The sequence below is a fragment of the Haemaphysalis longicornis genome, unplaced genomic scaffold, assembly GCF_048455015.1.
Source record: "Haemaphysalis longicornis isolate Haplotype H1 unplaced genomic scaffold, Haemaphysalis longicornis Haplotype H1 scaffold_33, whole genome shotgun sequence".
In the NCBI taxonomy this organism is placed as follows: domain Eukaryota; kingdom Metazoa; phylum Arthropoda; class Arachnida; order Ixodida; family Ixodidae; genus Haemaphysalis; species Haemaphysalis longicornis.
This window is the reverse complement of record NW_027526346.1, coordinates 1134223-1278401: the sequence shown is the minus strand read 5'-3', so window position 1 is coordinate 1278401 and position 144179 is coordinate 1134223. Positions and strand designations below refer to the sequence as shown.

At 47.0% G+C, this 144179-nt stretch overlaps 1 protein-coding gene across 1 annotated transcript; it reads left to right on the top strand.

The window, feature by feature from the left end:
• The first annotated feature begins 84962 nt into the window (after positions 1-84962).
• On the top strand, positions 84963-128877 carry LOC144177862 (uncharacterized). Its single transcript, XM_077705443.1, has 8 exons — positions 84963-85036; positions 87785-87955; positions 89643-89728; positions 90902-91033; positions 115125-115255; positions 118714-118836; positions 125236-125522; positions 127705-128877. The coding sequence occupies exons 1-8, from the start codon at positions 84963-84965 to the stop codon at positions 128027-128029; spliced, it is 1329 nt and encodes a 442-aa protein (XP_077561569.1). The 3' UTR covers positions 128030-128877.
• Positions 128878-144179: the final 15302 nt, after the last annotated feature.

The window sequence follows — 144179 nt, the reverse complement described above, 5'->3', positions numbered from 1 at the left end:
ATTGAATCACGCCTTCTTGGAATGGGAATCAATATTCCTGGAATACAAAGTGGCATTTTGGTTCAGTTTACTTGTCTTTTGTTTCTTTCTCATTTTGATCCGCTTCTACTATTCTTTTACTTATCTGAACGTTCTGCGCCTTGCTTTTTGTTCAGAAAAAATAAGAAAAACGGGCGAAGAAAACAAACATGAGCAAAGGATGCTGATCCGTTGAAGCAGGCAAGAATGAATCTTTTTGGGGAAGGAAAAACGCCAGGCCACATCGATATTGGGGCAGCCACCACGAATGCTGGAACCAATAGGAAGGGCTGACCCGTAGCGGGCGTGCTTGGTGCTCCTATTGAGCGTTTGGGTAACGATAAGGGCAGAGATAGGGATGAAATTTAAGAAAAGGACGCTAGGAAACCACTGCAGCCGATCGCATGTAGCCGTGGAACTAAGGAAATGGCACATTACATATATATCACAGGACATCACCCCGCAAAGTGAGTAAGGGAGGCTGAGCATTTTTTGTGTGTTTGTGTGTGTTTGTATGTGTGCGCGTGTGAAGGTGCAGGCGAGTATGACACAGAAAAAGAAGCTGGAAATATTCCCACTGTTAATGGGAACAATAAACAGGACCAGCACTCTTGTCAAGTATATGAGCGGTCGTCTTGGTTTGAGAACGTTGACCCACTAAATTGGGAAAGATTTCACGGAGGCGGCGTATATGGAATCCTATTTTGAAATCTTAAGGTGTGCTGTACCATGCTGGAAGTGGCATGTGCGGTGCCATTTCTTTGCTGCATCAGAAGTGAGCGAATAAAGTAATAGGTTAATAGCAGCAGGAGCTATAGACTTATATGGGCTGTCGATTGTGTCTTGCCGTGCGTACGGGCCAGGAATCTCAACTTCATCCACGAATATGGGGAATGCTATCTAGTTATACGTGATCCTATTATCCTCAGAATTTTTTTCTGATGATGTCGATGTAGATAAAGAAAAGTCTTTTTAAATATCTTCGCCGGATGTAGATTTATTTTGCCACTACGTGAAGAGTGGCAATAAGACGCTCTGCTGTACTTGGCGCATCACACCGCAGCCATACAAAAGAACATTACGAGTAGTGTTTCGATCTGCGAAATCTTTCCTTCTTTTCCTCCTTCCTGCGAAGTACTTCCTCAGAATTTAGTGCCTTTTAAATACCACTCGGGCAAAAAAGCTTTTCTGAAGTTGCTGTTAACCTTAATTATTTGCGCTAAAAAGCCCATGGAATGTTAAAGCTGAATTCTCCAGCTTAATGGTTCTAAATTTGTCCTTCCGAGAGAAATGTTGTGCCTTTGCGTCTACATCACAGAATTATTCTCATTTTCATGCTACTCTGGCTGTACAATTGTGGTTACTTTTCAATTCAGGCTTTATTTCTTGCTCGCGTCGGCGTTGAAATTTATGTTGAAACCACTTTTATGCACTTGAGATTGGTATGTCGCCACAATTCCCGCAGCAATACGTTCCATCATGCACTCAATCATTTGCGTGAGACATTTTTCCTCAGTCTTTCAAAGACAGGGAAATACGCATTCAAAACTCACTGCCGAAAAGCTTTGCAGAGGATAGGCTGACTGCTAATCCGGAAGCTGACCCACTTAACGCCACGGTTTTCTGGTATGAGTTTACGTTTTATTCCGAACAAAAGATCAGTTGGGACTAAAGCTCTGTGTTTGCCTCTTTCCTATGGGAACGCACAAAAATGCAAATTTCAGGTAGCCAATATTACTTCATTGTTATATCTGTTTTGATTCCTGCTCTTGTACAGTATTTAGGCACTTGCTTGTAAGTTATAGACTAGAAATTTTCTTCCTCCCCCAGTAAAAAGAAAATACGCCAACTCAATCCTAAAGGCCTTCGGAGTAATGCGATTCGCATTCTTCTGGCTTTGTTACCACTTTCTGTCCATTAAAGGAATTCCATTAACTCCCATCCATTCGCACCTCTAATACCTTCCCATCTCTCTACCTCGGCTCCCGCCCTCATCCTCTGCTTGGCTAAAAGGTCAGCTTGACGCCCGAAAACGAAAGAACGGTGAGACAGATGCCCACAGACCGAACAGTGAAAACGAGGGCTCAAAATGCGAATCGCATTAGCAGAAGGTTGCCAACTTTCCTGAACGTTAAGCGCGACTGTAATGTTTTGAAGAAGAACATCGATAGCAGTAAGTGATATGAAAAGTATTACGCAGTGCGATAATATTGTCGTTGAGATTCATTAGAGTTTGGTGAAAACCCGGAAACCATATTTTTGCAATTTGAAATACTACCTTGCGTAAGGAAGTGCACTTTTGGGTCCAGAAGCTCATTACTTATTCATCTACTACCTTCTCTCTCTGGAAACCTACGGAAAATTGATTATTCAGATAAACGCAAGTAAGTCGCCCAACCAATTTGTTTTTCAACTTCCCACAGTAAGTTCTATACGTTTGTTTTTGCCCGCCAGTTTCATTCTGCGCACATCTCATATCATGAAGTACTTTGAATCATTAAGCTGCCATTTTTCTTTTCCACGGCATCCGGTATGCATTTGCGAAACCATATGGCAGCAAAATGTCTCTAGAATATACCGCGTTGGCCGTGTTTTCGCCTAACACGTCATTATTCTTAACGTCTCGAATTTGCTTTAGAACTTTTTGCCGAACGGTTTTAGCCGAATTAATATAGACTCTAACTTCGCTGCGCTCACCGCATTGAAGCAATTGTGTCTGTAGCCCACCTAGGCAGATGTAGAGCGGCCGTGCATTACGCTTCCGTTTGCTTTTCACCGTATTCTACTTTCGCATATTGATTAGAAACACTATAAAATATTATGTTCTGTGAAATGGGATCTATTCTAGCCTCTACAGCGTTGTATGTCATATTTTCGGGAGTAACTATTTAAACAGAGTGAGCAGGTTTCATACACCAGGATACGAATCTTCAAGAGTGGTGGTACACACTTATGTGCAAAAGCTACGCCATAACTAAACCCATTGCTGCCGGCTGCAGTCATAGTTACATGATCCATTACGCTGGCAGGTGCTAAACTAAAACTTGGAGAGCCCTAGATAGACCATAAAGGACATTTTGTGTTAAGGAAAGATAGCCACTTCTCACACTTACCAGCGTATGCAGAAGTTGCGAATACAAACATTGGGGAATAATGGGAAATCAGAAGCTTGTTAGCAAGAGGCTGGAGTAAAACAACGCTTTTTGCTGCCTTGATCGGTGTACATTTTTCTTTAGGATGTCCTCCATGTGATTGTTTCCTCAGAAAAACTATATCTCTCACAGTTTACCTGTCAGCACGCTGTGGGATGTTAGATATACGGACAGATTTTATTCTTGTCATGGAAGTTCCGAGGCTGTCTGGACTAAAACTAATTTTATGCACTGCAAGCACGGGAACTCTGTTCGAGGAGCGAGGCATACTGAGAAACCCTGCTTTCATACCCTGTTACAATCGCCAGAGAAACAGGGGTGTATTAGAGAGGTACGCCAACCAAACGGGCTCCACTCTCTTGGGGTAACCATTTTTTTCTGTTGGTGCTCTCCGCCCCGGGGCGCAGTGGAACGCCTCTCTCATATCTGAATAACTCCCCTTTGTTTCCGATGTTCGGCCACATGGCATGCGCCGCGAACGGCTATCGTTCTGAGCCACGTGCCCGAACCTCAGGCGAAAAGTGCAGGGAAGATTTCCACGTTTTGCTTGACAACAACGACAAGATACCACGCACGGGTCTTGCAGCTAATGAGGACACACCTCGCCGCAAAAGAGCTGTAAAAAAAGCCTGTTATCAGAATGAGCAGCCCTTGGAACAACAGCCAGATATAAAGGCGCACATCTCATCGATAAACCAGCCAAAAAAAAAGCAGTGGTTCAGCTCGGCTATGCCAGAATATACGTAGCGTGCGCTAATGTCAGCTGGTTATTCTTAGCTTTCCTGGTTGTCTAGGATTAGCTTCGTTATCATGCTTACTGCTGCTTCAATGACACACGCTCGTATACGCATTATGTGAAACATGTATATTTATCAGGCGGCTACGGCGCAACGTCACCAATCGCCCCAGAGCTAAGCTGGTTCCACAGGCGCACGCCGGTGTTGCTGTGACGCACGAGCCATCGGTACCACATCCAGTCAACCCTCCCATGATCATCAAGTGTACCGGGCCGCCACGTGCGGAAAGGAGGTCGGCGAAGACGCTGGACGCGTGGGGTGTGTGAGAAACGCCGGGCAGCGAGCAACGTTCTGTACGCCGTGTGACGTCTTTGCTCCTCCTAATGCGGACCACAGCTCTCCATGAACCACTCTTAACTGCTCAACCTCGGCCAGTGTAGCTCACGCTACCAAACAATCGCAACTTTCTTAGTTCGTCTGCGAATGTCTGGGTAGGTAGGAGGGAAGAAGAAAGGAAGCGCCGTGCTCTGTTTGAGTTTCGCTTAAGCCCTAACGAATTGCGACCGGAAGCAACGTACCCAGCGTTTATAGATTTTTCGATTCCTTTATACCTTTGGAGTCTTCTGACCTACGTGTGCACGTGTTTTGCCAAATACCGCCACGATACCTTCGTGTCTGTTTTGTTCGTTTGGGATACACCGACGTTTGGTGCCAGTTCGAATACGTATTGAAAAAATACAGGCGCTGGAACACCGCTGTCACCTGAGAAAAATATGTCACGAAAAGGAACTTAAGGGACTTTTTACAGAAATGCAAGTTGCAGATGAAGGGGGGGGGGTGTAAAATCCCACGCGGTGTAACATCCGTGGTCTACAATGAGCACATATGTAGTAAAAGCGGGAATTGCCCTAGCCCAAGTAAGCGCATTAAACACGTATTCGGGAGCTTTTCATATTTGGCGCTTCCTACCTGGTGGTTTTGTCGTTCATTCCAAACAAAACATTCGAGAATTGTCGACTGTCGCGTAAAATTGCTTCGCATAGATAATCTGAGTTACTCAGACGTTGAAATTTTGCACGAAGTTCCGCTGACAGTTCAAACAAAGGTGAACTGTGGCGCGCAACTAGGGTGTTTTTGACACGCTTGTTTTTGTACGGGTACACTGTCAATCAAGCAAAAAATATCTTGTTTATATTATCAAAGGTGAATGGCGTAGGAGGCGTTCTGCGCAAAACTGCACCCTCTGATTACGTCAGAACGACTTCTTAACAAACGGTGGGCCCGCGCCGGCATATTACACACCATGTTTCGTAATCCTGGTTTATTACCTTCTGAAAAAAACACAAAAACGTTGCGGGATACAGGGAAAGTAACATTGAAAGCTTATTTATCATTACCATGATCATCATCATCATCATCATCATCATCCTCATCAGCCTGTTCAGGTCTGCAGCAGAACGACGGCCTCCCCCATTAACCTCCAACGGCTCCTGTCCTGCACTGGTCGTGTCCACTGTTTACCCCCGAATTTCTTTCTTTCATCCCTTTATATGGTTAATGTCCTTCTTCTTCTAGACCCATTTTTGGTATTGGCCGTAATGGGCAAGCGGTAGCCGGATCTTCTCCCTACGTGGCCAGCCCAGTCCATTTTTAGGGGCGAAGCTCCTTAGGGCGTGGGTCTGTCCATCCTCGATGTATCTATGTAGCCACCTCTAGTTTAGTTCTTGGATTGTTTGCTAGATGGCGTGGCTACCTCTAGTTTAGTTCTTGGATTGTTTACTAGATGGCGTGGCTACGTCTAGTTTAGTTCTTGGATTGTTTACTAGATGGCGGGGCGTTGTAATAAAATCCGTTCGCTGTTGGAGCGCGCTCGGAGTCGCCCGATGGATAAGGCTGCAGATGTGCGAGCCCGCGAGGCAGAAGCGCTCCGTGAAGCTGCGCGACACCGCCGCCAAGATTCTGCCGTACGAGAGCGGGAGGCCGAAGCGTGTCGTCTGGCTGCGCGACGACGCCGCCAAAATCCCAGCGTTCGAGAACGAGAGGCCCAAGCGTCATGGCAACGGCGCGAAGACCCTGCCGTACGCGAAGCGGCACGGCTGCGGCGCGAAGAGGATCTCCAAAACGTCAGAGAACGGGAAGCGGCGAGAAAGCGCGCGTATCGGCAGGCAGACCCCGATGCAGTGAGAGCTCGTGAGGCGTCTGCAAAACGCATCAGGCGAGCTCAGCCCCAAGGTGCCGACGCGCGGTTTAAGTGAGACTTTCTAGACGTTACGTTCGGACACAGATGTAGTGGGCGAACTTTCACTGAAGAGTCACGGTTTTACCGATGATTTCCCCTCAGGAGCTTCGCCCACTCATCATCATTCACCCCGTGGATATGCTGTGAATTTTTTTTCTTTACTTGATCTATGATATCTTCTGTTCCAGTTTGTTCTCTGATCAAGGTAGCTCATTTCCTGCCAATGAGTGTTATTCCTAATCCAAACACTATTTGTTGCATGGGCAGTTGAGCCGGCCTAAGTGTGTGCTTTCTAGTTTTTCAGTAAGGTGCCAAGTTTCAGCTCCGTATGTCATCACCGGCAGTATGAACGCATCAAGAAGATTTTAGCACTTTGTTTTCCCGTGGCGACAGCGGGATCAGAATTATCGCGTAGGCTAGAGTAATGATCCAGCGTCTTCAGCGAAAAGGCCACTCTGCGTCCAGTGCTTAAACAAAGTTGTTTCAATTTTGGTTGCTACATACTAAAGAACAAAGAAAGGGGGGTCTATAAACCGCATAGCACACGGCCTATTGACCTCCTCTTTATTTAGTTTCAGTGCAGCTTTCGGCGAAAATTAACATAGCTTCCCTGAGTGCATGGGTTTATAGCTGGCTGTAGATTTACAACACCAGCGTTATTAAAAACAGGCGAATATATGGCAGAAATGAAGGAATGGCGCGAACTATTTGTATAAAAAAATTCCTTGTAAAGTGAAAATGTGGCAGGTTTGTAAACTCTTTTTGTATAGGCAGTTGATTCCTGGGTTAAAATCGAGTACTAAGTTAGGCAACATGTCTGACAAACTATTTTCTATCCCGTTGTGATAAGAAACTTAGATTAGGCTAATGAATTTTAGAAAGAGAGAAAAAATGAGGTTTGAAAAGGCTTAGGACTTAGCCACTTTACACTACAAAGCAGCAAAGAGCACTCGGCTGTCACGGCAAGGAGGCATGTAAATTGGCGTCCCACAAAAGGGTTATTGTACCTCCGCAAATCGATGAGGAATTACCAAGTGAAATCTGGTGCAATGAAGCAGAAAAGACAATTTAAAATATAACGAGGTATGCAAGAATGCTGCTGAAAAAGCTTATCCCCATTAAGCTAAAACAATGGCCAGCTCTTATGGGTCCCATTTTGTTAAGGAATATTCACATATTGCAAATTTGCCCCTCTCCTCTCCCCCCCCCCAAAAAAAAAAAAAAAAAAAAACTTGGTTTGGTTATTTGGTCTTCAAGTGCAAGTACTTGGCTTAGCTGCTACCAAACGGGCACCCAGAGCAAATCCCGTTATTCTCGCCCCAAAATTACCACCCCTTTTTTCCCCATGTTCGCGCCTCCCTGCCTGCCACGTCGTGGCCATTGAAATTGCGGCGTGGCTTATCCGCATTATAAAGCGTTTTCTGCACTCTTTCGCAAAAATGAACGAGTTCACACGTGTACAAATCCCGCTGCGCTCACCGTGTAAATGTCTGTCTGCAAACGTACAAATCTGTCACCAATCCAAAACATTCATACCACTACGTATTTGTTCCATAAGAAGGAACCCTTAAGAACACCCTGCAAGATAAAAATAATGTCGCTGGTGGGGAGTGGCTGAACCCTAACAAAGCGAAACCCACACTTAAAGAAACAAAGTGGGTCCTTAATAACAAACAAATGAGAATTTTTTTTTAGATGAGGGAACTCCACAAACCGAAACTGAGTCGGATAAAACTGCAGTGCAAGGAGAACTCGGCAACTTTCCCCAAGGAAAGGGGATGCAACAAAATAGGCCAAATAAAGCCCGCGGAACGCGTACGCAGGTAGTATTTCGCAATGAAAATGAGCCAGATCCCGTTGTGGCACGGAATAAATGGGACAAATATTCATGTGCGTAATGGGAGTGCGCTTTCGGTGTGACTGTTCGGACTGTTTAGTTAAAGTTTTCACAAGTTTTCTTTTTTTTTTTTTTGCTTTTCGGAGCTGGATTATCGTGGATTCGGACAACGATTGAGACTTCATCGAAAGATGCGTGCCCAGACGTCGACGACAAAATTAACAAAAGAAATGAACAAAATAAAGCCGAGAGATGTGCACTAATAACTTCGTTCCGTCTCCCCCTCCCTTACCGAGTGAATCTAGTTAACAGTAGAATCTCGATAAGCGGAAGTCGCTTAAACAGACTTGCCGCTTACCCGCCGCGGTGGCTCAGTCGTTAAGGCGTTGCGCAGCACTAGATCGCGGGTTGAATTCTCCGCCTCGGCGGCGGCTTTTCTGATGGAGGCGAAAGCAAAAACGCTCGTGTGTGCGAGATTTCGGCGCACGTTAAAGATGCTCAGGTGGTCAAAATTAATCTGGAGTCCTCCACTACCGCACGCCTCATCGCCTGCGTTGCGTCGGCGCGTTAAACCTGGCAATCAATCAATCAATCAATCAATCAATCAATCAATCAATCAATCAATCAATCAATCAATCAATCAATCAATCAATCAATCAATCAATTCCGCTTAACCGGAAATGCAGCCTGTAAGTTGGTTGTACTCAAAGTAAAAAAAAACTTTGGTTAATATCAACTAAAATTGCCTCCTCACTGTTTGAACAGAACGGAAAATGGAACTTCTTGTCAAACCCATGGCCAATAACATCAGCATTTTCGGGTACCGGCTGTCTAGTTTTTGCTTTCTTTTTCAGCCTCGTTCGCCTCGTAATTCTCGTCCCATTAGTTGCCAACCAGGTGAGCGTGAAGAATGCAACATCACAGTTCTTGTTCCAGTCGTTCAGTCTCGATTCAAGTCACCAAGGTTAGAGGGCTAAGCTCCTGCTGCCTCGCTCGTGGCACCGTGGTACCATTCATGCTTCATTACCGCCGATTACCGTCTTCCAAGTTTGGTGGCTCGTAAGCACTCGTGAAGTCGAAGCCTAGGCGTGCACATTATGTGCTTACATTAGAAAAGAAAGGACGTTACTCTTGACGGCGAAAGTGGATCTTTGATGCATTTTCATGCATTTTTAGAGCACACTGACTGATTCTTGCCAAATTAACTTTTTGAATGTTGTGACTAAACCTCCGATAGTGTTCGTGCTTTCTGAAAAATTAACAGATACACTCACCTCCCAGTGATTAGAGTTCCATGAGAACTCCTTAAGAGTGTGTACGCCCATAAATTTGCACTTTCACACATTTCTCTCAGTAAACGAAGCTCCTGTTAAATGGAACTGATTTTTTTTAAGTTCCGTTTATCTAGAGTCTACTGTATTTTAATTGTTTTTGTTTTACTGTTATATTTGCAATTTTTACCTAATTGCGTAGCCATCGCTAAATTACCTTTTTGTGAAGTATTCTGAAAACTTATAGCAAGACAATAAAAACATTGCTCTATTCGCGAGTTTGTTCAGGCGTGGCCAAGAAAATGACCGCGCGGAAGAATTCAAAGCGAGGTGCTTATGCAGCCAAGATGACTCACCTGCTCTTCATATATTTTCTTAGTGTTTCTGAGGCCCTGTTAGATATGTTTAAGGGCTTTTGCGCCAGAAAATCATCTTACCAATCTTGAAAATCAACTTTAATAAAGTTTTTCCAGGAATACAGCATTCACGTGAATGTTTCAGTTTAATACGAGCCAAATCTAAAGTTGTAATCCGGATATTGGTTACATCCGGGTCATTTTTTATTTACATGTCGCAGTAACGTTCTCCTAGCTGACATGCACAAACTGTCATTGTTTTTTTTATTTATTTATTTATTTTATTTTATTTTTTTATTATTTATTGATTTATTTATTATATTTATTTATTACACCTCAGGACCAAAGGCATCACATAGGGGAGTGGGGTAGAATGCAAATAAACAAGGAATAGGAAAATACGATTTTACCTCATTATACAAAGTAAGCTGTCACCGAAAAAAATGCTCGCGAACATAAAAAAGAGCAGACGTTACAAAGCTACTATTTCTGCAAATCGAGCCTGAAAATGTCTAACTGTTGGTTATCAGTAATTGATACAGCACCAGAAGGAAGGTGATTTCTTTTCCTACTAGTCTTGGACAAGAAAGAGAAAGAAAATGCTTGGTGTGGCAAATGTCAATTACGATATTGTGGCTGCGGTCAATACGTTAGGCTTAGTAATGGGGCGATAAAGTGGTCATGCAGAAAAGGCTTATACTAATACAGTGTGAGAAAAGTGTAGGTCGGAAAATTTGGCGGTGCACAGACAAGGATGGCAGTACTAGGTTAGACTTCATGGCAGTAATACTGGCGGTTGGTTTGTATTTGGAGAGAATAATTCTCACGGAGTTATTTTCAACACGTTATAGGACATTTAGAAGTTTATCGTGACTTGGGTGCCATACCGAGCATGCGTATTTCAGTTTAAAACGTATTAGTGTTTTGTACAACACTGGTTTAAGTGGCGATAACGCATTAAATGTTCCGACGTAAATAACCTAATATCCGGTTTGCGTTGCTAATTATAGATTGGCTGTGGAAATTCCAGACTAAGTTAGTAGTAGTGTGAATGCCAATGTATTTATAAGATGCAACTCCTTGTAATTGGGCACTGCTAAGATAATAGGTTAGTGGCGCTATCTTAGTGGTGGAAATACGCATCACTTTACATTTTTAGCGTTCAGTTTCATTAACCATGCCTTAGACGAGTTAGCAGAAGCATTAACGTCAGACTGTAATAGTGTAGCGCCATTATGCCTACTTATTTCACGAAAAACAACACAGCAGTCTGCAAATAGAAGAACATTTGATTTAAAACAAAAAGAAGCGAAATCGTTGATGTAAATAAGAAACAACCGCGGCCTAAGAACCGATCCCTGAGGAACACCCGATTGAAGGTGGCTATAACGAGAACAACGCTGATTAGCAAGAACAAACTGAGAATGATTAGTAAGAAACGTTAATCTATTTTAACAAGTTATTGTCTACATACCCATTGAGTTTATGAAGCAATAGTTAATCCTTGTGAAACGCTTTTGAAAAATTTAAAAACGTGCAGTCGCATGAGATGATCGATCCAATATTTGGTTCAGTTTATTAGTAAAACAAATTAGTTGGTTTCGCATCACTATGACTTACGGAACGTATGTTCAGCTGCAGAAAACAAGAGTTTGATTCAGAAAGTTAACTACTTACTGCAGATGATGTGTTCTAGCATTTTGCAACAGTTTTCGGTGAAAGAAATAGCGCGCTAATTACACGGAGAATTTTTACTGCCTAGAATTACCTTCCCTATTATTCATTGTTCAAGAAGCATGGCCTTCTCCGCATATTGTTGAAATATTTCACCCCTTTGTGAAATATTAGCTTTGCCAGGATTGCATTTAGGGATAGGAAAAAAATTTCGCTCTTTTCTCGAATTTCGTATACCTAGATTTGACTCATTTCGAAAAAACTCAAATATTCGTTGCATCAATGCTTGTGTTCCCCAATAAAAGCAAAGACAGTGATTGCTAGAAGACATTCGGATCAAGAAGGGAAAAAAATGCAAAGGTGCAAAAGGCCAGTGAAGACGAACTGCTCTCAAGCTAGCAAACAAGCTCGAAAGCATCCGCGTGACCAGTCTTCACACAATGATCTTTGTGAGAAAAACCATTTCACCACAGTGCAGGAAATGTAATTTTTAGCCGGCGAGGTCGAGCGACGCCATAAATCCAGATGGCGGGGTGACGCCTTCATTGCCGGGCGAACAATGGCAGCGCCCAACCAAACGCAGGCCATAGTTATTGTGCCTTAAGACGCACAAAAATCAAGCACCTCTCCGTCCATTGAAGATGATTGAACGCAAAGCTTTCTCGTGGAGGATTCTTTGGCTGTCTTCTGAGTTTGTCAAACCTCTTAGACCATGTCGAAATGGCGAAATCACATCAACGCCTGCTTCGTTTCCCGAGGGACCCATGATTAATTCCGGCCACTGAATCGTTTTTTCTTACACTTCATTCACGATCATTCATCATCACCATCACAGAAAGTTGGCGTTCCTGCAGGGTGTTGTTGCTTTTACAGACGCCACCAGGGGGAACATTAAAGCTCCGCTTTAAATTAGTAACACTACTAGCCCTTCTGAAAAGCGATTTTTCGTTCAGTGCTTCGCCTTTATTCACCGCGTGTTGTCCAACAAGTTTTGAAGATGTTGGCTTTACCGAAGCAGTTCATGTTCAAAATTTCATTTATACACGATCAGGTGCACAAAATCTATGTTTTTTTGTTCTCGCGTCCACAAAGAGAAACATTCAGAACAAAAGTAGCCTTTTTATCCAATTTCTGTGAAGGAAAGTCCGACATCCACCTGAATGCAGCCGTACGGCTACACAAAAAAAAGCTAGACAGCGTTCTCAAAAACTTCGCAGTCGAAGAAAAATTCGCCCTGGTCCACTATTTCTTTAATTTCTCAATGCTGAGAGCACTGGCGAGTGGGGGAGGAAGTAACCATGTGCCCTCAAATTTTTCTCTTCATTTATTCTGTAAGGGTGTGTGGATCAGGACTCTAACTCCCATCATCAGGTTACCCAGCAATGCAACCAGGGATGTCTGTATTAGTTAGAGTAGGGCGACCATGAATTTCCTTTTGTTTTGTCGACGTCTTCAGTAATGCCAGTAACAGACTGAGGTCCATTTGCAAGAATGATTGAAAATAACTTGGAATTTTGCACTGCTGAAAAACATTAGTAGCATCAACACGCTAGCATGAACACGCTGTATAAATAGTTCGATTTACTGATAATTCTAAGGCGAACATTTTCTAAGGTAAACACTTGACAGAAGTCTGTCGGTTGGGAAGGCCCGGCTGAAAAAACAAAGTGTCCAGCGTCATCACCGAAAGGTAAACCATACATCCGGCTACGAAATTGACTTCGATGGAACGGTCATCCTCGAAAGCGAGATCACTTGGAGAAGGAGAAAACGGCTGGTATACTCGAGTCGTGGCAACAGAGAAGGGCACAAAAAACTGCGGAGGTGTTTGCCTAAATGATACCATTCTTTCCTGCAGGGCTTGAAACTGCGTCTTCTGCACAACCTGCTCCATGACCCTCACTATTACACAAGGCAAACCAATTAGCAATCGGGGTTAAAGAAACATCCCTCTCGCGAGGGGCACGATCAAATGCAGAGCATTTCCGGGGGCGCACGACGTTAAGTAGTTTGCGTTACGTTAATGTTGTTGCACTTGTGGCAACTGCTGACGAGAGAGCGCGGCGATGAGTGCGGTCCAGCCTCGCCGACACCCGCCTTTATCACGCCACGATCGCGCCACGCGCGCTCGATGCTGACGTCACGATCACGCCACAGATGTTGTTGATCCCACGACGCGTGCGCCCCCACCTGTTGGGCGCGAACCGACCGCGCAAAGAGCGCGCGATGCGAGCGGAGAGTAGGCGAGCCGGAGCGGGGCTGACGAGAGAGCGCGGCGATGAGTGCGTTCCAGCCTCGCCGACACCTGCCTTTATCACGCCACAATCGCGCCGAGAGGGCGCACCTGCGAGCGATGCGGACTACTACGGACGCCTAGAACGGGTGACATCGTGAGTTAAAGAAATGCTCTGCATTTAAAACGCTAGAGCATGAACATGCTAGGCCCCGCACAGGGCAGTTTGAGTTGTCATGGTGACAGTGAGCGGTGACCCCGCGTACCCCAATACCCCATACTTAAGCTGTTACCATCTGGGGTGACAACTTTGCAGGTGAAGGGTTAGAAGCCTCACATGGTGGCAATTGGAGTCTTCCGATGGTATGTGGGGCTGTTTACCAGGTAGGAGGGTTCGGGGCCCTTCTGACAATTAAGGTAAGGTTAGAAGCGAAAGAACCCCCGCCCCCTGCTAGTTTCCTCTCCTGCATAGACAATTAAACCGCCCCCCCCTCACAAAAAACTTCCAAACCAAAGCTTTCCATAACCTGACAACTACTCTCTTCCTTGTCACCGAATCGCCTGATGCAACCCCCTATTTTGATTCATAATCAGTGTTTTTGATCCCAAATTATATTGAAAGAATAATTGTGAAAATATGCAATGCGAAAAAAAACAACGAACAGTTGAAGTTCCTGCTGAGCTGGAGAACGAGCAACAGGCCACAAAGATTTTTACCCAGACTAAATTGGTCGATCTGGACAGCAGGGTCACAACTCACCGCTGCCCCAACAGCTCGCAGGGTGTTTTCTCTGAGCCAAATCTGCTAACTGACACAGATGCCGACTGTCTTGAAGGAATGAAGGACCAGGGGCCACACCGTTCACCCCATCGCAATGCGCAGAAATAAGATAATACCCACCAAGCATAATATCCCAATATTCAACCATTGATCGGATGGTGTTCCATTCTACTTTACATACCGAGCCCTAGGCACTGCTTCAAGTTCCAGTGGTTCGGGCCTGGTACAAAGTCTTGCCGCAGCAAAAAACCTGTGTGAAATTTGCCGCCCAAAACCAACCCACTAAGAACTGCAATCCCACTACCTTCCCTCGTGCTAACTGCCGGGTACCGCACGCGACATACTCCCGCACCGGTTAGCAATTTGAAATAGCATAGAAGATAATCAATGAGAAAATATTATACATCTTTCCAGAGGCACGAAAGAGGTTTGACTCCTTCCCCTGGGGAAGTACCTCGGTGCAGCTTGCCGGGGGGGCGCAGCGCTGTCTGGTTTCGGTGGCGACCCAGGTAAGTGAGACTGAACAGGTCCCGCCCTCGGCCCCTGCTGGGTTGTTTCCGGCAGCCCAACCTAGTTCCGCACCGTCTTCAGATCCGGCAGTGGTTGAGGTAGTGATAAACTCCGATAGGAATGATGCCCCCCTTCCGCTGCCACTCCGCCAGCACACACCATACCTCCCGTTGTCCATTCAATGGACACCGGGAAGCCCACAGCAACTCTTATGCTCGCCGCACCATCTGCCCCTCCCGTGGAGCTCCCAACGCTCGCTGCGGTGACGGCTGAAAGTAAGGGCACCCAAAAGGGTGGTATCTCCTGGAAGCCTGCGCCGCCGCGCACCCCCACGAGTTCTGATCATGAGATGGCCATCGCACTTCTCTGTCTGCGTTGAGCGAAACAAATGAATCCCTTCATCCAAGCTTCCAGAGAGGTCTAAGCACCCCTTCCGGGAATAGCAGCCCCGAAATACCTTACATAAGCGATTGCACTCCATTAGCGCTGAACACTGACTAAACGGAAGAGAAAATGTTGTTCAATGCAACTGCAGCGGCCTTCTTAAAAATATTGATGCATACAATATACTGCACTCTAGTCACACAAGTGCCGTGCGCCTGCCAGACAGACACCCTAATAGCACAGGAACTAGCTCTCGAAGAAAATTTTTTGTATAGAAAGCACAGGGATACCTGCACATACAACTGAGATGGTGTGGCCCTCGTGGCAGAAAATCCGTGGCGTCTCAAAGTATGGTCCTGAACACTGTCCTTGGGGATCTAGGAATGCGAACAAAAACGTTTGCTAGGTTAGTGACGGTATGCTTCCTTTATATTCCTCCCGATTTACAGTCTCGAGCTCCTATTTCGAGGCTTTCCTTGTTAAGCTTCCTGAACCCTTCATCTTGATTGGCGACCTGTATGCGAAGAGTACTCTTTGGGGCTCTTCCCGTACAAATGGTCAAAGCCGCGTGATCGCAGAATTCTTAACGTGATGGGGAGCGTGTCTTTTCAGTAGGAAAGAGCATGCGCGCCATAATACAAGACACAACACTTTTTACACCTTGATTTGTCTATTCGTTGTTCAGTTCTCTATTCAACTTTCGAGTGGGGTATGGGCAAACACCCATATGACAGTGACCATTTCCCTACCTTACCCTACCTTACGAACATACGTAATGGCCTAAGGGGTTCATCTTCCCATAACAGCTTCAATGAAGTAAGCATAAACTGGAATATCGTTACAGAGACATCAAAACTGCACCGCACATCCATAAGACACCTACACTTTGAAGAGGCAACCGAACACCCCACGGCAGACATCATCGACGTCTATTTACAGGCTTCTGGTGCTCCGCGCAACCAAAGGAGGCCTTGGTGAAACAAGGCCTACAAGCAGGTGCAAGAGGCCCTGAACAAGGTGTGGGACGTTCTTCGTAGATATCCCACGTCCAATAACCTTGTATCATTTAGAGTGCGAGGGCAGTTAGGAATCGTATGCGCTGGAGACTAAACGGGAGATTTGGCGCAGATCCCCATCATCGATTAACTCGTGTACATACAGAGATGCGCAAGGTTAGGACACGTATAGATAAACTCAAAGGACAAGAGCCACACAGCCTGCCCTGTTTAGTACAACAGGGGACACACTTGAAGACTAGGTTAACACATTTGCAAAGCACTTCCAACACGTGTACAGTTGTGCACACTACACAAACATCTTCATGAAACACTAAACATCCCGTGAAAAAAATTACGCCCACCTGCCCTCGGGGGAACCCTGGTGTGATGCGACGCTGAGGGGGGTTCAAGCGCAAGCGGAGAGCAACCGTCGACCCAAAGGCCGCAGGATAGCGGCACACCGGTTATATGCGCAGCGTGACCGAAGGAGAGGAGACCATGGAGAGAGAGTACTGAACATGCGGAGCACCGCCCGCAGCGCCGCCCACCGGCGGAGTGAGAGCGCGCTGGGCCGCACACCCGCAGATGTTGACAGAGAGTGTTCGCTCTCGCCTGGGCACGCGCCTGTGCCAGTGTGTCTGCCGCGGCTATGACGCAACACAGTCCAACACAATCCACTTTAATCCAATCCAATCTATATCCAATCCAATCCAAGCCAAGCCAAGCTAATCTAATGCCCCTCGCGAGAGAGTGTTCGCTATCGGAGAGGAGAGGGGATGAGCGGAGGAGAGTGCGGACGCCAACGACGACGACGACGACGGACGCACGCAGGAAGGACAGGGCCGCCGACAGGAGATGCTCTCAGCGTCGCATCTAAAAAACGTCTTTGCGCGGCAACAATCAGTCAAACATCGTGTACAGCTCCCCTTGTTCACTTCATGAACTGAAGCCTCCTCTGAGAGCATGTTAGCATTCAGTTCCTGACGCATACAAGCTTACATGCGCCATAATAAAACACCCATAGGGAGACACTGTAGAAACATTTCTACATTCATACAGAAATTAGGTTGAGACGAAGTAAAATAACTTAAAGGAGCACTGACACCAATTTTCGGCGTTAATATTATTGCACAGCATGCATCCTTCACTCAACAGAATACCCTGGCTGAAATATGAGCGGCCTGCGACGCGAAGAACATAGTTCGATTGGATCTCATTTACCACCAGCGATACAGCTTCTACGTTACAAAAAGGAAAAAAAAGACCGCCTCAAGGCCCTGACTCCAACCGGCTTTTTATCCGCCCTGCCCCCGCTCCCAAGATCAGCCGCAATTTTCATAAACAAATATTTTGCTAATGCTAGCCTTACCCCTGAGACCTTCCGGAAATGGTACACCCCGTCTCTACCGCCTCGATGTCCCTTCTGCGCCTCCCCCACTCCCGCCAATCTCCAGCACCTAATTTGGCACTGCCCGAAGTTCGTGCGCTACAGAACCTTCAAGCCTCCTCCAAATACAGCCTCTCTTTACATCGACCCTCGTACACTGGAACCCTCCATGCTGGCTTTAATTGCACACTTTTCCCTAAAAAGCGGTCTAGCGCGAGCAGTCTAGAGTCGTGAGCCTGCTCTCCTCACCCCACGCGGCCTCTTCAGCATTCTCAACGAGCCCACCTGTTTTGGGTCGAACTGTACGCATTTAAGATGTCCCAAGTTACAACCCCCCCCCCTTCTATTTCCCCTTCCCCCACTTGACGTAGAGTCTTCCTGCCACAATAAAGGCTACCTCCTCCTTCTCCTTTATCGCGCCGACGGAGCAGCGCGCGTAGCGGCACTCATCAAATGGACATCAGCGTGACATCACTTCAGGAGAGGAAGAAGAAGTGACGCGACAGCGCTGGTCAAAAACTCGTGACGTCACTTCACGCGCGCGGCCCCACGAGCGGAGAGCGGGCGCAACACCCTCTCAAGCGGGCGCCGGTAACGTCCGCACAAAGCGGTGAGGTCAAACCGGGACTCTGTCATATGCGCCGTTCGGGATGGAAGCGTGGGAATTTGAAACAAACGGCTTTCAGGCCGTTCAATGTAATTAACTATAGCGCGCTGAAGTATTTGAAGTGCTGTTTCAGGTTCGCCAGACCATTAAGCATCGATAAAAGCAATAAAAGTGTAACATGAAATTTTCGTGTCAGTGCTCCTTTAAAATAACTGCCTCTGCCCGCACCAATGAGTATCGCAGGCTTAACGCAATAATTTTATAAAAAAATTGGCCGAGGGAAAAAGATGTTTTTAACCACCGAAGTGGAAATAAATAAGAGGAGGAAAGAGCTGCTCAGCGACACCACAGCCAGGAGAGCGGGGCCGGGGAGACTCCCCTGATCTCCCCTAGGAAAGTAGCTGGAGGGTGGGATGAAGGGGAGCGGAAATTGGTAAATAGGAGTGGGTTATGGGGTGGGAATGGCGACAGCGAGATTTTTGATCTAATCCTTTGAAGTCTGACTCGTATAAAAGGCCTTATTGCTCAGGATGGGCATCAGACAGCCAATTAGAATTTTGTGGACCCCACTGTCAGGATCAGTCCAAAACCCCCCTGGAAGAACAGTCAAAATCATTTGGATGCCTGTCCAATCATCCCTTCGCGGCAATGCAGCGGCTCACGCTCACACCCGAGATCTTGCTCGCCGAGCACCGCAAGAGGACGATGAGAGGACCAGACACTCACTTATTACATACAACGACATCACCCAACACTACATGCTCACACGGCGCACCTTCCCGCCACCAGAAGAAAAATTAACAAAAGAACAATAAGTCACCCTCCGACAACTTCAAACAAATACATTTCCACATCCCACACGGATACACGCCATTCACCCCACAATATACTATCCCCTGTGCCGGCACTGCGGCAACCCAGCAACGCTCTTCCATATGGTTTGGGCATGCCCTTCAAACCCAGACCTTGCACCAATTCCCAGTCCTACATACGAGCAGTAAGAGAGTGAACTTGCCAGCTCGGACCCAAGTAAGCAGCTCTGGCTTGCTGAAAGGGCGAAGACGGCAGGCCACACCAACGGAGTCCTGGACTGAGGACTGAGGATCTGTCCAATAAAGTTTTCTCCTCCTCCACCTCCCCACTGTCAGTTCGATACTAGCTAGACTCCAACTAGCGAAGACAGGAAGAAATTACACAGGAGTGGCGACACTTCCTCTCCAGACCCGTTTCTCTACCAGCCGCTCAACGAATACCCACCAGGTCACCCGATTCATTGAGAAGATGCCTCACTGACCTCAGGTACAAATCCTCCTCGCCTGTTCTCGGTTTCGGGAACCGGTGATCCTGTCCGACAGAAATGGTAAGGTGTACCTTGGAATAACTGTCGATTACTATGTACACCTGAATCACCTATCTCCAAAGAACTTATGGGACTTATGCAAGGTAACCCAGGTTTCGGCGGACGTCTTATGTTCTCTTGGTGCCAACTACTCACCCACCAGGTAGCCCCCAGCATCCCCATACGGACAGCAGTCCTCAGGCATCTCGAAGAGTGAAGGAACCGGACCTACTTCCGATACTAAGCACGACAAACGTCCCCAAGGAGCGGACAATTCCCCTCTTTCCTCGGTCCTAGCAAGTGCGCGCCTACTAGACTGGTCGCTACTAAAGGCCAGAGAGGATGGCCACCATAAACTTCCAGTAACGGCCCTGAATCCTGTTGTCCAGGAACCTTCGTGTCGGCAGCGAGCAGTCGTGCCCGCGTGGGGTGACTTTGGCGTTCCCTTAATATAGAAACTTTTTCACGCTTTTCTGGCAAGTTCACAGAGCCAACCTCGGTAGCCACCCAGGCTGTCCGGGCCTGCCTCCGCATCCAGCATTGGCCCTGGGGCAGAAACTGGCCCATACAGTTCCCGGGAGTCGCTGCCACTCCCTTGGGGCTTTGCAACCCCGGGTGAGACCTGCCTCCCACCCACCGCTGCCGTTACCAACCGACCAAATCTAGTTAGCCGAAACCGCCTTTGCCCAGCCAGCTGGCAGGGGGGACCACAACCAGGTGGCAGTCGGATATTCCCCCTCTACATTCATAAATAAAATTTGGCTTTGGGGCTCATTTGTATGTTACAGATGGAGGCCATAGTAGAGGCTTTGCTGAACGAAGGAAAGGAATCGTTGCCTCCCTCAAGTTGCAGTCCCATCTCCCTGAGAAGCTGCCTGTGCAAGCTTTTCGAGATGATGATTAACAGAATAATTGTGTACGTTTTGAAGTACAATGGTCTTCTCGAGAGCTGCCCGGAAAACTTCAGGGCGGACAGTCCACGAAAGACCAACTCGTCGCACTTTACTTGCCCATAAACAATGCCTTTGTGAAAAACAGTTGTTTGTAACAGTGTTTTTTGACCTTGAAAAGGACTATGACACTGCGTGGCCTTACTGCATCTTACGTTACTCAAAGTCATTTGGTCTTTGGGGTAACACGTTAAACACTCTTGCTAGTTATTTGTCTGAGAGAACCTTTCCCGTAAAAGTTGGCTGGGCACTGTCAATAACTCACGTGCAAGAAAACGGCGTACCTCAAGGCGGCGTTGTAAGCTGCACACTCTTCATATTTAAGATGAACCCTCTCCGGAAGGCATTGCCACATACAATTTCTTAATCTATGTATGTAGGCGACGTCCAGATGCAATTTAAATTGCATAATATTTTAAGCTCTGAATGTAAAGTCCACCTACCCATAAACCAACTTGGGGGCTGGTAAGAACGGATTTAAAGCCAGTCCAGAAAAAGTACGTGCATTGTGTCCCCTACAAGGCATGGCATCCACGTGGACCCTTAGGTTACTCCTCATGGCGTAGCTATCTCTGCCAAAAGGGAATACGAGTCTTTAGGCATATTACTCGATCGCAAATAAACATTCATCCCACACTTCAGGAAGCAGTAGAAATGCCTAAAAACAATAAATATTCTTAAAGTCCTCTCGCACCAGTCATAGGATGCAAACAACTCCTATTGCATGTTTAAACTTCCTTGGCTGACTTAGCCTATGAAAGTGTAGTGTACGGGTCCGAAACAAAACTGCGCTAAAAATGCTGCACGCAGTGCCGCATCTGGGGATCCGCCGTGCATGTCGTGCTTTCCGCACTAGCGGATCCCAGAGCCTCCATGCCGACCATGCGAAATGGTCTCTACATCACCATAGAATATACATGGTCTTGCTATTTGCCTAAAAAAAATATGGCTATGACTAACCACCCTTTTAAAGTCACAATTATTGATGCATCCTCGCAGAAACTTTTTTTAAACCATTCAGCTCTTTCTGCGGGTTTTTCTCGCAGTGAGAGAGAGACTTATGATCTCAAGGTACCCTTTATAGTCATACACAAGGCACCCATCAGTGAGTTGGTACCACCATGAAATCTCCGTTCCGTGTCATGCCACATGTGTTTTACGAACTTTGATAAAAACAGGAGACCAATAACCGCTATTCTGCAGCATTTCATTTTTTTGTAGGACAAGTACTGATCCGCAGAATTTTACAGCGACACATCAAAGGCTGCTACCGCTGTTTCTTGTGCTTCCCACGGAGAGAATCCTCGTGACTGTGAAAACAGATAAGTCCGTAACAGCATTTTGACCGCAGAGGTACACGGCGTCGTGATTGTTTTACATCACATTGTTCAACATTGCATTCCAAAGTCCACCGTATACACGGACTCCTTTAGCGTTGTACGTGTGCTGTCCCATGCAAAGCGATATTAGAACTATGCAATAAGTCGTGCTTTTAAGGCTTTTATATGCGCGTATACCTCAAACCTGGATATAACAATATGTTGTGTGCAGTCCACTCTGGTATCGGAAATGAGGTCGCGCATGAACTGTCTGCTAGTGCTGAACTTGAAAACACCGTTTAAATAACAAGCGTACCCTACACTAACGTAAAAGACACAAAAAACAACTGCGTAAAACATAGAAAGTAGAATGGAGTAAACAGAGAGACAACAAATCACACTTAATTAAACCACACTTCGGAACATACACCACCGATACACGAAAAAGATACGTAGAGGTTTCCTTGGCTAGGCTGTTGGGGGGGGGGGTGTCACACACATCTGGCAAACTCACGCCTGCTCAATGAATTTTCAAGACTCCTGCTTAGCAGGTGTGGGGAGTAGTACACGTAGTACACGTCCGTAGTACACGTCCTAATCACATGCAAACCACTCGATACAACACAACACAAACACTTTCCCCAACTCTACAGCCAATACATTCACCTCCAACCAACGTTGTTTTTAGGTGACGATGCCACAGTTTGCATAAGATGTGCTTTTGAGTATTCACCATAAGCTAAAATTTGAAACCTAGTTTCCTATCATACATAATCAAAACTGGCCCTATACACCAGTCATCCCCATTTGCCTTCAGTTGATTTGACGGTTACTCTGGATCACAGGTTTTAGTACTTTTTTGTTATCCACTTTTGTTTGGCGCTCTTTTCCTTCGCTGGCTTTGCGCCAATAAAATCCACCATCATCTTCATGCACATGCTAGAAAGGGGATCTCAGAGCACTTAGTTTGCAAGCATATAGCAGAAACGCAAAAAAATACGAGACATAATTCCACTCTCAAACCACCTGGACCTTGCGTTCTCTGCTCCTGCAAACCCATTACTGCTGTCTAAATTTCACCTTCTGTAACTTCAAATTCAAACCACAACTTCTCATCCTCGTTTAAAGGTGTTGTGCCACCAAATTTTAAGTCTGTAAAAAGCCTGCTCTAGGCTTTCTCTGTATGCAAGGACCCTCAACACAAAGTTCCGGGTACAGCAGGCGCTTAATATATATTTTAATTCGCTTCTAAAAAGTACCTAAAAGCTCTTCTGGAAATCAGGACCCATCGCTAGCGCCACTAACCATGACATCAGTGAATTGCCAGCATAACAAAGTTTGTGACGTCACACCACGTTAGCGACTCGAGTGACGTCAACGTGAACTCCAGTTACCACAATTTGTCTGGTCGCGTGGCCGTATCAGACATATCCCCAGTGCACTTCCTTTCCTTTTCACCCCAATCACCTAGTAGTAGTAGTCGTCGTATCAGACACACTAGGCCGACACGACGGCGCCGACAACACGACGGCGACGCCGACGAGTCGCCAAACCATCGCCTAACTGCCGAATTGCCAGACCGCGTGGTCACACTACGCCAACGACGACACAAACACTTCGGCCGATTGAAAGTCGCCGTAGTGTGACTGACTCGCCGACCGAAGACGCCAACAAAACCGGTTGCCCGACTGGTGGCGCAACGCGTCACCGGGAATCGACCAAGAAGCGAAAACTGCGCCCCGAGAACATTCGTGCCGCAATGAATGCGGCTCTATTTTGTTAGTTTCTGGAGTGTAATAAACTCTGTAAAGTCCATGAAGCTCATACAACTCAACACTAGCGCTAATGCAATCCGTATTTGGTGTTCGACGCTTCGGCCGTGCTCTTAGGCAACGCCGCTACCCCGGAGCTGCAAACTGCATATGCGTGTGCGATCGGCTCGCCTGTAGAAAATATAAGGTCAGTTTTGTGGAGAAGAAGAGTTACGTAGGGTAATTTAGGTAATAAGAGATCAATATCAGCCAGGGTTTTTAACGTAAAACGTAAAACCAAAGTACGGCAAGCACTATCCCTTCAGTGCGAAATCGCAGTGGCAGCCGGGCACATTTATTTTTGCGAGTGCTTTCGCGAAGGAGCAGAGTTGATGGCGACAAGCTACTGCGGGGCTTTTTAAGAAATTTAAGCGCTATTTAAGAAATTTAAGTTTACCAGCCAGGAATTCTGTAAAGTAGCTAGTAAACACCGACGTACGACTCGAAGGATGGGTCTCCATCTATTACACCGGCTATTTCGCGACGTGACGCCATTTGTCCGGTGGCGCAGTGGTTTCGCGCGTCGCTCCCGCTCGATCAACGTTGCGTGTTGAATTCGCGGCGGGGAGAGCTTTTTTTCTTTTTTAGCGGTTTCTTAAGGGGCATGGTTTGCATATCCAATTGCATTTCCATGGTTTTCACAACCATGGTTTTCATTTGTCTGCATTCGAAGATGCAGACAAAGTCTGTGTCGCTGCTGTCGCGGCTTGACATGACGAGTCGGCGTCTTTACTTCCGCGGTGAAGCAGGTGTGTGCGGGAGCAAGCAAACGCCGCAGTAAAGTCGCAGCGTACCGCAGCGCCGCATGGTAGACACACGTGGCAGAGCGTCCTCGCAACACTGTGACGTCACTGCTTGAATCGGTGCCAAGAAACCGAAACCGAATTTTGTTCCCATGAATCGGGCGATAATAAATTTTTTACTCAGTATATGTGCATGTGAGAACATGTATCATGCTTTCTAAGGAAATATAGGACGTTTGCAACAAAGAATGCACAAGCAACAAATTTGGTGGCACAACACCTTTAAGCAAAGCGGAAATTTGACCCGTAGTCTCGGTAAGCAGCGTCCTCCATTTTCCATTTCACTTCACTTTTGTTCTCACAATGGAGCAGCCACATATACTATGACTCCAGCATCGCTGGAAATCTCGTTAACCACCTTGACAGAGACGAATTGCTCATGAATTTTTTGTACCAGCTGAATATAGAAAAGAGCCAAGTTGATTTAAAGAAACCAGAAATCGTGCACGATACCTCGATAATGGCCGGCCAGAGCGGTGATTGCAGAAAAACAGAAGCCCGGTATCCCGTTCCCGTGTAAAAGCTACGAACACAGGAAAGAAATTCACAGTGTAGAGAAGTCCCAGCATGCTTGCCCACGCTCACAAAGTTGAGCACTTTGCTTCGTTTCTGTCAGATCGCGCTTCGCAAGAAACCGTGCATGGCCTCAACGGCAAAGTTTTCCAAAAGGGCGGAAGTGCCTTTCACCGGCCCGCTTCCGGTACTATATTCGAGCGAATGCGACCTCTCCTAGTCACAGTAACAACCGCCTTTCACGGAAACGAACCTGCCGTACTTAGACACTCTGGCTGAGGCGATAAGGGTGACGCATTATATACTAGACAGAAGAGCGCGCTATGCGAAAGCGCGGAAACGACCAAGGTGGACGAAGTTCGGTACTGAATGCGACACAAGCTCCGTACGCTTGAGTGGTCGTTCGGACGTGCCTGGGCTTTGTTGAGCAGCCACGTTTCGGAGGCGTCAGCTCTGTATATAAGGGGGAAAACCGGATGAGCCTAACACACCACATCTTTGCAGCTTGTCCTTCACAGATTGGAAAAAATGACGAACCTTTTAAGCATTCCCGCTGTGACCTTACTTTTTACGTCATGAAACGCGAAATTTGAAGGCCATTCACTATTTATGACTTTTGTTTGCATTAAAAGAACGTTTTTTGTGCATAGAATTGTGTTGAATAAATCACAACAGGCTAGTCTGTTTTTACATTGAACAGAGTAGCTATTTGCCCTTCCTCGGCTTTAAATTAATGACGAAAACACATAAATATGATAACGTTTGTCCTACGGGACGTACTATCTACGAAGGTGGAACGATATTGACCACGCCGGAGATGCCCAGATCGTTATATCCGTCTCTACAATATTGCTACACACGAACCGCGTAGTTTCAGTTCTAGCATTTGGCGCTGGTTCTTTCAGCTGGAAAAGATATATCTGCCGATGGAAGTAGGATGATAATTGTAGCCCTCGGGCTTAGGAAACTAACGTCGTAGACTGACCAACAAAATTCGTGTCTAAACCACCCTTGCTCAAATGAGGATTTTAATGAAGCTAGGCCAAACTAGTTATGAGAAATGGTCACAGCAGCAAGCCCAAACCAGCAACAGAATGCCTACATTAGGCGCAATGAGGAGTCAGGAAGTAACATTAGTTAGGTGATGATGCACAAAAATTTCATGACGCGAACTCCTTTCCCAAAATGGGTATTGGAGCGGTTGGTAGCGTCCTGGGGAGGACGCATCATTTTGTGAAGCAGATTTAATTGGCAAGTTGGTGCGCAGTATCACGTGACGCTTGCTAGAAACGTCACAATGCTGCCACGCTGACCCACATTTTGCTCCGGCTGCGAGGAGCGCGTTTTCTCAATACCCGTTTCTTTTTAAGGGTAGAGCTTTGGGTGCCGCTGGCTCCGCCTATGCTGGGACCAGTTTTTCTGTTCGCTAATTTCGCCACCTTACCTGGGATAGCCTAAGCTCTCCACACATTACAAAGCGAATCCTAACCCAACCAAACGTAACCTAATGTAACGTACCCTAACTAACTCCAGGTGATAAAACGTATCTTACGTGTAATAGGCCACTCTATTGAAACGGACAGAATTGAAACAAATTACCGCAGAAAATCAACCACCAGAAAATACGCCATTCCGACGATGAGCGCAACCGCCAAGTGATTCCACAGCGACCTGCTAGAAGACCTCCATTCAGCAGCAAAGTTCGGTGAGCAAGCTCAGGGGAAGAATGATATTGATGATGAAGGCTATCATAAACACTTCAATAGTCGAGTCGGGCTGTCCGATATATTGTTGACGCAGAGCAACACCGACTGTATAGCGCTGCCTGTCTGGTCAGGCGAAAATGGCTGAAAAGGCACACAATAGTTGCTATCTTTTGTCCTCTCCCACGCCCTAGCTTTCTGATGTGATCACACGTTGGGAATCGTCCCGGCTTGTACAGCCGCTTTACAAAAGTATCACAAACAATTTGCAGGGCCTGTCAAGCGTTTATAAGTTGGCGCTGCTTGGTGCCGGTATTTTCTTAGTCCTCACGATAAGCATAGAAGGCCGCTCTCCCCAGTACCAATTTCCAGATCAAAACGGAACTGATCATCCGGGGGAATACGGGAGCAGGCATCACAGGAGCCCTGAAGAAAAGGTTCCCCCTGTGATTCTCCTACCTTCCTCTCCACCTCCCATTTCCCTCATCTTTCCTTTAAAAAGCTTTGTTCAGTCAGTCAGCCTCGGTGTCCGCGTGTCAAGTTGCGCGTTAGTCAACCTCGAGCCCTGACCTTAGTTGGAACACCCGCTGCCGCACGCCGCACCACGGATCAGCGGACGAACGTAGACATCCCTACAGTTTCCATTGGAAAGCGGGTCACGTGACAGGTAATATAATACTGACGGCGTTGCGTAGAGTAACGTCGGATGTTGTGGTGGCAAGGCATGGCGTACGGTTGTGGTGGGGGTGCATCATGCAAACTAACGGGACGTTACATTGGGTAGAAGAGGAAGCGCAGGAATAAACAGGGGGGAGAGTTTCAATGTGATGTGGCCAATGGTGAAACCGCTGGTTTTGGTGCTGCATGATCTCATCACGCACTTAGCGTGTTTAAAAAGGAAAAAGTGGTTAGTGTGGCGTATGCTGTCATTCCAAAGACTTGTCAATTTATTGAAACCAGCGCTGTGGCCTCTCATTCAGCGTTTATTGCCCCAGATTGCGGAAATAAAAAGAAATTGAAAATAATGAGTTTTTCCTACGGTCAAAGTGAGAGCAAAGCTTCTAACGCACTGGGAAATAAAAAAGGGTGGCGAGCGAAGGAAGATTTTCTTATGCATGCAACACTGTACCGCACACTGACTTCCGGGAAGATTGGAACATTCTCACTCCGAACTTCTTCGGAATACATGTGGAGGGCACATAGCTTTGTCGGCGTTCGGCGTAAGACGGACGTTACGAAAGGTGTGCTATAAAAAAGTACCGAGCACAAAAAGACCTTTCCTTTAGAAGGTCTCAGGAAAACGGGAGCACAAAAAGTGTTGCTCCAATACGATATGGAATGAGGACGAGCTTCAATCTTCGGAAGGCAAGATTCGAGAAAACTCGGAAAGATTGCAAGCATAATCCGGTTATTGCGGCTTATCAGTAGGAAGCCTCGAATATTTTCCGCTCCTCAAGAGGATCTTCTGGGCTTCCGTATGAGGTATTGTCAAGAGATGCTGAAATATGACCATTTATACGTGACATTTTTGGATTGTGTTGTTTGTTGCTTTCTTTCTGGTTTTGAGAAGATGAAAGGATGAGCAGAGTCGGATTTCCCGTTCCCTCCCTCTAGTTTGATCAGTGCGTAGCACAGATTTTTATCGTTAAAGCGTTTATTTAAGACCGAAATATGCGGAGGCTGTAGACAGATTCCTAGTTTAAAAAACCCCGAAGATTTGCAATAGCATTCAGCTGATGAAGGTTTTTTGTTTTAAGTTGGTTTTTTTTAATTGGTTCAATTACCGGCAAAGATTAGTTTAGCTCCGGATAAATTTTATTTTCGATGTTCTCCCACCTGCGCGGAAAGGAATTTGTGGATGCATTTTTGACCGAATGAATGAGTGTCTCTGAGAAACGTCGTAAAGTTACCATCTATTTATGGTCGGCTGAAGCTATGGAAGACGGTAAATTATCTTTGTTCCTTTAGAGTTCTATTTAAGCTGCCGCGGTGGCTGAGTGGCTAAGGCGTTGTGCTGCTGAGCACGAGGTCGCGGGTTCGATTTCCGGCCTCGGCGGCCGCTTTTCTGATAGAGGCGAAAAGCAAAAACGCCCGTATGTACGAGATTTCGGCGTACGTTAAAGATCACCTTGTGGTCAAAATTAATCCGGAGCCCTCCACTACGGCGCGCCTCATTCCCTGCACAATGCGAGCATTCGGATTGCATTCTCTGATAACTGCCACAAAGAAAGTGAAAGAAACCTCTGAAACCTGGTTAAAACCGATACTAATGTACGAGTGGCTATGCTTTACAGCTGGGTGGGTGGGGCAGGGGGAGCTATTAGGCGAACGACAGAGCAGTTGATTCCGACTCACTGTATATATGAACCTATTCCCTATGTACATAAAACAGGTGCGCAGAGAAGAACGAAGAACTTTAAGCTGTTTAAGATATGAAGTTGGATGTGCGTACATCGAGAGCCCAAAATGGTCGAGTGAGGACACCTTTTTTTCAAAGCGATTTGCGCAGCCCCGCATGAAGGTATTTCCAAAAGTTAAGCACAATGTTCGGAGATAAAATTTAAACGCCCTAACTAACTTTTAACGTGTCAAAGAATTGCAATAACAAGTTCCGGATTCACTTAAGGGTGTTTGTAACGGCTGTGAAGCGGGAGTTACAGCTCATGTGAAAGAAAATGCGCCTATAACGTGGTATGATGTGCACGTGGTTAAACATGCCGTTCAAACGCATGCAGGACACCGCATTAAGCAGATCACATATAGGACCGAAAGCCAAGATCAAGAAATAAATGCTAGCTGTATCTACAATGCCAAGTACAGGCTAGCCATGTTAACCCTGCCTTGACAACATCCTACCAGGGTTCGTTATACGACGGAAGAAGTCCTAGAACAGGAGAAAGTCACTTGGATACTTGTGCTGCCGTCTTCCTTTCATTCTTTCCTTCCTTATGTCTCATCTTAAAACTTCTGTCACTTACTTTCTCTTGCTCTTCCCATTTCGCAATTCTAACCTCCTCCGTGTAAGTGCACCCGATGGCAGGAAAGGTAATTCATGCCATGACATGTGAAGAATCCAATTGGTGTGGTCTCCTATCTGCGTCTTACCTTACAGCGGTTGCTTCACTTCCCACCATACGGCCGTCTCCTATTGATAGATTTTTTGGAACCCACGGGGCCTCGGTGGATACATGCTCCGTTTTCTCTTCTTCCTTCCTCTCCCACCCTTTCTTCTCCTTCAAATTTGCTTCTTTCCCAGTCCAGGTCCCTGCTGGCCCATCTCGTTCGAAGCGGTCGTATGCCTCGGGTACCGCGAGAGTCGGTGTATACTACCGCAGCCCGCTTGCAACCAGGATCTCGAAAGGACTCCGCTGGGAGCTAAGCGAACGGGCGCGCTTAACGAGGGATTCAGGGCGTCTTCCCCAGAACGAGTTCTGCTGGTTCCAGTAGGACGAAGTGGTACCCATTAATGCTTGAACATTATTACCGATTGTGTTTCGGACATTTGCAAGTTCACTCCAGGGGGGCGGAGAAGGGTTAACGGAAGTGGTACGGGATGTCGTGCTTTGCTTTCTCAATGGCCCACTGTATTTCTAAATTTGATACGTATGCGCGTTTACATGGCTACTGAAAATATTTACTAGGGATTATTCAGTTGTCGTAGAGCACATTTGCCCACGACTGAATCGAAGCGTTCAAGATAACGGAATTCACCCCTACGACACAACACGCGCCTTCTCACGTTTTCTCAGATTGTACCGCCATATCCCTCCTTCCCACGACCATCTGTCCGCCCATCCACACCCGCCACTGTTGCTCAGCGGCAAAGACGTTGTACGGCTGCGCCCAAAGATGCAGGTTCGACACTGGCGAGTATAATCAGGGCTTAAGGATGGACTGTGCCTTTGTTGGAGCTGATAGATTGAATTTGAGTGCTCTTCTGACGGAGATATCGCAGGTTCGCAGGTTCGCAGCTGGCGTGGGCGTGTGCGCTCAGGTGTCGCGCTGTATCACGCTTCAATGGGAGCCACCCAGCGTCGCCGCTCGCATCCAGCCAAATTGCAGATGTGGTCGCTCGCTTCCGTCTAGAGCAGTTCACCTTTAGCGCGGAATGGGTTTACTCCGCGGAAAAGCAGGCAGCCATTGAGGAACCTAAATGTTCCTGATAATTGCGTAGACAAAACGTAGAACAAGCCTTTTTGTACGGGTAAAGCCCAGCTAAGTGAAACGGTTTCGTCTTGGTCAACCGATGGTTTTGTGTTTCATTTCGATAATCGTGTTCTTATTTTGGCACAAGTGTTTTCGCTTTTGTTTTGGAGCTATTGCGTTTCAATTTAAATGGTTTTCGTTTTCACTGAGCTTAGGCTGCGCGTTCACCCCTGTTTCCGTAAGGAGGAGTTCGTTATTACTTTTATTCGTTTGTTTAAGTCCTTTTATTGTTACAAATAATGCTCTGACAGCTGAGCCAAGAAGTCATGCCCGGATAACTGTACGAACGCGCCTTATGTCCTTTTCTCCATTCTCCATTGAGATGATGGAGAACTTAAGCAAAGTAGTGCGTCATGATGCTAATGAGCGCCGATAGCTGGCGCCTTGTTAGGCCAGTGTTTAGCAGCGGAGGAGGAGGAGAAGGAACAAACTTTATTAACAGTGAAGTCGGGCGGGAGCGTGGTCGGGGTCCTCATTCCAGGACTCCGTTGGTGCGGCCTGCCGTCTTCGCCCTTTCAGCGAGCCAAAGCTGCTTACTCAGGTCTGAGCTGGCAAGCTCCCTCTCCCACTGCTCGTGAGTTGCATCAGGGATTGGATGAAGGTCTAGGTTTGACTGGCAGGCCCAAACCATATGGTATAGCGTAGCTTGGCTGCCGCAGTATTTGCACAGGGGGGAGTATAACGTGGGGTGGATGGTGTGTAGCCACGTGGGGTGTGGAAATGTGTTGGTTTGAAGCCGTCGAAGGGTGACTTGTTCTTTTGTTAGCTGGTCGGCCGGCGGCGGGAAGTGCGTCGTGTGAGCATGTAGTGTTGGGTGATGTCGCTGTATGTGATGAGTGAGTGACGGGTCCGCTCATCATCCTCTTGCGGTGCCCGGCGAGCAAGTTCTCGGGCGTAAGCGTGCGCCGCTTGATTGCCGCGAAGAGACGAGTGAGCAGGTGTCCAGATAATGTTGACTGTTCTCTTGGGGGGGTTCTGGGTTATAATTCGTGCGGCTACCTTAGAAATTCTTCCAGCCGTGTACGTTCGACACGCCGCTTGTGAGTCCGTAATGATGGTCGTGGCTTGGGTCTGCAGTATGGCTAGTGCAAGGGTCACTTCTTCTGCTTCGAGGATGGTAGACTTACGAAGGGTGACACTTGTATTGAGAGAAGTGGGGGTGGCGACGACGCGCGTAGTCCGCTGCCTCAGTGAAGACTGTCGTACTCGAGTCGCCGTATTGTCTTTCGAGGGCCAGCGCCCTGGCCGTTCTTCTGCCTTCGTGATGCTGGGGGCTCATGTTTCTTGGAAGTGGGGGAACGTTTATCTTGGATCTTATATCCCAGGGTATGTCTACCGCAGTATCTGCTTCCGTTGGCGACATTAGCCCCACGTTCGAGAGTACTTGGCGTCCTGTTGGCGTAATACTTAGTCGCGCTTTTTGGGCATTCAGGTGCGCTTCCGTAAGTTCGCTAGGGTGTTATGTACTCCCAGAGCCATCAGGCGAGCGGTAGAAGTGCTGGTAGGAAGTGCGAGGGCTTGTTTGTAAGCCTTGCGTATGATGGTGTCAATCTTCCGGCGTTCTGTTGCCAGGAGGGTGGCGTAGGGAGCGACGTACGTTATTCTCGAAAATATGAAGGCTTGGACCAGACGCAGCATGTCCTGTTCCTTCATGCCATGATTTTGGTTGGCAATGCGGCGAAGCATCCTGACAAGTTGGGTGGTGGACGAGTCCAGTTTTTTTATTAGTTGGGTGTTTTTGCAATCTGCCTGATATATCATGCCGAGTATTTTGATGGTTGGGGTGGGATGGATTTTGGTCCCATCCATTGTGATATAGATGTCCGTGGTTGTATCTCGGCGGCGTTTTTGCACCATGACAAGCTCCGATTTTTCAGGCGCGCAGGTGAGACCACACCCTTTGGCGTAGGCATTCACCACGTCTGCAGCCTGTTGGAGGCGGTCCTGCATGGTTTCTGCGGACCCTTTGCTTACCCAGATAGTGATATCGTCGGCGTAAACGCCGTGCTTAATGTCCGGGATTTTGTTCAACTCTTTTAGCAGGTTTATCAGGGCTATATTGAAAAGTATTGGAGACAGGACAGCGCCTTGCGGCGTACCCCTACTTCCGCATATCAAGGGGTCGGATCGCAGGTCGCCCACCTTGATGACAGCTTGCCGGCCCGTAACAAAGTCGCGGACGTATTCGTACATTTTTTCGCCGCAGCCGAGGTAGCTGAGGTTCGTTAGGATGGCGGCATGAGCAACGTTGTCGAAGGCCCCCTTGAGGTCTAACGTGAGGATGGCCTTGGGCGTGGTCTTACTGGCCGATTCGAAGATGTCGGTTTTCAGTTGCAGTAGGATGTCTTGTGTTGAAAGGTGAGGACGAAAACCGAACATCGTATGTGGCATTTGTTCAGTTCTTTCTAAATATCTTTGCAGCCTGTCTAGAACAACGTGCTCCATAACCTTCCCGACGCAGGAGGTGAGGGAGATCGGGCGGAGGTTGTCGACGCATGGCGTCTCGCCCGGTTTTGGTACAAATCTCACCTCTGCCTCCTTCCATGCAGTCGGGAGGATGCTGGCAGTCCAGCACTCATTCATGTAGGAGGTCAGAGCAACGATGGAAGCGTCGTCTAGGTTTGCCAGAGCCTTGTTCGTTATTTTGTCCATACCCGGTGAGGTGTTCCGCCGGATCTTAGCCAGGGCCGCCCGCACCTCAGCCGTTGTTATTGGCTGATCAAGAGTGGAGTTCGGAGATCCAGTGTATGGCGGTGCAGGATCCTTGGGGGTGGCTGGGAAATATTTATCTATATATCTAAATATATATGGGAAATCCCGTCATTACAGCAATGGTGCGGCCATTGGCTGGCTTTCCTTCAGTTGCAGCAATGAACGCACTCGATAGCCGCTTCAAAAAGAAAGCCACAAGAGGAAAGCAGAAACGGAAAACGAATCTTTTGCGACGGGAATATCACGCGGTGCCGCTCCATGCTAGCGATAACTATAGCTTTCCCGGTGCTTCCAGACACGAAGGAAACAGTGGACACGTTTAGATGAAGTGTTTCGGAGTCCCTTTAGGGTGAGGTTGTCAAATATTGTTCAGTTTGAGGTAATGTCGAAGCCTGTGTAGTCGATTTCCCACATTCTTCCGAGAATCGCCGACAGGAGACCACCGCACGGAGCACCGTTGGACTTTGGCATTGAATTGAAGCAAACAGCGGAGCGTGAAAAAACATGAGCAGGATCCTCTGAGCGAAAAATGCCCTGCCGCAGTCAAGCGGTTTGAAGCAGAACGTGTTAACACCGCCCTGGTTGCAATCTGTTTTTACAATGGCTAGACTGAATGGATGCACAGGGCAAGCACTCTTCACAAGTCGGATGGGATCGGTAAACAAAAGTATCTTTGCATTGAAACATATTTCCCTGCCTACGGTAACAGCGTTGGTCTCAAGGCGTTGCTCAGGGACGACGGGTGTATTGTAAACACTGCAACCAGCGGGCTCGGTCGCGCGTGCAGTCCACGCTGAATAAATTCGGGACTCCGCAATTTAGACGTATACAGATACCAAATAGACACGATATTCAACTAGAAAAAAAAAGCTATTGCAGAGGAAACCAAATGAACTTGAATAGAGGTTCAGTCCTTGATGGCTGAATAATAAACGCAGTGTAGTTGAACACTACGGTGTTCTTGTTTTATTGGATGTCAATGAAAATGAAAGCTCTAAGTACCCGTATGAATGGCTAAGCTGGTTACAATGGCATGACACGGTACAAAGATAATATTTTTATTTAGTTACTTTTCTGCTTTTCATACAACAGTCTCTCATCCCGGAGAAATTACCGGAGTGGAAGCATAAAGAACTGCAAGAAAACAGTACATGAAGTTGAGTGTATGGCAAACATTTTCGCAATTCCTCAATATTTAATCTAGCAAAACGACAACAAAATTGTTCGCAATTTCCCCTGTTTTTTGAAAAGGAAGCAAAAAGTCAACTACCCCTCTGTGGAAACAACGATGGGGGACGCTGAGTTTCCGAAATTACGTTCAATGCGAAACGAACCAGCCCGGAAGCTTGAAGCGAGTTCATTTAAGCTTCTAATTTTGCACGTACGTGCACTTCTCTACGAATCAAAACTGCTTCGACCACGGGAAGTGTTTTATTTTAAGCCAAGCTGTATACCTCTCGTTGGTGGGAAATCGTCATGGCGTAAACACAAAACACACTGCAGGAAAGCCAACTTTCGCAGGCGATGGTGATGATAGTGGGTGAATTAAAGAAAAAAAACCTGTTCCTGTGTTCGGATTCGAACCTGGGTCCATCGCGATATGTAGCCGACGTAAATACGATTTCGCCATTCCGACACAGTGGAAGCAGGTCGACGATGGTTTAAAATTCGTTTCAATAAGCATAAAATCGCATATGATGGATGATAAGGTCGGCACGACCATCATCGCCCCTTTTGTGCCTCTCGAAGCCAGAAGTGCACCTAACCATCCCGGGAATAACCAAGAAATCGGATGTTCCACCACAAGGTCTCCAACAGCTCTCTATGCACCTTTTACATGAAGCCTACAGAGACCGGATTCATGTATACACCGATGGCTCGGTAACGAACTCCAGTTCTGCGGGAGCTGTAATTGTGCCGGCCAGATCGGTAGACATTCAATTCAAGCAGTCCAAATTAACAACCTAAACTGCATCCAAACTCACAGCTATTCGCGAGGCTCTTCTGTACCTAAAGCAAGAATTACCACAAAAATGGGCTCTGCTTTGTGACTCCAGGCCAGCTCTCCAGTCTGCACTCTGCTCTTCGCCGCGGCCCGTACGAACAGCTTGTGGCCGAGATTCGTCAACCGTATGAGTTCCTAACAAGACATGGACACAATATTATTTTTCAATGGCTCCCTAGCCACTGCGGCATTTATGGGAATGAATGCGCAGACAAAGCGGCTCATCATGCCCATGAAAGTGGAAAATTGGCCGACATTCCGTTGTCGCGCCATGATGCAGCAAGGTCATTGCGCTCCATCGCCCGCGAAATCACGCTGACCGTTTGGAATACGCAGCAGTTTTCAAACCCCCGCCTGTACTTGCTCGACCCTGACCTGCAGCGCCACTTACCCACTAACATGCCACGTTCAGATGCCACCCTACTGTGCCGACTGTGGATTGGAGTTGCTTTCACTAAAGCTTACTCATTCACTATCGGCATGGTTGAAAGCCCTGCATGTGACGTGTGCGCCACGGACGAGACAATAGAACACCTCTTGTGTCACTGTGTCCGGTTTGCAACGCAGAGACTACACCTGTCAACCGCTTTCCGGAAATTCGACAACCAGCCATGAACTGCGCGAACTGCTCTGTGTCCCAGACGTAGCCCATCACAGTCCAAAAAGGCCACAAAAGCACTACTTCGGTTCTTAAAGGACACAGGCCTGTGTGAACGATTGTAGAGACACAGTGCACCATTATTCATTTGTTGTTTGGTTAGTTTACCGTTTCAGTTTAGGCTTTATTAGCGCGTATTATTTTGTTTTTGTAGATATCTTTATTTTTCTTTTCTTGCTCCTCAAGCTCTATTCCTGTCTTTTCAATACTCTTTCTTTCTCTTTAAATCCCTCCTTCCCCACTTCCCATGTGTAGGGTAGCCAACCGGACTGTAACCTGGTTAACCTCCCTGCCTTTCATGCACTGTATTATCCTTCCTTCCTTCCTCCTGTGAACAATGGGAACACCCTCGCACGCATTCCCAGGAAAGGGAAGGTTGCAGCTGCTTTCGAAAGGGCCGTTTTACGTCATTCGAAACTCTCGTGTAAAGTGCAAACAGCATACTTGTTTCTAACCGCGCCTGCGGCATTCGGAGCACGTTCCTTCACCCCGCGTGTGTTTCCCGGTTGCATAAGAATGTAGCGAAAACGGTCGCGGAACCAATCACGGTCTACCACAGCGACCACAAAGCGATTATCAATACCATTACTGTAAAGTAATAATAAAACACACCCCCCATCAGCATGTGCGGTGTTTAATACAGCTTCGCTGGACATTCACCTTCGCAGGGCGGGATGGCGGCCAATTTTTTTCTTCTCTTCACTCACCGTCATCAATCATTGCCAGAGAAAGTTGGCTATAAATTGGCTATAATATAAAGTTGGCTATAAAATAAATAGTATTACATGAAATTATAAGGAACATAGCGCCTGTTGTAGAATAGCTGCATAAGACCCCAGGACGTATGAAGGTATTACACCGTAAGAAAACATTCCCCGTTGCAAGGAAATACGGTTGGACGCATATTCGATCGCTGCCGAGGCGTCCGCTTTTTTCTTGTAGGTGCAAAGGGAAAGCGCCCGTGTTTTCAGATTCGACGCGCGGCAAGGATCCCCAGGTGATCTAAATAATTACGGAGCCCTCCAATAATGCGCGACTCGTAGACAAGATATAGACTAGGCGCTTTAAACCTCCAAAATTGCGTTTTCACAAGGTTGGCTTCACGATTATACATAGGTGCACACAAAATTGCACCTGAAATTTCCGGTGCAATGTCAGGTTTTTGATATGAAGGCCCTATAGCGCCTCTGATGATTAGCATTTATTAATGTAGCGAAACTATGACACGTCAAGCCTTACGGACAGACCAAGAGGTTTTGAGGAAGAGTCCTCAAAATATGCTTAAGCAATTAAAATGTGAAAGTTAGGCGTACAGACGACGCAGTCATTTGCGCATAGCTGTTTCTTGTTTTAATAGAGATGTGGAGTGCTTTGTTATCAAAGCCCAAAGTGAATTCTTGGCAATTTGAAGAAGCTTGAAACGTCAGCCTAAAAATTATTTCGCGCCGTCTGCTCATCGTGACTCGAATATTGCCGTGGTACCAGTTATTTCTGACACACGCGCTCTCTTCTTGGGATCCTTTTCTTGAGTTGCGTGCAGTGAATAAGATGTGTTCTTCTGAATTACGTAACAGGGATGAAAAGCGGTAGGTTTTTATACGCACATTATTCAAGTTTTGCAGTCTTTCCGGCTTTTCTTAGTGCAAAAGAAAATATAGGCGCGGCACCCGTGGAATACATACCCGCGTTTATCAAACATACGGGCCAAAGATAGGAATATTACGTTTCTTAAAGTTCCCTTTTCCCGAGGTAAGCTGCATTATTGAGTTAATATTTCCCAACAATAGCCGAGAAACACAAAAGCAGTCGTGAGATGGCTTGGGAACTTGTGTTCCTGGAAAGGCAAGTCGAGAGCCTCGCGAATATTTTTTAAACTCCCTTTTACACCTCTCCGTATTGTGCGCATGGGTACGAAACGACAGATACCGTATAAAGAAGAAAGAATAACCATGGCGTCGCTCAAGATATGGGGAAAGACAGACATACATATTTCTTTTGGCAGCCACTTTGGCAATAACTGCTTGACACATATTTTCCCGAGGAGGAAGATGGATGTGCTACATTATTTGTTTCAAAAGCAACGTGGTGCTTTTTGGCCGTGATGCCATGGCGTCACGAAACGCAATATGCTTCCAAGCAACAAAACACGGAACGAAAGTGGTTCGCAACGAAAGGAATGAGCGATAAATAAAATTAAACACCGTAGCGACAAAAGGGCCAGTTAGAACGCCTCTTGTGCAAGAATCGCAAAAAGCTTGACTAAAGAGGAGAATACAATACTCTGGCCAACAGATACCGATCCTTGGAAATTGCCATCCAATATCCAGGCAGAAGGTAGTAAACTCTAAAATTCTACCAAAATTATTTAAAAAATAATCAAAAGTTCTTTGAAAAGTGCAAAACAAGAGTTCGATAGGAACATATAAAGGGTGCTGAATAAAGGGGGCAGCAACATTGCGGCTTGAATTTCATGAAGTGGTTTGAGAAAACCGGCGCCTACAATGGCATTCAGTTACCGTCCCAGCAAAAATCCGCCCTCATCTTTAACTTACTTGGATGGGGAAGAAAGCTAAATGAGTCGGTTTTAGCTCTCGCAGAAATGGCTTTCTGATATAGCTCGTTTTAACAGCGAAGCTGTTGAGCAAATAGTTTGGTACGCCTCCCATTCGTTCATGCTTGTTCGTCGTGCGCATGTGCTCTGTACCGCAGAAGAGCCGCGCCTTGAATACCGAAGTTGGCGTACGTGATCATTGACTCCACATGGCCCGGCCGCGGCTAGTTCGCACGGCCAAGGAAGACGCCCCGCCTCGAGAGGATCGGCGTGCAAAGCATCCGCTAGAGACACTAAGTCACGCTTGTGGGTGGTGTACGAAAACTGTCGACCAAAACGGCAAGCCACTCTGGCCTTGCTCGACATGGTGGTCATTGAAATACCAAGCTGCCAACATCAACACCGACACCACAACGATACAACAACTCAACTTTGTGTCTGTTAATAATCACCTACAACAGCTTCGCTATTCAAGTCTTGTGCGTGACTGCAGCTTTCCTGAATTATTTTTCGAATACTGAGAGGGCTAACTTTGTGTCACCCGCAGTTTCTATTTTCGGAATGTGCACGGCCCTTCTTCGCGGCCAGGTCCTGTAGGATTCGAACATACCGTGGCGGCATAAAAACGTCAGAAAGACGTTCTGAGGCATTTCCATGAATTATATCGTACGACTTGCAACAAGCACACCGTGTTTGATCGTCCAATGCCCAAAGTATCCTTGAATAGAATGGAAGGATGCAAAAAAAGGATAAGGAATAAGCCAGAAAAATGGGCGTTGCCTAATCTATTCATCCCTAAGTAGTTGCTCTTCGACTGTGTAGGCGTAGCGAACAAGAAATTGAAGCGAAGTGTACAGAACGCGGCTTAATATCTCAGTGTTGATGCCAAGAGTTGAGAGACATGGCTATAAACAGGTTTGCGAATCGAATTTTAGAACGAATAAAGGTGTCGACCTGAGGTTCCCGTGAATCGAAAAACCGGGCCTGCATCTACTGTCGGACTGTCTTGTTTTGTTAAGGGATGTTGATCCATCCCACGGGGGAATACATCACGTGGAAAATAATATACAAATGGTAATAAACAGGTACACTATCAGACTATAGAGCATTTTTCGCAACCCCTTTCTCTGCACCCGATATATACCAGTCTCATATTCGGATTCGGACAGATGCAAGTGGTGTTCAGACAAAGGAACCACAGAACATACCATATCGGACCGCCCTCAGAAACCTTACCCACGTAGTGGATCAAATGAAATCGGGACTCAAGACCAATGGGAGGCCGCTTAGCTCAGTTTTCACCCCGACTGACAGCCACTACTTGCCCAACTGCCAAAAGATGGCGCTGGGGCCCACATGCTCGTATGAGACCGTCATTTGATAGGAAAGGCGAGGTAGCTTCTCCCTCTCACCCCCTTTCGTCTGCCAGTATGAGCCTAAATAAAGACTCTCGCTCTGTCTCTCTTGCTTTTTGCTTGTGTTGAAATGTATCGTGCTTGAGGCTTACGTCGGGGTGCTTGTTTTGTGTTACGGCTATAGGAACTGCCCAAGCAATACATTTATTTCTTGTTGACCTTTTGCTGGTTGAGAAGAACGCACTTATGAACACCCATTCACACTGCCACGCTGTATTACCGGGCAGAGGGGGTTCCTCTCTGGCAGCGTGCCTGTAACAGGTAAAGGTAGGACTGCAGTCTTGATTTGACGAGATGTTCACAATCATACGCTAAAGTGTTCACATCCATTGTCGCAGTTCTTTCTCATTCTGAAAAACACGCGTAGGCGCATCAGTTCTCGGTGGCCACGTGACCTACTAGGGGTTACCAATGATGAAGGTCACCTAACACTTGGTAAGAGCCCCGGAACGCTCGGCTTTAAAACTGATTAAAAGTGCAACGCCTGACCCGTCGACCTCCCCCTTCCATTGCTCCTTGCGGCTCTCTTTTAATTTGCAATACTATCTGCACGACAGGCCGGCCGGAAAGTGAAACAAACAGCGGCCCATCTTTGTAAGTACAACCAGCGTCCCTCTGTGCTTTTCAGGTTGAGTGCACAGAGGAAAAAAAAACAATCTTTCTTACAACGGTCGCCTTTAGCAAAACACTTGCTTTAAGTTCCAGTGGCTCGTGGGAGCACGCCAACGATTAAAAAAAAAGCAAGAAAAACAAGTGGCTGTAAACGTCAAGGGGCCCCAATAAACGAAAGAACAGGGACGTTGTACAACGGCCTGTCTCGGTGTCAAAGTGTACCCATCGACGCTCCAGAACACGGCCTACGTGCACGCCTCAAGGCAAAAGTGGCTGCCGGATCAGAGAGCCAAGGCCATGGTCCATTTGAAATAAAAAAAGACCAAAGGACCTTACTTTGTTTTCTTTTAGTACCTACGGCTTCTGCAATCTTACGCGCTGCTAACACCACTTGCCAAGAAGGCTTGAGCGTTTCACAGAAATAGCGGGGATATCACCACCGTTGGCTATTTCGTTCGGCAGATGATTACAACACAACTAACAAAAGCTGGGGCTGAGAAGCCTTGTTCATAAAAATCGGATATAAGGGGAAGAAGTTTGCGGGTCCAGCTGCTCAGTTGGTAGGTAATCGGGTCACGCCGGAAAAAACTATAATGGAAAGGATCGAGCGAGGGTTGTTTGGCGTAAAAGACCTTGACCGTTGAGTCGTTCTCCTTCAAGCACCGGAAAAAGTGGCACCTTTTTTTCCCTTCTAGAAAACGTGCAACGCTTTCTAAATCCCTGTTTACCGTCTTTCCGCTTATTCAATATTTGATTTTTGTTTACTCTCCTGGGCGCACGTCAAAGGCAAGTGGAGAGGATTGGGAAGAAAAAAAAGACATGAGGTTTTTCTGAGCGCATCTATTTATTTTCGTGATACTAACCTGGCCAAGAGCGCCACTTTCCGTGGGCACTGTTGGGCGGGACGCTTCCTAGTCTTGGTTGAGAATCCCTCAAAGTACGGTTTTTTTTTTTCAGAGATCTTTTGACCCTGCTCTCCTCTTAAGGCCGATCGCGAAAAACGGTTACTTAAAATCACTGCACGGTAGGGAGGGAAAAAGTAAAGTAAATAAACTGGCGGTGGTCAAAAGCGCTGCAGTAGGAGCGCGTTCTGTCAATACCTTTGAGACCCGACAAACACGGTGACTGCCTTATAGCTTCATCCTTTTCTCGTTGGGCGATAGGTTATTTTAGCTCATCAGCCCTTGACAGATATAGTTCGTCGTTATTAAAGTAAGAATACGGAACCAGTCACACGTGTGGTGTGTTTGTTTGGTGCGCGAATGATTTTTTTTCTACAGGATGTTCGCTTTGGCCAGTACTGTAGGGCGCGAGAGTGGCTAATATCGACTGACTTCGACGCCAGACGTGTGAAGTTTTATGAGTTTTCGTATCAGCGCAGAATCGTACATTGGCGCAGTGAAGGATAAATGACAAATCGGACGAAATGATGGCGAGCGCAAGCAAGGAAACTGCGGATAGACTTATGAGAAGGCACGAATCAGGTCAAGAAGAAATAGATCTTGGTGGTTTTGACCCAACATAAGCTGGAGAACCCTTATCTCCCGCAGCATTTCGAATTTACGAAAAATAATAGGTCGGGGCCGTGGCGGCATTGTTTTCAACTAGGACTGTTGGTCGAAACTTGTAGCAACGGTTATTTTAAAGACACTGCAGAAAGAACCCGCATACGATACATATGAAAAACAAAAAGGGAGATGAATTGAAACGACCAAAGTCCACTGTGCTGCAAGTCGTTTCTATGCTCTCTCTCTCTCTCTCTCTCTCTCTCTCTCTCTCTCTCTCTCTCTCTCTCTCTCTCTCTCTCTCTCTCTCTCTCTCTCTCTTTCTCTCTCTCTCTCTCTCTCTTTCTCTCTCTCTCTCTCTCTCTCTCTCGATGTGTCATATGGCTGTGATGGGAAGAGGGGCACGATCATTACACTCTTAGAAAACAAGGCTAAGTGCTCGCAGAGTTTCAATGGGTATTTAAAACTATGAAACGGCCATTCATAACTTAAACGTATTACCTTTATTGATATCTTCTATTATGAGAGGCCCCCTGGTTCTGAAAGCACGCCTCAAAACAAGAAATTCTAGAAATCGTCGGTGGGTATCTAGGTCACAGATACGGAACAGAATAAAGGGTGCATTGATATTTTATTACTCTAAGTTCATTTCGACACAATCAGTAGCGTCTTCCTGCGCTTGGTTCCCACTTGCAGAATGCGAGGCCATGTTGAATGAATGCGAAGGAAACGTTTAGGAGATTGTCCAGGTACTGAGTAAGTAAAACCTTTTCGTACAACCACCACCGTTAATTCAAGCGCGTTTTCAATGTCCCTTATCGACGTTTTTAATCAAGTCTGGAAGTTCTAGCCACGTGTTGATAACGGACAGTATGATTTATTTGGCCCATCAGCAGAAAAGAAACTGAGTGTGGAAGAGAATTCATCACGAAGTAGAGACTTAAAAGAGGCAACCTATTACCACACACACAAAAAAAGCGGGGTGATGCACTCGCGCTGAAATGTTCCCGCAAAAGGGGTTTTAAACAATGCAAAGCAGCCCTGACTGTGCCTTCTTGTTTCAAATATCACTGTGTTAATTTAACAAAAATCACATCGCCGAAAGAATGCAAACAAACGCCCTCCTAAATCCTCGTTGTGTCTTCACATTTAAATTACTTTGAGAACTTATTTGTCCTGAAAACAATCTTTGTCTACATCATCCGTGAAGACTACCCCTTGCTTAGCCCCACAATGAATCATTCAACTAACCTTCCTAAGTCCCCTTACCTATACTGACCTGCCTGGCTGTGCTCTGGGTCCCTGGAAAAACTAGCCTAGCTGGGACAAGCTACCAACCTCAGAACTCTAAGTGTTCTCCTTGAACAAAACTAGTAGTATTACTCATGCTATGCGGACACATTGAAAAATCAGTCTGTTCAATATATCGTTATTGTGTCATGGCGGCTTAAGTTCGAAATACTAGCATGAGCGCTGGGGCGGGGGAGGGTGCAGCAAGTGAAGTGAGCAATTGTTGCAAAACTTAGGAGCTTCTTTCTTGTTACTGCTTTTTGCGCCCCAAACGTCTTGCTGCATTCAAGGGTGCGGGCGTACTTCAATGTTTGCTTATGTTTGCCAATACGGATTGCATGTCTTTCTGCTATTTTGACGCGTATATAGTAAAGTAGAAATATGTACGCAACGGTAATCTTTCTGAGTATTTTTTGAACGTGTTGAGTGTTTACTGAATACGTTTCTGCAGCATGTTCGACATGTATGTTTAGTCTGCTCTCATTGATGGTGCTCTGAGTGCACATACGTATCGAAAGTGTTATTTACACGTACACAAAATATTCTCTTGTTTTGGAACCATGAAGCATTGAAGTACCCGTAAAAAAATCCGAAAAACAATCTTTACCACCATTTTCCACTGGTCAAGAATAAGGAGACAAAAAGGAGCACCAATGCCGTCGTGTTTTCTTCTGTCCTTATCCTTATCGGGTGGTGGTACGGCTTTTCAGGGTTTCTCATGGCCTCCACGCAATAATCCCCTCGCGCATGGCTGGAAATTGAGACCCACCAGGTTGGTACGAAGATCAATCGGCTAGACAGCGGGAAATAGCATAGATAAGCATCCATGGCTGGGTGTAAACTCACCCAGTCATGTTGTCTAAGAAGGTGAATGGAAGAGGAAGGGGCAGCCGACCGCATCAACGTAGCTTTAACGACAATTTTAGCACTGATGCTATCGTCCTCATTAATTTAGCGTAATGGTGGTAGTAGGCTCATTGGGCCATTTAGTGTGGGCGCTAACCATCGGAAGCTGTTGTGGTTATCAGACATGTTAGCCAAGCGACCGCGTAAAGATGTCGTCATTGTCAACCAGAGATGACAAAGGCGGAAGCCAGAAGCGAGCATTCGCCTCAACCTGGTATCGGTGAAGTGAAAAAATGGAGTGTTGAAAGAAGGAGGCATGCGGGTAGGCTCGCCGTCAAATAAATTTACCACCGAGAAGAAAGAAACAATACGTATTTCTAGCAAGCGTCGGGCCTGCGCATCCAAGTTAGTTCTACCCCCGTCACGCTCGACCGGTTGTTGTAAGGCATGGTAGGCAGACGTAGCCGGAAGCAACTCCATTTGAACAAAGCGTCTTTCCTACACAAACGGATGCCTGAGGGAACATTGCATCATCTAACTGCAGAAGGTGGCCAGAAGTTGCTCTAAGCTCCGAAGAACCAATCAAAATAGCCTATCCACAGAGGCGACCTAGAATGGATTTCTATTTGAATTACAGCAAGTAAATGGAGTTAGCAACATAAATTTTGACTTCACATTTCGAATCTCCCGCCCCGGTGATCGTCGCAAGCTCTGTCAAACCATGGATGGCGCCATGCACATTCGCGCTGAATCCACTACAACGCTCACGGAATACGCGGCTTGACCAAGTCGTCTTGAACGCCCTTTTCGGTGCACTGCTCCTGGCTTTCCCAGCGCTGCTAGAGATAGCAGCTGCATATGAGCTCACAGCCTTCAACTTTACGCTCGCTGCACCAAAAGGGCAGCTACAGTGGTGTCAGCGCAAGGTGTCTATACTTAGAAGCACAAATGGTCGCATTCTCATCCAAACTAAGAGACCTCTGCTAGCCGCACCCTTCAGCGGTCACATCTTAAACCACATAAGCGTAGAGGTCCTGTGTCTTAAACAGCTGCCTGAAGAAACTAGCGACGGCATAATAGAATGCTCAGAAACACGGCACTATCTAGGAAAATTACGTACGCTTTGTGTACTACTCGGCCTTGATTGATTCATCCAACTTTAAAAAGCCCTGAATGCCCTGCGCCTGAGAAAGCTGTATCGTATGGAAATCGAACTTCGTTGTTGTCCTTTTTTTGCCACTATATGCCGGCGTTCCACTGGTACGTTAGGAGTACGTATGACGAATTGAATAAACGAACTTTTCAGCTTCAACAACACGCTAGTTCTATGAAGAAGCGCACTCAGAATATGTGCTCTCTTACATTTTCCCTCGTCCTCCTCGCTATTCTAAATTAAAGATTCGAATTTAAGATTCATGACCATGGGCCTGCTTTCACGTTGAACTTGAAATTTTTCCAACTCTCCAAGGAAAACGATTTCGATGCATTCTGCCGGCCGTAAGTTCTCCGCAAAGCTTCGTAGGCTGTTTGAGAACTGTCCTCTGCGGCTCTCTCATACCTTGCTTAAGTGCGGAGAACTTTACCTGCCCCGCTTGTCGTCGTAGCTACTCCGGGGTCACGGCATCACGCACTCAAAGAGAAGCTTTGAAAAGAAAACCGATTCCCCTAGTTGAAATCGAACCTGCGTCAACCGCGTTACGAAGCTAACGTCTATCTCTATGCGCCATAGACAGGTGTTACTCATATGCAAAGTGTTGGGGGCGCTTTTTGCTCTGCGCTGTTGCCATGGCCAAAACAGCGCAGTTCCCATGCTAGACCGCAAAGAAGTGCACAGTATTCTAAAATAAGGACAGCACCATTATTTGCCGCCTTATTTCCTAAACTAATGAAAACTCAATTCGTTGCCACTATAGGTCATTTCAAAGGCTGTGGCTCCCTCTCTTGACTACTTTCGGTATCAACGCCAGGCTGATACTGAAGCTAGTCAAGACAGGGTGCCACAGCCCCGTTTGTCATGAGAGTAAAATGAAGGTCGCCTGTATCAGGCAATAATACACAGGCGGAGTAAAAAGAAACAGCTCACACACAAGGTACTGCCACGAATAACACAAGAGAAACGCTTGCGAATCACTGCTCCGCACTTTCCACAGCTTTCAAATTGACTAGAACGGCTTTAATTTTTTATGATGCCCTGTCTGACAGTGTAGTTTTTTTACATTAGCCCAGCAACGTATAAGGGTACTAAGGGGTGCAAGCTTACCGTTACACAGCCGGTGGAAGCGGATTAAAATCTTTGGAGGAAACCTTCGTCTAAGAGTGGTCATAAAAAATTCCCCGCATTTCCCCGAGGGGAAGAATGTGAAAGTGCGAATGCACGAGTTGAATTTGCGCGGTTCGGTAATGTTCGCGAAAGAGAGATCACACACACACACACACAACTACAAAGAAAGAAAGATGCATTTATTCACAGACACCTATTTGTGTTGTCGTTGTACGTGATTGCTAGAGCGGATCTCAGCTTTGAAATTTCGTGTCAGTACTCCTTTAAGCAGGTGCATTAGCCCTTCTCACGCCCGATTCTTGGCCAATCCCCCACGTGGGTATGTGCCATGTCAGCGGCCAGGCAGCGCGCGACCATCTCCCCCCGTTGCCAAGGAAGACGAGGAGATTCCTGGCCAATCCCCCACGTGGGTATGTGCCATGTCAGCGGCCAGGCTGCGCGCGCCCATCTCCACGTGCGCGGACATCGCCGGTGGACGCAAGTTCAGGGTCGCTTAAAGGAGTACTGACACGAAATTTTTATGTTACGTTTTTTTCGCTGCTATGCGTGCCTACCAGCCCACTAATCATAGAATGACAGATTAGACGGTCGAGCGCAGCGTAAGCATTCATTTACGGCGTCGTTTATTCGTGCCAGTTTCGGTTTCGACAAAAAAACGCCGAGCGGCCGCCATGACAGCATGTATCACATGGCGTCACCATTCTTGCCGTATCGCTGCCTCTCTGGAAGCGCGCGCGAGCGAGCGCACGCGCGCGCCCAGACCGGCCGAGGTCTTCGCCGTCCCCACAGGCCCGGGCAGCATGACGTCAGTCCCAAAACCATGACGTGTTCACACGCCCGAGCAGCGCGCGCCAACCACAGCCAGCGCGTCGGCTTCGTCACGGGAGCCCCGACGTCGGCAGTTTGGGGCACGTAGCAGATGATGTCACGTCGGCCCGCTCTGGGCTTTCTCGTGCGGGCGAAGATTAAAATGGATTTTAAATATGTTTCGCTGAACGGTTGCTGTTGAAACTTGCTGGGAGATATCTCCTGATAAAAAGGAAGCGTTTTACATAGTTATCTCAGCTTTGAAATTTCGTGTCAGTACTCCTTTAAGAAGTGCATTGCACTTAAAAAATGGCTTCAAACCCCGCTGGGAAGGGGTTCGGAAAGCAAAGCTGTAAACGACCCCCACAACAACTGCCAATGCAACGTCACTTGAATTAACACACGTGGCTCTACAAAGAGCGGAACTGCCAGCCGTTACCTGGGATTCGCAGACGCGCCGTCCAGAAAGAACGTTATCACCTTTGTAGTGCTGAAAGTAGGAAATAGCCAAGCGCCCGTGACAGGTCCTGTCAGCTTTGGTGTTTGGACGAGCGTATTACGAAGTTCTAGTGTAACGAAGTAATAGCTCGACGGTACGCCTTTCCCCCCGGAATTCCTCGTGGAATGGTACTTTATACTACAAAGGCAACAACAACTTTGAAGCTTGCAGTGATACCGCTGCTCAAGCGGCCTCGGGCTTCGAAGTTTATTAAGGCTCAGACCGGGTTGTCCTTTACGTCGAAAGAGAAAGCAAAGAAAGTGGGAAGGTATTCAAGGAATAATAGGGGCATTTACACCTCGCAGTTAAAATTTCAAAGCCCTGTTCATAGCATACGAAGGTTGACTTTCATAACCCCGCCGCCGTCAAAAACGGTACAAAAACCAAAAGTAGGCCCGCAGCGAATAAAAGCGAGGCAGCCGTGTATAACAGGTGAGGGGTTCTTGCCAAAGTAAATAAATTGATTATTAGGGATTGTTTGTAATGATTATAAAGTAAAGTTAGGGTGGACTAAGTTGGCTTAATCTGGGTTAGGATGAATAAAATTAATTAAGGTCGTAAATTGGTGCATTATTTGCTTAATGATTAACAGTAATGTGTAGTAAGGTGAGATTAAGGTAGAAGTACGTAATTGAAAGTAAATAAACATGAATTGAAATTAATTAAGACGGATTGCTCTGAAATATGGTTAATTAGGCGGGATTAAGGTAGATAAAAATGGATTAAGGGGGATTGCTATTGATTACGGCGGATTAGGCACGGTAAAATTACCTGTCTGCTGTGTCGACGTGAATACAACCGATAAAAACCACACCATGTTACGGCCGGCTTTCAGCTTCAAAGCACGTAGGGAAATATCAGCGTCTCGAGATATTTTTCTTTGTTTTTAAAAGACGATATTCGTTCTTGGGCTATTTAAACCCAGACATTTTGGTCTGTCTCAATGTGTGTCCGTCTGTATGTCTGTGACTCGATTCAGCCACCTGGGCAAACTAAAACAATGCCGGCGCAATGGTGTTATATAGTCACAGCTAAATATACCCGTCTAAGTCCGGTGTAGAGTTCATACCTGTCAACATTGTTGAAGAATAACAAGAGATTACGCATATATAAGACAACAAATAAATACAGAAGTGATGTTTGCAGTGTTCCTTTATAAAAAATCATACATGCTTGACTTTGGCGAATATAAAGACTTCGTCAACTCCAGAAAAAAAAACTCCCCTCACCTCCCCGAAGGGGATCGTGCGGAAATGCGAATGCATTGGGTGCACCGATGAGTGCGCTGCGGCAAGCAGTAACGGAGAGAGGCGTGCGCTCCACTGCATTGATATACATTTTCCGAGCGCAGCGAGCGGAGTGAGGGTACGCGGAGAGGAGAGAGAGACCCGTGCAACACACCCGCCCCGCGCGCGAGCTCTCTCTCCCGCCGAGCTCCGCGATGCGAGTGCCCTCACACGCCCGAGCGCACTCCTCCTCTCCACTCACTCTCCGCTACTCCGTCCGAGCTCCGCGATGCGAGCGCCCTCACACGCCCGAGCGCGCTCGTGCTCTCCCCTTGCCCTCCGCTACTCCCGTTCGAGCTACCACCTGCTCCTGTTGCTAGGCGCGCCACAGCTGTTGCTAGGGGCGAGGAGGAGCGCCGAGAGATAACACCTGCGGGCGCACGCCGACGGAACACAACCCCCGACTAAGAAATGCATTCGCATTTACGACGACGACGACGATGAAGGCAGAACTACGAGGCACGCGCTCACGTGCGCTCGCGCTGGAGGAATGCAGGCGCACGCCGGCCAATGGAGCAAGACAACCCCCGCCTAATAAATGCATTCGCATTTAAAAATCACTTTGCCGTTACCTGCTGTCGCCCACGCCACTATAGCTTCTTGCGGTATTTTAAGGAATCAACTGGCACCACTCATGAAAGGTTCCACTAGCTGTCGCCCGTGCCACTACAGCTTCTTGCGGCCTTTTAAGGAATCAACCAGAAACGGTTACGAAAGGTTCCACTAGATAGGTGCCACGTTCTGCTTAGAACGCACGTGGAGTAGGGAAATGCGGTTCTATAAACGTTGAATTAGGGCGCCGCGATGCACGCACGTCTTCGCTGTATTGCAGCGTTGGCATCGAGACACCCGGTTTGGAGCAGTGGAACGTGGGAAATTCAAAATGATTTAAGCAAACCTTTGGCGTATTTACCTTGGGATTAGCGCAACGCAAGAGGAGCAACATTAGAGGTGAGCGGGAAAGCGAAGGGAGGCATTTACTTGGCAAAAGTCAATAAAGACTATCGTCTTTTGACGACATTTGCAACGAAAGAAGCAGATACGCGGCCAATTTTTTTTTTTTTTGAGAAACCGCTCGACATTGTCCAGTCCGTAAAGATATAAAGCCGGCTACTGCCTTTCATCTAGCTAATCATTGTCCCTTTCTTTTAGTGTCTGTTTCAAAAGATAGGTGACAAAAAACGTACGAGCGAAACATGTCACCAGACAGTTCTACTAGCACCAAACACGCTGCTAACGCACAGGTACGCTTCTCCATAAAACAAATGGCGCGAATCTTCAAACGTTTATCTCTTGCAAATTGCAGTTGCCATGCTGTTGGCGCTAAAAAGACGTGATGCGTTAAGCAGCACTTGAAGGTAAGCCAATGTATCCCTATCCTCTTCCCAATTTGGAAACGAAGGGGAGGATGAGGCAGTCCTTTTGAAGGGAAAGAAAGACTCACAGAACGGTTGAGTCGATCGTGGGAGAAGCGGGCTCGATAAATGAAAGAAGCAGTCAGTGCAGGCGTCTACATGTATTGATAAAAACCAACAACAATAAGCAGCAGACGTAGGGTTAAAAGAGAGGCAGCGAGAACGACAAGTCAGTGGTACAACAACTTTGATGGTGAGATTCCTCCTGTGTTTCGTGTTTCTATGGTTACACTAGACTAACGCGCCAAAAACTAAAAAACAGAATGGTGAATGAAAAACACCATCGGCACGATGGCTTAGAAATCCCGTTTGTCTTCCTTTTTATTGACATGTAGCTATGTTAGGACTGAGAAAAAATGAAAGATGCAAGAAATACATTTTAAACTTGTATTTCCTTGTTTTGGCCTCCACGCTATGTGGACGCCTTAACATACAACCTCCTTCGTTAACGCTAACAAGTGATTTAACCCTGACGTGTGACAGAGGGACTGAAAACAAAACAATAAACGACAAATTAGGTTACACACGTGCCTAGACACGCGCAAAATGGCGGGAACATGTCTTACAAGCATAGGCTCTGATGCGATTTAAAGCAATGAATTTTATAGAATCTTCTACGCTCTTACGCAGCTTCGCAGCGGAACTAGTAATGCTTGGCGATGTTGAGATGGAAACTTTACTGCTCAGCAACGGGCTGGGTGCTGCCGGGAGGTTTTGGTTTGGCTTGAACTGAATGGCGTAGCAGTGTGCATGCCACTTGCAGCTCAAAAATTTCTTTCAGTATAAAGTGGAATATAATAAGTGCCCCAGTTAGAGCTTCGGATACGTAAGCTTCGGTAGTCAGCGCAAGGGTGCGATGCATACTGCATTCTAGAGCAGTAAACTGAGACGAGGATTTAAAAAGTATGACGAACAAAAGGCTGCCTACAAATTTGCAGTGTCGAGTGGGAAGCCCGAAATTTAAAGGGGTCTCGCTGTTTCAGTGCCGCTCTTGGATTTCATAAAGCAAAGCTTTCTACCTCTAGCAGCCAACAGTTCCTTCCTTGCGTGCGCAAAAAGAAACTCCCAACGCTGCAGAGCCCGGAGCACAGTGCCGATAGCGTGCCGAATGGGCGCTATTATTCAGCGTACCCCGCGCGCAGGTGCTTTCTCACAACGACGGGGGCGTCGGCGTTACGGCATTGTCGTCTCATTAATGACGGTCAGTTTGGGACAGTCTTGGCGCAGCTTCGCGTCCATTGCGCGCTTCCTTCGAATGGCTTGATTAACCTTTTCGACAGCACCTCCTAGGTAACCCGGACCCGACGGAAATAAGTGGGTGTACGGCAGAGATAAGTTAAGAATTCATTTGTAGGGCGGGAAAACAAAATGTAGAAACCACGTACACACATTTGGACGCTAGAGAAACGGTATCTGCGCGCTGCTTGCAACGAATGCGACTCCGTGGTTGTGTTTTAACAAGTATTACAAAAACGAGAAAGGAGAAACAGGGTCTAATAAAGAGCGATTAGAAAGGCACCCTCGGCTTTTATGCCTTCCTCAAAGTTACCAAAGTAAAGCATTTAATTCGGTATAAATGGGAATCACTAAGCTCACATGCCTAACTGTTTCGGTGTCTGCGCTTCTGACGCGCTGTGGTGTAAATCCGAGCTAGCACATCAGGATGGCTAGATTCCGCTGTCTCACCCTTCGAATGACGCTCCTCTCCGTTTTCTTTTTGCGGAAGCATGGCCGGTTCACAGCGGCGGCGCCTGCCGCTCTAGCCCGGCCGCACCCGACGCTGCTGCGTAAGGAACGCCGCCCCCCCCCCGAATCCCAGGTAACGGCTGGCGGAATCTGTGGTTTCAATCTGTGTAGACCCGCGTGTGCGAATTCAATTATTTTGACATTATCAATTGTGGTGGGTGTCGTTTAAAGATTTTCTTACCAACCGCCTTCATAATGTTTATTGGAGCCAATTTTTGTCTTCGCAGATATGTTACAGGGAAAGTATCCGTTATACGAGTCACATACATGCCAAAATATTTGGCACTTGGTTGCAATTTTTTGGTTATTGTCCTCTTTCGTCAAAAGCGACGCAGGAAAGAATAAATACTCTTATAAAGACTGCGTTGTGCCACTTCCTTTATATCCCATTCTTGCCCAGACAATCTGACACAAAAATGTACAATTGCACGACGTATCACCTGAGCTAATAGTTACACTACCCCCACCACCTTCTCGCTGTTTTAACGTTGCATGAAACACGCCTTCCTTTCCTTCTTTGTTGGTTTGTTTCTTTCTTTCTTTCTTTCGTTATTTATTTATTTATTTATTTATTTATCTCTTTCTTTTTTCTTTCTTTCTTTCTTTCTTTCTTTCTTTTTCTCTTTCTTTTTTCTTTGTTTGTTTGTTTGTTTGTCTCTTTCTTTCTTTCTTTCTTTCTTTCTTTCTTTTTTCTTCCTTCTTTCCTTCTTTCTTTTTCCTTTCTTCCTTTCTTTCTTTCTTTCTTTCTTTTTTTCTTTTCTTCTTTCTTTCCTTCTTTCTTTTTCCGCGGATTCTATAGCCCCTGATTGATCGTGTGAATCTAGTCCATTGTTGAATAGCCTTTACAAAACAGTGTTTTTTCATTGGGTGTAATTAAGTCTAAGGTGACAGAAATTTCGTTAGCCATTACCTTGGTAGGTACCTTCTAGATGACTGACAGCAAGATCGGAAGAGTCTGATCGCGCTGGAAGGTCTTTCATTCACAAATTGAAAACTAGTGGTGATATGACAGAGCCCTGGGGTTTTCCTTTCGGGGGTGTAAGCAGTTTGTCTGTTCTAAGGCTCCCGATGCCAATTGTCGGTGTGCTGTCTGTCAAGAAATTTTGCACGAAGTTGCATGACCACTCGCAGCAGTGAGTTGAATGTAGGCTTTCTTATATAGTCAAACCCGTTTATAGCGAACTGGAATATGCACCGTGATTAGTTCGATATATCCAATAGTTCGATATAGCCGAACCCGCCTATAGCGAGCTTATTGTTAAGAGTTCGCAATCCGCGGGAGCCACCCCGCCCCCTCCCTCCTCACCAACTCCGCCATCCGCCTATGCAGAAACAAACACAGTACAGTAGCCATTACCATACCAAAATAATCCATTTATTGCAAGTAATAAAGCTACTTTCCGCCTTAACTGCCCACGTTGCAAAAAAAGCGTGATTTTTGTTTTCACTTTCGTTTTGTCGGCTTCAACTGGCATAGCATTCTGTACACGAAACATTGTTTGCACCAGTTCGTGTCCGCCTCCTAAAAAATCTAAGCATTGGCGGAGCAGATGGCCTGCCGAAAGCGCTTCATTATAAGCGTCAGACGGATTTCACTCGCGACATCATCGGGAACGCTGGCGAGCTCTTCCCACTGTTCACCGATGCTGCTGTCTTGGTCCGGACTCGCTGACAGGGCGGGTTCCGTCGTGAGTACCGCACGTCGTAAACAGTTACGGAAAGTATTGCGTGTCACGTCACTCAGTGCGAAGCGCAATGTCTCAGTCGCAGCTCTTGCTTCGTGATCGCGGCCAATCCACATCTCAATCGGCGCTCCGAGATCATGCATTTCGGCGGCCATTCCAGGCGCCCTGAGTTCGATATATCGGATGCGAACTTCGTTATACCGAAAGTGTTTCCCATGTATTTCCGTAACTGAAATATTTTTGTTCGATATATACCATAATTCGCTCTATCCGGGTTCGTTATAGCCGGGTTTGACTGAAGCACGGTGCGTGCATTGTGGAAGGCCCCTTTCGAGTAAAGGGCCAAAATGGCGCTTTTGTGTTGGCTGCTTAGATTGTCTAGGAAGTCTTGTTTGACTTGCAGGAGTAGAAAGGTGCGAGCGGAAGCCGTTCATGCTGTGAGGCCAGTGATCATTGTTTTCGAGGTAAGGGGCAAGCCTATTGTGCACCATGTGTTCATATAACTTGCCGACGCATGATGTGAGGGAAATCGGACGTAGGTTTGCGCAATTTGTGGGTTTTGTGGGTTTGGGAATTAAGCTGACGTTGGCATGCTTTCAGAAAGCGGCTACTTGACCATTTTCCTATTATTCATTGATGTATAGCAGTAACCAATCTATGGCATCAGAGTCCAGGTTCCTAAGTGCCTTGTTGATTTTGCCGTGACCTGGCACTGTGTGTCTGGTTAGGGTCTGAAGAGCTGCTGTTATTTCCACCTCCGTGTCACGTGTACGGATGGTGAGGTTGTCTTGACCAGCTCACAGAAATGGACGCAGGAAAGCCGTTGACAGGTTTGACATAACACCCATTTAATGCACACTTGAAAAACCATAACGCAAAGCACGCAATAATTAATCTACACAAAAAATGATAAACACTCAAACCTATAACACTCCCAAAACCAAAATCAAATCTGAAACCAAAAGTCTACAATAAAGTTCTACAAAACTAGTTCATATACACATAATACCCTTGGTCCTAGTTACTGTCCTTCCCACCAAAACTCCTTAGTTGTGCCCTACGACTCTGTCCCTAATGGACTGGCCTACCCCGCGGTCGTCGGCGGTGACGTGTCGCGCCCGTTGCGGGGACGCGACTCGGGGGTAGCCGTCCTCGTCTCGCTTCGGTGCCGGCGTTCGATGCGCGTGGTCACTCCTTGGACGGTGTGCTTCCTCGGTTGCTGCCCCCTTGTAGCCGCTGCCGCTGGATATGCTTGGTAGGCTCGGCTCAAACGTAGCCCTTTGCGGCCGTCGAGACGAACGTCGACGGAGCGTGGACGTTGGTCGCTGGTGCCCGACCGATGCCGCTGGGGCCACGAAGACACAGGTTCGTTGTGCACCTAGGATGACTGTTCCGATGCGAAGTAGGCCCGCTCCCGCCCAGGCTCGGATGACATGGTTCATGGCCTGGCCGCGTCCCCCTGGCTCATTTCTTGAAGCGCACGCGCTCCTAACGCCTCCCGGTTTCTTCGGTTTCTTGCCTTTCCCATGTCCATATATGGCCATCACGCCACTGGTCTCCTGCGCGGCGTTCCCCGACTGGATGACCAGTGCACTGCCATTTTACGATGATGCCTCCGGGTTTAGCCGCTGGCGTGCGGTGATTGGTGCGTTCATGGCGCGCCGTTCAAATTGGCGTTTCTTCGTTATTTTCTATTTCTCGGGGGGTTTTGATGCATCCCTCTAAGGGGGTGCCATTGATACAAGACAATTACCCCCCGCTTTAAAAGTTTTTTTTTAACTTAAAAACTGCTTCGTCTTGGCCACCGATGTCTACTTGTTTATCCACCATCGCTCAGTTCCCATGAGTCCACTGTTACTACCCACTGCTCACTTTCTTCGTCACACTTTTCACTTCACACTTCACTTCACTTCCACTTCTTAAAAAACTGCTTCGTCTTGGCCACCGATGTCTACTTGTTTACCCACCATCGCTCACTTCTCATGAGTCCACTGTGAATCCCCAGTGCTCACTTCCTTAGTCACTTTTCACTTCCCACTTCACTTCACTTCCACTCCTTAAAAAACTGTTAGTCTTGGCCACCGAATTCTATTTATTTATCCACCATCGCTCCCTTCTCATGAGTCCACTGTTATTCACTACTGCTCACTTCCTCCGTCGCAATTTTCACTTAACACTTCACTACTATTTCTTTTGCTTTTATCACTTGTTTTTAGTTTAGTCCCATTCACGGAACCCACACGTAGTTTTCACACAACTTTTACCACTTCTATTGCCAACACATTCATTCTCAGACACCAGTCTACACAAATACTGTGCTCTAACACGTCACCGCAATCAAACACTTAAATAGTCTCGGATTTCACAACGTTCTCTCGAAATCCACACACAAAAAAGAACGTTTTTCCTCGTCATGATCCTCATACCGCACATCGCAGTAACTTCTTTTATGTCTACAGTTCGCTTACACAACGTACTCGTAAAGTCTGCACCCAAACACATCACCAGAGTCAAACACTTCGAGGATCTAAAATTCAACAGCACTATTTTTAAATCTGACCTTCATCACGAACTCATTCATTTCTCTAATATAGTCTTTTCACCATACTACTACAATATTTCTGCTGCACCACAATGCAAAACTTATTCGTAACCGTGATAACTCCTATTTCTGTCCAAGTCAAATCTATATATTCCATCAAGTAATTGCCCTTTGCCTGCATCTTCACCTTCTTCCGACTTAACCACTCAACACCTTTCGCTACCCAATCAGATCGGTTCTGACTACTGACCTTGGTCACACCACCTGCGTGCTGGTAGCACCTAGCCTCTGTGAATGCTTTTGCTGGCAAGCAACGCCTTACAATTTCCCCTGCTACTCTTCGCTTGCGCGCTGCTCTTGGCCCCATACGAGCTCGCAAGCCGCTAAGCGCGTCATTTCTTCTATTCCTTGCTCCGTTCATTCCTTGCACTTCATTCCTTGCTCCGCGTTCTCACTCTGAGCCTTCTTTTTGCCTGCTCTCCTCTTACCCCTTCGTCTGCTCATTAGTCCTACACTGTGTCTTCACCTGCCAGTTTTCTCAGCCAGACAGAATTTCATTTGGCTATTCTTCACGCATTCCACGCCCGGACTACCGCTAAGCGATTCCGCATTCCTGCGCTCCCTTTTCTTCTGGTTCCGTGCAGACTTGGCTGGCGTATTCAGAGCTCCCACGCCCTTTTTGCGTGACATCACTAGCCCCTGCATTACATCTCTTCCACACTGCTCTAGTTCTCGCTTTCCATCGACGTCACAGAACTTGGACTGAGCGCGCTGTTCAAGTTAGTCTGAAATCACGGTACTCGGCTGCGCCCTAGTGGCTGCATTAAACCATCTCAGACGCTGATCTTCCCGCTTCACTGTCTAACAGCTTTGTACTGGCTGTTTCGAGAATGCGGATACTCTTACACATACGCATTTCTAACGAACCTTACCTAAAGCATTCAAGCCTGATGTAATTACTACCAGTGCACGCAGCGGCCGATGGCTAGGTCTCAACTAATTCTCCTTCGGAGACCGTAAAATCAGCTGTCAGTAGAGCTACTTGGGAACAGCGAGCTGCCTTTGCCTCCTCTCCAAGCGCCTGGCCTGCGGTTGACCCACGCCCAGCCAGTTCTCTGCTTCGAACGTGCCTTTCTCCTCAGCGAGCTGTCCAACTAAACAATTGTTTTCTTTGCCTTCCTTTTGACTTGCCGCCTCGTAGTGGTCTGCGACCTGCTTTCTTTCAATCACACGTGGCTCATCGCAGTCGGCGGTTTGCTTGCTTTCTGTCTCCCGTGCGAGACAGAAGGCAAGTATACGGGAAGTGACACTTCCCCAGTAAACACTAATGTATTTCTCTGATAGTTTTAGGAGGAAAGTACCGGATCGATTGCTAATGCAGTGAGCAGAAGACAAAAGTACGCGGGATTCCTACCACGCGACGGTAGTAAAAAAGTGCCGCTTGTTTCTTTGTTTGCGCAAGCACATACTGAAACATGTTTATAACTGCACTAAGACGGGACAAAGTGAAGAGTACGAAACAGGCGCTATGGCTACCCAGTGTTTACTTTGGGGAAGAAGTATTATTTGTAGGGAGAAGACGAGCATGGTTATCTGCGTGAGCATTCGGCCACGCTGAAAACGGAGTACACAGGCTGTGAAAGCACGTATCAAATATGGACGCGGTCTTTTAGGTGAAACGTGAGCTGCTATCTCGCCAAATAGGCGATTTCGTTAGCCAGCATGTCTACGGGCGGTGTGTTTATGCATGACAATCCTCTGCTGTGAATGAGGACGGAATCGACTATTGGAAGTGACCGCTGCACTCGGTACTTTTGCAAGATACGACAGGCCTCAAAATCAGGCTCACAGAAGTTACAACATTTTGCATGCTGGGAAAGCATACTGCAGGTTCCGGTCCTTAGCCAGTTAGTACGTTCGCCCCATCTGGACAATGTAGGGTTTTTACAAGACAATGAAATTTCTTACACGACTGCGTCGTCGCGTTTGACAACGGGCGTTGCGTGACTCTTAGTGCATCTATAGCGCACTTTTTCTTAGTTTCTGTTGCGCTCCCTTCACTTTTGCCCCTATTAGCGCTGCTCAATCCATGCAATGAACCAACTAGCCCAGCTACAAACCCTCCGACATCCTGAAATGTACCTTAGGAAGAGAAACAAAAAATATGGGAGCCACTCTACGTGAGCCTGCGGAGAATTTTGTGGCAGCCCTCAAAATACTCGGAGAATGAAGTGGCCGTGACTGCAAACGGTCCAAACTTTCAGTGCAATTCGAAGCCTACGTACAGAGGGACGGCACCACAGCACTCATTTTCGCTCTACTCACGCCAATTGTGGTGAAACACGTAAAGCACAGAGCTAAGCACTTTACCATATTTTGAATGGTATTAATCCGTGTTTCGCCCCCCGCAAATTACTGAAGATCGTTCAGTATCGTCTGAATGATGCCTCGCCTATGCTCTGCAGAACCCAAACACATGCAGTATAACAGCGCGTGCAGTACAATGACCTACACCCGAAACTACCCATTGTTAAAGACAGAAAAATGCCGGCAAACACCACTTTCCAATTTTTACTTACAGCGCAAGGCGTGTTTTTTCTCGGGTGCGGATTTGTAATTGAAAGTCAAAATGTTAGGATCAACCAACAAACCAATCAATCAATCAATCAATCAATCAATCAATCAATCAATCAATCAATCAATCAATCAATCAATCAATCAATCAATCAATCAATCAATCAATCAATCAATCAATCAATCAATCAATCAATCAATTAATCAATCAATCAATCAATCAATCAATCAATCAATCAATCAATCAATCAATCAACAAAATAAATAAATCGACTACTTTAACAATTTTCGAAATGACCAAATAATGATTTATTCGCGTATATAACCAATAATTCAACTTTCTTACAAATACAAATCTCGCGAGCAATGATAGCAGGGCAGCGATCAGCGACAGCAGCAAGGCAGTTTGCACTGCAGTCCTTGCAACGTTTTAGTGTAACAACCAGTACCACTTGTCTCTTTTGGGATGTGCGGCCAGTTGAATTAAGGCGCAAAGTAACGTACGTACTATCGCTGAGGCGCTTTATCCCAACAAAAAGAATGAAGTAAAGAATCAGAAGCTTTGAAATAATCCGTGCTTACGCAAGGGCATCTAAGGCCACTCGAAATCACCCGGTGAGTACATGGCGTCGCGTTGTGTCGGTGGAATCACTTCTAGGAGCGCTCCTGAGACACGAGAGTTCCGTGGCGGGCAAGCCGACAGCGCTCTTTAGACAGGCTGCAGGGGCTAGAATAGGAAAATGTGATTAGCGGCATGCAGCGCCTTCGAGGCGCTTTGAAGCCGCCGATAGAGATCCGCGAGGGGGCGCGCGCGATCGTTTATACGTAGAGTGCTTGTATATCGCGTAGCGCAAGAGTTGAGCGTCTGATTGCCACACGCCGCCGGTTCCAGTTCGCCAGAAAGGCCCCCTTTCAGTGTTGCGCACCAGACCCCGTATTAAGTGCAATGCACTTCTTAAGCGACCCTGAATCTGCGTCCACCGGCGATGTCCGCGCACGTGGAGATGGGCGCGCGCAGCCTGGCCGCTGACATGGCACATACCCACGTGGGGGATTGGCCAGGAATCGGGCGTGAGAAGGGCTAATGCACCCGCTTAAAGGAGTACTGACACGAAATTTCAAAGCTGAGATCCGCTCTAGCAATCAAGTACAACGACAACACAAATGGGTGTCTGTGAATAAATGCATCTTTCTTTCTTTGTAGTTGTGTGTGTATGTGTGATCTCTCTTTCGCGAACATTACCGAACCGCGCAAATTCAACTCGTGCATTCGCACTTTCACATTCTTCCCCTTGGGGAATTGCGGGGAATTTTTTTATTCTCTTTTGCTCAACTGAGCATCGGCGGTTGCGGCAGCTGCGGCAGCGGCGTAATTGATAAACAGCGGACTATCCTGCGCCAGTTTTTGTTCGCGGCGCTCCTCAGCACTCTTCCTCACTGCTGCCGCTGGCGCGGCGGCCTGGCGGTAGCTCGCGCATGCGACATGGGTGGCTTTCCCGCATCACCTGGAACTCGATGGCGGATGGACGCGCAACTCAACTCTGCTCTCCAAGGGGAGCTATATACAGGAACTCTATTTACAGGTCGCCTGGTGAGGTGGGCACGGATCGTCTGCAATGAGATTGCCGCTTTGACCAGAGGGAAGCACCGCTTCTTTCCTGTGCCGTAGTAGGTTTAAGGATGTAGTAGTGCCACAAAAGCAGAGCCACAGTTTTGTTCCGGGCCGCTCTACTGTGTACAAGCCCTGCAAAAAGAAACTGTCGTTGTTTGGCGTTCCGAAGGACGTGCGTCTGTATTGGCGCAGTGGCGACGAGAAATACGATGTACTGAGAAGCGGCTCAAGGAAAACACCGCTGTGCGAGCTGCACTTCGACGTAAGATACATCTCCCGTCACATTGAACATACTGTTAACGGAGAAGTTGTCTTAATCTACACAGGCAGGCCTGGGTTGCCACCAGAAAATCTGCCCACGCAATTTCCAAGTCGTCTGAAGTACCAACCGAAACAACTTCCCCGAGCAGGAAGTGTCAAGCGAGAAGCGCACCCGCGGCCCCACCCAGTAAACAAAAAAGCTAAGGATGGTGCCCACCCTGTGAGTGCAGAGTTTGAAGAACCCCATATTTCTTTTCTGTCAAGAACGTGACCCTACCTTCCGCAACATGTGGGAAACCACATTCTGATCGAGTGCTTCCAGACGTATCCTTCCAGACATTGATCAGTCTGTCGAACCACCCTGCTCAGTGCCGCTTTATTTCCGTGTAAATACCGTGTACTGAACATTGCTCAGTTTTTGTCCCGCTGCCCCACGTCCATTTCAGTTTTTTTTTGTTTTTCTTTAATGACGCGATAGATGCTACGCGCCTTAGGCGGGCAGACGATTGTTCATTTCAAAATTACGCTTGTAAAATACAAGTTAATAGCTTTGTCATATTTGTCATCCCATTGTCTGAGTTAATCTCATCAGTATTAGTTGTAATACGGCGTTCAATAGTTCGAACAATGCGGTAACCTTTCGCCCTCGATAGTATACAGAACTTCTTGAGAATGGTCGACCATGACCCAGCTCCAACAACATGGTTAATCCCATAATTTGGGCAGAACCTTTACGCAGCGTATGTTGACACGTAGGGGTGATTTTTAAACTTCCGGATTGATGATCCCAAAGTAGTAGGGTTGATTAGGAATGGCTCTATTGTTGCCAAGCGTTCTGCAGATAAATTTGTTTACTAAACACACTCACATTTTATTTGCCGCATTTCAAGCTGTCATTATGAAATACCTGAAAACAAACAATTTCAAAGCAGAACACGAGTACAGCGATGACGCATCCTGTAAAAAATACCCACATAACATTAGGAAACGGGCGCGGCATAACCATTTTACCTTCGTTTAAATGTACGGCAATAACTCTCCTCTTGTGCTGAAAGTCCATCCCGGACTCAGAAATAGCCAAAAGAAGACGGCGATGCTGCCGCCGTTGTGGCAAATTTGGAAGCATTGTAGCGACCCGGTGGTACATTTGTAAACTTCCACGGCCCTTTACAAGTCCTTGCTGAAAGGCAATGTACTCGTCGTAACTGCAGCATGGACGAACGTAAACGTGCTTTCCCCGGTGAACCATTTGATAGCACCCATTTTGTCCATCATGACGAATGCACTCTTTTGGACGCGTGTTGACAATAGACGTCACTTTTTCCAGAAGGGGGGTTTTCAAATGCTCGAGAGAGCCCACCAAAAAACTCATATCCACACACGGGAGCACCCGCCCTGCATCGAGAAGCTTTTCGAATTCTAGACTCCCTTCAACTTCACGGCTAAAGCTTGGTGCATATATATCAGCGGTTATGTGTGACTGAAGATAGAAGCCAACAATGAGACTTCCAAACATCCATAAACAAAGCAATGCCTTTAGAGTACCTCTTATGTTAAGGAGCGTTTGGGGACACCTTCCCAAAAAAGTTGAGATTAAGAAGGTGATGATTCCTGGCAATCTGTTAGGGTGGGTGCGGCCGGGAACGCAAAGACTAACAAAAACGATGGCGAGTGCGAGCACGAAGAACATGAAAATCAACACGCCCAGATTTGCGCCGTCTCGCGGAAGCGAAGATCCCTTTCCAGCCACAAAGCGTGTAAAAAAGCATATATGACAAGGTGGGTACATTGCGTAAAAGTAAAAATTGTACGCTCGCCTTTTGAAGAATGGCTTTGGTTCCACGTCAATATCGGCATCTCTGCTCACGATCGCGTAGTCACCCGCGGGTAGAAAACCGTAATCTATCTTGATTAGAGAAGTGTTCAGAACTGCGTACGCTTCCAATAATGCAGCCACCTCCGGAACTGCGTCGACGAGTGGGCTAGAGCGCGATATCTTAAGCTTCAGGTTTCTGGGGTACTTCTTTTGATCTTCATCGCGAAGTCTGAATACTTTCGAGGCAATGGAAGTGTTTCTGCGGGCGACGTTGCAATCGGAAAATCCGTTCACCGGTTCTTCTACGTGCGTGGCTGAAACAAGTACAACCTGACATGCCCCCAATGGAGATTTCGGAATCCAGTCGAACGACTTATTTACTTCCTTGGAGATCACCCAGTGGGTTTGAACGGTAGTGGCAGCAATATTCTCTACAATATGGGGAAACCCCTTGGGAATGTTTTGAAGCCAAGGAACAAATATGATAACTTTAGAAAGTCGTCTTTCTTGCTCCAAGACAACGTCCGGTAGCGGGAAATGTCCTTGGAGAAATCCAGTCCACAGCCAGATGGGCTTAGGGAGCACAGAAATGTAAGGTGCAAGAAGATTTGAAGCGTCTCCGACAGCTGCTATTGCAACAAACTCCTGGTCATTGAGGTTGGCCATGACATCGAGAACAAGTGGAGAAAGCTGTGCTTCCGAAATACTGAACCTGACGCACAGAACAAGGAGAATAAATAGCATCTTCCCCGCTTTGGCCTCCGTCCTAGGACACCATCGAGCCTTACATTCTGAAGCCATAAACCAACTTCTGTGTTCTTCGGCCTGTCTTTTCTCTGCGACCTTGCCTCGTGTGCTAAATATTGAAGTTTGGGGCATGGTAAAAAAGGAGATGAGATCGAAAAAAAATGTTTTCTTTAATGCTGTCCTGTCCTGTCCTGGCACTGCGCTAATACTTCGTATTTTTGAGGAAGTGATGTGAATCGATTCGGCAGCTTTTTGTGTTTTAACACTAATTAGGGCAATGATAAAAGCAATCTCCAGGAAAGGCGCGGCTTCCACTTACCGCCAACCACCCGGGCTTCAAGACAAAATTAACAGATTTTTCGCACCAAAGCGTTTTAGGTGGAAAGGTTTGCCAGTTCGATCCTGAATGCTTCAATTTGTAGTTCCTTGTGGCACCACTGTAGGAGTTTTTGGAAAAATATGAAACCAAAATTACGTACTGGTACCATGCGTTCCGATGCTCAAGTTAGACGGAAATGAGTTAGCATGAGCCTGGAGGGCGTTATTTGGTCCGTGCACTGGAAAAATGTAAGCAGCGCGACCAAAGCCGGATGAAAACTAGAAACCACATCGCGCACAGACGGTAGCGGGCTACCAACGGCTTACTTGTTGAGCGTCCCAGGAAACAACTCATGTCAAGAAAAACAACTTTCTGGTATATCAAGATGCATATGAAAAAACCATCGATTGTACATAGCTTAAAATGATGGATGGTGTCCTAGGACGGAGGCCAAGCGGGGAAATGGCTATTGATTGTCCTTGTTTGGTGCGTCAGGTTCAGTATTCAGTTCAGTATTCAGGTTCAGTATTCAGTATTCAGGTTCAGTATTCAGGTTCAGTTCGGACGCACAGCGTTCTCCACTTATTCTCGATGTCACGGCCAACCTCAATAACAAGAAGTGTGTTACAATATCAGCTTTTGGAGACGCTTCAAAGCTTCTTGCACCTTACCTTTCTGTGCTCCCTAAGCCCATCTGGGTGTAATATTAAAGTTAGGGGCACGCTTAGGTAGGAAAGGGGATGGAAAAAAATGTTTATGCTAATGCTCTCCTGTCCTGGCACTGCGCCGAGACACCGTATCTTTAAGGAAATGATGTGTATTGATTAGGCTGCTCTCTGTGTTTTAACGCTTTTAGGGAACTGATAAAAGCAATCTCCAGGAGAGGCGCGGCTTTCACGCACCGCCGACCATCCGGGCTTCAAAACAAAATTAACATATTTTTCGCAGCAAAGTGTTTTAGGTGGAAAGGTTTGCCAGTTCGATCGTGAATGCTTCAATATGTAGTTCCTTGTGGCACCAGTGTAGGACTCTTTTGAAGAATATGAAACCAAAAGTACTTACTGGTACCATGCGTTCTCATGCACAAGTTAGACGGAAATGAGTTAGGATGACCCTGGAAGGCGTTATTTGGTCCATGCTCTAGAAAAATAACAGCACCGCGATAAAAACCGGATAAAAAACTAGAAAACACATCGCGCACACACGGTTGCGGACTACCAATGGCAATTTGTGGAGCGTCCAGGAAAACTCATGTCAAGAAGAAAAAACTTTCTAGGGTACATTGTTTGAGGATTCAAAACACGTCAAAAATTTGATCTCTGCATCAAGCAGCGATCATGACGGTAGTCTGTGCATTTTTGTCTCGCTTTTTTGTAATTAGATTTTATATTCTCTCTGTAGGTTGTGTCTAAGGCTCGCTTCCGAAACTTTGATTTTCGGAGTGGCAGCTCACCCCGATATCTTTTACAATCGCTGCCCTTGGGAGACCCTCATTTACTGTTTATTTTACGTCGATATTCTCTCGCCATTCTTTATAGCATCAGCCTGACTGTCCGATATAAAAACCTGCCGCAACTGTGTGGTTATGTAAGCATCACGCACGTAAGCAATCGGTTGAACTGGTTGCGTGCTTCTGTGCGAAACCTGCGAGTTTTTCCTATTTTTCAACATAAGGCTTGTGTTTGCCAAACTTTGCTTCGAGAAAAGGAATATTTTTGAAAACACCATCATTTTCGGAATTTGATGAAGAGATAAAATTCTTAGGCGGTTTTATTTTTCCTGAAAGTATGCATAATCGCTGCTTTTTACATCCGAATATTCATATCAAATTTTAGTTGCGTTGTTTCGGCATAAATTGCCTGAACAGTCCAAAATCAACTGATCGCCGTCAGAGCTCGTATTTGCCCTACCTGTTTTGCAATGCTCGTTTCCTTTTTGTTCGCCCTGATATGATTTTGAATCATATGTTTTCTTTAAATAGGTACAAGCTAGCATTTTTTCATTAAAAAATAGGCCTGGGAAAAAAATAAGTTAACAATTGTACACTCCACTCTACGAAGGGTACCTTGATTGTGAACAAGTTACACGTAGGGGTGGCGAAAATCCCTTATATTTCTGACTTTGTCAGTGAAGCTTTCCGGTCTCTTTTTAGCCCTTTTCGCCGAGAGCATGGTTTTATTTGGTCACATAATATTCAATGAAACACTGGATCGCGACACTGAAGAATACATCCGTGATTCCGTGATGCTTTTGAGTGGTTTTTACTGGTTAAGGGATTGGGCCCCTGCAAATTCATTAAAATGCATCCTGTTATTGCCGGTAGAACATCATAAAGAAATATTCCTGGCGTGCGCATTTTCGCGAATGGTGGGCTCGTCCAGTCGCCGGAGTGATTTCCGCGTATTTGCGGGAAACCACTCAGCTTACTGTTCTCTCTATCAATTTGGTCAATTCAACGCACGTCGGGGTAACTAAATACATATGGCCATCGCTTTTGCACTGTAAACTGTGTTCTTAATCTCTTCTGCAAGATGTCTTTTGTGGTAACCGACAGTTAAATGAGTAACCAAATTCTTTGTTACACCATGCCAGCTTTTCCTTTCTTACTCGGCGTCTTAATCTCTCCACGAGGGTTACGCTACTTGTTGGCAAACGAGTCGCATCGCATCATCAAAAACTCAGAGGGGGCAAAATTGTTATAAAACTGCTGCACAAACGAGCTCGTGGCCTGCGTTGTTCCAACGAAAACCAAATGAACAAGAAAGGACAAGATAGCCAATATTTGAAGTACAAGAACAGAACAACAAGTCAAACGCACGAACGGCTACGCACGGGAAAATGAGATACACTTGATAACGTGCTGACGGCGTCAGAAAAGCAGATGCTGAGCCACCATTGCGGTCATACATTATTTGCGCACCGACTCTCTCGGATCTGCCAGCAGTAAACCATTGCCCTCTTATCAGGTGCGGAAATCCCGCTGCTCACAGGGGGTTTTGCGTTTCGCGTTATTATGTCCGGGAGAGCTACGGAATACCAAAATACAGCTCCCATACTTGTTTCTGAGAGTATCCAAATTGTTTATTTAGAACATCACCCAAACTAATTCTTCTCGAGTGATCGGTTGCCTAATTTATACAGCAAGGCCAACAGATATGGCCAGAACAACGCTGACTCTCAATGTAATGTACTGAAAACCAGCTTCGTACATTTATACCAAATGCAAACAACGCCTCACGTGGCGAAGTTGCATACATAAAAAAGGAATTATCTGCTGCTATCCAGGAACTGAAACTCTTTATCAGTAAGCTGTTGATCAATTCCGTCAGTACATTGTTAATAAATTTCCTCTCGCGCTAGAAACGCCTATTCAGTCGGTAGAGTGGCTGCCCTAGATAGACGGTGGTCCCCTACTCGAATCCTAGACAAGACAAATTTTAAAGCGAAGCTTTATACCTCTACCAGCCAAGAGTTCTGTCGTGACCGGCGTCGTCAAGAGAAAACTACAGCTATCAAACACAAGAAATTACTGGCACCGCCGAGAATCGAACCTGGACCGAATGGAGAAACGGGGCAATAGCCCGTTTTATTACCCATTCTTACGAAATAATGAGCGCACGCGGAGACGGGGAAGGGAGACAGGTGGCGCACTCTACGAGCACAGCTGCGGGTTTTCCCCTGCATTTTTGCTAAATGCCACGCGATAGCATCACGCGACCTCTCGGGCTGCAGTACGCTCTGGCCACGGCACGTGCAGCGGCCATGAGCGTGCCTTGCGCATGCTCTATGAGTTATCAAAATGAACGGAAGATCACACCAACGCATGGCATCTCATTTCTACTCCTTCCCTGCCGGTGATCTGTAATAAATCCATAGTCGAAAGGTCAGAAGAGTCTGGTTTGAGGTTAATTCTCAAACCCTTCGTGGCAATACTGCATTTCTTGTATACAAAAAAGTGTTAACAAGATGTTGATATCAAATGCTTTTTTCTGCAACTTCTTTTAGTTTTAAAAATTTTCTGGACACTAAACGGATACCGGGTTCATCTGATGGCTCTTCAGAAACCCAATCTCGCCTTGATCCCTGGACGACATCGGAGAATCAGGCTCTGGTTCGGGAGGCCACGGTGGCAAGAGCAGCAGCTGTTGGTAGGTGGGGGTGGAAATGTGGACTGTACTTTCACCTGTTCGGATGGAGCACTGGCAACATGTTGAAGCCGCATCGACTGTATCCGTGCAAAGTCCCTAATGAACGTCCTGTGAAGGTGGCTGGCCATCATGGCGACGGCGTCAAAGTTGCGATGAATTCCATCTGCAGCAAATACCAGTGCCGAGGGCAGACACTCTAGGCCGTGGTCCAGGTAGAACAGACGCGGAGGCAATGCAGGCGCAGCAGGGCGTTGAACCTGCACGCTTCAGCGTCATCTCTCTCTCTCTCTCGTATATATATATACATATATATATATATATATTGTAGCGACAGGACGTGCACGGGTGGATTACAATTAGTTTATTGAGGCGAACTTGTGCCCACAGCGTAAAACACCGACCGTTCCGAACGTCTCCCCACGAGCGTCTCCTCCAAAACAAGCCCCGCCGTACGAGCGCGCATTCCACGTGACTTCGTGGAACAGCGCCACGAGAGCGTGCTCCCAGTGACGTAGGAGGCCCATTGTGGGAAAGCTTTCTTCGCGGCAATATATATATATATATATATATATATATATATATATATATATATATATTGTTGCGACCGGGCGGGGGCACCCGATCCGAGCTCCGTGGCCTCCGACATACGAGTGGTAGCGTGTATGATGCGAGCGGCCAGCCGCTGTTGCAGCCGTGAAGAAGTCCAGAAGCCGTAGGCTAACGTAACTGTTTACTTCATAGCGAGAGGTGAGCCGAAGCCAAAGAACAATGCCCCGACGGGCGAGGTTACAATACAGGACTCGAGCAGAGCGACAACATCGATTCGCTGCTCTAACAGGAATGGTTTACAACGCTTGGGAGCTCTATTTATACCCGAAAGCGGTAACGGTCAAACGCAACAGGCTGGAACACGCACAACACTCTTTCCAGAGTTCGTAAGCCGTTCATAGCCTCGGGCACGTTGAGTCCGAGAGAGGGGAGAGAGGAGGACTCCGTTGCGATCACCTGGGCTCTGTGTCCTTGAAGAGCGTGGAGACGAGCCGTGCAGGCAGCCGCCGAATGCGCAGAGAGCGAAGCGTCTGACGAGGCTTTGTCGCAACTTGTTGCCGACATGATTGCGCCTGTTTTCGAAGGCGCACGAGTGGCTTCGCCGCACAGCCGAGGAGTGATGCGGGGAAGTACTGCGGCGCTGGCCCATTCGTAACAGCTTCTCCGCAGGGGGTCCGAGATCCCGATGGATAAGGGTCTGCAACCGTTGTCCGGAGGGATGCTGTCGAAGTGAAGTGTTCGGCAGACGCTCGACTCCAGGCCTTGGCTGTACGACACCGTGCTGGAGCCTCACCGGGCGGGTCACTGGACGAGTAGTGGCTCCCCAAGAACGTCTTTGGCTTGGTCAGACAAGCAACAGAACAACACAGGAAGACACAACCGCATCGCCGGCAAGTGCGAAGACAAATCCACACTGAAGATCTACCAGGCTTTTAGTTGCGAAAAGTACGCGAAAAACTAACTACTCTAGCTATATTTTTGCCCAGCAGTACTTTAGACAAGTGACAAACCTGAAAGGTGACATTTCGCTTGATTGGAAATGCCCCATACACAAAAAGCAATGTAATCGTAAAGGGCGAAACCTGCTCCAGGAAAAACAATGAACTTGAGAAAGTCAGGCGTCTACAGGCCACTTCTCGCCTTAAGGACTCCGACTCAAGCCATCAGCATTGCCATTCAGTTTCCCCTTTTTGTACCGTACTTTAGGTGCACCCGTTCTCTGAACGCTGCTGCGACCGCGTGAGAGGACACCGGCCGTTCGCTTCGACAACAGTCGAGCGCCGGAGGAGCGAGAAGGATTTTCCATCGTTCAAACGAGAGGCGCGCACTCCTTCTTGGAGGCGGTGTCCCCCTGGCGCGATGCGAGCTCACGGCTTTGCCCCTTCGCGTGCCTGCACTGAAACACGCGCCGCAAGTGCGCGCAGAGGTTTTCCCTCTATCCTTCTTGCTCGCCTTTTTACGAACGCGTTTGGCAAGCAAACGTCGGAACGCGTTTACGTTCTCTGCTCTGCTCTGCTGGTCGGTTTCCGACTTCGGCTCAGCCGCAGTCGACACCGCAACCTCAACTAGCTCCGCCGATGCTGGCCTATCGTCGGGAGCATCAGCTGGGAGTGACAAGGGCACGACGTGCTCATTAGACACCTGGTAGCTTCGAACAGTCACTACCTCGTTGCCCCTCGCGCTTTCGGCGACAGCCTCAACACGCGAACACCGAAGGGGGTTTTCGTTCTGTTTTGCGGCTGTCAAGGCTACACTAGATCCAAGCTGCCCTGTCTCAGATGGCTCAGCCGCCCGCGACACCTGAATCTCTGCGTGCTCGGCTGGCCGTTGCTCGAGGTCAGCTACCTGAGCTGGTGGCAGAACGGAATCGGCTTGCTCAGTGGCGAGATCGTCATGACTTCCAACTGAGCTGTGCAAACCGCTCGCTGCCTCGGCAGCAGGCTTTGCCACCACGTCGCTCGATTCTGCACTACCGTACGAAAGAACCTCTGTTTCAGCGGACTCGTGCGGTCTCTCGGTAACCTCATCGGTTACGCATTCCTCCTGAGCTGGTGGCAGGACGGAATCGGCTTGCTCAGTGGCGAGATCGTCATTTCTCCCAACTGAACCGTGCAAACCGTTCGCTGCCTCGGATGCAGGCTTTGCCACCACATCGCTCGTTTCTGCACTACCGTCCGAAGGAACAACCTCCGTTTCAGCGGAGTCGTGTTGCCTTTCGGTAGCCTCATGGTTTCCGCACTCCCGCGAAACGTCGCTATCTCGCGAAGTGTTCACGCTCAAGTCGGTAGCCGTTGCCGTTCCCAAGGCCTCCCGCGAATTTGAACCGTCCGAACACTCTGCCGAGATCTCCGAAACAAACGCCGACACATTATCGCACTCAGTGGACAGGCACTGCCCTCTGCCGCCTCTGCCGACAGTCTGAGCTAATGCGCCGTCGTTATCTCTCTCAGCAACCTTGACGCGCTGCGGGGCAGCAACGGTCGCTTCCGACTCGCGCTCCCGAGCGTCTGCTACTTTCTTTTCGTTACCGTGGCCAGTTTCTCTATCCACGACAACGAGGTCTTTTTCGAGCAACGATTCTAACTCGGGCTTCACTTCTTGTTCGAGTTGAATTTCATGCTCTAGGTGCTTGTTCTCCCGTTGGAGTCTCTCTCGCTCGAGCCTCTTTCTTTCCCGTCGGATTTGCTTGAGCTCGAGGTCGTACCATCGCATCTTTTCCTGGTGCTGTCGTTCTCGCTTTTTCTCCTCGCGTTCTGCCTCTCGCTCTCTTTCCTCGCGTTCCTCACGCTGGCGCTCAGCCTCCGCCTCGGCGGCTTGACGTTTCGCGTTCTCCCTGCCATTGACCAGCTCAATGCATTCCGACAGCTCCTCATCGTCAGCCCCGACAGCGAGTATAGCCTGTATCAGCTCTGGCTTTCTCAGTGCGTCCGTAACATCCAAGCGCAACTCTTTTGCAAGCTCCAACAACTGCGGTTTTTTCAACGCCTTCAAATTCATGGCCGGTCTAGAGTACTGCTTTCCCACTGCTCCAAAAATGTTTTGCGCGAATAACCCACGCGACAAAAACACACGCCCTACCAGCTATCCTCAGAAGCCTGGTAAAACTCAGTGAAGACAAGTCCCGCACTCACCCTTGACCGCCGTGAATTCTGCGAAGTCCGAAGCCGCCTTGACGTCCGTGGTGTTGGATCTCGCACCGCTGGCTTCAGGTGTTACGAAGTTACCATCCGACCGCTGCCAACCAGTTGTTGCGACCGCAAAGGCCGACTGCAGCCGGGAAGGGGTCCAGAGCTGATAGGCCAACGTAAACTGTTTACTTCATAGCGAGAGGTGAGCCGAAGCCAAAGAACAATGCCCCGACGGGCGAGGTTACAATACAGGACTCGAGCAGAGCGACAACATCGATTCGCTGCTCTAACAGGAATGGTTTACAACGCTTGGGAGCTCTATTTATACCCGAAAGCGGTAACGGTCAAACGCAACAGGCTGGAACACGCACAACACTCTTTCCAGAGTTCGTAAGCCGTTCATAGCCTCGGGCACGTTGAGTCCGAGAGAGGGGAGAGAGGAGGACTCCGTTGCGATCACCGGGGCTCTGTGTCCTTGAAGAGCGTGGAGACGAGCCGTGCAGGCAGCCGCCGAATGCGCAGAGAGCGAAGCGTCTGACGAGGCTTTGTCGCAACCTGTTGCCGACATGATTGCGCCTGTTTTCGAAGGCGCACGAGTGGCTTCGCCGCACAGCCGAGGAGTGATGCGGGGAAGTACTGCGGCGCTGGCCCATTCGTAACATATATATATATATATATATATATATATATATATATATATATATATATATATATATATATATATATATATATATATATATATATATATATATATATATATATATATATATAGATATATATATATATATATATATATGTATATACATTGTGATGTGGCAGTGCAGGCACTGTTCGTAATGAAATGTGTTGCAAATACAAGCCGGTAGCTATGGCAGCTCCAATGTCCAAGGAACTGCACGCGCCTCCGCAAAGCTCTCAGCGTCGTCGTCTCCTTTCTCCAAGACTATGTAAGGCTTGGCTTCCGATCAGTGCAGTGGCGCGTATCCCTGGCCGCAGTGGCGCGTATCGCTGGCCGAGAGGTTTGCCATAACTGAACACCAGTGTTGTCTTCGCTCCTTCATTCAAGTCCTTTCCTTTGCCAAGGTGCAAGAGCCCGTGACATAACCTCCGTTGGCGCGAGCACCGGCCCGGCGCAAAGGACGGAACAAGATTGGAGGCAGCTTGGATCGCAAAAATTCTACGGCTTCAGACGGGAGACGTGCACAAGTTGCGACGTTGAATGAGATGACGGCGAGGAGTTTAGGAGTCCAATGTCGTAGGTCACGGGAGGTACCATATATGCGGCAAGGGCCGATGAAACAGCACAGCAGTTTTTCAGACATGCCGACGTGGCACGATGGGGTCCACAGGAGTACTAAAGTGCCTTTGACGAAGTACACGTCGCGATTGCGCTGGTCATAGCGCCCCTTCTGGGTTGCTTGTGCTGTCGATATCCTGGCGCGGGCAACCTGGCGGGCCAAATCGGAATGCGCTACCGCGTCTCATGCATAGTCGGTTGTCAACGCCCCCGAGTTAGGCAACACGGTGTCCAATTACAAGGCAGGGTTGCAACCAAAAAGGAGAAAGAAAGGAGAGTAGCCCGCACTTACCAGGCGAGAAGAATTATAAGCAAAAGGGACGGAGGGTACTGGTACGTCCGAGTCACGGGGGTCGTGGACACGTACATGGCGATCATATCCGTGAGCGTCTTGTTGAAGCGATCAGTAAGTCCGTTTGTCTGTGGGTGATAAGAGGTGGTAAGGTTGTGCTTGGTACGGCAGGAGCGAAGGAGGACATCAATAACTTGAGACAAGAAGAACCACAGACGGTCCGTAAGCAGTTGACGAGGAGCCCTGTGGTTTAAGGTTACATCATGTAGGAGGAACTCGACTACATCTGTGGCACAGCTGCTCGGAACGGGACACATGTGATAGCGTAACACGCGGAATCATCAGTGGCGACAGCAATCCACTTGTTTCCCGACCGGGACGAGGGGAAAGGGCCGAGAAGGTCCCAGCCGACACGGAAGACTGATTCTGCCAGGATCTCGATTGGTTATATGGTGCCGGCTGGAAGCAAACGAGGCGTTTTTCGGCGTTGCCAAAGGTCACAATCTGTGACGTGTCGCATCACGGACCGGTAAAGGTCCGGCCAGTAAAAGCGACGACGCACGTGGTCATAATTCCCAGCCACGCCATGGTGGCCAGCTGTAGGTGCGTCGTAAAGATCGCGAAGGACGTCAGACTGCAGATGCTGAGGCACAGCAAGTAGCTCGTCAGGCCCGTCCTAGCGAAAGTTTATGCGGAACAAGACGCCACCGCCGAGCATAATAGACGTATAGAGGGGCCGCCCGGCTCGGAGATGAGACGTTCGATGACGTTGCAAAGCGAAGGATCACGGCGCTGATGGTCAGCGACGTTGACAACGTCCGACAGAGCGAATACGCCTGGGTCGTCGTCATTGTCTCGAGGGTCAGTGGGGTCAACAGGGTGACGAGGCAGGTCGTCTGCATCCCTGTACATTTGACCAGACTTGTAGACGAGCGAATAGTTGTATTCTGTAGCCGTAATAACCAAAGACCAAGTCGTCCGGTGGGTTCCTGAGAGAGCACAGCCAGCATAACGCAATGTTATCCGTACCTACAGCGAATAATTTGCGTACAAGTACGAGGGGAACTTGCTTACAGCCCGTACACGTAACGCTCAGTGAGAGAATAGTTGCGTTCTGCAGGGCTCTAAAGGCGACTGGCATACGCTATCACTCTCGTACGACCGGCCTGTTGCTGGACCAATACAGCTCGTATGCCATGCCCACTTACATCAGTACGAACTTCTGTCGGAGCAGTATCATTGAAATTGGCCAAAATCGGACAACGGGTGAGGTGGTCAATAAGAAGTAAAAAGCCGTGGCTTGCGCAGAGCCCCACGAGAGCGAGGTGTCGGTCGTCAGAAGATCCGTGAGCGGGCGGACTATATAGAGCGAAGTTGTCGTTGAAGCGAAGAAAGTAAGAACATAGGCCGAGAAAGCTTCCTTCGCAGATCGAGGGACAGAAAACTCTTTGACAGCGCGCACCTTTTTACGGTCAGGTCGCACATCATCAGCTACAACTACATGTCCCAGGATCTTAAGTTGTTGGCCGCCGAAATGACATTTGGATGCGTTGAGCTGCAGGCCGGCATGACGGAAGACAGCAAGGATGCCCGAAAGACGATGGAGTTGCGTCTCGAATGTTGGGGCGAACATGGCGACGTCATCCAAGTAGCATATGCGCGTTGACCACTTGAAACCAAGCAAAAGCGAGTCGATTATTCTTTCGAATGTCGCAGGTGCATTACAAAGACGAAACGGCATGACCTTAAATTGGTGAAAGCCGTCCGGTGTAACAAAAGTGGTCTTTTCGCGTTCCACGGCGTCAACAGCAATCTGCCAATAGCCAGATCGTATGTCGATAGACGAGAAATAAGATGCACAGTGAAGGCAATCGAAGGCATCGTCTATACGAGGCAGCAGGTAAACGTCTTTCTTAGTGATGTTATTCAAATGCCGGTAGTCAAGGCTGAAGCGCAACGAACCATCTTTCTTTAGCACAAAGTTAACTGGCCACGCCCATGGACTTGAAGAAAGTTCAATGACGTCCTTGTTCAGCATTTTCTCTATCTCGTTTTGGATGATTGCTCGTTCCGTATGAGACACCTGACATCCTCACCGGTGTATAGGGCCCGCATCGCTGGTGTTGATGCGATGCGTTACCTCCGAAGTCTGGCCTAATGGACGGTCGTCCAAATGAACGATATTCCGATTGGATGCAAGTAGGTCGTGCAGTTGGCGAGCTTGGGAGGCGCGAAGCTCCGACGACATCATCTTTGTTAATTCATCGGAGGTCGGTGGCTGACCTTTTCGACCGTCGGGAATACTTGGAGGCACGTCAGTACACAGGAGACAGCTGGCATCCATCGAGGGGTCAAACATTGGTCAGTGACATTCCCTGTGGAAGCACGGGGTAGAAAGGACCGATTTTCAAGAACGACCAGCTTATTTTATTTTGTGCGACCGTGACGACTGTATAGGGAAGCACCACCTTTTTCCGTAGGAGGACATCAGTTAGAGGGGAAAGAATGTACGCGCTGTCCGGGAGAGGGAGGTACGGGGAAAAAGGGACGTAGGTTATGGCTTTTGGAGATAAGCGGAGGTGTTCTTCAGATTGTAGATGGTGGTAAACGCCATTTTCGGCAACAGGAGCGATCGGCAGATCAAGACGAAGGATACCGGAGGCGCAGTCTATGACGGCGGCGTGGTTAGTAAGAAAGTCAAGACTAAAAATAACGCCATCGTTGCTAACTTAACTATCGTTGCTATTAATCACTCATGAATCATTAGTTAACATTGGCAACCATTCCTCATCTCTTATACCCGGCTGGCTTTCTTTGGTTCACTGCTAATCTTGTTCGGGTTTGTGCACCGGTCGTGTGGACGCCGGGATTATGAAGGTGAACCTTGGAATGGGACATCTATCGCTTTGAAAGTTTATTCGTAAGCTTAAAATGTCACTCTATTCACGCAACAGCATCTCGACCTTCTTTCGCTTCTGATTTATCATTCCACATAAAGGACCGTGCTGTTTGTGGATCAGGCAAGCCTCAAAGGCCGAGGCTGTTGAAGCAACAGTAGCACAGCTTGCTTCAAATCTGTCATCTCTTCCGTAGCATAGACCATCATTCCACGGGGAGTTCCGGAGGATGCGGAAAGACGCCACGCCTATTTATTACGCGTTCACTCGAGAACTTCGTAACACACTCGTCGAAAATACAAAGCTCACAAACGTTCTCAGAGGGGCTCGGCTATTTTTTACTTTCAGCACTACAAAAGCGATACCATTACGCCAAGCAAAACCGTTCCCGTACACTCAGTAAGTTTTAGTATTACTGTGCGAGTAACCAGCGTAGAGTCGCCACTTTTTTTGGCGATAGTGTGCCCTTTGGCATAACGTCTTAGTGGTACAAGTTGGCACCCGTTTCCTGGAGGAAATCCAGAAGACAGCGGTGGTGGGGCCCCCACAGCCATCGTTGCAGATCAGGAGGTCTCCCAGGATGCAGGCCTGTGCCGCGAAGGTGTGGGGATCTCGCTGCACTCAGGGAAGGGCACGTCCATATTAGGTGGTTGGTGTCGGCGTCTTCGGCAGGAACCGTGCAGAAGGGGCAGGTGTTGGTAAACGGGGCATGGTATCGTGGTATGGTATAGGGCCACCCCAACTCGAAGTCTGCGCAGCAGGACCTCCTCCCAGCGAGCGAGCCCACTGGGAAGGTCTGTTCCACACGGTGGGATGAGAGCGCGTGTGGCACGACGCAGATTTTCCTTTAGTTGGACAAATTGTTCATGCGGGTCCGTTGTCAGCAAGGGCAGTGGCCGTGGAACTGAGGAGAGGTGACAGGAAGTAACCGCCGCAATATGCGCGGTGATAGTATTACGCCGGATCCACGACAGTCGGAGAGGGCAGGGGTACGTGTCCAGCAGTTTATGAATCTCTCTTGAAACGGGCGAGTTGGAGGATACACGGCGCAAATCCCGTATGGCCGCCGTTGAGTCCGTGTACATTTGTACAGTAAAACTTCCAGGGGCTTGAAGTGCTGGTAGTAGTGCTTGCAGTCCGTCCCGGATGGCTGTAAGCTCCGCCAGCATAGAAGGCCATGTGCGAAGTGATTCATAAACACAGTTTTGGTTCGCTTCTGAATGAGAGGGACATTGGATCGCCGTAATTAAAACGCCGTCTTGGGCCCCAGGGTCCACAAATGCCTCGACAACCTGGGGCTGGTTCGCAGCCGCTCGTAAAGGTGCGCCCGCTGTCTGCGCGTCTGCGTTCCCGGTCGACCGACTGTGGAGTCTAGTTAGCGGCCTGTTGTCGGTCACTTGATGGTATAGCCAGGGCGGCCTAGTTACAGGGTGGGCTGGAAAGGCGGGTAGAGGAGGGCCCATGTAAATTGCCAACGCCGCTGCCTCCGCAACAAAATTAAGTTTGTGCTGGCGGGCGGAGCGGCGCTGATGTACAAGCTCATCCAGGGTGTTCAGTTGAGCTTCTGCCTGAAGAGATGGTATGCGCGTTATTTGAGGGAGGCAGGTGATTGTCCGCATTGCAGCTCTATTAATTGATTCAAGTCGGGCCCACTCCGCTTGGGTCATATGCTAGAATGAGCCTGATAGATAAGTCGAGGCTGAAGTATTGACCGCACCAAGAGTCGGGCTATTTTGAAGCAGGAGCCCCCAGCCTTTTGTGACATGCGTCGGATAAGGTGTAGCATTTGACCTGCTTGTTGGCGGGCAGATCGAAGCCACAAGACAGCTGACCCTGACGACGAAATTTCCAATCCCAGCACGCGAAGAGAGGTAGCAGTGCGCACAGGCTGGCCGGTTAGTTGTAGCGCGATCGGGGATATCTCCAATCTACGACGGCCCCAAGCATTGGCCACGGACAGAAGGGCTGTCTTCTCGACTGAAAGCGTGAGACCAGTGTATTCACACCACTTCTGTGTGTCGGTTAAAGCTTGTTGCAGGCTCGCGGCTTGTTGAGACAGGTCTGGGTGGACAATCCATACTGTAATATCGTCCGCGTACACCAAAAGGTGTATGTCTGGCATGGAGCCAAGATGCCAGGCAAGCGGCAGCATAACTACGTTAAATAGGAAGGGTGAAATCACCGATCCCTGAGGAACTCCACGGACGGGCATAAAATGGCCATAACTAGCTCCACCAATCCGTACTGAAAATGATCTGTTAGTCAAGAAGGTCCGGATAAAAGATCGGACCTTTTCCGGCACAAGTAAGCTTTGGAGAACTTCCAGGATAGCACTGTGGTTGACGTTGTCATATGCCTTGTGAATGTCCATGGCAAGCAACGTCCGCACTTTGCGAGATCGGCCGCTCAGTAGCACCATTGATGATAAATGCTCAAGTCCATCCGCTGTCCCCAGACGAGGTCGGAACCCAATCTGTGCCGGGTGGTACCACCGGTAAGTGTCCATCCACCACTGAAGTCGCGTAGCCAGCATTCGCTCCAACAGTTTCCACAAGGTGCACATTAATGCGATTGGGCGCAAATTGGGAAGATGCTCGGGTGGTTTGCCTGGCTTCAGTATAGCGACGATATCTGCCCGGAGCCATGACTCTGGTATTTGGCCCGAGAGCCACACCTCATTGATGGAATCGAGGAGACGGCTCAGGGCCGGATCGTCGAGGTTCTTATAAACCTCGTACGTAACGCCGTCTGGGCCGGGAGATGACCGAATTTTCGCCTGGTCTATCGCAGCCAGGAACTCTGCCATGGTGAAAGCCGATTGCATTCCACGGACCGCGTCATCAGAAGGAGAGGCTCCGACGTGGCGCGGTAGAGCAAACGGGCACGGGTCGCTAGCCGGGAGGATGTCAAATGCAGGGTACAAGGCGCGAACCACATCGAAGGCAATCTGGTCCGGGTTCTTGCCTGATGCCAGGCAAGCACTGGCTGCTGCATCGGGGGTGCGGTCGCCTGATTCCATTGCCCGAAAAGTGCGCCAAATAGACGATGTGGTGGACGAAGGGCCGAGCGACTCACACCAGCTAAGCCATCGTTGCCGCGAAAGACATTTCTCGTGTCGTCTGGCCGCAGCGGTCAACCGTTGCAAACGCATTCGAGCCGGCGCACACGAGGGATCCCGCGAGGCAGCCACTTCAGCCTGTTTGCGCTGGGCCCACAGCTGCAAAATTCGGAGGTCAGGCTTTGGCCGGGACTCCTCTACCCACGTCCTCCGACTGGCACTGCTCAGAGCCTCTTTAATCACATTGGTGGGGTCGGTGCTGGGGGCCGTCATGGTTGCGTTGATGTTGCACCGGAACTCATCCCAGTTCACTATAGTATAGCTCCGCCGAAGCCGACGCGTCGAGTTCGGGGCAATGCCAAGCCTGATAGGGTGATGATCACTGCCCCAGCTGCCTCAGCCTCTCGCTGCCAAGATACCACTGCACTACCAAGCCACCAGGTTAAGTAGGGTAAGTAGGGCGGCATCCGGGGATGAGTGCATCGACGCGTAGGACATGATATATCATTTAGAAGTGCGAAGTGGGCATCGTTGAAGTGTTCAAGTAACGTACATCCGCGTTCACTTGAGGTAGGGTATCCCCAATTGCAATGGGGCGCATTGAAGTCACCCGTTACGAGTATGGGACAGCCAGCGTTCGAACGGCTCAGAGATGTTAGCCAGCCCAATCGCAGCCACTTGATGCAGGCTTTGGCACAAACAAGGGACGTACTGATGAACCACATGCCGCAGGTGAGGGGCAGTACGCCAGCGTTGAGAATCTACAACCCGCGGCCTCTTTTCGATTAGGAATATGATAAAATAAAAGCTCGTGCCACCTACTTCACCTGTAATAACACCAACTGACGGCCTGAGGGTAATTCGGACCGAATATCGAAAACGAACAACACTGACGTTCGCCATTCAGCTGAGGCCGCTGGCTGACCGGGAGTCGATATATTTAAAATGCTTCGCCATATCTGGGCCTAGTAGTGGCGAATTGCACTTTGTCTCCGTCGGTGGCTTAAACGCAACGTGCAGGCTACATACAAGTTTTGTTTCTCAAAAATAGAGCTTTCAAATTCTACCCATACTGCGAAGAAGGCAAACAACTGCACTGTCTTGCACCGAATAGCCCTGCTGCACAGTTGATAAAAGTTTCGTGAATTGCAAAATGTTTTGTCCCATAACAATGGTGCCATTTTTACGAAAACTTTAACCAATCATTTTATGTTAGAGAAGACATACGGAACAGCGGCGACTCACAAACCTCTTAATCGTTCACCCCTTTTCACTTAAAGGGGACTTGTTTCATTGGCGGATGCACACCTAGATATCGCTTGGAAAGGTGCTATTTGATTGTAGTGGTGCCTCCATATCAGTATCGTCATTCCACTTGGATGAAAGCACAAAAGAAAAAAAAAGAAATTCCCGTCGAGTTAACTTTCTGGAAACTCCGTTTTTAGCATTTATACCATGAGTACTTCATTACGCTGTGCAGGGCAAGATAAGCAAATTTTGCAGTATTTTTTGCGTTTTCTCGTGTTAAAAACAACGCCGATTGGGAACGAAGTTAAGTTTAAGTAGTTACTAAAGGTCGGTTCTTTGAAATACCCACAGCGGTGTCTCAGTGGCTAAGGCATTATGCTGGCGAGCCCAAGGAAGCGGGTTAGATTTTCGGCCGAAGGGGCCACATTTAGGATTAAGGGGAAAAGCAAAAATGCTCGTGTGTAGAGATTTGAACACACGTTAAAGATTCTATGGTGGTTGAAATTATTCCCGGAGCCGTCCGCTACGGCGCCCCTTATAGACCATGTGTAGCTCCAGCGTGTTATACCCAATATTCCTAATCCCAGTTGTTTGATATAAAATATCGTAGTGTTTTATCGTTCTGGCCTAAACGCACGCGCGATTCCTACATTTCCACTTTTTTTATATGCTCCGTTGTGACATGGCCGAAGAGAAAGCCAAGTAGCAGGCGCCGATTCGCGCCGTACACTCCAAACCCAAACGTTAGTCGTACAGTCGCTAGAATTCTAGCCATTATAGTTAGGCATATGGAATGCACACCCGAGCGTTGCTGTTGGTAATTAAGAAAAGTGGTGCGCACCTTCAGAGAACACCATACGCGCAGTGTGGGATTGGCAAACCAAAGAATCAATCGCGAGAATCCATCGCTTCGCATTAAACCATCGTTGTGCTTAGACGGAAGGGTACAGGACGTTTTTCTTTTCATCCACCTTACGTCGGTTGTAAGCAGTGTTCACGGCAAGCAGTGTTGAATTTGCGCCGGTATAAACCAGCAAGTCTGACACGTACTATTGCAATGCAGGCAAGTAGCCCTGAACCCCGAATATGGCCTTGGACCCTGTCGAAGATACTGGGAACATACGCAGTCGGCGTGCAAGAGATCGAAGCTTTGAAAATATTATTTTAGGGCCCGTTTCTCGACTGCACAAATTCACAGTGAATTCGCCATGTTTCTTGACTAAGCACCACCTTACCAAACAGTGAACTGATACACGTATAGCTATGACTACATGCAGTGTAATTTGATGCTTCACTCATAAAGATCGCAACCAAAATATCTTATATTGCGTATAAAAATATAAACTCCCTTGGAATGTATTGTAAAAATTAAAATTGTTACTTGGGCTGGCAAGAGAAACACAATTCTCCAGGTCAAAATTGGCGTCAACGCTACAAGGCGATCGAGAAACGTTGATCCAAAAGAGAACGAAAAGCGGATGTTGAGCTACAGAAAATCATACAATCTTTTTTTACAGTACCTAGACTTTTTTTACCGTACCTAGCCGTACCTAGACCTCCAAAGCTTTGGACACCGTAAGACATAAAAAACTTATTCTAAAACTTAGTGCCTTTCTCAAAGACTCTAAATTACTCGGTTGGATTGCGGATTACTTGTGTTCTCGATCTCAATTTGTTACTTTCAAACAGGTGCAATCATCCAATGTTGAAATCACATCCGGTGTGCCGCATGGCTCTGTGCTAGGGCCTCTCTTGTTTATTATATTTATTAATGATGTTGTTAATGTCATCTCTGGAACTACTGTAAACATACGTCTGTATGCCGATGATTGCGTATTTTAAAACTGCATTACTACTTCTCAAGACCAGTTAATACTCAACAACGTATTCTCCTTATTCTGAGATTGGAGTTTTACGTGGCAAATGCCCATAAATTACAAGAAAACTGTAGCTATGACTTTCTCAAATAAAAAACAGCCTCTCAGTTTCAGTTATAACTACAGTGGGTGCACCCTAGCACATGTAAGCGAATTCAAGTATCTCGGTGTAACCTTTTCAACTGACCTTAAATGGGGCAAACATGTTGATCAGAAAAGCTCTCAAGCTCTAAGGAAACTTGGTTACTTAAACCGTAGATTGAAAAACTCGAATAAAGATTGCAAGTTAACTGCCTGCAAGACATTAGTGAGACCGATGCTGCAGTACGCCTACGTGGTTTGGTCGCCTCATCTTGAACAAGCTAAAAACAGGTTAGAATCTGTGCAGGAAAAGGCTATACAGTTCATTTTTAATCGTTATGATCGAGACTTCTCCCCGTCTTCACATGCACACTTGTTGTTAGTTCCTTCACTAGAACACCGCCGTACGCGTGAGAGTGTTATCTTGTTGCACAAGACTGTACACAAAACCACCCACGTTCAGGCGCCGTTATCTTTCGCTGATGTACCAGTCCGCAGAAAACGTAGTACAGATGCTTTGAACCTTGTACCGTTCAGGTCTCGTTTGGATTGTTTCAAATTCTCTTTTCTTCCGCGCGTCGTGGAACTGTGGAACAAGCTTGATGGTGATTTGCGTAGACTGAACACCGTAGAGTTCGAGAAAAACTTTAGGTGTTAGCCACAAAATTTGTGTGCACTATTGTTTGCTTCTGTATTGTTGTTGGATTTTTCTGTACCCGCTCCTGCAATGTCCCAGGCATGGGACAGCCGTATTTGCAAATACAGAAAAAAATTATTTCTTTCAGCCGCTTTTAGTAACATAGTTGAGCTCTCTGCTTCAACGCAAGCTTTGTTGTGTTATCACCTGTCTGGCCGCCACCACCTCCACGCTATCGTCTGCAGCAATGTTACAATTTTATGGCCTGATCACAGAAAACGGCTGTCGCGACCATTGCTTGTATGACGCATAAGGCCAACGAAACGCTACGCCCGATAAATCAGGAGTGTAAACATGTCGCCGATTCACTCATTCGTCAAGCTCGACTTCAATCAAAGCAATAACAGGTGCTATTCTTTGTTATTTATTTTTTTAGTTCGATCATGTGACCAGCATATTACTAGGACTGTGGACAAATGCCGTGCATTGGGTTCTCTTTTTCATGGACAGGCTTGTACTGCTCTCTTATGTCACTGTAACGCCAAAAAATAATTTTTATTTTATTGCTAAATATAAAAACATACGGTACTTGATTTGTGTGTTCTATGATCGCTGACTTGGAAACCGTGAAACTATTATTTCTTTCGCAAGAAAAAATGCACTAAACCGCTTGTCATGCGAAACTGCACCTTCTGTAAATTCACGGGATTTTCAGGGCATCGAACTTCGGTGAAATTTTTTGCCCTATTTCACGGGGACAGTAGCCACGATATTAAAGCTGTTACGTAAGGTTACGTCCCTTTTCGACAGGCTGAAGTTGCGATGTCTGGCACGATCCTTCCCGCCAACTGGTTAAATTACGTCACTCTTGTTCACCCAATCACAGAGAGGGTGTGACATACAAATCGTATTGTTCTTGAATAGCAAAGACAGGCGTACCTTGTCATGTCCGGTGTATTTAGCCTATTTTTTCATTCCCGGCCAGGAATTATGCGCTTTGACTAAAGATTAATAAGGAAAAGTTTAGAACTGGGGCCCGTAAACGTCATAAAACGTCAAAATGACGAAAGCACGCACAACCGCTCTGTCAACCGGAAGCACGTGACCAAAATGAAAGCCAATCAGAAATAAACTTCCGGCAAATTCACAGTTCACTGTACTTTGTGCAATCGAGAATGGGGCCCTAGATTGCGGATTCGTTCGCCGAAAGGCTGGCATTTCGCGTATTCAAGCTTGATTTATTTCGAGGTGCTTTAAGTAAGGAGTGAGAATTCTAGGTGCCGCTAGACACTCGTTGAAGACGAGGAAAAAATTGTTTCCACGGTATATCATGCACAACATTCTTAACTAAGTTTCCTTTTACACCCTCTTTCCGGAAATAAGTATTTTGAAGTCCTCACATTTTTAACCAGTTTAGCCCTGGCGTACTGGCGTACCCTGGCGTATTTTGGCACGTACCCTCCTTGTGGGTACGTGCCAAAATATTTGAGGACATCATCATCATCATCATCATCATCAACCAGAAATATTTCTATGCATGCTATACCGAACCTAAACAAACCAGGGGCATCAAACTTGGTTTGACCTTTCGTGATTTACAAACCAAGGTCCGCGCAGGATGGCTCGGTGGTCATTGTCTGAGACGGAATACTGGCGCTCTTTTGGGCGAGTAACAGGCCCGGCACCAAAAAATTGCGCGTGCCAGCTCACTCAAGGAAGGGGTAGAAGAAGAAGGATGATGTCTTGGCAAGCTGTGGCGCGTCTGCTGATCGGCCTTCTACCCCTGTCCTTCGCCCAGCATGGCGTGTTCGAGTAAGTGCCATGCTAGGCGCCTGCTCTACTTTTTTCCCCGCGTTAAAGGCTTCGGTAGTTTCCGGACAATAGTTGCACTGGTGCCATAGCTGCTTTTGTCCAGCACCGTCGGTACGCGTGACGATTCTGCATTCCTGGAGCAATGATTGCCAATCGGTGTATTGGTATCTTTGACGAATGAGGGCAAGCAAGGGCCTTCCGTATGATTTCAGCAGATCAGTGTAACACGCACTCCATGACATGTCGTTTTGGATAAGTATAAGCCATTTGGAACTCCCGGTCTGCCACTAAACCCTCCCAAAAATCTAGAAGCACTCACTTATTTAAACAATAAATAGCAATAATTTATGGAAACATGTTCGCGCAAAGAACGTTACCATTGAATAACCAAGAACCGAGTTCACAGGCGTCAACGCCAGAGACTGTATTCAACGTCGGTAATGCTCAAAGTGAACCACTAGGTGGGTATAGTTGTGTGCTCGTTGCTTAATGCGGACTGCACGTAGTCCTAGTAGCACGAATGTATACGTAGCCGTTGAGGAGAGGAGGAATCCCGCTCGTATGTACTTCTCCCTTTTCAAATCAAGGTTTATTGTCCTCCCTGATTCCGTTATACGCCAATACGCCGTGCAGGAAAGCCAACTTTTTCTGACGATGATGATGAATGCTCGGGGCTGAATTTAAACGAATAAACGCTTCCTGTGGCTGGAATCGAACTTGGGCCCCTCCCATTATGAATCCGGCATCTATCCGATTGCTTCATTTCGACGCGGTCGAAGCGAACGCAAAGTGGCAGGTAGCTTTTCATGCCGTACACCCCAGACTTAAACGTTAAGCCTACCGAGTGCCCACCGGAGAGGTGCTGAGGGTATTGTACAACACTGGTGCGTTCCTCCAGAGTAGCACATACTCGCAGTGTGTGATTGGCCTACCAAAGAATTCATTACGAGAATTATTTGTGTTCAACCATCTTAAATGAGGGGGCGCATACATTTTTTAGGCTGCCCTACGCATAAAATGCGCAGGAAAGTTCTGTTTTCTTGACGTGCGCCACCAAAACTCGTAATTGATAATACTAGCCTTAATAAAAGGTGCATGGTTTTCTAGGGGCACACTGAAATGAGTTCGTCGAAACTTCATTTAGGGCTGCTCGTTGCTGGTTACCCTATTGTAGCCCAAATAAAACCGAGTACAAGAACTCTCGTAATAAATTGGTATTCGGTTTGTCAGTGAAATGTTCGTCGCTTTTTCATGGGGGCAGGAAACACCATGAGCCGTTCACGAATTCAACACCAACTTTCGCAGGGACGTAACACTTCTTGGAAATGCCATTTCGTGCTATCTCAACGTTGAAAAAATTGTTTTAACATATTTTAGCGTTTTATAGACTGATTGTCAGTTTACACACTGGTTGTTCAGTTTAAAGGTGTCATTAAGACAAAATTTAGCCTTGTACTGCTTCTAAGGACTACTTTGCGAAAACTCTCTATTCAAACCACCAAAGATGTTTTTAACCAAAAAAACATAATGAATGCCGAAAAACTTTCAAATTACGCCTGAAGTGACTCAATATGGGTACGAATGACGTAAAATGCGAAAATACTGAATGCATAGCCATCAATAAGGACTTCTGGGTTATAGCTACAACACTGGGAGCGTACTGGCCAGGAGGTTATGCGGTGTTTGTTTTACGCGTGTATCCCAAAACAATTAAAGACGTTCCACGCAGCGTGAAGCAGTCGGAAGGGCAGAGCAGTGATTCGCCGTAACGGGCTGTAGCGCAGTTATCGGCTCACAGCTACCACCCATACGGCTCTTCGCCTGCCGGTCCCACTCCTGTCTTGATGAATGGGAAGGAGGTTTGTCCAATGCAATTGAAATTTCCCGCCTGAGGAGTGCTCGCGCGCCCTCTGCCTGGAACAGCGGGAGCGGGAGTTATGTTCATTTTTGCTTGCGCAGTTTGGAACGAGTCGTTTTTGGCGGCCACTTTTTTGGCTTACTATCAATCAGACCAACACAACAGGCATTCCCAACTAAATGGACATGCGGGCGCCGGTTGTATTCACAAATTTTGCCTCAAATGTACCTGCGGTTTTCTTTCGGCTAAACAACGGGGAGATGTGCGACAAGCTCCAGCGGTTCACGAGTTTCAAACGGTTATGATTATACGAACCGCTTGTTTTTCTTTGCCTCGGTGTTACGCCGTTACGGTACCCCGTGGGGCTCTGCTTGTGTCCGCAATCTCGCTGCGCCTCCTGATTCCGACCGTTGCTTGACATGGAACAGCGTGACAGCGAGCGAGCTACGGCGAGTAGGCGAGAAAGAGCTCTGCACATAAACCTTGTAATGGCGACGGCAGTCAGAAGGAAGTTCGCGGGCTGCCCGTGGACAGTCCTGGGCCGGGAAATCGAATATGCTCAATGTGTTAACTGCACCTTATCATTTAAGGGAAATAATTAAATTGAAGTAACACACTTTTGCCCCTGGGTAGTCTTTCTTGGCGGTGTCTTGGCTGATCGGCCGCCCATGACACATGCAAGGTTCTTTCAAAACGCAGACGAGTTGCTAGAAAGAGTTTGTAGAATCGCTACTGCTTACTCTGTTTTCCTCACATATTCATTGGTTTGGCGTGGGCGATAAAATGGAGTGATTGTTAGGGGGAGAAAGCTGTCTTTTTAATGAAACGTACGTTTATTTTGTGTTTTAAACCACGTCCGACTTGTGTGTTTGTGCATTACCTTCTTACAGGCCCTTTCTCGACCCGCTGACTGAGCCGGCTCACCCGTCTCCCCGGCAGGTGTACAATAGTGGCGAGCGTCCACTTGGCGCCATGGACGCCAAGGAAATGTCGGGAGGCGCGGGCTTCGGTGCCGCCTGCAGCCACGACGCACAGTGCGCGCAGGGGCTCGTCTGCACCAGGTGGGTGCGACATGTGCGTGTCACCCATCAAGGGATAGCAGAGGCACGCAGAGAATCCACCTCTCCGGACAAGCGAGAAGAATGTTTGGGGGGCGAAGGGCCTGTGTGTGGAGGTGGAAGAAAAAACACCTGTGGTGTGCGTAGTTCTCAGTGCTACTTGTAGTTACTCGCCTTCTGTATTGCATATGAAAGGCGTACGTTGTGGGACATGCGCAAGCATGCTAGAGAGAATCCGTTGTCTTTTAGAGAGACAGAAGTGAGGACGAGAAGGCCGGTGTTGCTATATTCTGCTCCCGCCTTTCAGCTGGGGTATTTGCAATTATATCAAGGTCTTTTGGAGCCCTGGTGGGAAAGGCATACAGCGGACACCTTTCGTATGGGGTTGCAGATGGCAGGCTAGTTTTGGCATCTGCCGTAGCGCTGACGCCCTTCATTCGTCTATATTTGGGGGTTCTGCGCATGCTGCCAAATAGTTTTGAATGCACCCGGAGCAAGAGAACAGCTTTCTGGATGTTTACTCTACCTATTGGCGCGTCAACCTGAACGAATTCATTCATTCAGTCTTTCCTAGATTGTTTAGTGCATGCCCCGAAACGATTCAATGGTGGCGCATCTGTTGCAGCGCACACTGCTTGTCGCATACATTCGTGCCTATAAACGTTGCGCAGTACATCACTGCGACTCTATGCCGCTTTGGGGGTGTGTGACGTGGGCAGAATAACACCAGCAACTCTCAGTTGCCCCACGTAGCCTAGGCACAATGTCACGCTTTCATGTATGACAATATGGCCGCTACCCGGAGCTTGATACACGATCACTAACTTTTTAAAGTCGTTCTTGTTGACCTTCCACTTGAAAGCCTCACGATAAGACTAACATAAAATGTTTCGGGTTAAACTGCTCTAACCTTCAAGTTCGACCTTACAGCATGCCAAGCAACGCCTTGCTACTCGCTCCTTCAGACGCTAGTACAGGTGGACGATACTATACCTCAAAGGGGAGCCTGAGGATTATCATCGGGCCAACACATACTTACGGCACCCCCTACTGCTGCATATCCATCTTAGCGCAAGCCAGTTTTAAAGTAAAATTTAAAATCGCCCATATGGAGAACGATTTTCTGCGTTCGGTAACTCTTCCGAGGTACGCTTAGCAGCGCCTAAGTTCTTTGTTCCAGATTTTGCTCGCTGCACACACGGGGAGAGGGAAAACGTGAGGAAAATGGAGGAGAAAGCCCGTTTAGAGGGAAATGATGCGAATTTACAAAATCAAAGGTTTCGCTTCATCACACGGCTAAGTCACATTTTCAGAGAAGGTAGATTTAAATATTTGAATGAGCTTACCACAGTGCTTCAGTATTTGTTTCGAGCGACCGTGCCTAAGCGATTGCGCCGCTCCTACGGCCATGAGGGCAGAGGGCCCTTCTCTCTAAAACGCTTACTGATGCGGCTCGAGTGTCTCCGACGTGTTTGGAGATGTCGAGCGGAACGTCTTAAGCGGTGATAACAGCGCTGCCATGCTCATGACCACTTGCACGCGCATAATTGCAGCTTAAAATAAAGGTGAATACAGCCACCCCGCAACTCAATCGGCAGAGTATACCTGGCGTATTGCTCGACGGATACAAATTCGGCGCACCCGTTCCTAGCCGCTTCTCATCAATCTGCCGATGAATCTACCCACGCAGGTCTGAACAAGAAGCTTCTCGCTGCGTGTGCTCTCCGGCGACTCCCGTCTACATCCAGCGCGCTGGCGTCGGCATGTGCGTCCGCGGTGAGTACACACCCCTTCGCAATAGCAAAGGGACCATGGTTGAACAGAAATATACACCTAACTAGAAGAAAGCTTTTTGAGGGTAGCTCAGTGGAGCCGAAGAATGTAATCGATCCATGGCGTACGACACCTGTTGCGAGGCTCCGTTATTCCTTTTTGGTAAAATTATTGCGTGCAATGTGACAAGTGTAAGCCTATTTTCAGGTGTTTCAGCTTACTTCAAATTATATTCGGTACTACCCGAAGGTGACATATGGGCAAGGCAAGCGGAATCACATCAAATGGAGCAGTGCCCGCGGCTACCCATTATAAGCTGGTAAATGGTAAAAAAAAACTGCTGTAGCCGCCACTGAATTGCACCTTTAAGCTCGATGTTGTTTTCGTGCAAGTTGTCGGTACCCAACACCTCACACGAAATTCGGTAGTGCTGAACTTTGTATTAGTCAGTGCCGCATAAGATAGATGGTTCCCGATGTCACATGGCATCGGGGCACACAACATGAGCCAAGGTGCCACAGTCGGTAGCCGTCTACAACTGAAGATCCCCGCACCCTAAGCAAACTGTGAAGGGGCTTATTCTTCTGCTGATGAGATGGTTATGCAAAGAGAATCACAATTCAGGTTTCATCGAGATTCGTTCTTCGTCACAAGATCAGCGCAAAGGCAAAGTACATGAGAACATTGAACTCCATACCAGTTGATATATACCAGCCTACTAGTCCAGACGTTCTTGCTTGTTGTGCCATGTCTGTTACACTAGTTAAGTAACGAATGCTTCTTCAAACGGGATTGCAGGCGGGACTTATGGCACAAGGCCAAGTATGAAACAGCGCGATAAACACGTAAAGACATGCGAGGAGAGCGCTGTATCCGCGTGCCTTTTTCTGTATTCCGGTTTTTCTCCAAATTTTTCTAGCAAACAAATATTTCTTCGACGGCATTATGATGGTCCTTGATCGAGTCGAATGTCTCTTCAGGATGACGGATGTGATCTTCCCAAATGCACGCACATGCGTGCATTGTGAACGTGTGGTTCACATATAAGGTGTATACATGTCGGTGCCTAATCTCAGGCACAGATCTTTTATGTACATGCGTAACTTTTCTATATCTCCGCGGGTGCGCCCACTGCGCGTTTGGCGTAGCGCGTCTGACTCCGCCTTTGCTCTGCAGCCAAGTCGCTGTACGAGTCGTGCGTAAGCAGCGCCGAGTGCAGCGCGAACAACCCCAACGTGCAGTGTATCGACTTCCTCTGCTACTGCCCGCTGCCCTTCGTCCTCACCGAAGATCATCGATGCCTGCCGCGTGAGTCGTCAAACTCATGACGCCAAAGGATATGCAAGACGTCTTTAAAATATAGTGTTTTTAGAGAGGGTCCTCGAGGTGACTAAGTAAGGAAATAATTGGAAATGTCTCCTCTGAAAAGTTGTGCGTATTAGGTCCGTACACGCAAACTACCTCAGCCAAAAAAAAAAATTTGTTGCTTTTTTCTGTGGTTAATGTCTAGCGACAAATAGAAAAAAATCCTGCAGAAATTCACAGAATTGTCGTTTAATGCGTCGCATTCTTATACCGCTTGTCTTGAGAGTGAGTTTGTTACACCCACGTTTTTGTTTTTTCGACATCCTCTACGACCGATTGTCCACACTTACGTTTTTTTAACGATTAGAAGTTGACCATTATACTGTTTGCCATATTCTGTAATTGCTTATTTTTGTTATTTTTCAGTTTCCAAAATTTCTTTCTACCACGTATCTGATTTACGCATATATAGCGATTATAAGTGAAACTTCCGCGAAACATGCATTATTGTGGAATTACCATGCATTACACGTTTTTTCAGTTTCGTAATTTTCGTAATTTTTTTAATATTTTTCCTATTTTGTAGTTTTTCAAACTTTCGTCCGACAATTTATATCATTTACGTTAATATAACGATTATATTAACAACTTTCCCGAAATCTGCGTTATTGTTGAAATGCAGGGTGTGACACGGTTCGCCAGTTTCCGTGATAATTTTAAATTTTTTATATTTTTAGTTCACATCAATTTTATCCACTTACGCTATTATAACGGTTCCACGTAAAACTCTCTGGAAATCTGCATTGTTGTGGAAATGCCATGCGTTATACGTTGTGCCACATTCTGCATTTTTAATTTTTTTTTCATTTATGAGTTTTCGTAAACTCGTCCGACGTATTATCTACATATACGTTATTATAAGGATTGCATGAGTAACTTTCCCTGTATCTGCTTTATTGTGGAAATGCTGGGCGCTACATGGTTCGCCAGTTTCCGTAACCATTTCAATTTTTAGTATTTTTTAGTTTTTAATAAGTTTGTTCGACCAATAATCTCCATTTACGCTATTATAACAATTACAGGTGAACCTTTCGCGAAATCTGTAATAATGTGGAAATGGCGTGCGTTATAAGTTTTTCCATTATGAGTATTTTTTGGACTTTACTTGTTTTTTCACAAAATTTTGTGTGACCAGTTATCGCCAACAAGCTATTATAGCGATTACAGGTTCAACTTCCGTGATCACGGAAGTTGAACGTGTAATCGCTATAATAGCTTGTTGGCGATAACTGGTCCAACTTCCGTGATATCTGCATTTTTGTGGAAATGCCGGGCTTTAGACGGCCCTGGCTGTGGGGGTACTCGACAAAAATGCTACACATTAAACGGATTGACAGCTCTTGGGGAGTTGGGGTATCCCGCATTACTTTATGAATCTGGCTAATGCAGCTAATTATGTGTCCTGGTGGGGAAATTCTCCGTACTATGTGATCTCGGTGTGGGTTCAACAGAGGTGGATTCAAGGTGCGGGCGACAGGGTCGGTGGAAGCCTTCTTCCTTAACCTCCTCTAACCTAGCACTGCCAAGTTTGCCGTCCGTTATCGCATTCCCTGTACTGTACATCCCGTGTCACTACCCCCTATCGGATGTTGGTGTAGATCCGCAACTCGCTCTAGGGAGAAAGAATCTGTACTACTAGGCATCGCAACGCAGAGTCTTATACCTGCAAAACCCCTTTCCTTCTAACATACGCGACGGCTACCGGCTGCTCTGTCATCTGAAGGTGCGAAACGATGAGGACTGATGGCAGGAATACATGGCAGTATATTCGCTGCTAATGGGGACCACTGATGGTAGAATAAGTATTCAAATAAGGACACCAGAGATGCTCGATAACGACCCTCTTTAATAATATTGACTGTGAGAAGTCAACCAATGATTTAGGAAAACGAATGCTGCTCCACCGAACCTGATGACTGCACTGAGCAGAAATCATGCTTTTTATGATAGCGAGTGCATTCTTAAGCTTGTATGCTCAAGGCGGAATCTTCAGTGTATGCCAAGGTTTATTTTGGAGTTTAACATCTGATTAATTGCGAGCGTTGCCTGTTATTAAAGAAACGTTTGCAAGCAGTAGCACGACACGTCTGACGTGCACGAAATGCCGAAATAAGCGGGCAAAACACACCTTATTATGGTGCTGCTGGCCTAACTCAGCTTTACGCACTGAGATCCCAGTAGAGTTCGTTTGCAGCCCCCGGTTCTGGCTCAGTGGCTGCCGTCGTGATGCCCGCCGTGTTTCTCGGACTGGTTGCGGCACTAGGCGCGGTGTACGCATACTACAGGTACGTCTGTTATATGGCCGGCATTATTCGTACACATTGTAGCGATCCACGTGTATTCCCCTGCAGCAATCCTGGTCTTCATAGGACGTATAGCTGTGGGCTACACAAAGCCGTATAGCTGTGGGCCTCGCAGGCCCGATTCAGTTTATTTGCTGAGAGAGGTTTTCCAGCCTAAAATAGGGCCATCTAATTGGGGTACGTTCTACCTTCCCAGCGTCCTCTGAACAGAAGTAATACGGCAGTCAAAATCCGTGGCTTACGGTCTAATATACTTCTCAGAGTAAATTAGCATCGCACGTTAGTTAGAAAGGATATTGCGACTGGATGCTCAGACAGCGGATGCTTGTGCGATCGTCTGCGCCACACATTTTTATCCGCAACAGGATTTACCACGACGGTACGGCCCGTCCCCAGCCGGACGTTGTGGCAGTGGAAGCTACGCTGGATGTGCCACCCGCAGTGCCACCACGTGTGCCCGAGCCACGCTACATCCGCCGGCCTGGAGCAATGCCTGCAGCTCCTCCGTGTCCAACTACGGCTCCTGAGGTTCGTACACATAACTGGTAGAAAATATTTGGATGATTGATTCTAAGCAATGGCAGGTAGACTGCGCCTACCTTTATGACAGTGTGCTAGTCCCCTTTCAGAGACAGTCTAGAACAGCCTAGGGAAAAGGGTGGAGCTACCAAGAAGCTCGAAGGACCGTCTCTTGCGTGCCTTATTTTCGCTTCCGGCAAGCTTTTACTTTGGTGCGAATTGGACCGGATAGCTTCAAAAACATTGCCAAAATTGTGTGCCGTTTCTTCTTTGAAAGCTGATCGCATATCCAGATATTGCAAAAAAAAAAAAAAAACAAGCGGTTCTTTAGGATCCCAACGGTGCGGGAGAATGTTGGGATACACTATAGAGCGTTTCAGTAATCACCGGAATGAAACCGTCACTGAAAGTTTTCTCCGACGTATCAGATTTCTTTTCCCTTTAAGGACAAATTAAAATGCCTAGTGGATTACAGCGTTGCGATAGGGATATGCGGCCCTACATTTTGAGGTGGAAAATGCGTTATGAAGCTTTGTGGTTTACTACATAGATGTATTCCTATTTTCTTTCCTAGATTCCAAGTAGTCCCGGGAGAGATGGGACCGACTATCCCAAGAACCCTACACCGCCGTCAGAACCGATGCCAAAAAGCCGAACGTCCGACGTACTATCGATAAAAGGCGCCACGAGTGACCCCTCCACCGAACAAGATATTAAACCTTCAAGTCCGGGTAAGGATTTCTTGGCTTGAGTAAGGACGCATTAATACAGTTAGTGGGTTCTGGTAGTTATAAGATGCTGCTATGTAGAACAGGTGGAATACTCTCTCCCTCCCGTGTACTGACCGAGCCCAATGCTGCTTAGCTTCGGTGATCGGGCGAGAAGAGGGGCATTCAGCATGGTATGGCGGATGGCCAGGTGGAATACAGATAGCCATTCATTCGTTTAATATATTCTCTAACGCCAAAGCGTAAAAAATGGTGGTGGCCTACGTGAACAGAAACTATACACCTGAGGGAATGTAACGTGGAAAAAACGCGCTTAAGTGCTAAAAGTGTGATAGAAAGGACACCGATCACACATAAGCGGCTGTGTTTGCAAAATCAAATCTGGCAGACACCTGCACGCACAAGAAACATTCAAGCGGAGTCCCTGCAGCAGACCAAAAATAAAAAAAAAGTCGACTAGCAGTTCGCGAGAACTTCAGTGGTGTAATAACGTGGTGTTTTCAGCGAGAAACAGGTCTTGCATGAATTGTAAAAGACAGTTATGTGTGCCGATAAGTGACGTAAGCTTCCTGCTGAGCATGGATTCAAGAAGATCGAAAATAATAGTCAGCTGAACATGTTACAATGATGGTAAAAGGAACAAAATTCACAAAAAATATAATTTTTCCCACGAGCACAAGGCAGCTAGAGATAGCCTTGATCAATTAGACGCTATACTTACCCAATGATTAAAGAACAAAACTTACACTGTTACCTGAAAGTAATTTTTAGGTCTGTTTTAGAATAGACTCTTTGGGTTTTGCAACGGTAACAACCCAAGTACTCTAGATTACGAGAAAAATGTCTTACATAAATAATTACTCTACTTATGTGAGATGTTTAGCGCGTTTGGATGGGGCGGAAACGAACATATAAGAAACCTGCCTTAAAGTTATCATATATGCACAGGTGATGTACGCACATACGCACATATACATGAGCAGGGTGCATGATACACTACTTTATTGTAGTCCACGGACGTACCCATTCTTTTCGGACGCGCAAGAGGTTCCATTTAGAAATGTATTGTTTATTCTACACTTAGGTACACCAATGAGGGGAATTGGTCAATTACGTGTTGAAAGCGTGTTTTTTTTTCGAAAAGATTTTTTCAGAGGTCACAGGCTTTAATGTAAAGAACCGAAGACAACCTTGGTGGAAGAAGCAGGAATGAGAAAATTAAAAAAATCACTTACTCAGTCGGCAATTAGTGTAAATAAGGGCAAGATGTGTCTGCTTTTGCACCAAATTAAGTCAAGTGTTCACATACGAGTGCCGCATTCTATCGCACTCGACAGCGGTAGTTCAAACATTAAAATACAGCACTTCTGACAGTTTTATACAGCAAATGTATAATTTACGCCTTTCCAATGGTCCAACTTCGCGTGCGTTGCGCGAAAGCAAACCTATAGAGCATGCAGTGCACTTTGACAAAACGTTTTGACCGATTTTGGACCCCCTTCACGTGGACATCTCGATTCCCTTCGATACGCTGTAAAGGCATGTCCTAATGGAGTGCTAAAAATGTCGAGTACTGCTTTCACTAATAACGATAAGTATGATTTGACGAGATATATTCATCAACTTGGCCTTCTTCGTAGTATGTGCACCGCACAATACATTACTCATGCACATAGTAGGGCTGCATGTAACTTTTTCTCCCGCAGCGCAACTTGCAACAGACCACGGGCACACGTCGGCAGCGGGAGACTGCTCGCCACTGGCCAAGTCGATGGCCGAATCGCAGACCTCCCCCCCTGAGCCGCTGCAGAGAGATGGCCCATCGCTGGCTCCTGCGCAGGAGCAATCAATTGATCTTGGGTGAGTGACAAGGAAACCCAATTTGCTCGAATCGCCTTTCGGAAGTGTTGCGAAATGTAGTTGGGCCAAATTATCTTTAAGTAAAGACGGATAATGATCGAAAATTTACAAAAAATTGCGAGGTAGCGCCAAGCACACGGGGTAGCGGTGAGAAAATTTAGGTTAAAGCTATACAAAGCTTTTATTTGTCTTAGGAATTGATGGCGATGTAGTCTACGCAAGACACATACATGCAAGGCCACACTTTTAATTTGGCCCAATTTGTCTTGAACACGGTGGATATAGTCTACTAAAAAGAATTTTCAAGTGGCAACACGTTTAATCGTGAAGTCCAAATGGCGTTTTTTAAAACTTGCCACTTTGGTAGTTACCGGGTGCTAATAGCAGACACATCGGCACGTTCGATTTGTGTGGTTTTGAGCTGTAGAATGGCTCGCATTTCGAAGACACGCGAAGCCGAGAGTAACGTTTTGTTCCGGGATACCAAGGGTACATGGAGCCCTAGTTGTATAAACGTGTCCTAAAACAAGGCAAATGGGCATGCATACGGATGTGTTGTCTCCCATCCCAGTTGGAGGTGTTCGTAGGTCGTCAGTCTCTTGGTACTGCTCTACCAATTACTTGATTCAGTGAAGGTTTATTTGAGTTATTTTAACGTGTATTCCTTCGATATACAGGGGAAGCCAGAGTATATGCCCCCGTGTGTAACGTCAACCCGAGTTTTGCAAAGGACTTGACCAGTACTGTGAAGTCCATGTAGAGACTATGTATTACGAAACTTGGTTATCCTATGTGATTTCGTGCTTGACCTCTGTTCTCCAAAAATCCACGATTAGCGCGCGACCAAAATAAACGTGCCACGAGACTGTTCCTCAGACTGTGAGCCCACTCAATGGATTCTGTCCGGCAAAGCTTTCTCCTCCGTCTCAACTTTGGTTTCTCTCCCATCCAGCAGCCACCCGTTTCTCTGCACAATCACTTTCCCCCTCTTCTATCTGGCGTCTCCTGTAGTTGCGCAGCGGTCGCAGGGGCAGTGCGCGTCAGGTGTTTAGTTCTCCAACTATGCTGTGAATCGCCAAAAAGGATGTGTTGACAGGCGTATGCTTTCTCATGTGTTTGTCCGGAACGTGTGTGCCCTAATTCGCACTTCCTTGCGGTAATTGCGGCAGAGGACTGTGGTATATTGTTCGTTTCAATGAGAAGTGATAGGAACCTGCACTGCAATATTCTTTTCGCATATTTTTAACGCAAACGTCTTTTATGCCGGGATACACCAACACCTCACTGACGTCATACCAACCGCGGAAATGACATCATGTAAAATGAACTCTACCGAACGCAAGAAAATTGCTCCTTTGACACAATTTGGTCGGAATCTAACCCACAATCTTTTTTTTTCTTCAATGCCGGTCTTCGACAGTAACAAGTGACGAGGTACGATGAAAGGAAAAAATGAACAGTAATGCCGCCAGGCAACCAAGGGCAGGCGTTCTCTTGAAAATTCCCTAAGCACAGTTACAGGTTCAATTTTTACAACCCTTGTGGTGGAGAGATCTTCGCTCTCTGAACTTCAACAAACTGATACACTTTCCCGAAAATGCTGTCGCGTCGGTCGCGCATCTGCATCAAAATGAAGCCAGGCAATCAGCGAACGTCAAATACTGTGCAGGCTTAATTAGCGAAATGACAATGTCAAATGGCACACTGTGTTCTCTATCAATGCACAAAAAACGTGCGCCGTATTGGCTACGTTGAAACTCTCCGAAATGTCTTTTGGAGGTCACCTAAAGGAACACTGCGTCCAAGCAATGAAGAAACACATGCTTCACAGTTTTGGGTTGTCTACAAATGAAGCTGTCAGTACCTCACGGCACTGAGAGGCTCCTTTCTTTCGTCCAAGTTGCTATTCAAAGTGTACCAGTGTGCAATTTAAAGAGGAAAGTCTTTGCTCCAGGTGCAACTTGCATTCGCTTGTCTCCTTTTCCATAATTGTCTCCTTTTCCATACTAAATCCTTCAATTATGAAAAATTGAAGGATTTAGTAAACTACGACATGAAGGGCGGTATCTCTGTATGGTGCGCACCTATCAGTGCGGCAAGCTTTTTTGAAGATGAAGAGTGCATTTGGTCAACATGTACACCTAAAAGCGCCGTCATCACACTTTTCCTTTGTGTTTTTCTTTAATTCATTACTATGACTAAGGCGTAGCCAACCTTAAACGATGCTTTATCGGTGAGGTATAATTTATGTGTAGTACGCATCCGCACCAGAATAGAGAACTCGCTGGAGAGGACGAGCGTGCGTTCCTTACAAAAAAAAACAGACACTTTGGGTCTCGACTTTTCTGAGTGCAGATGCCTGTTTCCTGAGATCGGCTGGCCATGCAGGCTGCCAGTGTATACTACACCAGAAGAACATAACACTTTATTTGGTGGCAGATTCAGTGAGAAGCCTTATTCGATACCGGAAAGCCTCAAACCCGACGGGTGGCTTTGGTGCACCGATCTAGATGCAATGATGGCGGGCAGTTGCGCAACTCTACCTTCCAACGAGAAGTATACAAGTCAACTCTAGCCCCTGTAAAACCCTTAACCGCTCTTCTATTGGCTTTAGCTCCACCGTCCCCCGTATCATCTGTAGTTTACTTAGGTATCTTTTTTGGAAACATTGGGTTTAGCAGGACAAGCAGGGTCATGTACACTCATTGTTGCTCCTAGTGTCACCTAGTCTTACGCTAGTGTCACCTAGTGTCATTGTCTTGTGTCTCGGTAGAAATGGCAGTGGACCCCAAATTATCTTGAGGGTGACTTTTTTCTTGAAATCCGTAACCGCGAGTTTTATATAGGCTCTGCTTGAAAGCGTATGTGTTTTTGCGGAACTTCTTTTATTGTCCTCAATTTAATTGCTGCTATACAATATCACCTGACTTTTAATGTCAAGTAATTTGCTTTGCAACGTTTTAACCCCTATTTCAGATAGCTTGAGCTTGTATCTGCTAACAATGGCGGTCAATATTTCACTATATCTTTAGTGCAGCAATATAGTCGCTGAATGACATTTCTATTGCGTTTTTCTCGTCATACAGCTCACTGGACAATCATCTATATTTTTCATGCCCCATTTAATGTGTGTCCCACACTGGGCCTAAATTGGGCCTTGTAACAGTTTCCCAATACAGATTAGCGGGTAAAAGACTACGAGCTTTTGGGCTTCCAAGCACGCACACGGTTTTGTGGTGGTGGACGGTGGTAATGCCTGAGCACTAATTTCAAGAGAAGAAAAGGTTGATTCATCAGTTGAGTGAACTGGGGAACGGAAATAAATAATTGATATAGTTAGGCATCCCTTAAAACATTGTAAAGTACACCCCTGTGCATATTGGCTTTATTTGGGTATGTAACAATGGGCTAGGTTTCACAGTACACAGAGTGTATATAGTGTGCGAACACAACTTGTTTCTCGTTGATGCATTCAGTGCTTTCATGATTATACGGGACAATTTGGTTCCTGGGACTGAAAGAGCGAGTTAAGCGTGCACTGCTGGCGTAGCAAAGTAAAGACAAAACTAAAAGAACAAGGGTCCCCTCTTCTCAGTCTCGAAAACAACGAGCTGTCACTGGGGCTTACTCATATATCAGATGTTTGGGACATTCAAAACGCGAGCAGGTCAGTTCCCATTCCTGCTTCTCCTGGGAATTGAGGAGCGCTGGGTGCTAAGCGCAATCCAAAACGGCGTGGCGTGCAGGATAAGGAGTTTGACAAGAGGTCATTTTTAGAGAGAGATGAGGTATACGAGTGGCTATTCAAGTATATTTGACGTTGCATTCTGCCACAAAGGCGGTCATCGTAACGCTGACGTGGTTTAGGAAGGAGGAAAAGAAAATTTAGAAGATATTGCTCAGAGGATATCTCTGGTGCTGCGACATAACAAGTGTGTCGGATAACGATTTGCGTTCATTCCCACCATTCTCATGTGACGTCGAGGTGTTGTTTGTCCAACGGATGAAAATGCATGTGCTCGTAGAATGCATTCAAGCGAAAGAGTGATCGCCTTCACACACCGCCAAATACAAATCTGCAGTCACTATCTACAACAGTGAATACACGCACGCGGGGCCACGTCAGAAGAATGGCCCAGACGGCCACTGCAAACGCGTGGTAGGCATTGTCTATTCTTTCTCATTTAAACGGGTACCGCGCAACATAATCGAATCTGGATAGTTTTCAGTGGCCAAACTCTGAATTTGGCATTGCTCGAGCCGTAAGCGTGAACATTTTACTCCTGAACTTCTTCTGGCTGCTTTCTTTATTTAGCTGTTCTGTCCGTCGCTTTTATACGTTTATCGGTAGTTTATCGTTTATTGTAAAAATATAACCCGCATCTGCATTCCATTTTAAATTCAGGACCTGAGCCTTCTGTTTTCGTTTCTAGAATGCCGTTCGCGTTTACTTTGCGCTGAATTTTTTATAAATTGACGAGCCGTTCTACCATGGAACGTACTTGCAAAAGACGGAAATGCTTTTGAAGACTACAGTTTTCGTTCGAGTTAAACACGAAATTTTTGGTGTGTACGTGATTCACTTGATATACCGCATTCTAGCCAGGTTAAATAAACTTGCGCCAAGATATCATTTAAAGGAGTTTCGAAGGCATCTGATGCTTCTAGAACTCCAAAATTTGATTTCGCGTTTCAATGCCACGTAAATTTCCCACCGGGATCATTCATTATACACTCTTCAAAAGAGTTTGAATTATACAAAAATATGTTCCACTGGTACTAAATTCTTCTCGTAAGAAGTACCGCACCCGCCGCGGTGGCTCAGTGGCTAAGGAGTTCTGCTGCTGAGCACGAGGACGCTGGTTCGTTTCCACACGGCGACGGCCGCTCTTGTAATGGAGGCGAAAAGCAAAAACAACTGTGTGAACTAGATTTTGGAGCACGTTAAAGATCCCCAGGTGGGGCAATATAATCCGGAGCCCTCCACTACGGCGCGCCTCATAGCCTGTGTTGCATCGGGCGTTAAACACTAAAATCAATCTATCAATCCGTCAGTCAGGATGTACCGCTAATCCCTTCCCTTGTGTGCCGGCAATAACCCGGCATTTCCTGTGCGTACCCAGTTCACTCGGAAGACTGCTATTTTTTTTATCAAACTGCCGAAAGAGCCCTGCCGTTCTGCCACAGTAGGTTAACGGTGGAGTAGTTCGTTTGGTTTTGAAACTTATCGTCCTGGGTTCGAGCCCTAACTATTCCAATGTTTTTTTAATATCCGTGATTTACTGTGGAATGCCCTCTCTGCTCAATTCTGAGCATTCATGTTGCAAAAAGAGTGGGTTGTTATCTTTTAGGTCCCTTGGAGATGGGGCCGCGCATGTCACCACGCTTATTGAGCGTTTTGCATTCCACCAATATTACCCATTTTGCAATGGCATATCGCTTGGAGGTAGGATACGAGGTAGCGCGTCTTATCACGATTGGGATACGGCGAAGTGTTCTATTTGGGGGGCGCAGGTCTTGCCCATGGCGCGCCCTGTCACGATCCATGACACCGGAGGAAAAAACAAGCCTTCCACGTGCAACGAGTCCAGTGATCTTGAGAGCTACCGCCAGTAATCCGAGCTCGACCAGTGGTCACGCGGCTGCTATGGCGAGTCCGTCCGGCGAACTCCGGATGATTGCCGCTCCCACTGCCGCAAAGCGGTAAGTGTTTCCCACCCTAGCTGTTTCTCTTCAACCTAATGCATCATTAAAGACCATTGTGCGGTGTGGTGTCTTCACCATTGGGTAGACACAGCAGCTAACGGTGAAAGTCACAAAGAGGATAAGACCGGTGCCCGCACTTTTCAATATTCCGTGGCTTGTCCTTGACAACCGTACACACAGATTTGCCTACCCTAAAGGCGTTGGCTTGGAAAACTAATGCACACATACTAACAGGCTCAAATTCCCAAATAGGTGCACGTTCCATTGGCGTTTCCTTCAGCACAATCCAACGCCCAGCAGATAATACAGTCCCTCATCAGCCTTTACCTACTTAGTGTTTTAGCCTGTAATAGTTCATAAAGAACAGGGTGTTGTTTCTCTTTGCCACAGAGCTTGCAGCCCACGATAAATTAATTTACAGTGGAAGTACTCATTTGATAACCCATACCTCATTCAGTTAACAGTCTGAAATGACACGCTCGTCCATATTGGTCAGGAGTGCATCCTGGGGATGACAAGAAGCTATTTCGGCCTTAGCTGATACATTACGAAGGATTCGTGTTGCCGCGAACCATGCCTCCGGTTTGTTTATTTATGTTCTGATTTTACCCCCCGGCTGCGCCGGTCTGTGTTATCTGTGTCATCTGTGCGCCAAGGGAAGCGCGTGTTCCATTCTTTCATTCTACGCCACCTGTGTTACCTCTTCTGATAGGGAGAGTATTCCGAACTAACGTGAACAGCCTAGAATAATCTTCTTTGTTCTGGGTGTAAATCGACGGTTCCAGAAACACTCGCGCCGAAAGATAAAAGCCTGCAGAGCAGACGCCGCGGCTTTAATTCGAATCGTCGCGCCCGCCTTCGCACGTCACTTTTTTGACTGCTGGTTCGCCGCCTGTATTCTTTAAGTTGTTAGGGGAGCACAAGTTCGCTCCAGTAAACTTGTTTTCCTTGAAGACAACTGCGTCGTATTTGGCTTCGTGACATCTGGTGAAGGTGCGAGGTACAGGAACCCTACGCCCTCGTCAAGGCAACAAGCAAGTGCCACTCGTGCCAGCCGCAGACAGCAAGGTCTTAAGCCGGAGTTTGGACTGCTTTCGGATAACGTGAAGAAAGAAGACGAAGTGACCACCAGCATGATCAACGCACGCACTACCACCAGCACTACCAATCCTGCCCTTGTTCCTCAACAGCCCTGGGAACCACCATCGTACCGCGGATCCCCAGAGAAGACCCTGAGGACTGGTTGGAGAAAGTGGAGCGCATCCGCATCTTTAACAGGTGGGATGACGATGAAACTTTCCGCCACGTTTTCTTCAATTTAGAAGATACGGCTCGAACGTGGTTTCAGAACCATGAAAGCTCCCTAACCGACTGGACTCTCTTTAAGAGCTAGTTCCTCAATACATTCACTACCGTCGTGCGGAAAGAATGAACCGCCCTTTTGTTGGAAACGCGCAGGCAACACCCCAACGAAGGGGTCGTGATCTTCTTTGAGGAGATGAAGCAGCTATTTCTCAGCGCGGACACCAAAATGACGGAAGAAAAGAAGTTGCGCTTCTTAATGCACGGTGTGAAGGAGGAACTGTTTGCTAGACTTGTCTGCAATCCGCCAAAGACCGTCGCCGAATTCGTGACCGAATCCAGCACCCTTGAAAAAGCCCTCGAAATGCGTGCTAAGCAGTACGACCGGAACTTTGTTGCACGGCCAACGCGAATTTTGTCGACAGCATCCGCATTCCCGGAGATAGCCTACGCGAGACTACCCGCGAAATAGTGATGGAGGTGCTGCGGAAACTGCTCCCAACGCCGCCGCAACCACCAGTGGCTTCTCTTACCGACGTCATTAGAGAAGTGCAGCAAGCGCTGGAAACTTCAACGACTCCAGTAGCACCTCGCGAGCCACAGGCCATGACCTACACGGCTGCTGTCTATCGCCCTCGTCCACCTGCGCCCTATCTACTCGAGGCTCCGTACCGTCGTCCCCTGCCACCGGCCCGACCACCTGCTGTGAAATCCCCCGCCCCAAGGAAGACCGACGTGTGGCGGACGTCCGACAAACGTCCGCTGTGCTACCACTGCTGAGAGGCCGACCACATCTACCGTCGCTGCCCCTACAGGAGTCTCAGTTTGCGAGGGTTCTCCGTCTAATAACACCCCGCCCCCAAACCGGCCAGCGCCCATCGGAGATCGAAGAGTACCTGTCCAACACCAGCCGTGGACCAGCCCGTTTCAACCGTGCGCCCTCGCCCTACCCATACCAGTCGCCGAACCGCCGTAGCAGTGCTACGTTCTCACGTGGAAGGTCCCCCAGACCACGCGGGGGAAACTAAAGGCAGCAACTTCTGCAGGTGAAGTTGTACAACGGCGGAAAAATGAAAACCCTCCAACGACGCAAGGGCGCGCCGAAGACCGTTATTCACGACATCTTATCCCGACGACCCGACGGAGCCGCGATGAGACGCTCGAACACGACGACAGCTACGCGGCGCGGAGCGTACCCAACATGACCGCGACGGCCGCTGAGAAGACGACGACAACCTCCCCCTGTTGTTGAAAAGTACTCAGAAGGTCATCATAGCCATCGGGAGCAGCACTGCTGCCGCAAGGTGACAGTTTTCGTCAATTAAAGGTGTATGTTTTTATAAAGGCTTACGTAGTGGTGTCCAATCGTGTTGTCATTCTCTTCTAACCTTCGTTTAATCGGTGCAATCGCTACTTTTTTTAAGTTTTATGACAGGTCACGGCATCTAGCCTTGGTTTAGTGTTATTCAACTCATGGTAAAGGGGTAAAGTCACCTGCTGCTTTTTGCGCTCCACCAAGGCGCCACGATAATATACTAAAATTGGAACTCCAAAGGCGGGAATGCACACACACAAAACCTATCATTAGGGAAAGAACCTAAGTGTACATTGCGCCAATAACGGCGTTGATTGGTTTCTCCTGTGAGGAAAGCATCACCGCTGTAAAAGTAACATTCGCTTGAATCCGTGTGGGAATTCAACCCGGGTTTCCAGAGCAGGGTCTGACACCTAAAGCTACGCTACATATGCGCGTTGCCAGCGGTGGCTTAGAATTCATCCTAGTATGTGCGGCGCCGCCGCAAAATCGCGTAACAGGTGAACGTGAAGGCCCGTGAGTGAAACGGGTGCACCGCAACGAACTGCGATTCTGACGAAGGCGTGCGGTGGAGGGGCGCCTGTTCGCCTGTCGCAGTCAATCACGCCAAACATTCCAAGAAGTGGCAGCGATGAAAAAGACGCAGATGCGATTCAGCAGTAAACAAGTCATTAATAAGTACCGCCAAGGCAAGCAATAATGCTTTCACATTCGGTGTGCGTGAACAAGATGACGTGCCACTAGAGAAGAAGAGACAAGGAAACTTCATTCCCTTGCTGACTAGAGTTCCCACTCGCCGGTGTGAAACCCCTGGGCTCTGGCAGTGTTTCTGGCTGCCCCAGCGTTTTTAGCAGCCGTAACAAAAAAAGGGGTCAGTTTACTTCTATGCGACTTTACTGTAGCTGCCACACCATGCGTGCCGCTTGTACCTCGTAGAAGTGACGTCGTGGCTGCAGAATTGGCAAAAGCATCAGCAGAAGTACCAACCGTTACGAACTTGGCGGCAGTGGAGGGACTTCTTCGTTCATGTAAGAGACAAGCACATCCACTGCAAGCATTTGTATCATCGTTCAATTCGGCACAGAACTGGGTTTTTTCGAGTGTCGGCAAGCTGGTCTAGTTTCTGCAGCGATGCAAACCATCGCGAGGAATGAGCAGCTGATAAGATGAAAGGAGGGGTGTTACGTGCAACGTCAAATACCCACGTGACAGGCCAGACAAAGGATAGTGGTTACATAGAAACGAAATGTTGGTGGTTGTTTCAGATACCTTGACCAGCTGGGGAACAAAATTGTTAAGACTACAAAAAGAAACGCGAAGTTTTGGTTGCTGGCGCCAATTTGCCTATGTATCTCGTGTTTTCGTTCTGTTAAATGCAATGATGTTCAGAGCATTTGCTATGGGGTCACATTAGCAAACGGTCGTATTAGCTAAAACGGGCGCTTGGCAGGACCGTCGTAGGCTAGAAATGCTATGTTGTGAACATTATCATATGTGCGAAAGAACTTTTAGAAAAGACGCGTGGAGGAGGTAGGAAATCTAAGACAAGTGCTACGCCGAAAATTGGCTGAACTGAATGAGCCGTGCATGGGGTTTTTCAATTTTAGTATGCCCAAAGCGCCTCATTCACACTTACCATTGTTCTCCATAGAAGCTCACCCAGAACTGCAATGGGAGTGCTCGCGAGCGTATACTTTGAGTAAGGAGGTCCTTACAGATACGCAAAATGCATTTATTCCCTGCAATATACGCCATTATTTTAACCTTGCTGGTCTCGTTGAGCTAGTGTTCAGTAGGTCGTTGCGTTATTCGTCGCAGGTCCTTGTACAGTGGGCCACCCGCTAAAAGGCAAACGGACTCGAGCAGTGAAGACCCGTTCATGCATGAAATCAAAGATCGGCTTCAAGTGAAGACGCTGATGCGCTTGCGCCAAATGCGGCTGTCCAGGGCTGAAAAGGTGAACTCACCTAAAATGTTCTACGCAACTGACCAGACAACCTCGTCTAGGGTGTTTTTCGTTCTGAAATTCCCCTAGTTCAAAAAATGCGTACTCTGTTCTAAATGACTCAAAGGGACACTATAGCTAGTTGTAATCATAGTATTACTACACTCTAAAACACATGGTTGCATTTACTAACAGAAAACTAACCACTTACTGGTCAGACAATCTACTAGGTACTCAGTAATTGAAGGTGGTAAATGAGGAACGAGTAAGTTTACCATTTAAAGCAGGTAGCAAGCGCCATTACCTTCAGCAGTAATGTCTTAGTCAATAGCCCTCCCCTCAGATATATGCCCTTACTAACTGGTTATGCATGACCTAGTAAGAAGCGCACATTAATCAAGTGTATCCACACTACACTTTCTGACACACTTTTTGGTCAAATGTGTATGAGAATCTTGTTCCATCACACACACCTTTAAATTTGAATTAAAAAAGGTGTGCTTGTGAACACCCTGCAGTAGAGGTGTGGGCAGCGGAGCTATCGTTGCCATGTGGATCGATGAACGCGCACCCTGATGAAGAGGCACATTCAACACGCACATATAACACGCATACCACAAATAAATTGAGCAAAAAAAAGCAATCTGGATGCATGAAAAGAGCGCGTACATGCTTGCTTATCTTACAAATACGTCTGTAATTCTTGCTTTTATACCTAGTAGCCGAAAATCCTCAACTAGAGACGGCGGGCTTGTAGCAAAAATGAAATATTTTAGCGATAATTTTGGTATAATACATTTTGATGTGAGCATATACAACTCAGCATGTGGATTTACGAAAACGTTTTAAGCATAAGGGGGAGTGGGAATAGTAGTATAGGTATTATGTAGAATAAGGTGTAGAATTTTGTTATTATCAATGGTTATTAGTATTAAACAAGCAGCCATTGCGAAGTGCATGAAGTAGACTAGCAGAGATAGCATATAGGGTCGATATTTTGTAACAGAGCTTATGTACGGTACTATTGCGTAGCAAAGCTCGTTCAATACAGCCGTTATATACACCATTGCTAGATTTTTTGTTAGGACTATTACGTTTCAAAAAAAGGGTCATGTTTTTATGCGTGTTAGGACTGTTCACAGCTTTTTGGGTAGCGTTTTTATAACAAAACGGCATTACAAAATGATATTTTTCAGGCACTGCTTCCCGGTGACTTGCTGGTGCCGGATTTAAAGGAATACTGTGTAATCCACAACGCAGAACCAAGCCGATTTCAATCGTGGTTAACAAGGCTCAAAAAAGCCGCAAATAAATATGAGATGGTGGACACTAAATGTTGAAAACTGAGCTGCACAGAAAACACAGCGCAAAGCCATTTGATGGCATTACGCTATTTGCTGCGAAATTCGTAAGCGGTCTTTAAGGTTTCTCTGCGAGCATATCAAAGTCTGCCTAAATATCTACTCTGCCGTTAACGGACAAATTAAAGATCACCTACTTAGATTGCCCAAGAAAGACATAGGTATGACTTTGAGAAACATTTGCATTTCTGTAAATGGAACATTTTGTTGGTGGAAATTTTGCGTAATGCTGAAACTAACGCAGATTGCTTAAAAACTAGAGGACCTTAAACAATCTTTAAGACTGGAAAGTCGGGAACTCTATTCAGCCCAATCAAATAAGGGTGGAATATATAAAAGACGGCTGTCTTCCGACTTAACCGCACACATACTAGCAGCATAATAAATGCTCTATGCAGAACGTTAATTTGAAGTTGATGTGAAACAGGTGAACTCGTGAGGGCTGAAATAGCTACTAGAATGTTACCTTGGGAAATATATATTCAAGAAAATAAAGAGATAGCAACAGTGGCTTGCGGTTTCGACATCATTTGCCATGAAGAGTGCATAAACTAGCGAATATTTTTTGGCATATTTTTCTGGAAAGCTTTATGGTGACTCTACAGCCAAGAGTTTTTGAGGTGCTTGGTGTTGCCGAGACCACAGCGTAGTAGAAATAGGTATTATGTCCAACCTACTGAGGGTACAAAAATACCCTCAAATTCTGAGTGTGCATGCGTACACATGAACCCTATGTAAAGGCTGAAAACCAGAAGAGGCCGAATGAGATGATTTGACAAGTACCCTTCGTACTCTCGCCGACTACAGGTCACCGAATGCATCAAGCACCATACGTGCCCAGGGAGACAAAATAGGCGATAGGAGTGGCACAAAATAAATTTTATTTCTGATGTCATGCATAAAAATGTTGCTAGGGGTTTGAAAGCGAAACGAGCTTCGTGGGAAGCTGCCCAAATGGAGTTGACAATTGGGATCAGCGTAACCGCAGAGTTCACCGGCAAGTTCAGCAGCAGAGCAAGCGAAGGTCCAACAGAGCCTTCTGCTTCCCATCCTGGGAAAGTTCAGAGCACGTCCGGTAGAGCACGTCCGGTTTTTTGAGAGGGGTGTCATGCCGGAAAGACATGAATATATGCCCTATAATTACAAAAGGAGTCACTTTTACACACCTGCAATAGACGTAAGCGCTCAAAAGAAGCCTTTTCCAAAAAACATCATTACTTATTGAAGCAATGAATTGAAACAGCGGTGGGCACTGGTTTAACTTTTGTTAACCGCAACGTAGTTTTGGAAACCTCGTGGTGAAAGTAACGTGGTAACTGGAAACTCCTATTTTCAGATAATAACCAGTGTTTAGGTACGTCCGCCTACACAAGAAGAGGGATAACACCATTTTTAGCATGACATAAAGCAGCAGGGTTTATAGTGCACGTGACTGTCACAAAAAATTATATATCAGTTGAAGTAATGGCTGTCAGAGTATTGTTGGTAGAACAATTACCATTTCCTGATTTTTCATACCGCCCAGCATAATACCAAAATTATGTCTGCCACGGACAATAAGTTAATGAAAAATTTTCAGTTTTCAGAGAATATAATAGCCATGTTATAGCTTAATTATCTGAAGAGACACGATAAGAAAATTTTTGCAAACGTTGTTAACATGGGGTTTCGTAGTTTTTGGATGTATAAGGTGAACGTTTTCGACAAGTAGGCTCTATATATGAGGCCTACCAATTGACATAGGGATTGACTGCCTGTTTTGCTTGGCTGCTTACCAATCGCCATTCCATATTGACAATTGCTCTGCGCGGGAGGCAATTAAAAAAATTCTTTTTGCCAGGCACATCACTCAAGCGTGGTGGAGCCCGACAAGACCAGTAGTTCGCGGCCGTCGGAACCGTCCACTCCGGCCGCCGCTGAGGCCACTGGGTCTACCGTGCCGTCGGAACCGTCCACTCCGCCCGCCGCTGAGGCCACTGCATCTACCCTGCCCTCGGTGAACTGCACTTGCGAAGGTCGTCTGCGCAGTAAGTGTGGCTTTGCTTGGAGGAGGAAGGCTTTATAACCAACAGAAAAAACCTCAGTGAAACTCTCTTGGCCTGCACACAGTTGGAAAGGTTTTGCCGTCATTTATAAGAAGTCTGCTCTATGACTCCCGTGTCCGACAAGCTTTGCAAAACCGAATCACAGTAAACTAGAAAGAGGGTACTGCAGATCTTGATTAGAAGCAACAATGTGGCGCCCAGAATTACACTTGAGTGCGAAGTATTGAGACCTTATTTTTATTGGCTGTCGGAACTGTGAGATGTACATATGACTCGTGTCCGAGATCGGAGATGCTGCACAACTGGTTGTTACGGTGTAGTGGCACATGGCCGTTCTGTCAATCGCCCACTTGCCGACGTTGTCTACAGTGGTATCCCCCTCTCTGCGAATAGGCAGCTCTTCATTCAAGTAGTATGTTCAGCGTTCGTTCTTGTATGCAGTGCGAACCCCACTGTGCTGCTGCTCGCGCATCTCGAATGACGGCAGCTGACACATCATGCGGTAACCTATTATTCACACTAGTGAGCAGACATAGAGTGGCTGCGTGTCACGGGGTCTTTGTTGTTCTGCGCTACATCTTTTCCGTCGTCTTAGTTTCTCCAGCAGAAACGTGCGCTAAAAAATAATAGGAAATATAGTGACGACAAGGAGGAGTACAAATAAGGCATGCTACTGACTTGACACAGAACTGCAAGCATTTAGGGGTGCTGTGGAAGTGGCTGAAAATAACAACCCCAAGCACGTGCTTCTGGTCATTTTGTTTTGTTTCAGCAAATATACATGCTTGCTTTCACGCCAGAACACCTTATTCACGGCACGCAGCAGTTGCCACCTTTCATGCCCGAGGAGCTTCCCAGTGCCGGTTGGCATCAGTGCGTTTGCTTATAATAAAAAATCGGCCCACCGGTAAAAAAACCAAGTCAGGCTACCGTCGCAAAGTTCATATTTTTTTATCTGATTATGTTGTTGGGCGAATTGGTGCTCAGCTGTGAAACGGAGTAAAGCAAGAAAGTTGACGATGACAAATAGAAAGCACAGGAAAGTTCCGTTCCCGTATGGTCTCCTTTTGTTCGCCTACCTACGTGCGCCAATTTGTTCCACATATTTTGTATTTACGAAGAATGTACACTTCTATGATGAAGCACGTGGTTCACTTATTCGACCAAATATGTATTTTTATGTAAGTGCACTGTGCGGCGCCAATATGGTAAGAGCAAGTCGGCTTTTTTAAACATTGGGTGCTAGTTGGCGGGCCACGTGAACTGACTACTCGCCTCTATTGGACGACGAATAGGCAATGGATTTTGATTTATTGTAGGGTTTAACGCGCCGACTCAACGCAGGCGATGAGGCGCGCCGTAGTGGAGGGCTCCTGATTAATATTGACCCCCTGGGGATCTTTAACGTGCGCCGAAATCTCGTACACACGGGCGTTTTTGCTTTTCGCCTCCATCAAAAAAGCGGCCGCCGTGGCCGGGAAACGAACGCGCGACCTTGTGCTCAGCAGCGGAACGCCTTAGCCACTGAGCCACCGCGCGGGTGAATTGGCAATGGAATTAACAAGACGACAAAATCATTTAGCGACGAATGGTAACATCTCATACCGACGGCTTGGTCGGCTATTTTTGGCGTTGTTGACATCATGGGACATCCGCGATTTGCAATGGGGGCGTCCTATAACAAAATCGGGAAGACCCAGCGCACTTCCATTTTCGTTCTTTAAGTTCAGGCCGTATACATTTTTCCGTCAAAGCACTTTGGCACGAATAGAGATGTTAAAATAGCGAAAACTCGCGTGTGCGAAATGGGATATGCAAAGAAAGTTCCCTCAATCCTGCCTCCCTTCCACCTTCTTCTCCTTAAATCCCTTTAGCCTTTTTCACTGCCTCGTCAATTTTCTTTAAAAAGTTTGAATACGTTTTTTCATACTTAAAGCGCCGACAGACGATACACAACGTGAAAACCATGCGAGCGCTTTACATACCATCTGTCTCTAAAGCGCTCGACGCAGGTCGAAATTATGGACGCTGCGGGAAGCTTGGCCCGACAATTGTTGAGCCCTGCTGAGAGGCTATAGGCCGCGAGGCTTTCGCGTGCCCTCAGGTGCTTGCTGACCGGCGCTGCTTTCGCGCTCTCCTTCATTGCCAGGAGGGCCTACTTGCTTCGTTTTTTCGCATATCCAACCAGACCTACCTCAAGCATTAACATCTCCGCTGTGAACATGTCTCTCCCTGTGAAATTCTTGGCGAATAAGAGATGCGCGCACTTCTAGCTGTCGAAAACTTCGCTCTGGCAGTGACCAGTACTAGCCTCATAAATACTACTCTTTCTTTAGCGGCGCTAAGCGGCTTTCAAGCATAGGCTGTGGTACAGGAGCCGCGCTCCCGACCACAAAAAAAGTTTATCTCTTCGGAGTTTGAGAGATTACAAAGTAGTTTCACCTTGTAGCCCTCCATTGCGTAGCGCTCCAATGAAGATCTGCGGAAGTAATGATCGGCATTTGTACACTTCACAAAGAAGCGATGTGGGGTTCAAAGCGCTTGATCAAAAATGCGTGTTAAAAAGTTGACGTCATCCGTTTGCAGGCACGGAATGATATAGCTAGGTTACGTGGAGCGTGCTAATTTTGATTACAGTGTTGTAAAACGGACGTTACTCAGTGAAACAGACATCGTTTCTAAACAGTTGTGGTAAAACTGTCCTTGCTGACGTGGTTTCTGGCCAGGCACATTTTCATCCCTCTGGAAATGCCCTACAAAGTGCCGCTTCCAGCAGCTTGGAAGGAAACGCCCTTGTGACGAATCCTGAGTGCACTTGTGTCACCCGGTGCCTAACAGCTTCTTTGCCGGCGACATAGCAAAATGTGGTACTTGCCTTTTTACGCCGCAAGCATCTACGTAGAGTTTGTAATGAAGGCATGAAGTATAAATCCAAGAAGGACGCATCAACTCTAAAACGGCGATGATACAGGGGCCTCGACCAGGTCGACTACCTGGATTTTCTCAGGTGTCGTGGTGATGTGCACCTTTATATTTTAATATTTTTATTGCAGCCACACTTTTCCCGCACCAGATCGTCGGTTCTGTAACGGTGAAATGCATGGAATGTACCAAGTGCGTTCGATATCATGCAGTCCCCGAAGTCTCCGGCGAAGTTGCGCACCCATCGTCGGAAGAGCGGCCTCCTCCCCCGCTTCCCTGGCCACGGAAGGAGGCGCCCTCGCAGTCACTGGAGGCTATTTCGTTCGAGGCTCCGCGTTGCGCTGTTGCCCCGTCGACAAGCAAGGGTGGGTGGTTTTGAGCTCAAAGGATGGCAGCTTAGCCATGCTATGGCGATTGGGCGTTGGCACTTAGGGCCACCCAGTAGCCCTAAATGGGTGAAAAATCAGACACCATGTTGATACACGTCTAAAGACGTTTAGAGCGATAACCATTGCGCTGGTTTGGGCAGCCATGATAAAGTTCAGTGGAAACGTTTCACAGCTAGCATCTGAAGGTTTATTCTAGCTGTTTACAAGAAATGCCATAAATCGTACCAGGTGATTTAGCTAAAGGCTAAAAAACCAAAGCCTTTTTTGGAAGAGAATGATGATTAAAACGCGAAGCTGTGTCTCGTGCAACCTCTGGTAAAGTCTAATATCCAAAATGTTTCGACCGTGTCAGAATGGCTAAATTGGGTAGACATCGGCGTCATAACGCGGTGGACCAGTTTCGCTTCCGACCAGGGGAAGCGTTTTGTCTTGAGTCGCTTGATGGGCTTAATGGGTTTTGTGTAACCCGTCGTGTAAAGTTGCATTTCCTGCAACGCGGTATATAGCGACATCGAATGCCGTCATTCAGGCATACAAAGCTTGTCTTTAACTAAATTTCACCGCGAACTTCGTAGAGATCCTTAAGAGGGGATTGTGTAAGTTGCGGCCGGAGTTGGCCTGTGTGCTAGTCCTTAAGGTTCAATAATTGTTCCCGGGCTGCAGCATCGGCGTGGCACAGACGAGCTCGCTCTTGTTGCTGTTCACTTCGCCACTAAGAGTAACATGTCTGCTTCTCGAGAGTACGCACGTTTCTAAGAAACGTGCGCCTGGTGCTTACCATTTGACGCTTTGGCCGGTTCTGCCCTGGCCGGCCCAGCCTTTATAGCTTCACGCGTGCTTCAAAAGCTCACTGAATGCTCGCTCTGCTGCGAGCGAGACTTCTTTTGACTTGATTTGAATGTGGAAAAAGTTTCATTTCTTGTCTCAGCGTCAGGAGGCTTTGATTAAGACACACGCGGCCTGAAAGAAAACCTAATCCCCTGCGCACACTCTCATCAACATTGCGTCTTCGAAGAAATTTCCACAGCTGTGGCCACATTGCCCTCTGACCTGTTAAACCGGGAGCAGAAACAAATGGAAGTAGATGCACTCGCAAATGCAAAACCAACGCACTCTCGACGGTTTCTCTGCCCGTCAATCCTGTAACGTGGTTAAACAGCGCCGGACCTTTACACGGGGGATGGCACACACGTTTTCTCAGGAGTGTTTACGAAAATGTACGTCGAATACGAATTAGTGACATCACAACCACATTTTTCTTACTCAACACTCAGTATACTGTGGACGGGCGCGCGCACGCACACTCACACGATGCTCACCGTAACATGCGTCTATAAATTAAAGAAATTTATTTACTTTGCAGAAGTGATTCCAGCTAAAATGTGTGCGCTATTGTGTATTACACGCGTTTGCAAATCATAAGATGTTTCTTTCCACGGACAGTCGCGCTAGGGTGTACTCAGAGGGGAGTATTACAAAACGTTTCTTACATAAAGCAGTGATTATGTCCCTTATGACGAGCATGACATTCACGAGACGTTAAGTCATCAGGAGTCTACCTTCCACCGAACACGCACATCGATCAATTGTAGATTGCTTTAAATTGTCGCTCTTGTATTAATAGTGTGCACTCTCACAGAGTCCAGCGTGAGATCCTTGTCCATCGGACTGGACTACGAGGTGTCGGTGCGAACAACGCTGGGCATAGTTTGGGACATGCCAGCGGTGGTAGCTGCCAGCCCCCGCCTGCCATCGCAGTCCGGAGCTGAGGCGAGTATGACCAGAGTCGTAAGGAGTTTTCCACTCGTATATGTTCATGATTCAAGTTGGGAGCTACGCAATTTTTTGGAAATTTGTGCTCAAGACTCAGGTTTGGATCGTGCCCATTTCTTACACCGAACTTCAACTACGAGTAATAATTCACAACCGCGGATGCAAAATCGTGATAAAAAACTTGTATTTTCCCCGTTGTGGGTAGTGCGTGATGCAATAGTACAGAGAGTCAAAATGGGAAGAGAATATATTTCTCACAGTGTTAGCTTCGCTGCCACAGGCACCGCCCTAATGAAATGGGATGCACCTAAATTGGGAAAATATTCGAAACAGGTGTTATATGCAAGGCTTAATTGTGTTCTACAGTCGTCAGAGTGCCTAATTATATCGTAGATCCGGCTAAGGAACCCGGCGGCGGTATGCGGAAACCACTTAAATATTATGAGTCTCACTAATCCCCGGTATATATGGATTTCGATACTGCAGCGCGTGGTGCAGCAAAATATTCCCAGGTATATATGGATTTCGATACTGCAGCACGTGGTGCACCAAAACATCGAAGTGGAGAAATCAAATTTGAAGAAAATATTTTCAACTCGCGTGATGGGAACCCTCCGAAAATCACTTGGCTTGCTTTTTGTATTTGCAGAGCTGGCTGGTTCAAAGTTCCACCGGTGATACTCCCCAGTCTGCGTCAATGGGCACATCACCCCTGTCCTCAGTCCCCGCCCCAAGCGCCATGGAATGGCAGGTCGGGCAGTAGCAGGCATTTTTTGGACTACTTTTACGCGCGTTGTTTCTCTCTTCACTTGTCGAAATGCTTGACTGACTAAATGAACAAAAACTACAGAAAATGTTGCATTGTAAATTGACATTTCTACATGTATTCGCCAATGGCCTTACCAGCGTTGTGACTGTCCTGCGAGATTTTCAACTATACATACGGTGCTCCTGAGAGCAATGAAAGAGCTGAATAATATTTCTGAATATCTATTTCTGCAATGGTTGAGGGTTTATGGCTGAGTTTCACGCTATGCTGCACCTGCGCTAAAACAGGACTGCGTACCGTATTTAGCATAAAATAAAATCACGAAAACCAAAGCAAACAACATATTTTTGTTAGCAAGCCTTCAACAACACATCAATGACGTGAAGCATGTCGCTAGGATCTCTTTATAATTGGGCTATTAAATCAAACTGCCGTGTTGAGGCTGAAGAACTGCACAAAGCATATTTTCCAATTATTTTGTGTATACTGTAAATGAGGGCTTCTGAATTTAAGGTCAGATCAGAAATTCTGGTATAAATTCCTCGGTATAACTTCTATGGTGTATATGGGAACTCTGTTTAAATAAGAAGTGTTTTAAAATTGCTCGGTCGACTGTTCTAGTCAACTGCGCAGGGCGTTTTCGTTTTTGCGAAGAGTAATGTAAACGGCCAAATAGTGCGCATAGTTTGTGGAAAGCTTGCATGAGGGAAGCAGGAGGCAGCAGGTGGCTGTACGATTCGAATTGGACCCTGCGGAATCAGCACCTCATGTTCATACATATACATGTCGATTTTGTTTTTGCCGTAGGTGGCGTGCTGTACTCAGTAAACTTACATTGTCCTGTATACCTGCGTGCCAGATGGGCAGATTACTGACGTGTCCGCTCACAAGGCTATCGCTTCCAGCTTCTTATCTGCTTGCCAGCTCCTTAGACTGTTGTGACACTCGACCCATTTTCTCAACTGTAGGCCTCCATGGCTTCCTCTCCTGAACGCGTGCTGCAATTTTGAACGCAGAATGCCGATACGCGCGCTCACACCCACAAACCAAGCAAAAGATCCACTGTTCCATTTTAGCCTTCGGAAAACTCCGCTACACATGTCTCACCCAGTGGCATGCATTGTGATTGTCATGAACGATACGGTTTCATTTCTTCACATTCAGAGAGAGCTCTGCAATCTAAGGCAGTTGTAGGTTCTTTAGTAGCTGCTGAGCGTTTCTTTTATGATGCAATAAAGCAATAGGCACCACACGGGCTCTGCATTCCCAAGGGTCGACGCCCCATTCAGCGGCGGTGGTTGCTTGGATAAATGGCGCCCTGAGTTCAGCGGGGTGGATTTTGGGGGCCCGTAAGAAAAGTATACAATAGTAAAACATACAAATAAGTTACACACACTTGCAATACATATGTATTGCGTTTATATGTGCGAGTATGCAGAATCAATGTGAAAGTAATATTTTTCGGTGCTCTTTTCATGGTAGTGATCTGTATCCTGTATCTTCGTTGCACGGAGAGGAGATGTAGTGGGTAGAATTTGACATCTCAGGGGAAAAAACAGCGCAAAGACGAGGACTAACGGACGAAAAGACAGTACAAGCGCAGTACAAGCGCTGTACAAACCAACTAGCCCAATCCCAAGCTTTAGAATTTGACCACTGCAAGCTAACCCCTGTGCCCCCGCTGCATGTTTCAGTGACAAGGCAGTGATGACAACGACGATCACCAGTTGCACTGGGATGAAAACCTATATATCAACCGTCTGCGCATAAATGCAAATATTTACGAGTCAATTATAGAGCCTCCTGGTCACTCTGTGTGCCCTGGAACTTCATTGTAGATGAACGGCTACCCAAGCGAGGATTCGCGCTTGTTCTGTACTTGACACAAGCAAGCGTGCATGCAAATATAACTTTTACCTCCTTGGAATTCTGCTCTCATTGAGCTAGCGAGGCTGGTCAGGTTCGCCTCCTGACGGAAACATCTTGAGTACCGTTCATTGGGTGTAAATTCCAGCAAATGCGCGTATATAAAAAAAATACGTTATACGAAATTCGATCACTTTTTTCAAAATAAACAATATTTTTTGAAGCTAAACCAAATATAAACAATCCAAGGCATACATAAATTTATAATTTCATTCGTTCTCGCATGGCCAACCCGTTACATGAGACAAAAAAGCAGCAAGCTCAAAATTTGGCGCTTGGCACAGTTAGCATCAAGTGTATGAGGATAATTTTGCTGTGGCCCACTGGAGAGTAAAGGTATTCCTTAGGTGGCATCAACGCATCGAGCAATCCTGGAGCAGTTCACTAGGGTACTCTTGCGTAGAATGCCTTAAAAACTACCCGGAATCGTACGTTATGCTTTCCGGTATCAAAGGAACACTTCAGGGCAAAACTACATGGCTGGGATAAACATTTTATTAGCTGGTGATCAAAGAACAAGAACAAATTTTTAAATTAGGTGCAATAACTGTATGCGAGCTTTTATTACAGTGACGATGCTTTTTTTCTGGTACTATATGGATATTAGTTGCCTTGATATAATCTTTAAAACAACTATTTTTGTAGAACATAAAATAGAGATTGTGTTTTCCTATGCCCTACTAGAAGAGACGCTGCGGCAGCACAATATTCGTGCGGTACTTTTCCCCCAACTTTGCCGATGCTGGATTTTCATGTGCAGACGACACGCCGCTCCTCTGCGGCGCAAACCGACGACTACACGTGCGTCAGCCCGGCAACGACCGGAGACGGCGACATACGCTCCACGAAGGCCGAAGCTGACCGCGAAGCACAACTGTTGAAGGTAAGACAACCGCTCAACGGGGGATGTGTGCGGCTTTTGGCTGCTAAGTGGCAAAAGACGGGATTTTATGCGGGATGCCAGCACTGATTGCAACCGAGAAAAAGATGGAAACAAAGAATTTAGGTCCTGGCATCGCGTGTCTATTAGAGATAATGAATGATGTAAAGGAGAGACACCGACAAAAAGATGTTAAAAAATTTGAGAACTTTAAAACAACATCAAAGACGTTTCGGCTTCGCTATTGAAGCCTTGTTCACATTGAACAAGGCTTCCGTAGCTAAGCCGAAACGTCTTGTTTGTTGTTGTTTTAAAGTTTTTAAAGTATTTAACAGTGTCTTTGGGTCGGTGCCTCCTTTTAACTTCAATATGTATTCCGAGAAGACGGGTTTGCGTCAAACCCTGGACACCAGAATGAATGACTCAATGAACACTGGTTTATTGTAAACAAAATAGAGAGCGAAGTCTCCCTGATATGACCCGAGGCCTCCGTCAAGGGTCGGGAATAGGATGGGAAGTAAGGCGGGGCATAAGAGGAACAGACCAGTGGGAGCAGTCCTCAATTCGACCTATAATGGTGAAAATCGGAGAGTGTCAAGCAGGTGTTTCCTGTGAACTGGGGCTCGAGTGGATTGACCCAAAGTTCCTATTATGCCAGTAATAGCGGGTCAAGTGCGTTTAGCCAGCGTTGTCTACAAACCGTCAGTGTCTAATATTCCCACAGGTCTAGGAGAAATAAATGTTTATTTCACAAACGCCGCTGCTGCTGTTAGGGCACCCGCCCGGTGCGTCCCCAGTTGGGGATGTCCTGGCTTTGGCTGGCTGTCCAGGCACCTTTCAAAAGTATGCGCTGGGTCGAAATGTCAGGACTTTTCAGGCAGGCCACCTAGTGTTCCTAAGAGGGATTAGGGTTGGGTGGTATGCCTGGGGTTGCTTTGCACCGCCTTACATAATGGTATAGATCGCCGGATAAGGAACAAAAATTATAGGTGGTCTGGTATAGGGTGGGGTAGATGCCATAAATAAGGGTGCGATGAGGACAGGAGTTTGTATTCTTCGAAGGAACAAAGGTGCGATGAGAACAGGAATTTGTATTCTTCGGAGGCCGGTGGCTTCCTGTTTGGGTAACTTGGGACGTGGAGCCGGGAATATTCTTTTGTCTTGACGATAGTGTGCCAGAATAATTCCATATTTCATGAGAGGTTGTCTTCGGAGGAGATTTCGTGCACTGCACAGGGGCCCCGGTACCACATTTGCGGCAGTTGAGAGGTTTGTACAGGTACCCCACCCAAATAAATATTGCGCCGTACTAAGCGTAAAGGCCGTGTCTTCCCAAAAGGTCATCCCAAGGCACAACCGGCAGTTCATCCGAGAAGCTCCAAGCGCTTGCTCTGAGAAGAGGTTTCCTGCCCGCATTGGTGCTGTCTAGGTGCTGAAATTGTCCAATCCATCTGTCTTCGGCCATGTCGCCATGTTTATTGGCTTGCACTTGTGCGTATAGACCGCGTATGGCTCTAAATTGTGGCAACCCTATAACGACGCCGAATTTCAGTGTTCGTCCAGTTTTTCTTTGTGAGGTAAGAATAGTTGATCCGGTACATTGCTCTGGAAACCAATAGACTATTAACAAGTGTATGCAGAGAGCTGTGGTCAGTTCCCTACTATTTAGACGTGACGCGTTTAAATAGGTTGGTTGAGCCCTTCCACGTGCATAGAAGTTGCGACCTCCATGTTCGCATACGCCATCTTTCAACACGGAGGTCGAAAACAAGAACAATTTTTTCGCCTGCAGTCTCGCTACGGTCATCCAAAGGTTGCCGTTGCCCTTCTCATGCTACTTGCGAAGGCGGCTATTGGCCACCGCTACGAAGGCACTTTTTTCTGGAGAAGGTGGGATAACCACTGACTGCACAATTTCAGTGAATGTGTCCAGTCCTTCCTTCATAACTTTTTCTTGTTCGCTCAGCGAGCCATCCATTGACCATATCGTGATGTCCTCTGCGTATATGGTGTAATATATGCCTTAAATATGGTCCAGCGTTAGTGGAAGGTCCGCAAAGACAAAAAATTAAAAGTATTGGAGACAGCGCTGGTATTTGAGGCACACCCAGTCGGTCTTCTGTTTTCTCTCCAATGACCCGGCCCACTTTGACGCGGACGATTCGCTCTTTCAAGAAAGAGTGTATGAACTGAACCGTCTTTCGTGATAAGCCTCGACGTCGGGCTAATTCAACGAAAAATTTGAGGAACGAAATCAAAAGCTTTCTTTACATTAATTGGTACGATAATATTGGGGCAACCGACGCCCGAGCTTATTCCGACGTTGAGGGGAGGGAAGCACGCTGTCTTGTGCGCAGAGGCCAGGGCAAAACGGAGTTTCCGTGTTCCCAAGCTGGTTTGTAGTCTCCAGGCGCCGTTGAATTCTGTTAAGAGCAATGCGCTCCATAATTGAAAAGACATTTTAAGTTAGTGAGATGGCGCGCAGGTTGTTCAACTTGTCTGGTTGCTTGCCAGGCGTAAGAATTGGTATCACCCGAAACTCCTTCCGTTCCGGTGGTATAACAGAATTAAGCCCAACGTCATTGAACCAATCAAGTAATTTTTCTACGATGCTGTCGAGAAGCTTTCTGAGTGCAGTGCATGTACTGCCGTCAGACGAACGGCTTCTTCACGAGACGTTCCACAAACTTCGCAGAGTCAGAGATCGTCATTCCCGGCGCTATACATGAGATGGAGGAAAGGGAAGAACTGGCATCAGATTCACTGTAGTTTTCAACACTCCCATTACTCGGCAGCATGAATGACCAGCCTCGCAACGCGCAGGAGGCTGATCGAAATCATTCGAAAACGTTAAGACGGGTACTAAAACAATTCTTCTCCAGCGGCAATACAGCAAAGCCCTTCGACAACGTCAAGAGAAACAAAATGTTAGGCGCTTTAGCATCCAGAACCACCCAGAAAGCCTCAGATGTATTTAGAGTTTTTCGCTAGCGAGAATATATCACTCATATGTGAGGCATAGCGATGAATAGATGTAGGGTAATAAATGCACAATGCGTTACAACGAGAGCTTTGGGACAAAAAGGTCAAATTGTGCTTTTAAAATTAAAAGGGTCGTGCACTTTTCTGAACTCTACTGCGCTTTGGACCGAACCTGCACCGAACCCGTAATACTTTGATATAAGCAGCTACTAGGCCGTTTGGAAAGTGTATAACTACAGGCCGAAACCTTTCATGGCAATTTCGAAACAAGCCGAAATCACATAACCAGCTCTGGTCTTTTCTTCTTGCGCCAAACCAGTACTAACAGTGTGAATTCTTCCTATCCTGGGTGCGTTGCGGAGGCATCGTAGACTTTCTGACCCTGACGTGAGTCGGGAGAAAGAAAAACGGAGAGAAGCGCCTTTCGAAGGGTGAGACAGCGGAACCAAGCCATCGTGATGCGCTAGCTTGGGGCTACACCACAGCGCGATACAGCTCAGACACCGAAAAAATTTGGCAGGTGAGAATAGTGATCCTTATTTATAGCGAATTAAAGTAGTTAGTTTAGTAAGTTGGAGAATTGCGAGAAAGCTGAGGGAATGTTTATAATCGCTACTTATCAAGATCAGTTGCTACTTTCAGCTTTTGTACTACCTCTTAAAACACAACCGAATTGGTATTCACCAATTTAGAAAACGGAGTCCCATTCGTGGCAAGCAGTGCACTAAAGGTAGCCTTTCTCTATCGGCCAGATGTGTATATGTGGTTTCTACATTTTGTTTTCCCACCCTGCAAACCAATCCTTAAGATATGTTTGCCGTACGACCACTTAGTTCCGTCGGGTGCGGGTTACCCTGGGGGTGCTTTCGAACAAGTTAATCAAGCCGTGTGAAGACATCGCGCAATGGATGCGAAGCAGCGCCCAAAGAGGCCCAAAACCACCGTCGCTAAAGCAGACGACAAAGCCGTAGCGCAGATGCCGGTGGCGCCATGCGAACACTTCCGCACGGCGAATGCTGGGTCAATTAGCCGCGCTATCTACAGTGGGCTCCGGAAATGAAACCCTCGCCCCTTCCGCCTCCTACCTTGCCGCGTCGGGAGTTTGTTGTCCCGCACGCCAAGAATCGTTGGCTGGTAGAGCAAGAAAGCTATACTTTAAATAAATAAATAAATAAATAAATAAATAAATAAATAAATAAATAAATAAATAAATAAATAAATAAATAAATAAATAAATAAATAAATAAATAAATAAATAAATAAATAAAATAACAATAAATAAAAATTAATTAAGTTATATTTAATTTTAAATAGCAAAAGTTGTGTGCACAGAACATGAAGATGTCGAAGTTTAAGAGCTTCGCAGATGCATTGTGAGATAGGCGATACGTTTTGGGAATACATGAGCACTGGCATGAAGCCACCCATTTTAAAAATCGCAGCAGGTGCTTGACAAAACTTTCATAACAGCGCCCCTATATATCTTGCTCACTCTGTATTGCCCAGTGATTTTGGAAGAATGCGATTGCGGGGGGGTGCCCTTCGGTCTCACTGTTTTGTTGGGAAAAAATGTAAAGTTCATTTTGCGTTCTTGTAGTGCATAGTAGGGGTTGAAGGCTCGATATTCCAAAAACAGGTGTCTTGCTGGCGGCGCCCCCGAAGACATTTTAACAGCTGAGAGGATAACTGTATGATGATCGCTGGTGATTAGGGAAGGAGAAATGAGCGGCGGACAACGCAAAAAAAAACCCTGGGCCATCTCCAGTAACGTGAAACCGTGGGAGGGGCGAAGCATGCAGTGTACAAGTGTATTCTTGGCACTTTGGAGGTGAAACCTGTGCGAGGTAGAGCTATGCAACTTTGCTTGAACCATGAAGCGTTCTAGCACGAGGCGTTGGTAAACGAGTGTGCCGGTGTGTTCTTTTAGTACGCGTTACGTTCTAGCGCGAGGAGTCAGAAATTGCGTGTCCCCGCCTTTTGTTACCAGGACTACGGCGACGACGACAGGAAGCACCAAAATCGCGTGCCCCAGCGGGCTTTCCCTATAAGTAGGGAGGTATCAGTCACTTCTCCTGTAAGATGGCTGCGTGATTATAGTCAGAAAGTCAAATGACTACTTGAACAATTTGGAGTAACATTAGGGATAAAATATTATCGACGCCTTTCTCAAAGTTTCAAAGTTTTTGGCATTCTTGTATTGCCATTTGAAGTGTCCATTTGTTTCCTAACAAACAAAACTATGTACATTTCCGACTAACGACGACTATAGTTGAACGGGAAGCTTTCTCGCGATGGATTCTTTCGGACAATCTCAGACTGCGATTACCTGCTATTCCGGAGGAACGTACAAATATTCTGGAATAACCTTAGCAACTCTCGTGTGTGCACTCCGTGGGCCTCGCGTTTGGGTTTGGGGTGTATGTTGGGAACCAGTATCTGCTGCTTGGCGTTCCCTTCGACCATGTCCAAATAAAGCAATCGGACGGAGAGACGCTGGCTTCATAACTCGATGGACCGATGATCAATTTCCGCCACAATGAGCGCTCTTTTCTTTCACTTCACACACGGCCATTCATCATCATCGTCAGATAAAGTTTGCTTCCCTGCAGAGCGTTCCGGCTTACAACGGCATAGGACACACATGCGTCGCCTTAAAACTATGACCCCGTCTGCTATATGTGGTTTTGTGCGTTCTGAACGGTTGAGCCATTTTTGGGCCTGTGTAGTGCCAAGGAAAACGTGTCGGTTGGGCATAGTGAATGCTGGCATTTTCGATAATCGTATAACAGATATAATCGAAAATTTAGTGCGTGTTTGATTAGCAGGTGTGAATGCCTAAAGTAAACATTGTACCTTAACTTCGTCCGAAGGCTATGAAAAAACACACGTTTATTACATTTTATGTTTTGTATAAACTAGGCTTTATGAATGAACCCTTACCCCTCAGAAATATGTAAAAGCACTTCTGCCATTTCATTTCACTACCCTTTGGAGCCCTTTCAAGCCGTACCTTTATTTCACTGCACAAGGCTGCCATCCCTCCCGATATGAACTACCGATTGCCGACGCAAAACTGCCATAAGCATCTCTCGATTGCAGTGTGCTTCTATTTTTATTGTGGGATTGCTTCCACTGTCAATATCTACCAGCAATGGCATTTCGCAGTCAACACCAGGAGTCTGTATTAAATATCGACTGTACACAAGAACCACGAAAAGAAAACACGAGCTGCGTTTTGTTACACTCTTAAAATTTATTTGAGCGCAGAAATCAGGATTAGAAAACCTCATAAATTTTCAAGCACTTTTTAGGGCAGTCCAACTCATTTCTTGGGAAGTGGTGCTTCTTGTGAGGAGAGGCCTTTCGGGCCAAACAATTCTCTTAAGAGGAGACCAATCAGCTGACATGGCTTTGCTTTAGGTGCTGATAGCAGGCAACGAGCACTACCTGCGCGAGCGGTCGTCAATGCTGGGTCGTCGATCGACGCTTCTGGACGAGACTCGCTACATCTGCGAGCAGATCGTTCAGCAACTGGAGCCGCCGCGGCGCCCCCACACAGCCGCCTCGGAGATGTTCGTGTCTCACCGCACCACCGGGATGGCCGGATCCGACGAAAGCTTGGCGCCTCTCCGGCTACAGGACATGGCGCACGTGCAGCATCAGAGCACGAGCCTAGTGAGGAGTCCACCATCAGCGAGGAGCCAATCGTGAGTTCTCGCAACATCACCCAAACCCAAGAAAACAGATAATATTTTTAAGAACCTAAGTGTGATTCCTGACGACACCGTACGATGTTCAGACGAAGAGGCTGTGGCACGCTCCCTGTAATATTGGGATTTGTGGCTTACAGACACAGTGCACTTAGGTTGGCTGCCAGTTAAACTTAAAAGAAACTCCGTAGATTGTTTGGGAGACAGATATTCACAACAGCAGAAAGAGAAAAGGTAGCTAACACGCTAAGTTGGGAAGAAAGGAGTTGTCGCGCATGTTGACATTGCATATGATCCGACCCGTAAAAGAGTTACTGTGGGTAAAATGATGAATTTCGCTGAACCGTCGTAGAAAAACAAAACGAATTCGAGCTTTCAGGGAGGCTTTATTAAAGTCCAAGCAGTTACCACAGTATATAAAGAAGCGCAGGTAGTTGACAGATTGGTGGTTACTATAACGGCGTTCGAGCAATCCCCACGGTAGGGGAGATCGTTTCACGTGACGGAGTTATAGTGGTGTTTTCTTCTTCCTACCAAGAAGTATACCTCTAGCCAGCCAACCAAACTTTCGTGTCCGCGTCATCAGAATACTGCCAGGCTACTATTGGCATACTACAGGCCCCACGAAGTATCGAAGCGGGACCCGAATAGAAAAACGGAGCGACAGCCCATCGTCTTACCGACTAAGCTACGCCCACACGAAGAGACGGGAGACAGACGACGTACTCAACGAGCACGGGGGCGGTTAGATCACGTGCACGAATTCAAAGCCCTCCTAAGAATCGGAAACAGCGTGACGTATGATAACGCTGTTTATGTTGTTTATGTGGCTTGGGTTAGCGGCGAGCTTAAAATAGTCCAGGAAAGTGGAGAGTCCTACTTGACGATGACGCATGCATAACACAAAAGTGAGGGGAGACAGTGGGAGAGATTACGTCATATCTGCGCGAGCCGCTTTCCTTCCCACACTTCGCCGGACGCTCATCCTCGTTTTTTTTTTTCTGCCGTCGCTGCGGCGTTCCGTCACTCGGTTAAGCAGACGCCGCCCCCGGGAAACCGATGTTCTTTGTAAGCCACGTGTGTAAATTCAAGTGGCGTCGTATGGGAAATCGTTGTGGGTGCCTTTCACAGCTTCGCATTGCAACTACCTTCACAGATTGTGTTGGAGACAGATCTTTTGTCTTACAGCTTCCTGACACTACCGGAACGTCTGAACTGTAGAGGAACTGTAATTAATTCATTGTTGCGGCTTCTGGATGTCTAACACAGTATAGCCATCTGCAGACGCTATTCGGATCGCTCGAATGACGGAATTCAGAAAGAACGCATGACTTCATCAAACCTTTTCAGATGAGGCAATTCGGTGGATAGTACTTCGTCCCTACATGAAGCAGTTCCCCACTGTGAGTATGAGATGGGGTATTCCGATTGAGCGCATTGGCCATAGTTGCTTCAGTGTTTCCTTGAATTAAGTAAGTGGGAGCTTTATCGCAATTCGCATGTGATATTTATGTGAAGAGTTTGGTGTTAAAAAAATCCTTGATATCCTTATGTAGTTTCGAAAAAGAACTTTGATTTCCCCATTCAAAGTCGCTTCTGTAGTGAGCTACACATTTATGCTCCAAATTATGGAGCTGGAGTGAGAAAAGTTTAGTGCGACATTTTGGTGTGGTAATAATAAACTGGGCAATAAAATAAACACCTCTGCAAGCAGGAATTACTGAAATATCTGTTGCAATTTACAAAAAGAATACAAAGAATAACATAATGCCATCGCTTACGGGAACGTGTGAAATGTTGGCTTGGTTTCTGAGGAGCAATTCTGTAAAAAAACAGCGGTTCAGACCGGGATTTTTCAAATTCTCATTGATTGCTCTAGCGCTATTAACGACGTTGTGCAAACTCATGCAAGCTCGCCCTAAGTCATTTGTGTGGCGTGGTCACTTGGAAGCTGTGAACGTCGCTTTGTGAGACTTCGAAGTCTGTGTTAAACACAAATTATTTGTTCTCTAAAGCAATTGACTGCACGTTGGCATTGCGCTTTTCGAATTCAAATTTCTCCATTTAGATATTTTTGGATGTGGTGCATTGGGCTCACTTGTAAATGCTAACCGCACCCCCATGGCCCTCCGGCCGTGGTGGTCAACATACTTCTAACGCTTGCTGCGCGTCTGTGCAGACCGAGCGGCGACGAGGGCCGCAGCAGCATGCTCCTTCGGCCCCCACAGCCTCCGCCCCGGCGCATGCTTCCAGTCAGCCTTGGGCCTCTCGCCAAGCGCCGGTGCTCAAGTCCCGCCATGGGCGAACTCGTGCCTCCTCAGCCTAAGCCTCGCACAAAGCAGCTTCGCGCTCCCTCGTCGAGGCGAATTTGTGGCCGCGCAAGTCCCGTTGGACGCTCGTCGCTTCCCTCGAGCATCCGCACTGATGACGAGTCGTCGTTGTTGCCCGATTCGGCACTGCTGGAGTGGTCGACCACTCCCTCCGCCCGTTCATCGTCCCGATGATGGGAAGGGCTGTCAGATCACCCATCATGAATGGACGATTACGCGATTTTGGATCTTTTAGGGCAACGAACGTTCTTCTCTTCCGTCAATGCTTATAATTTGGCCCGGTTTCGGCATTTCGGTAGTGCGGATTAAGTGTTTCAGTAGGCATTGCTGCATATCGATGTATTGAAGTCAGATTATTGATTACTTACAAATCGGCAGAATTAGTACGTTTACCACAAATTTCTGGTATATAAAAGCTTTGTAATCTCGTACATGCTCCTCCAATTATTAGACTTTCCATGATTGAAATTGGTTACCCAAATTTCCGTACTTTCATGTGTAACCACTGTTTTTGCTGCATTATTGACATGAACTATATTATTTCCTTCGCTATGGATCATGGCTCGTTTACATTGACCCCCCTGTGGCATTGACCTTATTCCTTTGCATGGAGTTCTCCGGTCATAGGAAGACGCCGCACAGCGGTCGCCACCCTCAGTTTGCTTCTCCTTACCCTGTTAACCACAAGGGCTCAGATGTGTCCTCTTTATTCACAGTGCGGCTGCCATTTGTTCTTCGGACTATTCACGCAAATAGAGGAGAGTTAGATAATTGCTAACCTAAAGAAAACATTCTCAATGTATATCCATTCCGTAGTCTGCCGATCAAAGCAAAAGATGTCATACAGATATGATGAAAATATGAAAAAAAATCGAATACCCAAACAGAAGTCGTCTCTAGTGAGGTCATACTTAAGTAAAATTGTAGCGAGATTGAATGCAAGTGTGATGAATAACAATTCGTGGCAGTTATAAAAGGTTTCAACATAATCCAAGTTGCAGATTGAATTGTGAACGCACCCAGTGGAGGCAGCAGCTCTCGCCCAGTTGAATTTGTGCAGCGTGGCTACAGCGCAGCTAGTGTTGGAAACCGTCCTTCTTGGACGGCTAGCATACAGTATTGTGAAATAAAATTTTCTCGTGGCTGCGCTGTTGATTATTTGGGTTGCTTTCCGAACCTTTAAGGTACGTGGGAAACAGGGTGATTTGCTTGACACCTTACAAAATTGCGCGCTTACAAAGCCTGCAGAAAACTTTCAGTTACAAAGCCATTATTATAGAAATTGAATTTGCCAAGCTATAGGTGTGGTGAAACGACCCCTCCCGCCATTTTCCTGTTGAAAAGGACGAAACGGGTTTCTCAATGACTGCGCTATGTTGTCGACCAAACTTCCTGTTTGCATTGACATTCCAACTTTTCAGATTTGCTAGAAAAGGCGTCAATAAAAGTTATGTGTGCTTTTCTTTCCTACATTACAGTCTAATCGGGAAGAGACTTCATAGAACGCGAAGAGCCAAATGTTGGCTTCCAGCACGACGAGCCAGTACAGTGGAAGCACCCTAGGTTCCAAAATGGTAAAGAGAACCGGTTCGAATAGTAAGGCAAAATAGTATTTCGAAAACAAATAAGCGCCCTTTTGGTGCAAGATTGTACAGGAATGATGGCTCGCCTGTTTAAATGTACTGTTTAAAGGGACACTCAAGTGAGTTTGACAAGCTATGTTTTTTGTTTGCATTGCGTTCGGTGGCTCCTTATTAACACACTGGACCTTTTCTGCTTTTTGTACTTGTACGTCTTTGCTGTGAATAAAATCCTTCGCGCTGCCTTTTTACAAGCACCTAGCGACTTCACAAGGGCGGACATCCCCTGTCAAATGGCTTCAGCGAATTTGCGTGCGTACCCTGCAGCTCAGCAATGTGCCGTGAACGCCTGCGCTTCATGCTGCCGTAATGGATGGAACCAACCAGGCCCTGGCAGCTCCAAGTGGATTCCACTAAGGTACTCCAGCAGTTTCACATGAATCTACGATCGATGATTACCTGAAAAGCCCGTCAGCTCCTAAGATGCGTCCTACTGACCGAAAGACCGCAGATCAGAACGTTTTGGAAGAAAACAATGGCGACTTCACTCTTGTCACTTACAAGAAAAAGCGAGTCTAGGGAATTTTTGTTGTCTTTGAACCAGCTGAAGGTAATAGTTTGTGGAAAGTCAGCACCAACGTATTGGCGCCAAAATGTGGCGACGACACAAGAAAACGTTTTAACACATCGCCTAACCAAGGATGGTAGACCTATTTTGATCGTGTCGTGCCTAACGGCCGCGAACCGGCTTTTGCGTCTCTACTCTTGCTGGTATACTAGTCGAAGTACGCCTGCACCAATCGTTGATGGCAATGTACGGGAAAATCCTATGTGGGCCCCTTGAGCACACTTATGAGGCACTAGGAACTACTTTAGAGACCGAGGTGAGACCTGTGCCCGTCGGCAAGTCACCTACTCACGAGGTTAAAATCAGCATTGCTGATAGCCGCCGACACTCGGTCATCTTGGAAGTCAAGCCAGGTTTTCCTATGCCAGCTAGGGTGTTTCTTGGCCTAAACAGCTTCCCCGTAGAAGAGTAGACTGTGTCCGCAACACCGTGCTTCAGTGGGTGCAGCCCGAAACAACCCATTCCCGTTTGAACCCGTCCCGCTTGAGCCCACTCCCGAAACGCCCTTTCCGTTTGGCCCGCCCCGTGTGCGCCCATTCCCAAAACGCCCTTCCTGTTTTACCGCTTCCTGTTTGAACGCGTTCCCAAAACACCCTTTCCGTTTAAACCCGCTCCCACAACGCCCGCCTCAAATAGTTCAGACAAGTTTATGAGCCCGCAGTGCACTTTTAGGCCTGCAAAATTGTGCTGGACAAGGTAGTGTAGGCTACTGAGTAATGATTACAACATATTTTACTCATTTCTTGCCTAAATATTTAGCGCGGGAGCAAATTCTATTTTAACTTGACTCTAACTCTATTCGGTAGATGGGCCCCCGACAAGTTTTCTCTTTAAAGCTCTACAGGTGATGGCAACAGTATTCTCAAAACAGCTACAATTAATATGAACGCTTCCCCGGAAAAGTTAAATATTCACGCTACTTTAAACGAAAGCAAATGCATATGAGCAACAAAATTATGCGTGATTTGCTTCCAGACTAATTCATCGCATGTCGCTACTTGCGCCGCGGCGGCCGGAATACGCAAACCCGCGCAAACCGCAAATGGTGTGCTAAAACGTGTCCTACCATTTTAAAAGGAAGACGGAAACTCCGGCTCCGGGTAACACGGTAAACGGTGGCGCAAACAAGGTAACGATATGCTAAAACTCTCTGTTACAGAGGGATAACTACATATGTGTCTGCTTTTGCTTTGCCACGTACTGCGTGCCCCCATATGTATTATCCGTAAGAAGTATACGCAAGAGAATATAGCTTCTGGTGCTCTTAACGCCTGGACAAAAAACGTGTGCGAGCTATTTCCTCCAAGCAGAAATTTCAGCTTTGGACTTCAATTGCCATTCTTTTACAGACATTTGCATATAAAGTGACCGTTAGCCACACATTAAAATGGATCATACCACTGGTTTGGCCCATATTAGTTACCGCTTTCATAAAATACGTTTTTTTCTGTAGGTAGCTATATTTGGTAATTATATTTCGCGAGATCTTCTTCCTGCGTAAAAATAAAAGAGTAGCCCTGGACTACCTCCAATAAATAATAGTTGCATTTGTTATAACCCCCAACTTCATTGTCGGCAAGAGCTACGGACGCTACAAACTGGCACTGCGACCGCGGAAAGCTTTTTTGTTGTTGTTAATTCTCGTACTTTCTTTGTGCATTCGTATATGCAATCTTAGGGACTGGAACCACCACCGCTGCCGCGGAGTACGCATGCCAGAAACACGTTCCAGACCGCTCGTTCAACCCAGAAGCAGACGGAAGGGTGTGGTTTCAGCTGTAATTCACCAACGCTGTATCGGGTCGGACGCAGCGCAGCAACCTACATGTTGTTTTTTAAATTGGCTCCGCGTATCACAAAACGGTTAATTGCAAAAAGTTTGCAGGTTAATAGGACGTCTGCAACTTTGGCTCCGCCAGCCGTAGCGTTTTTCGTACTGTGAAATGCTTTTGACGTAACTTCAATTTAATTTTTAGGTTACGGCGGACGCAAGTATTTTTTTACTTTCGGTTGCGTCGGACGTAACTCCAAACCTGAGGTTAAAAATACCGTCGGACGCAAGTTTAATTTCAAAAATCGCACGCCTCGGCCCGAGCCACCTGAGTCGAAACTGGGTTCGTTATTCCTGGAAGGGGCTAAATGCGAAAATACGAAACGGAAAGGGCGTTTTGTACCGGTCTTGAAGCGACGGGAAAAAAACCAGAATGTTCAAATGGGAAAGGGCGAAAAGGGAAGGTCGTTTTGCGCCGGGTTGAAGTGGGAGGGAACAAGCGGGAAGGATGAAATGGAAATAGGTTCAAACGGCGACCTCCCGCTTCCGTACCAGAAATACGGTCACATCGCCAGGAACTTCAGGAGAAAACTTCGCTACAAAAAATGCTCTGGGGACCACCGCCACAAGGACTCTACCTCGCGCAACCTACCCCGATGCGCAAACTGTGGAGCCCCGCATACTGGGTCGTATGGAGCTTGCCCGACAAAAAGGCAGCTACCCTTGCACGCAGTGTCGAGCAAATACAAGGGAAAGCTCCTTTCCGACGTGAGCCACCATCAAACCCAGAAGTTGTGTTTTCACCCGTGATTGTGTTTTCAAATGACCCCCCGCTTCAGGGCGAATATCCCACAAGCAAATCCTACGCGCAGGCCACACGGCATCATCCAACAGCCCAAAATATTCACGCCGCGCATGATGTCCGCTCACTGGATGCAGATTTCCTCTCAATTCGACGGCCCCGCATGGAACATGGAAAAATGGCAGCTCAGGCTGGGCAGCCTGAAACTACTGGCATTATGTTCCCCATGCTCTTTGCTGCAATCAGGGCACTGCTGCGCGCCAACCTCTCCTATGGCCATATCCCTGAGGCCGACGCCGTCTTGTCTTCGCAACATTTTGTGGCCTCCACATCATCACCTTCACGGAATCGCTCCGGAGCACGACAAAGTTGATGGCATCGGAGACCCACTGCCTGAAACCGTTTATTAACGCAAGTCTCAAGAGTGGTACAGTTTTTCAATGAAATTCACGGGGCCTATGCTCGAAACTAGCTGATTTTTGCCAGCTTGTGCGGACATATCAATTTCTGTTTAATGTCACTTCTGAATCTCGATTTGAAAAGCATTTGAAGTTAAAGATCTTATCATTTGCTTGATTCGCAGCGCTTAAGCGGCCCAAGACGACTTTTTATTGCTGTCCGTAATGATGTGCCAGTCACAAGCGTTGCCGTGCCTGCTCATGAATCAGAAGAATACGTCTGCGCGAAAACGACAATTGGCACCCAATGCTTCACTTTAATTGCTGCCTACATAAAGTCAAGTAACCGCTTTGAAGTCTCGCGGCTAGGAAATACAATTACTGGAACATCCCCGCCTTACATATTTTTGTGGTGGCTTTAATGCGCACCATGAGATCTGGGGAACGTGGCTAGCCGAGCTTCTGATCAAGTATTTTATTCAGCCTCTTAACGACGGCACCATCACTTATATAAAAAATGTGAAAGTCAGCAGCTTCGCTGCAAAAGTTTCGTCTGCACATCCAGAAGACAAGGGGAAGTGACTACTACCCAGATTTGCTTTCTTACCTTGACAAAGATGCGCTCCGAGAAGGAACGAAGGTTACGTGCACTAACTGGGAGGCCTATGGGAAAAGCGTGGGTCATAGGATTACACCATCATCTACCGAGGACGGCCTAATTCTTATCATTTTTCGCTGCCTGCGGGAATCATCGCGTGCCATAAAAACGCCTCCAAATATCAGAAGTGATGAGGAGTATGACTGTCTACGAGCCATTCGCAGGCGTGCAGAGCGCAAGGCTTAACGTACCAAAACTTGAGAATACATGCAGCACGCACCTAAGCCGCAGAGGCATGCGAGGCGCCATTTAGAGAAATAATCAAGGAGTGACGGCAAAAGTTTAGCGCGAAATTGGATGTTCCCAAGCCTTTATCGCACATCTGGGGTGTAGTAAAGGACATCCGTAACAACATCTCTACACTACGCCCATTCAGCGCAATGTCGTTGCATGAGAATATTTCTCAGAGAGAAGCCGGTGAAGAATATTGCAAGCTGCTGTCTGCCACCAAATCCGCAAGGCCGCACCCACACTAAAAGTATTTCATACCACCTCCCGCTGCTGTGCCTGCGTTATACCACCCGTTCTCGATACAAGAAGTTGATAACGAAATTTCCGATGTCAATAAACGCTCTTCTTCTGGTTACGAAGAAATTACTTATTGGGCTATTTCGCATTTATCACATCACTCCCGCTTGCGTCTCCTGGAGTATTAAAAGGTCACGTGGCTGCATGGAATCATTCCTCGTGGATGGAAGCTAGCCAAGATTATTTCCATTCTGAAGCCTGGAAAGCCATCGACACGACATGATTTGTTTTCGACTGATCACCTTACTCAGTTGCATAGGAAACGTAATCGAAAAATGACCTCCAAAGGGATGAAGCCGTATTTCGAAGCCATAAAACCTTTCCCACCTGAAATGAACGGCTTTCGAGAGCATGCATCGGTCATTGACAGCATAAGTGGACTCGCATCATTTTTTGAAGGACTGAATTCTGGCCACACCCCAACTGCAGTGCTGGTAGACATCAAGTCAGCGTTTGACACCGTTTACCACGATCGAATCCTAGCATCTGTTGTTGCACTTGGCTTAGGAGGGAGATTATATGCATGGCTTGCGATCTATCTAGAAGGACGGAAACTTTTCATGTGCACAGAAGAAGGCCCAACACCATGCTACGTTGTAAATAGAAGCGTCCCTCAAGAAGCAGTCTTAAGCCCACTGCTGTGTAATCTTGCGGTCCCCGCGGCGTCAAAGTTACAAACAGTCTGTTTGCACTTCACTTCGATGCACTTCACAGTCTGTTTGAAGTGCATCGAGATCGCTTTCAATAACAAGGCAGACGCTGCAGAAGGCTCTTGCGAGAATAGCGGCATGTTATAGCCGCAAAGTACTCAATTTTTCCTCTGAAAAGTGTCGAAATGGCGTTCACCCGCAGGAGTATGGACCGCTGTCCTCTAACCCTCAGTGACTGGGTTTGCATCACGTGCGAAACCAAAGATACCTTGGCATTGCAATCAGCAGACACCTCTCCTGGTCCCCAGGGGTAAAATGATTACGCACGCGAATTACAGCAGTGTCCTAAATTATTGGATATCGTTGTGGCCCTCGCTGGAGCAGTGACTGTCCCTTTGCGGTGCTCCTGTGCAACGCGTATGATTATGGTGTCTTGCGGTACAGCCTATACGTACTGCAGAAACTCTCCCCGACTAGCAGAAAACAGCAAGCTGCAAGGAACAACTTTCTGGAGAAGTGCCTTGGCCTTTCTCCAGGCTCGCCAAGTTGCGCGTTTGTTGCAGACGCTGTCTGCCGGCCCATGGATGTGTTCCGGCTTGAAGAAACACTTCGGAAATATTTAAGGGACAGGCTGCATGCCGCAACCCGTTTCCTGTCTCGTAGTGCTGATCATGGCGCTTCCAGCTTTCGACAAGCAATAAAGGCAATTCATGCTTCCGCTCGAAATCAAGCGCCGCAGACGATGCGAGTGGATTTTCCGCCATGGACGTTGTCACCTGTTACCATAAAACATTGCATACCTGGGATTTATTAAAAAAACACATACTGCAAAATGTCTTACTTCGGGTTACACCTGCCTATATTTACAAATTTTACACAGTAACGACCCATGTTTTTACAGATGAATCGGCAACATCTCATCGCAGTTCTTCGAGAGTTTTTATTCCGTCAGCTAACAAATCACTCCCATGCCGGCTTGAATGAATGACTTCGTCCAAGCTAGCTGAACTTTATGGAATCAAAGAAGCAATCCGGTATACAGATGGGAAAAACGGCTCACTTCAGTGAGCGGCTCAGAACGGCTCAGTTCACTGAAGTGAACCGGTTCATTTGAACAGTTCAGCGGTTCATTTAGGTCTGTAACCTGTGTTAAGCGTGCATTATCTAAATTATTACTGAAGTTTTATTGAGTTATTTATTTTGTAACAATATCCTGTGTATTTGTACTGAAAAGAATTGGCCTCACCATCATTACAAAAGTTTTCACGTGTCAGTGGTATTTCAGAATCACTCTCGGTCGATATATAAAGACAAAATGCAATTTTTTGTCAACTTTATAACCTCACAATTATGATCTCTACTAGTGAGCTGTGACGCAAGAAAAATGATTCTGGAAAACATTAAACAAAAAATAATTTTAATAATGTGGAGGTGAACAACACTTTGTTCAGTTTATTCGAAGCGAGACGGGACCGCTTTTTGGCAGCGATAATAGATGGCGCGAAAGTTGCTCACAAGACCCAGTTGGGTAGGCCGATACACATTTAATGACTCTACCGGAACGTGCCGACACGACTCGTTCAGAGCCACGCTCAGCACGATTCTCTAATCGAGCGAGCAACCGCTGAACGTAGGTTCTTAGGAGAGCCGCTCTGCCAAAGAACCGCCGGGAGCCGAGAATCGCCGCGGAACTGAGCGGTTGAGAAGATCCGGCTCGTTCCCGACTCGGACAACAGCTGCACGCACAAATGTAACTGTGGTGAACCTATGGTCACAGGAGTTTATTTTCCTATTACTTTGAAAATACAGACGCAGTTTGTTCACTGCTGCCATTGCGGCCTCCCGATCTGTCATTCACCGCCGCCGCCGCCGCCGCCGCCGCGGTTCCCAAATGGCGCCTCAGAAAATCCGCTTCGCGAAGAGCGGCTCTCGAAATGAGCGGGCGCCGTTCTTCGTATCTTCGGTTCAGTTATGGTGGTTACCATAGCCACGATAACTTCTAGCCACCATAGTTCAGTAACTGAGCGGAAGAGCCGGAAGAGCCGAAGAACGGGTCAAAACTGCATCCGATTCTCCTGGCTCGAACTGTCTGCTCCCACCACAGAGGGCGCTGGAGGAATTTGGAAAATTAGCCCCAGATGTCCCGGCAGTGGAGTTGTTTCCTCGCGCCGGCAATAGCTGGCGCAAAGAGTTTTGACCCGGCTTTTCGGTCCCGTCGGCTCTTTCTCCATGATTTGCTGTGCTGTGGGGCTGTGGCTCGCCCCGTTCGACAAGGATAAATGAGAGGGAGAGAAAGGGCTCCCTCTCTCCAGAAGAACCGCCGCTCACTTTTACCAGAGTCCGTCAATGCTTTTCTGCTTTTACTGAGCCACGGCTCACTCGTTCTTCAAAAAGAGCGGCTTAAAAGAACCGGATAACTCCTGAGCGACGCATCTCTAATCCGCTACCCACTTCGTCAGGCACCGACACAATGGACCATTTTCACAGATTTGCAAGCCCTTTCAAAGCCTGCGACGGGCTACGTCCTGAAGCCTGTACGACCCCATCCAGCACGAAGTAAAATACCTTCACCATCTCGCGTACGCTGCTGGCCATCGCGTAAGCCTTCAGCGGCTCCCTGGACACTGTGGTGTACTATGAAATCAGAGAGAAGATGAGATTGCACACAGGCGCCTAGAAATGAAAAACAAAAAAAGATTTTCTTTACAAAAAATGATGCCACAACTATTACAAGGGCACTAGATTTAGCCCAAAGAGATCACTTTTGGTCCCTTCCGGAACATCATCATGATTTTCAATGCTCTATTTACTCACAGATTAAGCAGGTTGCCCGAACGATAAACTCGCCGCCGGGAAACATTATTTCATAGACTGCGATACAACGCGGCTTTCACTAATTCCTGCTTACACCGCGTAGGTGAAACTCCAAGCCCATGTTGCGACAGCTGTGGCACCGCCGGAACTGTCGAGCATGTCCTCCTAGAGTGCTCCGCCTTTCCTGACGCAAGTAGCCGGTTACAAAGGAAGAAGACATGTCTTCACCCTGGACCAATTACACTGAACCTGATAGTTGTGCCATGGCATTCTCCAGCATCTCAGCAAAAAGTCCTGGATTCGTTATTTGGCCATGTTGACGATATTGGCATCGCTAATACTTTATTGCTACCCTTATGCGGAAAGTCTTCGCTACATCCCATGTCCCTATATATGACTACTACTACTACTACTACTACTACTACTACTACTACTACTACTACTACTACTACTACTACTACTACTACTCCGATTTTTACCAATATATCTTGACCCCAACGCACCACGGTGGCTTAGTGGCTAAGGCATTGTGCTGCTGAGCACAAGGACGCGGGTTGGTTTCCCAGCCGCGGCGGCCGCATTTCTGATGGAGGCGAAAAGCAAAAACATCCGTGTGTACGAGATTTCAGCGCACGTTAAAGGTCCACAGGTGGTCAAAATTTACCCGGAGCCCTCCACTACGGCGCGCCTCATCGCCTGCATTGCGTCGGCGCATTAAACCCTGCAATGAATCCATCAGTTACCTTGTCCCCATCCCCCTTCCTTGAGAGTAGCACATCAACGTACGCATGTTGGCATTTAATAAACAGCTTCCTTTTAACTCTTTCTCGCGCTTTTCATCGCTTATTCGGTGGAGCAGGCGATATTTATTTTATAATGCTTAAAAAAAGTACCATACGAGGTCTGCATGACTCCGCTAACTAAAGCAGTGACGTCCATACAAGGTACTACTATGATTGGACGATGGCCAAGATTAAATTTCAAACCAGTTGTGACTTCGGTGCTGTGAAACAACATGCTTGACGTCAGACGTTAATATTGTGTGGGCATCCTGGATATCTTAATAATTGGCATGCCGCGCTTCGGTCATGCTGTCTGCTGTGAAATGCGTCAGATAAGCCTACCAGCACTGCTTGGAATCGTAGCAATCACTAGCCGAGGCGTGCGCAGTGGATGAACGCCCTCCGCGTCACCGGAGACGCTCAAATGCGATTCGATTTTCCCCGACCGTGGAGCTTGCATTGCTCCAGCCTGTATTATAAGAAGCGTGCTCGCACCAGTCGAAGTATTGGCGGATTCAGGACTGTGCAAGTAAGCAGTCGGCGCTTCCGGCAACGCCATGCCAACGATAACTGCACAGCGCGCCAGTGTCAGTCTGCACGCGTTCGGCGAACTCGCTCGTAGAGCAATGAATGTTACCGCGCAAAAATGGTGAATTTTGTATAGAAAGCATTGCCCAAAAATATATATACTTGAAAAGAAAGTATGCGCTACCGGGCATTCGAACTTTCAAATAGCAAAACAAAGGACCTAAGGCTTCAGACCAATCATCCATAACCGTTTTTTTTTTTCTGTATTTCTGCGTACCCCGCCATAAGCCAGCGCTGCCATAAATAGAAACAGAAAATATATATCGTATAGCCTCCGTACATTTTCATTTAGTTTTAGAAAACCCAAGCCACTCAGATAACTATGTCTTGAAAAACGCTCGCGCAGAACGTGTCCCCCAAATTCCCCCAAATATCTAGCGCCTAGGGACTGAATTCCTTGAGAAGAAAATCGCTCGCAAAGTGCGGTCGTGCTGCTGGGCACTGTGCTAGATGAACCAGCTAAAAACCTGATCCAGCACCTTGGTTTTACGTTGTAAATAAAGGATCCGGTTGAATATTTGAATTACTTATTACTCATATTAACTTCGCTGAGTCTTTCCCGCTACAACTGAAGTCTTTCGCGCTAGATGTAGGTTTCGCTACAGTCATTCGTTCCTTTATTTTTCACACGCGTGTACTCATATTTCAGACGCCTGCAGCTTTCTTGTTGCTATGGGACATCGATGCCCCATGTCACAAGGAGTTTTTGGTGGCCTTATTTCTAGGGAACAGGCCACCCTCTCTAAATGGCTCTGCTGATTTACTAAACAATCTGAGGAATCTTTTATGCAAATATATTTATTTACTTTCATACTAATTGATGTTTTCAATACAACAGCGACATCTCTTTAATGTCCCGGGAGTTCATCTGTAGCTGTAGCGTTTCGCTGTCTTTTCTGACCAGTAAAATAAGTGTAAGCGACTAAGTGGGAAATACAACGTTGAGAAAAACATGTGCAGTGATTGCCAGCAGATACGGGAAGTTCCCCGCGGCAAAGTAACGAGGTACTGCAGCTACGCAGCCCCACTCAGAGGCAAGCCGCTGAGTAAAAAGTTTGTCTTGAATTTGAAAAAGTCGTGCAAACCAAATTAACATTGCCCATCATTCATAGAAACGAGGATTTTATTGGAAGAATTTTGAAACAATTTTGGCGTGAGTTTATGCTTTGATGGACTTGAAGTGCCACTTATTGGACAAAAAAAAGTGGACATCGAAATTTGGGTCCACGACAAAATTTTGTTTTTCCAATTTATCTTGTTTGCGGTTTGACATAAAATGAAAGTTGACTACAATGTTTCCCGAGGCAATAAAAATTTCCTTTCGTTTGTTTCTTTTTTGAGCTAATGCCGCGCAAGGAATCCCAAATTGGTCAAACCAGACGGTAAGAAGTAACGCCATTGTCAAGGAGCTCTGTAAACTTGGGCGCCCTTTCCAGCTCATGCCAACCACTCATTGGAGTTTAAACCTAATTTTAGGCAGCTACTTGGACAAGGAGGCCCTGTTAAGTGATCGCCAACTCGCCACCTACTCTTTGGCTGTACTCCACAGCAGACCCACGGCATTCCCTCGGCTTCGATGGATTGCTTTTTGGGTTTTATGTCCTGCTTCTTTATACTGGCATTGGCGAAGAGTTTTTTTACCTGTCTGTGTGTATTCTCTCTTTCCGTCACTCGATTTGGTGAGGAAAGTAATGGTAAGCCTTGTCACTAGTGGGTTCTCCGCCCACTTGGATTTGGTAGGCAGGTTACTCGGGAAAGGAAGAGGCGTGCATTGGTCGAAGGAAAGAAGGGAAAGTTGTACAAAGGATGCGAGGTAAAACAAGAGGGGAAGAGGATAGAAAGTAGAGGAGTTTGCACATTACTACTACGGCTGGAAGGATGAGAACACAAGGGGTCGGAAGGGAATGTTCAATTGGCCAAGTGGGATTGGAGGAGTGAAATATGAGGTCGTTGAGTGTTGGAGGAGACAGGAGAAGAAGAAAGGGGAGGTTGGGATAGGATGGAGTAATAGAGGGAGAGAGGGAATGACAGGATGTAAAAAGAAGGGGGCACAGGACAGAGGCGAAGGAGGAAACAAGTGCGGTGGAATGGATCGGGAGGAGGCGGAGGAAGGGAGAGAAGTATTGGCGGATGGCAGAATGGAGCCACAGGAATCGGAAAGGGAAACAGAAAAGAAAACGTGACTACGAAGGTTATTGGAGGAGGGAAAGACAGAAGAGTGGGGAATGGTGTGGAACAGGGGAAAAGGGTATATGAGAGGAGCAGGCAGAGCCCGGTCGCGAGGAAGGACGAACTCCATCTCGCCCAATGCGGGCTCTTCAGATACAGAAACGAAGCAACAGCAATAAAGGAGACTTCCACATCCCCATTTGCGTTCACATTGGCCGTGGGCAGACAAAAAGAACTGTCTTCGCCCATGAAACAATGTTGTAGCGTCGTTAAAAAACAGGAAGTGATCTTAAAACGAAGCCATACAAGCTGTGGCCTGTAGAAATACTTTAAGACAAATTCTAGCAGTAACCCCCACCTCAATGATCAAATTAATATTGATTTGCTGCCTTGAGCGTTTCGTATTGCCTTATAGTAAGGTACACGACAGTGAACTGGACAATATTCATCCCCACTAAACTTTGGCGCATCATTCGGTGACAAAGAAGCGAAAAATTACGGTCTCTTATTCTCGCTTCGCTAGAGAAAGCTTATGTGAGCCCGTAGTTCATTAGGCAACGTCGGCACGTGGCCAAGTTCCCACGTACTATTTTGGAGGGAGAGTCGATGTGCATGACGCTTGGTATGGAAAAACACAAACGTATATAGCGAGTTGAAATGCAAAGCCGATATTTAAGGAAGTGTCAAACTATAGACATGTCGATCCCAACCTCAAGACCCAACCGCAAGCCCTCACTGACCTTCCACATCGGTTGACCAAGACCCGTCTCGAAGCTAATTTTCTTCGAAGGATTAAGTGGGGATGTTCGAGTGGACTCGCTGAAACTTTTTTCTGAGCTTCACCAGAGAGCGACTGCCTTGCCTCGGGTTTTCCGCCAACGCCCTTAAGTAACCAAACGTCACATAGTTGCGGAAGGCTTCCTCATACATCATTTTCTTCGGGAAACTTATAGCGGGCTCTTTGTCCTTCACTCTTGGAGATAACTAAATTACTTTGCGACAGTTAAGCATACTAGATGGTCAGCCAGTCATGTAGCGAGCAAAATTTAATTGTGCGTGCCATGCTAGGGAAGGCATGCGTAGTTGTCAATGTCGACTTTTTTAAAGTCGGATCTAATGCGGATATGTGCCAGCTCCACGACGAATTCGATCGGGAAAACTCAGCTGAAGTCTCCATCCCGTGACTGCGAGGAGCTGGCAAGGAAGTTTTCTATGTTAGAACTTTCAGCAAAACTTCCCAATTGTTCACGATTCTTTGTTTAATTCTGCAGAGGCAGTGTCAGGTCTGCGGCTTCACTCGGCGATGTGGAAACCTAAGCCTACACACTGTTTCGTCCGTTAAGATTGCAGAACCTCTTGCAGACATTTAGAAATGAGAAGATTAAAAAACCTCCGAGGGTAACTACGCACATCTTGCGAGCTGTGAGTGCGGACCTGTGTAGCGAGAAGCAGCGTCAAACTCACCGAATGTCGAGCTGCTCCTACTATGCGCTTTCTAAGTGGAATGGCAGAACCCATGCACTAAGTTCGAATAAAGAATTGATTGATTGAAAAAAAAAACGTTCACCGTTAATCGGCTGGTATCACAGCGCCACTCGCTGCTCATTCTGAAACTATGTGCGTGAGTACGAAGCGTCTATGCTGCTCAAAGTGAGCCTACCCGATGGCTCTACCTCCTTATGCGTGTAAAGGGCTTTGGGACATCTACTTGAAACTTTTGACTTGCTCCCCTTCTTAAACTGTAAATGTTTTCAGAGAATCTATTTCTAGAGTTTAGATCATGTTTAGACGAGAGTGCGTCGTGTAAGCACGTTAAGTTTATTTGAGTACAAAACAAAAAAAAAACTCACAGTGGCATCGTGGCTGCACCCTTGATTCCCTTAACTAAAGCCATGGATATATTTCTCCTGGATTTTTAAATTTGCTAACTTTGGCGACTCAATTATGGCATTTATATTGTTTGTGGATTGTGTCTGTAGCAGCTGTCTGTAGTAAGCCAGCCAGCTGGTAGGCTGGCTGACTGACTGACTGACTGACTGACTGACTGACTGACTGACTGACTGACTGACTGACTGACTGACTGACTGACTGACTGACTGACTGATGGACTGACTGACTGCCTGGCCGACTGATTGACTGACTGGCACTTACGGGTTGTAAGGGCCAGTCAAGTTGCTTATGTGAAACTTTTCCCTTTCTTTCCCCATAACCTTGTACAGTTTATGAAAAATAAACTATTACTATTACTGACTGACTGACTGGTTAGCTAACTCGCTGACTGTCTGACTGACTGACTGGCTGGTTGGCTGGCTGGCCGACTGACTGACTAACTGCCTCACTGACTGACTGACTGACTGACTGACTGACTAAATGGGACTGACTAGCTGCCTGGCTGGCTGGCTGCTGACTGACTGACTTATTGATTGACTGACTGGCTGGCGGACTGACTGGCTGGATCACTGGCTGAATGGCTGCCAGACGGACGGACGGATGGATGGACGGACCGACTTACCTACCGACCGAACGACCGATCGACTGAGAGACTCTTAGACAGTAACGCTCGACATGGAGATACTAAGCACGAAGTAACTGAGCACGAAGACCTGCTCTTTTTGAAAGACATTATAAAAGCTCCGCTTTGTATGTTTAAAGGAATTTCGCTCAAAAAAGATTGCTCTATATACGAAGTTATGAAGTGGTGCTTTGCCAACAGTAAAAGTGTTTCAAGAAGGCCATTCGACAAAACGGCAAAAAGGGAAACACTAAGCGGAAGGTCTTCGAAAAGACGGCAAGCTCCCGAGGGACAAAACTAACGAACCATCTTGTTAGATTCAATGAACCGAGGTTGTCTGAGCAGCAATAGAGTTTCTGTTCGGAAGCTGGGCGGAAAAGTACACACAGTGACTGGAGGCGGCGAGCACTGATCGAAAAAAACTACGACAAAGGGAACAACTCC

What these genes read in the sequence shown, in the direction of transcription:
- LOC144177862 (XM_077705443.1), top strand. Translation starts at nt 84,963, where the DNA reads ATGTCTTGGCAAGCTGTGGCGCGTCTGCTGATCGGCCTTCTACCCCTG. An exon ending in GCCCAGCATGGCGTGTTCGA is followed by an intron (nt 85,037 to 87,784) that starts GTAAGTGCCATG and finishes ACCTTCTTACAG; the next exon opens with GCCCTTTCTCGACCCGCTGA. An exon ending in AGATCATCGATGCCTGCCGC is followed by an intron (nt 91,034 to 115,124) that starts GTGAGTCGTCAA and finishes GCACTCTCACAG; the next exon opens with AGTCCAGCGTGAGATCCTTG.